Source organism: Prionailurus bengalensis, chromosome A3 (genome assembly GCF_016509475.1).
Source record: "Prionailurus bengalensis isolate Pbe53 chromosome A3, Fcat_Pben_1.1_paternal_pri, whole genome shotgun sequence".
Lineage (NCBI taxonomy): Eukaryota > Metazoa > Chordata > Mammalia > Carnivora > Felidae > Prionailurus > Prionailurus bengalensis.
This window is the reverse complement of record NC_057354.1, coordinates 57,599,403-57,732,700: the sequence shown is the minus strand read 5'-3', so window position 1 is coordinate 57,732,700 and position 133,298 is coordinate 57,599,403. Positions and strand designations below refer to the sequence as shown.

Below are 133,298 nucleotides of genomic sequence, written 5' to 3'. Positions count from 1 at the left end.
GCAGAGTAGGGGACCGAGGTGTGCCAAGTCCTTGGCCTCAGGACGTGTTCGGCGTGTGCTGGCCACAGCTGCAGACCCGCAGTTACTGGAACCCCCCTAAAGCACTGCACAGGGCTTGCTTAATTGGGCCCGTTTGGAGGGAACTTCCCCAAATGCTGAGACACACAGTTTCATTGAAATCATTCTCAGGGTCTTTCAAAACTGGTCTAAAACATTTGTTGATTTAACGAACAGGAATGTTTATAGACAGGATGGTGCCAGACCAGATTTTCCATATTCACTGTTAGCCACTGGTATTCATTAGCCACAGGAAAAAATAAAAAAATAAAAAGTTACTTGCTTGATTTTTTTTTTTAATTATATATTTTAAATGCCGTTAATGTGGAGGCAGCAGGGCATGGTTGTCGAGCATGAGCCGTGCAGTCAAGATGCTGGGGTTCGGATCCTGTGTTAGCTACTTACTTCTGTGTGGCCCCTGGAATCTTTTCTAACCGGTCTGTGCCTCAGTGTCCTCATCTGTAAAACTGGAATGTAGAGTAGTTGTACCTACTTCATAGGGGAACCAAATGAATAAATAAAGTACCTACCACAGTTCTTGGCACAGACTTAATAGTTCATGTGTTGTTGTTACTATTATTAATTGTCACTATTAATTGTCATCGTTAATTGTTAGCTCATTTATTTAGCAGTGAACTAGAATACTAGCCAGAGAGCAGGAAAAGGAAAGAGATCTGGAAGGAAGGCAGTTTTGACTTGAGGACATTTGTACACGGAGAGAAGCATATGGGAGAAGCATATCAATAGGGAAAAAGGGATTTCTTCCTTGGAGGCGTGAAACTTGACATTGGGAGACATGTGTCTGTCTCCCTAAAGCAAGCACAGCCCTGTGGGCCTTCTTGGTGGCCTCAGCAATAATGGCTGTCCATGGAAATCACTGAGTGAGTGACAAATATCTGCCTTACACAGAAATGAAAGATTTGGGTAGATCTGGAAGCCTGGTTAGGCTATATGGATGCAGCCTGAATGTTCCAGACAGATTTAAACCAGACACTGTTTAAAACGGCTGTGGTAGATATTGCTGAAAATTTAAAAAAAAAAAAAAAATTTTATTAGATTTTCAGTGGTAGAAAGTGATTTGCTTTTTGGAGAGCTTAAAACTTTGTGTGCTAGTTGGATGGCTAAAAAAGTAAAATAATTTAATTATGTGTGAAAACATACAGTCAAGAGAAATGTTATTGCTATCATCAGAGTCTACTATGTAGACTGATTTTGCTTTTCTCTTCTATTATGTGTGCTGTAAAATATATTAAGTGTGTTATTATTAAGTTTTGCATTAAGTGCGTTAAATGAGTACATTAAACATATGCTTTAAAAGACATTAATAAACCTTTGGTCCAGTGCCCTTAATTTTGAAATGTCTCTGGATGCCTTTTTCACTTACGTGAACATTCCCCTTCCTCATTCTCAATATAGATGTCTACCTGTTTTAATAAGATATGGGTCATTTGAAATGAACTTCTACACCTATCTTCTTCTGCCTTTTTTTTTTTTTTTATGTCAACTCACTTTGTATGTACCTTCTTCGTTCTACCTTCCATCCAGGAGAAAAAGAGAATTCTCTTCTACAAAGCCACAAAGCCACTCAATACGCAGCACAAGAATTAGCTCTTCACACGCCAGTTAATTCGCGTGCATATTTTTAAGTCTAAGTGCAAACAGTTCCAGCTGGGACCAACAAATAGCTATTATTGGTAGAATAATGGCATTCTCTTCTGTGGATTCAGGTGTCCTTAGACGGTGGGGTCGATTTCAGAGAATCAGTGAATAGCCAGCCATCCAAGATGGATAAAATACCCCGTGTATGTCTACTATGTGCTGCAACATTTATTAACATAGAGTTATATTCTTTTAAAGCAGAAAGCTTATTACCCACATAGTCCAAAGCCAGGAACGGGGTAAGTCCGGGGATTGACCCAGGTCACACGACTAGCTAGTGTGACAGGCAGGGGCAGACAGGTGTATCATCTCTTCTCTTTGGAATTGCCTGTTGGGCAGTGAGTCTTGAGATGAGTTTTTGGAAGTGCTGGCACTTTCCCGGGAAGGCAACTTATTCTAGGGGAGTCTAGGACATGGCCTGCAGAGAGGAAGCGTGGCTGCTTAGGACTACCTCCAAGGAGGACAAAAGAATATGAAGGCTCTTCAGTCTTTCTTCTAGGACACTAGGGTAAGGATGGAGGGGACAAATGGCACTCCAGCCCTCACAGGATGAAAGTGTACACTTGACTGGAGCATGTCTGCTGTGGCATCTGCCAAGGTACAGGGAGTTGGGCCTCTGGCGGGTACTAGAAGCTCATGCTATGCTGATGCTGATGGTTGGCCAGGACTGTCGGCCAGGCACACAAGGGGTGAACTTCCCTCCAGCTGTCAACATACTTGCCTAAAGCAGGACACTGGCGAACCCAGTGCTCAAGGCAGATCTGAGGGAGGACACCCAACCTCTGAGGAGGCCAACTTCCTGAGCAGAAGCGACTCTAAGAGATGGGCTCAGGAGCACTGGAGGGCTCTTCAAAGGGTGACCAAGCCACAAATCTAATAGGAAACGGTATATGTGTGCCATGGGTGGGACACTAGGTCCATCCCATGTGCTACGCTGATAATGATCACAGTCCAGGCTGGGGGCTCTGAAACTAACGTCTCCATTTCTGTGTGAGGTTTGTGATGTCAAGCTGTTGTCTCTTTACAGCCTATGTTGTGGTGGCTCATACATAACCAGGCAATGTAATTTATGTTATACCCATTCATATATCAAGATCTATAATGTGATGCGTGTGCTTAATAATTAATGGCGAACATGTTAAGAATAGACTTCCAGATTGTGTTTGGGGAGTCCTAGGGCTCCTCATGGTGCCTTAGGGACCATCCTGGGCAGCAGGTTGGAGTGAGGGGGAAACAGGTGAGCTTCCCCCAGCTCTCTTCCCACTGCCATGCCTTCAAGATAGTTCAATCAGTGCAACATTGCTTTTACCCATTTTTATGTTGAGGTTGCACATAACGATTTTATTTAACAAAATAAAGTATCTCTGAATGGGTCATGCTTTAGATGTAACGGACATAATCTTCTTTAGCTAGTTTAAACAGAGATGGCTGGGGTAGCCTGGGTGGCTCTGTCGGTTAAGCCTCCCACTTCGATTCAGGTCATGATCTCACAGTTCATGCGTTCAAGCCCTGCCTCAGGCTATGTGTGGACAGCTCAGAGCCTGGAGCCTGCTATGGATTCTGTGTCTCCCTCTCTCTGCCCCTCCCTTCCTTGAGCTCTGTCTTTCCCACTCTCTCAAAGATAAATAAACATTCAAAATTTTTTTAAAAAAATCTTAAACAGAGACAATTCTAGAATTGCTTAGAGAGGAAAAGAAACCGACCTTAGGCTCATCTTCCAAGAACATCTTCCAAAGTCACAAGGCACCGGGCTACCAAAGGAGCTGCTGATCCTGCCATAGACAGGAAGAAATCTGCCAAATCTGGAAGCTCCTGCTTACAGCTGCCAGTTCCTGACCTAGCCTATAGTCTAAGTTGAGGGAAAGCCCCATACTGTGGAATTGCCAAGGGCTGGAAAAGCCACTTGCTTTTGGGCACCTGAGTCCTCTGGAACCGACATCATTATTAATTTGCTTTACCCCACAATAAACATAATAGCCTCAGAACAATTCATAATACTAACACAGCCATATACATTTTGTTTAGTAAAGACAGTTCGAGATTTTTTGGGGGGTACTATTTTATACCTTCAGAATATCCCATCAGAATATAATAAAGTCAGGCTCTTATGATATAGAACCATTTGGAATTATTCCTCTTGACACCGTTTTGCCAACCCAATAAACAGTTCGATTCCTTTGATTTTGATTTTTAGGGTTTGCTTCTCAAAATTTTGTTTTGTTTTATAATAATGCAAAAATAGCTACAGCCTTCTAGAGCCAATCTACAAAACAAGGTATATGCAGAAAATTCCAGTTTCTATTCCCTTCCCTATTTGTCTGCTCCTTCCCCTATAGGCGAAGCTTTCTAAAAATGTCAACGTAGCCTTCCATTTTTAATGTAAATAAAAATGCATACATATTTAAATCCCCTCCCTTCGTACAGACAAATGGTAGGATATTAGAAGCAATTTTTCCACCCTATTTTCCCATTTCAGAATATATTCCAGAATCACTGCCTAATTGCCTATGGTGCTATTTCTCATTCTTATAGCTACATGATACACCATTGTGTGGCTGTACTACAGTTTATTTGGCCAGTATCAAATGTTTCCAGTTTTTTGCAATTTTAGATACCGTTGTAAACAGTAGTCTTATGCATACATCTTTTCACATTTTCCCTAGAATATATGGGGGATATATTCCTAGATGTAGGATCTCTGTGTCAGAGGGCAATGCATGTGTACTTTGGCCTAATATGGCCAACTTCCTTTTCACAGGGATTCTCATTTGGTATTCCCATTAGCAATGTAAGGGGTAATTATCCCTTAGCTTCTGCCAATTTTTCTGCAAAGGCATTGATCTTTTTCATCTCTGTTGTTGGAACTTCTTTACATAGAAGGCCTTAAGGCACTGCAATGTACGTTGCAAATAATTTGTTTTTCCAATTTATCACTTGTCTTTCTATTTTGCTATTGGCATTTACCCATTTCCTGATTATAGAGAGAATTTACCCATTCTTCCAATATTTGTATAGATTCACTTTTTAAAGTTTAAATCTTTGGGAAGAGCCAACATGACGGAGAAGTAGGGGGGCCCAAAGTTCCCTCATCCCTCAAACACGACAGTGTTGAGGCCAGAAGACTTGGAATTCCAGGAATCTGGGCTACCGAGTGACAGAAAAATCTCCAGGGGACCACGGGGACAAGTTGGCGGGCCATAGGTACATGATTGCGAATTGGTGGCGTAGGAACGGAGGGGAGGGATCTCCTTCTGTGGAGAGACAAAAAGGAAGAGAAAGAGAGGCTGTGGAAGTGTAGGACTGTATTTGGACCAGAGAAAACCACGGACTGGGGAATGGAAAAAAAAAACAGAAAAAGAACCAATTTCTAACATGATCCAGGGGTGCGGGACTTTCTCTGGACTGGGGCTTGCTTCCCTGTTGCAGTGCCTGGGAAGGAGGGGAGCCAGTCCTGGGCTCATTCATGAGCTCACAGGCGCAGTAAGAGAGAGTGATCCCTTCTTTGAGAGCTGTGCGAAGAAGGCATATAGCTGCTCCAAGGACAAAAGACCCTGCAGACACCACCCAGCCAGAGGCCCTTTGTCCGTGGGGCAGAGTGGCACTACCTGGGGCCCAGAGCACGTGGAGCAGGATCCTTTAAGACATCAGGGTTTGAATCCCAGCCGAGCATCCTGGGAGGCACGGGAGACTGTGGAGCAGAACAGAACCGGCCGGCTCGTGCCCATGGCACTGTGAGGACAGCCTGAACAGAGTGGTCTGGGACACCTGGTCTGGGGAGGGGAGGCTGGGGTGTTGCCGCTTTTCTCCCCATCACCAACGAGGTGGGGCTTCAGGCACCGGACAAGGGGCCCACAGTGGAGGCGGGACCTCCTACCTCTGGTGGCTGCTTATCTACCAGAGCTAGATTGACATTGACCAAACCAGACAGCCCCTCCTCCAGGCCACCAGTTCCAGGGTATCAGTCCAGCAGTTTTGCATTTTCTGATTTGATTCTTGGTCAATTCTTATTTTATACACACACATATTATATTATATTATATTATATTATATTATATTATATTTTATATTATATTATATTATAAACATGTAATGCAGTATTATAGAATATATATACGTATATATACTTATATATATTTTTTTCCTTCCTTTTCCTCCTCTTATTTCTTCCCTTTTCTAGTCTAGTTATTCTGGTTGTTGTTTTGTTTAAGCAGACATTTTTAATCTATTCTTTTTACACTGCTTCTGTATCTCCTTCTTTATTTTCCTCTCTCTCTCTCTCTCTCTCTGGATTAAGCCATATAGCTTCTCTGATTCTCTGCCTGGTCAATTTTTTTTTCTTTTCTTTTGCCCTGCCCCTGTCCTTTCTCTCTTTGTATGGGGTAAGGCTTCTCTACCACCCCACCTTCTTAAAAAACTGAGATACCATCTCACAGTGGTCAGAGCGGCCAAAATGAACAACTCAGGGAACAACAAATGATGGTGAGGATGTAGAGAAATGGAAACGCTGTTGCACTGTTGGTGGGAATGCAAACTAGCGCAGCGCATTGTTCTCCGTATTTAAGAGTCTCCTATGGTTTGCCTCCCTCCCTCTCTGTTTAAAACTATTTCGTCCCCTTCTCTTCCCTCATGGTCTCCTGTTAAGTTTCTCAAGTTCCACATATGAATAAAATCATACGGAGTTAATCATGCTAATTATAAAGTTCATTAGGAAGAAAGAAACACGCACCACTTTCTTACACCAGACACAAAGATAAACTCAAAATTGGTGAAAGACCTCAATGTAAGACAGGAAGCCATCAACGTGCTCGAGGAGAAAGCATGCAAAAACCTCTTTGACCTTGGTGGCAGCGGCTTCTTACTCAACACGTCTCGGGAGGCCAGGGAAACAAAAGCAAAAATGAACTATTGGGACCTCATCAAAATGAAAAGCTTATTGGGTACTTATCGGGATGAACACTGGGTGTTGCTCATAGACTCAACTTCTGGGCATGTAAAGCAGAATGTACACGAGGGGGACAGAGGAAGGCCCATACAGGATAGTTCATCAACTGCAAGCCTGTTCAAATTCTATTCAGGTGATCAAATTCAGTGTCGAGGTCTGCATTAGGGTTCTGAAACTTCAGAAGGACTGCTTCTACTTCCACATGACTCAAATCCAGTTCAATTCAAAAGTTATTGAAGGGGCGCCTGGGTGGCCTAGTCGGTTGAGCGTCCAACTTCGGCTCGGGTCATGATCTCGAGGTCTGTGCGTTCGAGCCCCGCGTAGGGCTCTGTGCTGACAGCTCAGAGCCTGGAGCCTGCTTCGGATTCTGTGTCTCCCTCTCTCTCTGCCCCTCCCCTGCTCATGTTCTGTCTCTCTCTCTCTCTCTCTCGCTCTCTCTGTCAAAAATAAATAAACATTAAAAAAAATTCAAAAGTTATTGAATACCTGTAATAAACATTGCCTTATGTTGAACTTTCTCCTTCCATGCTGGCCCCCAGCATTCCATCCTTTCCCCAGCCTCCAGGTCTCCTGCCTTTCTTCTCATCAGTGTGTTGCCCCCATAGGACACTGGGAGCCTGGAGTTCTACATGCCTTTCAGCTGCTTCCTACGACCTCTCCTGCAATAGGTCTGAAAAACAAACAAACAGTCACATTCTCTTGGAATCCCACACAGATTTATGATTAGTGGCAGGTACATTTGAGGGCTCATTCCTGGCTATAATTGCTAATGCCCTCTTCTACCCTAACCGCAGGTAAACACTTGTTTTGCCTTCATCCCAAAGTGAACTTAGTCTTTACTTGTGTTTTGTATTCTCCCCCAGTTATGTGTAGAGGTGGTTGTGGGGCTCTGTTGCGCTCAGATGAATCAGCCTTATCTTTCTTAGAATATGAGACTCTCAGGGCACCTGGGTGGCTCAGTCAGTCGGGCGTCCAACCCTTGATTTCAGCTCAGGTCATGATCTCACGATTCTTGAGATCAAGCCCCACATCAGGCTCAGCACTGCCAGCACAGAGCCTGCTTGGGATTCTCTCTCTCCTTCTCTCTCTCTGCCCCTCCCTGGCTCATTCTCTCCCTCACTCAAAATACATAAACTTAAGAAAAAAAAGAATATGAGACTCTTAAGGGAAGCCAATATCAAGGCTTAACCAACATGCTTTCTAGGCAGAGCTCTTTCGGACCGTGTGGTCTCAGGATCCTTACAAAAGTGATTTTAGTTGTTCTATCAAAGGAATAGTGGTGCTCTTAATTATATGTTATATTTTGAAGCTTTCTATATTAATGAACAGGTACCGAAAACCTTGGTGATTTTAAACTTTAAATTTATTTCCTCTCTGTCAATAAATTATTGCTTTATGTAAAGAGCGTCAGAGAGATACTATTTTTTTCCTTTTCCAGGGTTAATAAGTTAGTCATAAGAAAGGCCTAAGTTTATGTCTTAAGGGTTACACTTTCAGAGGTTAGTGTTACAAGACGAAAAAAAAAAAAAACCAACAAAGTTGAGAAATTGAGTGCTATATTCTTTACAGGAAATCCCTGTAAAGGAAACAGGCTTACTCATTCTTTGAACTAAACCTGACCACAAACCTTATCTAGTCGAGGAGGTGGGTCAGAGAAGAGTTTCAGATGTTTCATCTTCAGTACATTTCCTTCTACTGATACAGGTAGTTAATTTGATTTTTCTCTGTGTGATCATGGATTTGGCAAAGACGGTGGTCATTTGCAAACTAATAAAAGTTTTCTTTTGTCCTCCAGGTATAACTCATTATTTCCAAGCATGTGTGAGTCAAACGGCTATTGCATGCTCTCCATGTTCTCTGGCTAGGAAGAAATAATAGTAGAATCCTTTGAAAATGGATATTATTTACACGTTCTTCGGATGCAAAAGCCAGCAGTTACTGAAATAAGGACTTGAAGTTCCTTCCTCTTTTTTTCTGTCTTCAGCACAGAAAATAAGGTAAGAATTGGTACATTTTTTCCCACTAGATTTCCTAACCAGAAAACATAAGTTGAGAAAAGAACTTAAATAATTTTCAAAGTGAATTTCTCACACAATTCCTTTTCATGAGATTTTTAAATAACAGATTGCCATCTAAGAAAATTGAGATCTTCCTATCTATGGAGTCTTCACTTTATAAAAACATTATGGTTATGAAATATACCTATGTACCATGATTTGAGCATTTTGTGGGACAGGTTCAGAGTAAAAGGACTCAAGATGTTTGTCAAATTCTAATCCTTATCTTGGCTTGATCATAAGATCATAAGGTCGAGTGAGAGCAGGCACTACACGCTGGATTTTCTGTAATTCCCAGCCAATCAGGTATAAAGCTAACATGGACCATGTGATAATCATAATAACATTAATTGAATTCAGCAGTTACTATTGTCCTAGACCATATCTCTCTGTGTACCTGTGTTCTCAGTGTAGAGTCACTGCTGATCCTGTGAGCAATTATAAAGTACTTTGTTTATCTTTGGCAGTAAGATTTTCCTTCCTAAAGCTCTGTTGACACTTACCTTCTCTAGCATTTTCCTCTCTTTCGCCTTATCTCATCAAAAACTTAGGCCAGCAAAAATTTTAGTTCATTGTCAACCAAAGATAATTGAAGGTGTAGCTTTGACCAATGGAGGCGGAGGAATCTTCAACTTCTAACAAAAGAATTGTGGCTCTCAAAAAGCAGGTATGAGATGTTTTGGAGAAGAGACACGTCAGATACTTGAAGATGCCCTGTTGGCCTCCTGTCTTCTTCTGTGACAGGATAGCATGTAGTGATGGGATAGTCAGAGGCTTTGAGACCTCTGAATCTGGAAATATTAATCTGGAATAATATTCTTCTAATACTTACCAGATGTGTGATTATCATTAATATTGGGGACTTCTATTTCAAACAATGTGAGCTTTGGTGGTCCATCAGTAAAACGTGAAGGACAATCATCTTCCCATCTGTGACCAGAAAATAAATGAGAGCAGTGCAGTATATTCAGTGACACCTGTCCATGGTTTTAACTCCTATCAACAGAGACTCTACAGACTGTTTTAGATTAACTTGTCCTTGCCCAATAAAGCATATACTATGCCTCTTGTGTGATTCCATATGATTCCATGTGAAAGTGTTTTGGTGATGGTGGAATGAGAGTCATCACATAGATGTTAAATAGTCTTCAAAAGCAGACATTGACAAGCCACACAGTGTGTTAACCCACATAAATGGGGTTTCCAGAATAGGCTTGTCTTTGTGTTGTTCAGTTGCCACCAGTGCTGACAACAGCTGTTATAACTCAGCCCGGACCCACCTCCCCAAGCTCTATTATTTCTTGAGCAGGGCTTCCCGAGGATGCTCCCTGGACCATAGTGATGGTCCTGACACTCGTTTACAAGGTAGATTCCAATGTTCTCCTGGTGAATCTGATTTAATATGATTTGGAGAGTCCAGAAATCTGCATTTGTAATCAGTATTCCATGTGACTCTTGAAATCAAGAAAATTTGAAAAACGATGTGCCAGAGAGAGCTGTAGCATGGAAAGAGCTCCAGGCAACCTGAAGTCCTAGACCAGCAGGTGAGTGCATCATGGAGAGAGCTTCTGTTGGCTCTGGTTGGGATGGAAATTTCTGAGGTCTGGAGACTGCTAGGTGTGGTAATTAATTTGCTATAGGCTTTGGATATTCAAACATGGAATCACAGAAATGTTAAAGCTGAAATGATATTGGCAATCATGTTCTCATGGTTCTCTAGCCAAGGAGCTTAAAAACAATACACATTTCCTATCTTAGACCCCAGAAGTTCTGATTCTCTAGCTCTAAGGTGAAGGAACTACTGACACAGTCCAAATAATTCATTTTGCAGATAAGAAAACTGAAGTACAGAGAGAGGCTAAGTATCTTAACTGGAGTCACACAGCAAGTTAATGGTCAAACGTAGATTGATGTGCATTTGTTCTGACTCCTCTCGAAGTATTCTGTATTTATCTGGATGACAGAACTGATTGTGATTTATACACAAAGCTTTGTCCAAGGATTTGAAGATAAGATTTCTGAAACAGGATCCCTGTTCTTAAGGAGCTCCCAGTCTAGTGGGAGAACACAGTATATGAAATAACAATTACAGTGTGGTGTGGATAACTTACCAACAAGGAGTTACTAAGGTCCTGTTGTTGGCCAGCCACTATTCCTGGAGAGAGCATGAAGGCTGGAAAAGACAGACTCAGTTCCCACTGGCATGGAGTTTTGATTCTAGTTGAGGGAGAACTTTTTTTTTTTAAGTTTATTTATTTTGAGAGAGAGAAAGGGAGAGAGCATGCATGAGCAGGGAAGAGGCAGAGAGAGAGAGAGAGAGATCCCAAGAAGGCTCTGTGCTGTCAGCCCAGAGCCCAACACGGGGCTCAAATACTGAACTGTGAGATCATGACCCAAGCCAAACTCAAGAGTTGGACACTTAACCGATTGAGCCACCCAGGTGCCCCGGGGAAGAAAATTTTAAAACAACATATTTTGAGACGGTAACGTGAACTAAGACAAATATAAAATGAGTAATAAAAGATGGTTGCTGGCCAGTACAGTGGTGAGGAGGGAGGGATGAGCTTATTATGCCAATGGCCAGAGAAGTTCTCTCTGGAGAAGAAATGCAAGATAAGACATGAGAGAGCCAAATCAAGTCCCACAGGGTTTTATAAATGGTGGCTGGGATGAATTTGGTGTCTCACATACAGTGGAGCTGGTGAAGTCTATAGCATGAAAAGGGCATGCTCAGGTTTGCTTTTTAGGAAGATGTCTCTAGAAGTTGGAGATAGAGAGATTATTCTATGAGGCAAAGGGAATAAAGGCGAAGGGGAGGCCACATCTTAAAAGGCAGTTGCTGATCTTGCCTTTTTCCTCGACCACAGTCTTTAGAAAAAGAGCCACCAATGGGGATAAACAAAGCAGTGACTCTAGTCCCTGTGCCTGGCTCCCTTCAAGGTGCTCCACCGTCTCATGAAGCCTCTTGCCCCCTGAGCACACTCTCTTCTCGGCAAGTCAGTGGCCAGGTGGAAACATCCTGTGCTCTGGTCCCCACCTGGGCAAACTGGTCTGAATGGACCTTACTGCTATGCATGGCCACGTGCCTCCTACCCAGTCCTGATTTCTCCATGGTTTGGGGATTCTATCGCTTCCTAATTCCTCACTCTGACCTGCTAGCCTGCAAACTCATTCCCCTAAATGGCGTATACGCTCTGCCCTTGTCCACAAGCGCTCAAACACCACCTCTGGCTTCTCTGCGCATTGTGTGCAGCCTGTGGACTTCACGGCTTGTCCCCACCCCTCACATTCCTCCCACTACTTCTTTTTCTTGTCCTGCTCTCTGTCAACTCAGCCCCGGCCCCTGCCCAAGCTGATCTGATCTATTGGAGCCAAGGCCAGAGGACATTTCTCAGTCCATTTTGTGCCTACTCGGTAGCTTCTGACACTAACATCCCATCTTCCTTGCAGACTCTCTCTGTGCTTAGGATGAAGATGGTCTCTGTGTTCTGTTTCTTCTCTTCCTTTTTCGGCTTATTTCGTTTCATCCTTAGCCCTGACCCACCCTTGCCAGGCCGGTGTTCTTTAGGGAAATCTGTCTGCCCTTTCCTGGCAGCTTACAGATGCTCCTGGCTTGAATGCTTCCCCATGCTGCTGACCCCCAGAAGCATTTTTTAAGTTTAATTGTTTATTTTGAGGGGGGAAGGGGAAGAAAGAGAGAATCCCAAGCAGTTTCCACACAGTCAGGGAAGAGCCTGATGCAGGGCTTGAACTCACGAACCCTGAGATCTTGACCTGAGCCAAGGTGGGACGCTTAACCAACTTAGCCACCCAGGCACCCCACAGAAGCATTTCTGAGTCCTACCCAGCTGTCTTCGCAATGCTCCAACTGGATCCTCAAAGACAGCTCAAGCTCACTATTTCTGTTAGGGAAACAGTAATTATTGACAAAAAATTATAGATATTAAAATCACTTTCTCCTCCTGCATCTGAAGATGTTGGAGATATGCCATGTGTTCGTGTGTGTGTGTGTGTGTGTTGGAAACCGGTTGAAATGAAGAATTTTATAAGATGAGGAAAGTCAAGCATTTATTTATGAGACAACATGGGAATACCTGGAAAGAAAGGTCCTGGGCAAGTTGGGGAGTGGAGGCAGTGGTTGCAGGAAGGACAGCAAGGCAGGGAGGGGTGAGGAGAGGAACTTGGTTGGCTGGTTAGATGTTGAAAGAGAAAGAGATTGATTTTGTCAGCTTCCTAAAGAATATGGATATTGAGGGGAGACTTTTAAAGGGGCCAAGTGACATTTCATGTAACCTTTCTTTCCTTTCTCTTCCTTCCTTCCTTCCTTCCTTCCTTCCTCTCTCTCCCTCTTTCTTTCTTTCTTTCTTTCTTTCTTTCTTTCTTTCTTTCTTTTCTTCCTTCCTTTTTACTTTTTCTTTTCTGTCATCACTGTATTTATTTCTGTAATGCATTCTTCTGTATTGCTTATTTGCATGTTTATGTTGACAAAGACACTCTTCTCTTTCTTTTTTAACTGTATATTTATTTTACAGAGAGAGAGAGAGAAAGAGAGAGAGAGAAAGAGAAAAAAAAACATGAGCAGGGTGAGGGGCAGAGAGAGACACAGGGAGACAGAATCTGAAGCAGGCTCTGCATTGTCAGCACAGAGCCCGACTTGGGACTCAAACTCGCTCATGAACCGTGAGATCATGACCTGAGCTGAAGTTAGATGCTAAACTTATTAAGTCACATGGGCATCTTGACAAAGGGTCTCTTCTTGACCAAACTTTAGTCAAGCTCCTCTGAGACCTCTTCTCCACTAGGCCTCCACCCTGGCCCCAGTCATATGTTTGGTCTACCCAGACCAGCCTTAGCAAAGCGTCTTGCTAAATCATCCTTCTACACTTGATATCTGATCAAAGTCCTCTTCTCCCATCCTTGATATCTAAGCCCTTGATTCACCTTGAGCAAGAACTCCGTTAGATCCATTTAGTAAGAATCTCTCTGCCCTTGATGTCTCTTTAGTAACTTTCCATCCCCTGACCCCCTCACCTTGCTCTTTGACTATTAATTCACCTTCGTCCTTGCTGTATTCTGAGTTGAGCTTGATTTCTCTCCCCTATTGCAATAGTTTTGAATAAAAGTATTTCTTACTGTTTCAGTAAGTGTCAGTAAAATTTTTTTATTTAACATTGTTCTCACAAAAACATGTTTTTGACGTGAAATAAAAGTGTCAATGAAATTTAAAAAATAAAACAAAGAATTCAAAATGAAACAACAACAACAACATTGTTTTTCACATTGTGACAGATCCTTGAGGACAGGGACTTTACTGTTTATTTTGTCCACCCCCTCTCCCAACTTTAACGAGCCTAAGACTTTAGGCTCTTTGGGAGCCTAAAGTATGGGAGTGTCTTAGGGGGAATTCTTAGACAAAACTCAGGGATAAGTTTTCTTATACCTACCACCCCAAGAGTAACCCACAGAGTAATACAGAGTAATTTTTACATTAGTGATAATAGTTCAGGACTCTAAAAGGACAGATGAAAACAGTCATATAAAAAAATTTACTTTTATTTTCTGCTCAAAACAACGTTAAACAATAATCAAATATTACACACACTATTCTGGTCTGAATGTGTTCTTCCCCAAATTCATATGTTGGCATTTTAACCTCTAAAGATGATATCATTAATAATGAGTATTAGGAGGTAGGGCCTTTGGAAGGTGCTTAGGTCATAAGGGTGGAGCCTTCATAAATAGGATTAGTGTTTTATTTTTTTTATTTAAAAAAAATTTTTAACGTTTATTTATTTTTAAGACAGAGAGAGACAGAGCATGAACGGGGGAGGGTCAGAGAGAGAGGGAGACACAGAATCCGAAGCAGCTCCAGGCTCTGAGCTGTCAGCCCAGAGCCCGATGCGGGGCTCGAACTCACGGACCGCGAGATTGTGACCTGAGTTGAAGTCGGACGCTTAACCGACTGAGCCACCCAGGTGCCCCAGGATTAGTGTTTTATAAAAGAGACTCCAGAGAGATCACTAGCACCTTTTATCACCCGAGGACACCGTGAGAAGGCACTACGAACTAGGTAGAGGGCCTTCAGGATAATACGACCATGCTGGTGACCTGATCTTGGACTTCCCAGCCCCCAGAATTGTGAGCAATAGATTTCCATTGTTTATAAGCCACCCACTATGTGGTAATTTATTATAGCAGCCCATTGGACTAAGACCCACACCCAATATCCTTATCTCTCATCTCTTATAATTCATTTGAAAGTTGCAATGGCCACCCTATCAACAAGGGAGTTAAAAGTGCCATGAACGCAGGGCAGGGCTCTCATTCTGTCTCGACATGATCTGCTCCTTTACTTTTTCTATTTCAGAGGATTATTTTGTTCCCCACCCTACCTTTACTTTAACTCTTTTTTTATGTTTAGTACTGTTTTTTTTTACTTTTAAATTAATTGTTTAAATAGAATTTATTGTCAAGTTAGATAACATACAGTGTATACAAGTGTGCTCTTGGCTTCAGGAGTAGACTCCCATGATTCATCACTTACATACAACACCCAGTGCTCATCCCAACAAGTGCTGTCCTCAATGTCCATCACCCATTCCTCCCACCCCTTCAACCTCCCACCTTCACTTGTTAAAATTTATTTTTAACACTTATTTATGTTTGAGAAGAGAGAGACAAAAAAAGAGTGGGGGAGGGGCAGAGAGAGAGAGAGAGAGACACACAGAATCTGAAACCGGCTCAAGGTTCCGAGCTGTCATCACAGAGCCTGATGCAGAGCTCGAACTCACAAGCCGTGAGATCATGACCTGAGCCGAAGTCGGACTCTTGCCTGAGCCACCCAGATGCCCCAACCCCCACTTTCACTTTAAAGAGCCTAAGACAGTATGGGAATGTTTTAGGACAAATTTTTAGGCAAAGTTCAGGAGAAAGTTTCCTTATTCTAACAACCCCAAGGAGTAATACACAGAGTAAGACAATAATATTGATACCCAGTGACCATCTTTCCTTTCTTATTTGGGGAGAAGAGAGTCTATTCTCTAACAGCTATTACAACTACTAATAAAAGCAAATAAAACAGACATGTGGACATTCTCAAATTTTATACATATGAGCTATAGTACAGGCTTCCTAACTGTGGAGAACTTGACATTTTCAATCAATTTGGGTCCCCTTTTCTGGAAAAGTTTCACTTAACTTTTTCCAAGATACTCATGGAAACATGCATGCTAGGTGATAACATGAAGGAGAAGAAGAAGAAGAAGAAGAAGAAGAAGAAGAAGAAAGAGGAGGATAAGAGGAGGAGGAGGAAGAAGAGGAAGAAGAGGGAGGGGAAAGGGAAAGGGAAGGGGGAGGGGGAGGGACAGAAGGAGAATTCCATGAAGAAATGGCACCAAAAGAACACATGGTATGGTGCAGAGGTCCAAGTGGTTGCCATGAGTTTGAGACGCTGCTCTTCCTCCTTTAGATGTACAAGAAATGACACGGTCAACAAGCCTGCCACACACTATTGTGGGCACGGGAAGGCTTGCTTGGGTGTGACCTGCCCTTTCAAAGCTTCCTGTGTGACTTGCATTTTGATAACTGGTTCTGATTTCTCCTTTTCTCACCTCTTGACTTACAGAAATGAAGAGGGTTCTCAGGGAAGAGCTCTGAAACACAACGTACCACAGCCTGGCAAGGGAACAAATTCATTCAAGTGATGACAGGACCCAGGGAGAATGACGCTTTATTTGGGCTGGATATTTCTCTGGCTTGTCACAGGAGAGAGAACTAAAGGACTGAATATTTCAGGTAGGGATTTCACTTTTCATGTTAACACTGTGTGTCTTGTGGTCAAAGTATAAAGTGACAGATATTCTGATATATCAGCAACTTGACCTGTTAATACAGAGCATTTCCTTCTTATTGTTAAGACGGGTGCAGAGGGAGAGAAATGACTGGGGTGAACAGCTTTCAGCTTATACCACACATCAGTGAGGAACCCAGTTACAATAGCTGGGTGTTCGGTGGGAGCAGCTGAAGATGAACGAGGGGTGGTTCAGCCTTCTCTAATAGGAAACTGCTATGGCTAGTGGCCCCTCAAGTTCATGAAGAGGGAGTTAGAACATGAACTTCTAAATGGAAACAGTGAAGAGGACAGACACACAAAAGAGCTTAATCCCTTGTTAAATCCAGCACTGTTTATAAATGTAAGTTAGAGTTTGATCTTTTCTTCCTTCAGTTTTGTTGAGATATAAGTGATATATAGCACTGCGTAAATTTAAGATATATAGCAAAATAACTTGACTTACATATATTGTGAAATGATTACCACAACAAGTTTAGTTAATACCCATGATCTCATATAGCTACCAAAAAAAGAAAAATAAATTTCCTTGTTTTTCAGTTGTAATGAGGACTCCCAAAATCCATTTTCTCCCCCTTCTTCTTCTTCTTCTTCGAGAGCATGTGAGTGAGGGAGAGGGGGAAGAGACAGAGAGAGAGAAGAGAAAGAGAGAGAGAGAGAGAGAGAGATACACACAGAGAGAGAATACCAAGCAGGCTCCACACGCAGCACAGAGCCCAACATGGGGCTTGATCCCACGATCCTGGGATCATGACCTGAACTGAATTCAAGAGTCAGACACTGAACCGACTGAGCCACCCAGGCGCCCCCCAGAATCCATTTTCTTAACAACTCTCAGATAAATCATACAGAAGTGTTTACTGTGGTCACTGTATTCCCACCACTCATGTATCTTATAACTGGAAGCTTGTACCTTCTGACCACCTCATCTAATTCTCCCACTCCTCATCCCAGCCTCAGGTAACCACAAATCTGATCTCTTTTTTTATGAGCTTGGTTTTTGTTTTGTTTCTGTTGTTAGTCTCCACGTATAAGTGACATCATATGGTATTTGTCTCTCTGTCTGACTTCTTTCACTTAGCATAATGCCCTCAAGGTCCATCCATGTTGCTACAAATGGCAGGATTTCCTTCTTTTTTATGGCTGAATAATATCCTATTGTATATGTGTGTGGGCACAACTTCTGTATCCATTCGTTTGATGAACATTTAGGTTGTTTCCATATCTTGATGATCATGAATTATGCTGCTATGAACATAGGGGTGCAGAACATCTCAACAGAGCATTTCTATCCTTCAGATACATTTCCAATAAATGAAATTTCTGGGTCATATCATTGTTCTATTTTTTACTTTTTGAGGAACCTCCGTACTGTTTTCCACAGTGGGTGTACCAATTTATAATCCCAACAGTGCACAAGGGTCCCATTTTCTCCGTCTCCTCACCAGCATTTATCTCTTGTCTTTTCGTTGATAAGCCATCCTCCCAGGTGTGAGATGATATTTCACTGTGATAGTGATTGTTATGTCAAGACCATTCCCCTGATGATCAGCGATGTTGAACAGCCTTTCATGTACCTGTTGGCTAATTGTATATGTTCTTTGGAAAATGCTTATTCAGATTCATTGCCCATTTTTAAGTGGCTTATTTGGGTGTTTATTGTTTGTTTGTTTCTTTGTTTTTGTTGGTTTTGCTTTTGAGTTGTATGCATTCTTTATGCATTTTAGATGTTAATCAGATATATCTTATTAAACATAGTGTTTGCAAATATTTTTTCCACTTCATAGGTTGTCTTTTCATTTTTTTTGATCATTTCTTTTGCTGTGCAGAAGCTTTTTAGTTTGATGTAGTTCTATTTGTTTATTTTTTATTCTGTTACTTGTGCTTTAGATGTCATATCCAAAAAGATCATTGCCAAGGGAGAGTTTCATCTTCTAATGAATCTCTTTGTTGTTTTGTTCCTTGTGGTTTTCAGATTGCATCACCAAAAAACTTCTTTGGGAATATTCTTCAGGGAGTGAGAAGTTTGTCTTATTTTGTGACTTAACAGAGTCACAGAAATCCCATTTTCACCACAGAAGTCAACTCTCACCAACCCAAGCCCCTGAAAACTTGCCCTGCAGTGGTAGTAAGGATCTAGCTGATGTCCAGTGGTACTTTCAACCTCAAAATGGAAATCCATTAGGGGAAATAACTAACAACTATCATCACATCATCCAGGACAAGAGCATCCTACACTTTTCGACCATAGGAATGCATAATGCTGGGTCGTATATCTGTAGACCCAGGATTCGGTATGTCCCGCATGCATTCTTATGAGAAAACGTTCCCAAATCTTATATTACCTGGATATAACCTCTACGTTCACAAGACCTTGTTAACTCTCCTAGGAGCCCTCAGGGTGAGGCCTGTTGTGTCAAGACCATCTTAGAAGTTAAGCCTAAGACCAATGTATCATGTGTACCAAATAACTTCGTATCACACGAGCAACAACTTCTTATTGGCAGCACTGCCTATATTAATTGCCCCAGCTTCAACTGCCAAAGTGATGCCCAAAGTTCAGAGGTGACCTGGTATAAGGTAAGAGCGACTCCTCCAAAACCGATGTGAGTATATGGTTTTCATGGTAACATCTCCATAGGTACTTTATGGAAACGTGGGTTTGAGAACCTGAGGTCTAGAGCTTTGTGAATACTGACCTTGTGCTTACAGAGAAGGCCTGGGTCCCTAAAGTGGTCTTTCTCCTAGGTAGCCAGAGTCTGATATTATCATCGTAAGAACTGTCTTTTTGATCAGTGCCAGAAAAATTTCTAGAATACCAGTGTATTACACATGAGGTGAGACATAACCTTAGGGCCATCTGCCAATACAGAAGGCCAAGTGGGTTCATTTGTACTGTCTTTGGAAAGCAGTGGGCATTCCTCGGGGAAAGGGAGACCCCAACAAGTGAATCCTGGAGGGTTTCTGAATGAAATCGCAGACTGGAACACTTTCTAAAGAGAGCATATCTGAGAGGGCAGTTACAGCAAACACAGGAGGCCGGGGTAACAAGTGTCTTGCGCAGGTGAGATGGGGGTGGGGGTGGGGAGTGCAATGTGAGGATGAAGAGGGAGGAGGGGGAAGGAAGAGGCAAGTTTCCTAATCATTTCAGGTTATGAACCACATGTGAGTAAGCTTCATAACAAAAACACTTCACATTATCATTACATCTTACAGTTTTTCCAAGTGCTAACAGATATATAAATGCTGCATAGGTGTCTCCTTCTTGTTGGAAGTCCAATACTTTGCCTTCAAACATCCTGCAAAGCTTTAAATTAGACTTCAAAATACATCTGTTAGTATAAAAATGTTGTTTTAAATTGCCAGTGATCAGTCAAGAAAGTGGTTCATGTTTACCTGTTGGCTCTATGCGTTCCAAGGCTCAGCAATCAGGGTCATGGCAGCACAGGTACCATGGTGTGGAAGACATTTCATCACTTGATTCTCCGGCGACTTGGTGACGATGGGTAGACAGGTGTTATCGTGTCCACTGGGGAAATAAGTACACAAGGAGGAAAAGTGGTGTGCTCTAGGTCTCACATTTGTATTTTGAAGGGACAATGAAAATATGCTGGCCTCAGTAAAATCATAATTTTAAGAAACACCTTAATTTCATCATCTCTAAAATGAGGGTAGCCAGGAGAGACCACGGTTCTGCTTATTCTTTTCAGTTCTCTTCAGAATAAAACTTCCCATGGTTCAAAAGTATTTGTGATCCAGGAAGACAAATCTGACTATGGCAAGGTGGGCTTGTTCCTAGGCCAGTAAAGAAGGCTTACCCCTAGTTATTTCAGATGAAATTGCATTTGAATTTTCAATGATTAGTATCCCTGAAGTGAAAGCTATTTTCACTTTCAGGTAAACATAAGCCACACAGTAGTTGCTAGCTTTCTGCATATATTGTACTTGTAAACTAAACCCGAAAGGCATATGGCATTCCCAGAAAGAAGCTTTATTTCCCTTCTCCCAGATCTTGACAGCAAATTTCAGGGTGTGTTCGGTGGTGAATAGGCATCCGCCAAAAAGTGGGCCAGCAATGGCGCTCCTTAAAATTGTACTTTCTGATGCAAATTTGGGTAGGTTATCATTCAAGTCATGTTTCCTAATTGCACGCGTGCGCGCACCTTACATATGCACATACGCACACACGTACCTACACTGGCACGTGCACACACACGCAGTAACCTAAAAAGTCACAGACCTCACAGAAGGAGTGTATCACTAGAACTGGTGACATTAGGCAGCAAATAATATGCAATGCTCCTTTTCTTCATGCTAAGCCCCAGGTGCTCATGTGGTGGGCAGGTCATACTTAAGCCACCTCAGAATAGATGACAGATGCTAAACACTGGCTGAGCAGAGGAGAACATGGCGTTATTGAATTCAGACGAAACTCCTGATCAGGGATGCACCTGCCAGATGCATATCCAACAGGGTGGAGGCTCTAGGAGCTTTCAAAATATGTTTAATAGACACATCAAAAAATTTAAGCTTGGAGATTCCTCACTGAAATATTAAGTGACCAAGAAGTCAGGATTAAAGTGAATTATCTGGTATTTACTCAAAGAACATTTCCTCTGAATTTTGCTAATTTCTAAAAATACGATAAAAAATGGCCTCAACAGACTTTATCTGAAATAAATAAATGATAATGACATTGAACGAGAAGGCATTTTTTGCTCTCCAGCTAAGGAAATCTGTGACGTAGGAGAAATTATCTAACAGGGCGTTGGGAGAGGTCTTTCTGCACTGGCACCGAGATACAGGTGTCAGTGACACCACTGGGGGCCTCTTGTCAGTTAGACTTGTGCCCTGGGTACCCTTTCCATTGGTGGTTTAAGACAATCTCCCTCATGTGCCACATTCACTCGCCACAATGATGACGTGGCTGCTGCGTCGTCTCTGGCCGGGCATTTAATGGAATGTGCGCACGCAGACCGGCCACTTCTCCTTCCCATTTCCTTTTGGCCTAGTTTTCTTGTAGTCACTAGTGCTGCCTGGCATTCTGAGAACTGGTGAGTATTTGAGACTGGCTGAACCCAAGATCGATGTGATTCCCAATAGGAAAGAAGTAAACATCATCTCGATTTGATTTTTGGAAAGTATCTTCAAGGTCCCTACAGTGGCCCCTTTTGTTGTTCTCGCTATGGTATTTCAGAATGCTCAAAATCCTGCACAACTTCCTAACATCTGTTCAGTGCTATAACCCCCATGTGGCCTAACCCATAGTGAAAACAGAGGCTACTTTCTTCCTTATTTTGAATAGTGTATCAATGTGGTCTGAATGGCATTAGCCTTGGGACAGCTCCATTATGTGGTTGATTCATTCTTAGTTGGCAGGTAAGCAGTTTTTTGTGTTTTTTTGTTGTTATTGCTGTTGTTGTTTTCTCACAAGCACTGCGATCAGGCCAATGCAATTTTGTGCTGGGTGGAATTTGTAACTCATCTTCATGATTTCACATTTGTTGCTGTTAAATTCAAATTTGTTGGTTTTAGCAGCATATCAAGAGGGTGGAATTCTGAGTTTGAAATCCACCATACTAGCCATCACTCCTAGATTTGCATGACTTGTAGATGAGAGGCAGGCCTGACAGGTCTTAGCAAAAATACTGAAAAGACTGGCACTGAACAGCCCGTCGACTCAGCTATTGATTCTAGCACGATCCTTTTAGTTATACGTGGTCCCTTAATCCACAACTTGGGAGGTATTACTACTCAACTAACTGAAAAAAGGCACCTAAATGTTGACTCATTCAGCCCATGTGTATACATTTTATTTAACAAAGACACCGTCAAAGTATTTTCCAAATGAGTCAGTCACTACAGTGGAGACAGAACATCTACTATAGTCCTGTATTCCTCTGAGTCTCTGGTCTATTCATTCTATCGTGGAAGGAAATGATCAGACAGCATGCCATGGCCTGAATGTTGACAGTGAGTGCGAGCTGGCTGTTAACCAACGTTTCCTTTTTAAGGGTTCATAGGCATCTGTTCAAATAACCCATTCAAGATTTCCAATTAAGAGGTAAGCACTAGTACAAAATTTATGTCTGAGTAGAATGTTATCAGTTGATGACTGGGGCAAGAGACCGGGAAGCTGCAAGAACAGGCACATGGGCAATGGAAAACAGAAACACGAGGGGCACATTCTGTGAATGGTGAGTGGCTCAGCATGGTGGGAGCGGAGAGTTCCCGAGAGGTGTAGTTAGGGTTAGAGCTGGAAACAGAGGCTGTAGGTTGGTTATGTGGTATGGTTATTGGGGGGTTCCTGTTGGTGTGATTGAACTTTGTAAGGGTGAATCCTGATCTAGGGAACTAGCAGTGGGAACAGAAAGAAGGTGGTGGGTGCCAGTGATATCTTCAGAATTAAATACAAGATTAAATATTTAGGGAAACGTGAAAGAGATGACTCATATGTTGGGTCTTTCTGGCTCAAATATACTCACAGCATTTAGAAAGTTGACCAAATAGAAGTAAATTCAATGAGGGGTGAGAAGAGGTCACAGACACAGATCTGGACATAATGAATCCTTAAAACAGATGTGAAAATGTCAAGTCCACCAGGGAGGATAGGGCTGAAGATGTACATGCCGAGAGTCCTCCCAGACTAGGTAGTGAAAGCCCCAGCAGGAGCTCGACTGTGTCACCCAACTCCAGGCAGCACCATATGCATAGTACTCCCTGGAGTGGCTGCACTGCCCAGTAGTATTAGAGCTTGGTGATATTAAAGGGTAATATTACAAGAACAGTCCTACTAGAATACATTTCCTTTGTTTTTCTGGCTTCACACATGCCTTTAAAAGTTCTATTTTCATGTGTTCCTCTTTTCTGCATGCCTCAGTTCTGTCTCGGACTTACTGACCCAATTCATACAGGTTCACGCTGGAGATGCTCCTCCTTCCATATTTTGTTCAAGACTGTTCACGGCTGAGCAAAACAGGCCTATTAGTACCCCTCTTTTCTGTTGGAATCATTTGTGATTGTCTTACCAGAATGGGTCTCCCATCATTCTTGACACAAATTGCCTCTCCCTTATCTGTTTTCTTTGATGTTTCCTTTTAGTTCCATCTTATTAAGTTTTTTTTTAAGTTTATTTATTTATTTTGAGAGAGAGAGAAGCGTACATGTGAGGGAGGGACAGAGAGAGAGAGAGAGAGAGAGAGAGAGAGAGAGAGAGAGAATCCCAAGCAGCCTCCGCACTGACATCACGGAGCCCAGTGCAGGGCTCGAACTCACAAACCATGAGATCATGACCTGAGCCGAAATCAAGAGTCGGACGCTTAACTGACTGAGCCACCCAGGCGCCCCATTTGTTAAGCCTTAATAATACATATGAAGCCATACTTTTCTTTTTATGGAAAAAAAAATCAGGTTGACTTTGGTTTTTTTTTGTTTTTTTTTTTGTTTTTTTTGTTTTAATTTTTTTTGTTTTCAACGTTTATTTATTTTTGGGACAGAGAGAGACAGAGCATGAACGGGGGAGGGGCAGAGAGAGAGGGAGACACAGAATCGGAAACAGGCTCCAGGCTCTGAGCCATCAGCCCAGAGCCCGACGCAGGGCTCGAACTCATGGACCGCGAGATCGTGACCTGGCTGAAGTCGGACGCTCAACCGACTGCGCCACCCAGGAGCCCCAGGTTGACTTTGTTTTGACCCATCCTCCCTGCAGCTTAGCTGAGGTCTTGGTCACGACTGCATCTTCTCCCCATTACTTTCTCATGGGACTCATGAAACATCTCCACTCCAATTTCTGCTCTTTGTATGTATGTTGTCTAGGGTTTTAGCTCTGAATTTTACCCCATGCTCTGAAAAGGGGTTCTTGACCCCTGAGATCAGCTGATAGATATTTAACCTTATCTGCCCTATTTCTTCGCTTCCTTTTACTTCCTGCAGCCTGCAACTGCCCCTCTCTGATCAGTTCTGACCCCCCACCTTGGTCTCCCTGCCAGTCTACTGGAAGTTCCTTCTTGGGCCACAGGAACCACACCAGAGACTTGGAGTGGGGAAACCCTGCTCCTACCAGTCAGCAGGGAAACGGAAGGGAAACTCCTCAATGAGAACATGAAACTCAGAGTCAGAGAAATTCAGATTGACCCTCAGCCCTCTCACTCACTAGCTCTGTGATACAGAACAACACACAAACGCCAGAGCCTCAGTTTCCTCCCAAAGCCTGTGCAACCCAAGTCAGAGAGTCCTTGGAATGAGTCATATGAGATAATACACGAGAAAGCATTTTATAATCTGTATAGATACTAGGTGATTTCGCTGTGTATGTCTTTGCTTTGGACTGTGTGGTAAGACACACACTCCAGGTGCTATTTGCTGGAGATTGGAAGGCCATGGGCTACATGGAGGTTAGGGGCTACAGAATTATTGGCAAAGGGATACTCAGCCATTCAACAAAGATTTTTTGAGCCCCTACTAGGTCCTAGCCCCTACTGATAACTTACATGATTCTCACGCTTCAAAACGTTTCAATTTTATATACTTTATTCACGCATCATTTACAAAGAGCTTACGATTCCTGGCCTGCTTGCCATATAGTAGAGACACAAAGACCAAATCCGTCTACATGCATCAGCCTCTTCACCTTGGCCCTCTTTCCTACATATATTCTCCGTTTCAAATATTTCTGAGAAGGCACTTAGCTTAATGGAGTGATTCCTACATACTCCTTAAGGTCTGATTGGCCTGGAGGGAGTAGCCCTGCTTCCTGTGAGTTGAGGCAAGGTCGCCCAAGTGCATCACACTCCGGCTTATTGCTTGGGACCTGCCTTCTTAGACTGAATGCTCTCTGCAAGGAGGGATCTGTGTTTATTCCTGCCAGTGTGTGCAGGAGCAGTTATGTGTCTTGGCACAAAGGCTGGTCTTCACAACTTCGGAGAAGGAGGTAACTATACACATCGTTATGATCCAAGGGCTATGCGCAATCATGGAGGTCTGGGAGCACGAAGGGACTGGTTCTGCTCAGGGAGTGTGTGATCACCCTCTTCTCTCTGTGAGAATCATCCTTTTGAGTTGGAGTTAAAGACTGAGCTGCAGCCTACCCAGGGGGAGAGAGTGCTGGGAGACACTTACAAACGGGTGGCTGATGAAGGAATATGGTTATTTCGGGAATGGCAAGTGAGTGGAGGGGCAGTAGCAGGAAAGGAGACCAGGAAGGAATGGCAACTGCAGCCGGGGGAGAACTTCAGACCTTAGAAGAGCATCCCTGAAGGATATGCTGAGTAAGGGAGAGAAATGTTCATAATTGCATTTTAGTTCTCATGTGACTTTGAGTCCGTCATGAGTTCATTGTGTCTCACTCACTAGTCATTCCTTGTCATATACACCTGTTTATGTACACCTGTTTAGTTATTTACTTAATATTTTAAATTTACACTTCACCTTTAAAAAAATAAATTTCACCTTTTTTTAGAGTGAAATTTACTTATTTTTTTTGAGAGAGAGAGGGCGCAAGTGAGAGAGGGGCAGAGAAAGAGAGAGGTGGGGCTCATCCAAAGCAGGGCTCGTGCTCACCAAATGTGGGGCTCGAACCCATGAACCATGAGATCATGACCTGAGTCAAAGTCAGATTCTTAACCAACTGAGCCACCCAGGTGCCCCAAGAGTGAAATTTATTTAAACAGGAAGTTTTATATTAGCCCCTCCCCGCCACAAAACTATGTCAATTTCTATAACCATAAATATACATGTTTTCAAAAAATTCATGGAGGTGTCAGTTATTTAGAGTACTATGAGTTTTCTAGAATATTCTTCAGGGTCCTGAGTCATGTTTTGGGAAATACTAGGCCACGTAACTCTTGGAAGATTAGTCAGATTTGGTGCCTTGATCTTAAAAGATAATGTAATTGTATGTGAAAATGCCTTTCATTAACAAATAAGACTCTTACCAATACAGTTTTTGAACAGAAGCCCTTCATACTTGGGTGATGCCCTTATTTGTGAAGTTTTTCTGTAAGTTTGACTAATATACAATATATATACTAATATACTAATAACAATTCTCTGGTTAGAGAAAGTTATTCACTTTTTTGTCCCTTGGATTAGAATGGAAAACTACTCTCTGAAGAAAGGAGCAACTCAATCCTAGTGGATGAAGTTTATGACCACGACCAGGGCATATATGTATGTGATTACACTGATTCAGATAACACAAGTTCATGGACAGTCAGAGCTGTTGTCCAAGTGACAACCATCGGTAAGTGAGATTTTTCATTTCAAGATTTGGGATTTGAACCCCTATTACCCAATTAAAGCTATCTTCCTTCGGTTTAGTAATGGTTTCCTTTTTGGGAAAGAAAAAAGATAATCATATACTGGTAGTCACGTGAAGCCTTAAATGTGGGAAAACATTAATTTCCCCATAAATCTAGATTCTGTCCCCCAAGGAAGGCCTCATTCTGGATCATATTCATGTTGTCACAAGTTGGGTTTTCCATGCAGTGATGAATCCTGCTAAGTTTTTGTAATAATTTAAAAAAAATGATTTTAAGTATTTCACACACAGAAGTGGCACCATGAACCTATCAGGTTTAACACATATTACTGTTTCTCTGCACACTTAGAATCTTGCTTTTTCTTTAAAGAAATGAGACATTGCAGAGACAGATTGAGGCCTGTGCTCTTACCCCTTCCTGCTCCTTCTCTTCTCAGCCGTAGTCCAATCATGTACCCTATATGCTTTCCATTTATGTCTTTATGCTTTTCGACAAAAGTATATATCCATTAATAAAATAGAATACTGGGGGTGCCTGGGTGGCTCAGTGGGTTAAGCATCCAACTCTTGGTTTTGGCTCAGGTCTTGATCTCCTGGTTTCGTGGGTTCAAGCCCTGCATCGGGCTCTGTGCTGACAGCATGGAGCCTGCTTGGGATTCTCTCTCTCTCTCTCTCTCTCTCTCTCTCTCTCTCTCTTCCCCTCTCTCTTTGTCCCTCCTCTACTCATGCTGTCTGTGTCTCTCTCAAATAAATAAATAAACTTAAAAAAATAAAATAGAATATCGTCTTATATTACAAAATGTGTTTTGTGTTAAAAACACACAGTACTGTTCTATCATTTTGCCAGTTTATACCCCCCTTAGTGAAGAACAGATTCTCATTATTACCAAATAATATTTGATGTTTACAGACTTTTTGACTGGTGTCAAGTGGGACCTCTTTCTCTCTCCCCCTTTTTAAATCCCAATTTACATCTCTCTGAGTACTAATGAAGTTTAATACCTTGTTATATGTTTGGTGGTCTGTTGGGTTTGTTCTTTCGTGCTCTATTTTGGCCCAGTCTTTTCACTGAGCCGTTCTTCCCAGATTTATAAGTATCCACATGAATAAATTATACAACGTCATTAATTTAAACATGGTTCTTGTCAAAACACAACAGGGTCAGTCATCCATGCTTTGTATTAAAGAGCTACAGAATGGTTGACCTAGCTCTTAGTAAACATATCAATTATTTTTACCTCTTCTTTTGGTGTAGGATACAAATTACATTAAACACCTTGAGGCCAAGGTAACCACTTCTGCCTACTTTCCTGGACTTCAGCAATGAACATTTACATTAGACTTTTCCTTGGAGGAGAAGTTAGAACACAAGCACCCCACTTGCGCCACTAGCCCCCTCCAAGGGATGTGTGATTCCTCTTCCCTCGGACATGCCACTCAGCCCATCAAGTTTTCAGGGGCTGAGTCTGCTTTTCTCCCTCGCCCGAGGGATTCCCCGCAACATTGATTGCATCTCTTTCGACCAAGCCTTCTCTGTCATCATTCCTGTCTTCCTCACTCATTCACTTTTTCACATATTCATTTTCACACAAATATTTGTGGGACATCTAATAGGTATCAGGCATTGGGCTTGGTGCTCAGGCTGTAAGAACGAATACCTGGACACATTGTCTGTGATCACCCGGAACTTCCCACTTTGTGGGCATACAGGCTGTCACTAGACAGTATGATGAGTGGGGAGAAAGGGAAGCAGTGGGGCATACGAGAGGCCCACTAAGCCCAAACCTGGACATACCACGCTCGAGCAAGAACAGAAGGGTGAGGACCAACCAGCCCAAGGAAGGTGGGAAAATGCCGTTGCGGGCAGAGAGCTGCAGTGGGGATGGACAGAGGTGGACAGACTCAGAGACTACGGAGAGGGTACAGCTGAAAGGACTTGGAAATTGGGAGTGAGGAAGAGGTAAAAGGAGGGATCCAGGATGAGAGAGAGTTGGGTTTTAGGTTGGGCAACTAGGTGGATTTTCTGTTGGACACTGATGGAGGATGGCCTTGCACGGCATACATAAGAACTTACACAGCAGGTCTGATGCACATTCTTGGAAGATATCTCTGATTGCTCACTGCACAGACTTAGCAAAGGAGGTGAGGAGCCGCTTTGTTTGTGCATCCACAGAACTTGATGATGGACTTAATGCGTGAAGAGGGAAACCAAGGATGTTTTTGTTTTCTGGCCTGGATAAGATGGTAAATGGTGACACTATTTCATGAAACAGGAAAGGCTGCAAGAGAAGAGGGTCTAAGGAAGAAATTACACATTACGTCCGAAAGGACTTTCGGTGATCCAAATCACAATGACAAGGAGGAATTTGGACAAACCAGTCCGGAGATGATAGGGCCAGAGGTGTAAATTCGAGGGTGGTCAACATGATAGCTAAGGCAAAAAGACTGGGGGTGCCTGGGTGGCTCGGTCGGTTAAGCATCCGAGTTCAGCTCAGGTCATGATCTCACAGTCCGTGAGTTCGAGCCCCACGTGGGGTTCTGTGCTGACAGCTCAGAGCCTGGAGCCTGCTTCAGATTCTGTGTCTCCCTCTCTCTCTGCCCCTCCCCTGCTCATGCTCTGTCTCTCTCTGTCTCAAAAATAAATAAAAACATTAAAAAAATAAATAACTAAAGCAAAAACACTGAATGAGCTCATCTGGGGAGTGAAGAAGAAGAGAGAAGAAGGCCTGGAACCGAGGACTGTAGCATTACAACACTTGGAGAGGTTGGGAGAAGGGAAGGGATCCCCAAAGGGGGTGGAGCAAGGGTGTGAGAACAGAGGGAAACTGTCCCAGGGCATGGTGGCTAAAGTATCTCCGGGCAGAGGGAGTAACGCTCTGCCTCAGGGGTGAGGTCTGAGAACTCACCGCTGGGTTTGGGAAGGGCAACGGAGGTCATTATTTACATAAGTTAGTGAGTACCAGTGGGAGAGTGGGGATAGGAGCTGTAAAGGAAGTGAAACTGATGATGGAGGAGAGAGATCATTCAAAGGTTCAAGATCTTTAGTAGGGAACAGTTCTAGAGAATGAACGGTACCACCCAGCGAGAGTAGATAGAACAAAAGACCACTAGCAGAGAACAAGGGAGAGAACTGATGTTCACGAGAAGCCCAGAAGAGCCCCCAAACACACAGGGAAGTGAACAGAGAGGCAGAAGGTAAACAGGAAAGTAGGGAAGCAGGGAACGAAAAACGAGAGGATTCTAAGAGGCCATGCCCAACAGTGTCCGAAGCTGCTGAGAAATAAAGCAGAAGAAAAACTCAGTTGTGTCCAGTGGATTTAGGGGCAAGGACGTCACTGGGGACTTTAGCCGAAGCAGTTTCCGTGGAGTGATGGGGGCAGGAATTGAACTCCATGGGAAGCGAGAGAATGGAGGAGATGAGCACATATCGCTCCTTTAAGAATTTGGCTTGGAAGGAAGGAGCATGAATGTGGCAAGGACATAAGGTGTAGGGAATGTTCTCTCTTTTAAAATGAAGAGACTGAGCATGGATAAATGCCAATGGGCAGAAACCCAGAGAAAGAGAGAGAGAGAGAGTGTGTGTGTGAGAGAGAGAGAAATATACAGGGAAGATAATGGAGTCATTGAAGGAAGGAGGTCCCCAAGAAGTAAGAGGACAATGTCCAGAGCAGAGGTGATGAATTTTCCTTGATCAGGAGATGGGCCATATTCAGGAGGAAGTCTGACCACAGAGCCCTATTTGACAGTTTGTGGCCGGAAACTCAGGCAAAAATGAGTAATGGAGGGTCGGACTCACTTTTATCTTGAAATAAACCATGAACTTAAGGATGGAGGAGTGGCCTCCGGTCTGGCTGATGTGGGCATTTTCTCAAGTGCATTCTTCTTCCGGACTACTCAGCCAGATGGTACCAAAAAGCAATGTTGTAGAAGACAGGAATGGGCGCTCAGGTCTGTAGCAGTTGAGCAGGGCTGGTGTGGAAGAAAACGCACCCGGGTGGACAAGGATTTATCAGGGACGAATGTTTCACTAGCACCTGCAACCTGATGTCATGCTCATCTTTGGAGGCTTGCTTTTCACGTGGAAACCTGAGTTCCTACTAACTTTGTAGACAATGCACCAAAATCGAACAGGGAGCGCCAAAGCATTTAGATCAAAGTGCTACTTTGCACGCACATCTTCAGCAAGCAGGCCTTCTGATTTCCCAATGCAAATAATAATCACTATTTTCATCTTTTAGTGAAAGACACTATTTTCAAGCCAGATATTCTGGACCCCATCAAGGACACACTGGAAGTAGAACTTGGTAAGGTGGGTTGTATTATCACCATTGAATGACATTGTGCTTCTGGGAGCAGGTCTAAGTGTCGTATTAAGGAAAAAAGTATTGGGATTTTAAGTCAAACAGAATTCCGTGTGAATCTTGACTCAGCCACTGGCTAGTTTGTTGACCTTAGAGAGTTATTTAATCTTTCTAAGCCTCAGGTTTTAAATCTGTAAATAGACAAAGAAAAACTGACCTCATCTGGTTTCAGTGAGAAATGTAGGATAATGTATGTTAAGTGGCTAGTGAACTGGTCATGTTCAATAGATTTTAGATTTCTCCTTACTCATCCCAGAAACAGGTGGTTATGTATATTATCCATTGATTAAATCTGTAAATGTAACCGATTTACCACCTGGAAGAGCATTAACCTTTAAAAACTTGGTGTTCGGTGTGGGCTTTAAGATACCTATGGAGGAACACTACATCTCCTGCCCAAGTAATTTGTACTCCCAAGTGATGTCTTTTTTGTGTAGAGGGGCAAAGTGACCTTTCTCTGGTCCCCTTTTATTTTATCCACTTCAGTAACATCTACATTTTCCCCACACAGCCAAATAAGAACTTCTCTATTTAAAACCAAGTGCTGGTTGTTCCAAGAAAATAAGTGGTTCTTTTAAATGCTAACACATCTATACTTATAGAAATAAATGTCAACATAGATACTATGGTAAAAGACCACTAGGTGGCGGTATCAGGGTATAGCATTAGCAATACCCACAGCATTGCAAGAATGCAAGGAAGGAGGAAAGAAAAAAACATTAATAATTCAAAAATAGCCAAGTTACCTACAGCTTCAATGAATTTGAAAACCCTAAAGGGCAGGGTGGGACATTATTAAGGTGCGAAGATGATTTTTTAATGGAGTCCTTAACCATTTCATGGTGAAAATATTGAATTTGAGGCAGAGTGTATCTGGAGACCCCTTGTAGAAAAAGTGGGTAGGAAGAGGGTAGTGTCATCACATGCATGCCCACCCATAGTGCATTGTTCAAGAAACTGCTGAATATCTAAATAATTCCTTCTTTAAACTACATGACAGTAACCTCACGATTTTAAGTTAATATGCAAATGTCGGTTAGTAGTAAAATGTTCTTTATTGACACATTATGTACTCAATAGCAGCATTAGAAGACCAGGCTGGTCACTGAGGGGACTCCTCATTTTCCTGGTGTCTGCCCTCAAACCACATCAGAATTCTTAGCGCTGTGACCAAAGAGTCACAAGTCTGAGATGTTAAGTGTTGCTCAATGGAGAGAAACATACCTGGTCTTATTTGCTTGTGAATGAGAGACCGGTAGATGTTTGGTTATTTCTGGCACGCCTATTTATCCTGCAAACGTGATTGCAGCAGTGAACAGTGTTCGGATGGCATCTTCCTCCTGAACAGGACAAAGTGTCCTCACGGACTTCCTTCCTATTTTGTGTGTCTCTCTCATTTTCAGGAAAGCCTTTAACTCTTAACTGCACGGCACGATTTGGCTACCAACGAGATTTTAAACCTGTAATAAAATGGTACATTAAAGATTCTGACCAGGAGTGGGAAGTTCCAACACCTGAGCAGAAAAGGTAAGAAGGAAATTAGCAGACCATATTCTTCGCAACCTACACTGAACACTTTTTAAAACACCTTTGGAAACCTCTAAAATGGACTCACCGAGATGAACAAGCGCGCAGTTGATGGTGGCCACTGGCGCCAACTAGTGGTGAATAGAAAAGGACAGAAATGCAAAGTGCAGGATCCTTTTCAACCCTGAGATCAGAAGCAGTTTCTTAATAGGGCCATAAAATGAAATATTTAAGCTGTTTGAAAGCCCAGGGTTTTTAAAAAATGTTTATTTATTTATCTTGAGGGGGGAGGGAGGTAGGGACAGAGAGAGAGGGAGAGAGAATTCCAAGTGTGCTCCACACTGTCAGCACGGGACCCAAGCCGTGTTGGATCTCACGAACCATCCCACCAACGGAGAGTTATGACCTGAGTGGAAATCAAAAGTTGGACGCTCAACCAAACGGAGCCACCAAGGTGCCCCTAAAGCTGAGTTTATAGCAATAGTTTGACGTTTAAACATCAAGCTGACAAGAAGACAGACATACCGAGCCAGGATGGCAGAAGAGAAGTAGCACGTCCAACCAATGGGAAAGAATGCTGCCCTCTGCCCACACCCCATTTTTCCCAGTGACATTCATTTAGAGTAGTGGTGAGTTCAGGAATCCAAATATGCAGAGTCATTTTAACAGTCTGGAATGTATGGAGAGGAAAATGCACAATAATAAGGATTCTGACCAAAAATATGTGAAGTGAGGAATAGTTGAAGAAATCCAACCTGGAAAAGGAAATGCAGAGGTGAGATATCTTGAAGTACTTGGAAACCACAGTGTTTTATGGAAATGAGGCTTAGTTTGTTGTCCAGATTAGTGGACGGAATTTACGGGGAAGACAGTTGGGCTCAATAGGAAGGAAAACTCTGTTATTCAGAGCTATCCAGTGCCTCACAAAACTGGACTCCGGCCACTGGCGGGATTACAGGTTTCAATCCGATTGGTCAGGCCTGTCACTAAAAAACAGAGTCCCTCATCTTTCCAAGATCCGTTCCACAGTAATAGACTATGTGTTAAGCACGTCCTTCTGGATTTTAAAAAGATTTCAATGAACAAATGTAATATCATTTTGAAAAGTTTATGTCATTACGAAAAAATAAAGGATGAATTTGAGAACAGCAATAAAAGTTAGCAGGAGCTTCTAAGACAAGGGAAGTCACACAACTTCTTTGGGTTTGGATTTCTGTTTTCCACCCCCCTGGCAATGTGACACTTGACCCCTGTAAGCTTCCACTGCACCATCTGTAATCTGTGGACACTTACGTCCACTTTACTAGGTCCCTGTATGGAGTAGATACAGTAGAGGTGATACGGTCATCACGGTTCCTGATTGGTAGGAAATATTCAGTGAATAAGTGTTGGTATTGTAGGGCTCCAAGCAACACAGCCTAAAATATCATCCACCCAGGCAAGATGCCTTAGTTAGTAAAGAGAGACTGTAGATTGGTAACCTTAGAGAACACAAATTGTGCATAAATACTGAGACTTACAACTTGCTGGATGGGGCAGAATGGCCCAGACCCAGGGCATAGGCTGCCACTTCCAAGCAGAGTGACCATGCACGGTCACCTACCTTCTATGCCTGGTCTGTATTGCTGGCCAAGTTAGGACGATCATACTCTTACCTTGTGGGGGTTCCTATGAGGAATGAAGGAGACTTGATAGTCTACATTTAGTGTTAAAAAGGGTGAGCACAAAGGCACCTGGGTGGCTCAGTTGGTTAAGCGTCTAACTCTTGATTTCAGCTCAGGTCATGATCTCACAGTTCGTGGGATCAAACCTTACATCCGGCTCCATGCTGAGCATGGAGCCTATTGGGATTCTCTCTCTCTCCCTTTCTCTCTGCCCCTCCCCTACTCCCTCCCTCTCTTTCAAAATAAATAAACATTAAAAAAAAGAGTGACATGGGGAGCCTGGGTGGCTCAGTTGGTTAAGTTTCCCACTTCAGTTAGGGTCACGATCTCATAGCTCATGGGTTCAAGCCCTGCGTCAGGCTCTGTGCTGATAGCTTGGAGCATTGAGCCTGCTTTAGATTCTGTGTCTCCCTCTCTTTCTACCCCTCCCCCACTTGTTCTCTCTCTCTCTCTCTCTCTCTCTCAAATAAATAAATAAACATTAAAAAAATGAGTGAGCAGAGAAACACGGTCAGCCCTTGGTGGAAGTGCATCATGTTCAACATTATTCTTAAATTTTTATTATAGTCTGTTTTCAAGGAGAATGCTTCCAGTAACGGAGGTCAGATGAGGCCCACAGTAAATTAAATGCTGGTGATGCATAAAACGATGCCCAGAAGATTCAATAATCAAAAAGGAACTCCCTCTGACCATCTTATGGTCTTCTGGCATCTCCTTCTATGCTTTGATCCGATAGCTCTCCCGAAATCCAAACTGTTGGCCACAAATAAGAATTCCAAATACTGCAAAAGTGGTCAATTTATGCTGGTGAATGAGTGGGGTATTTCCCCTTCTTTCCTAGAGTTAAATACACCAAAAAGGATGACGTTATAGAGCGTGTTGTCCACTTGAAAGAAGTCACTCAGAGGGATCTTCACCGGAAGTTTGTTTGCTTTGCCCAGAACTCCATCGGGAACACGACCCAGTCCATCCAGCTGAGAGAAAAGAAAGGAGGTAAGCCTGGAAGGTGGCCGCAGAAGGCACACAACTGCTTTTATCTGAGAGGAGAGGAATTTTCCTAAAGAAATATCCTGCTGATGATGTTGATGATGATAGCAATTAACATTTGTGAGAAGCCAGACATTATGCACTTTGCTCATATTAAACCATTTAATACTTTGACCGAGGACACATCACTAGTAATCACAATCACATCACAGTGATCCAGAACTGGTCCTCTTGACTAATACTCTTTGTACGGAGCCTGTGTTGGAAAATCCTGCCATCCATCCATCCATCCATTCATTCATTCATTCACTCATCCATTATTCTACAAACACCTAAAGGGCATGTCTTGTGTAACAGGTATTGTGCTAGGACCTAGCTCCCTTTCAGGGTTTTCTTTTCCAGTCTTCTGTATCCAGAGACCATGATGGTAGGGTACTGGAGAGTGGAGGAGAGAAGAGTCATCTTGCTCACTGCTCAGAGTGATATGTGTGTATCACAGACCACAGTCTTTGACAGACGGAGTGGAAATTCCTGATAAAGAATAGCTTTGAAATTTCCTTAAGAAGATACTCCGTGATGGAGTTGATATCATTCATTCATTCAATTAAGAACCGATTACAGAACAAGCAAGTTTTGACAGCTAGTGAGGCTTAAATAAGACAAAACTTGTGCTCGGTGTTGTGGATGCTCTGTAGCGGGGCTTCCGTCAGGAGAGGCGTGTGAAAGTTTTCGCGCATTAGGTACCGTGAAGAGTGTGAAACCGAGCCACGCGTGCCTCCTGGCCTCAGGAAGTTTAGACTTTTGTAGGGAAGATAGGGCATGAAGATAATTTATAATATGCGATGAGAAGGATGTGAATGGGTTTTGTGGAGGTTTATGGGGGAAAAATAACTAAAAGTGACCATGATTATTAGTTTCCCCATCCGTTTCCTGTTCAGGAACGTGCCATTCCCGTGGGTTCTCTCCAGTTCATTGTAAGACAGTTCCCTCAAGATATGATTTTAAGTGTTTCCAGAGTCAAGAGGAATGCTCCCAAGAGCAGTGATTTTGAGAAAATAATAGAGCCTGAGAAGGCGCTGGGCGGGCCCACAGCGTCAGCCCAAATGTGGTCTTGCAGAGACATTTGTTCATGGCTACCGTGTTTCCCCCAGTGGTGTTCATCTACATCCTACTTGGTACCGTCATGAGCCTGGCAGGCGTGCTGACCACAGGTGCTCTGCTCTACATGTACTGGATTGAAATAGTGCTGCTGTACCGAACCTACCAGAACAAGGATGAGACACTTGGGGGTAAGGTGACCCCGACCTGCCTCTGACATTTCTTCTCAGACTTAGAGGGAGAAGCTCAAGAAATGGATGTTCCCTGATGGATAAAGTCATGCCCCTCAGCCTTTTAAACCTTCTTCTAGGTGTGGTGGCTCAACCTGGGAGAACTGGGAACAGGTGGAGAAAAAATTTCTTTTCATTCCAGTTTCCAGGAATCTTGCTGATCAACGATGCTATTGCAGAGCATGTTGGGCTCGAAAACAATCTCTCTGCTCACCAACCTGACGCAATATGACAGATGAGCTAACATCTCCATGACTTAGTTTCCTCTTCTGGAAAAAGGGATTATGATCACAACCACAATGAAATTTATGAGGACCCATTGGGTTAAGAAATATTTATCATTTAGAACAGCATCTAGCACGTGGTAAACAGTCCATGCCAGTCAGGTGTATTAGCGACTTTGTCACTTGAATCCTGCAATCAGACAGAGAGACGTAAAATCGCGTGCCCAAAACCGAACTGCAAGATGGTGTTAGAACTCAGGATTTGGACCCAGGTGATTTGGCTCAGAGCCCCCATTAGCTATTACCTCAGCCTCATCTGTAAAATGAGGGGCTTGAAGATGGTGGCAATGTCCCCAAACATGTGACACTCTGTAAAAGGCAAGCACTATTACAATGAATGGAGCTGTCTGCCCATTTCCCCAGGAGACAGGATGATAGTGCTTCTTTAGAATAGAAGAGCTGCTGGTGTGTTTTTCCAGCCCTGGAGGTCTCTAAGATTAGGTGTACTGTTTTACTGGATGGTTCTCTTGCTTGCAAAGGGCAGCATCCATTCTGCTGGAATCCGGGGATAATTACTTACCTGCCTGGAATAATTAATTCCCACGCCGCTGCTCCTCCCACGCCGGGAATGCAGTGAAAAGCTGTCAGATTCACAGGAGAAGGAGAAGTCAAGAGATGCATCAATCATACCTTCCTTTCAACTAATTATTGAGAATTCACGCTAGAAATCCCTCAGCCAAGAGTGTTTTTTGAGATTTATTTTTTAAATTAGCTTCTTAGCGGTTTTGAATTGAACAAATTATTTAGCCAATGCCTCAATCATCCCCCTAAATGATTTATATTTCCTTTACTAAAATGTTATTTACCTTAAGATTCTAGAGCTTGTACAAAAGAGCCAATCAACTGTGACACTTTTAAATCTGCCCTTTCTCTTTTTACTTTGCACAAGACACTACCCTGATGAGGACGCAGACGCCGGTTTTCAAGCACGGTGATGCAGTGCCCTCTGTAGCTAATCTAATGTTTTACAGCAAAACGGCTGTGTCCTTTGAAGTTAATGCCGAATATCCAAAATTTTAGAGAGATGCAGAATGTCAGAGTTGCAGAGGACCTAAGAGAGCTCTAACACTCCCATTTGTTAATTTTCTTACTAAAGAAATGTAAATGTCTCCAGATGATAGAAAAATCCAAGCCTGTTGGAGTTTCACAGGGACGTGGAAGGAATCCGAGGTGACTGTGGTGTCTCACACATTTAAACTACACAGCACTTCCTGCCGGCCATGCCCCATGAGCCTCCTCCTTCCCCCCTGGGCAATGAGGCGCTTCCCAGATGAGCCTCCTGGGTGTCTTTCTTGTCTCCTGGACCTCCTCCACTCCCTCTTCTTCTTCTTTTGCTGGCATTTCCATCCAGGAAGGCCTCTTCTTCCGTCCACATTAAGCAAGCGTTCTGCCCATCACATCAGCCACCGGCGCTATTGTTTGCTATTTTGTAACACTGCTGTTTTGCCAGCCATTGTGCAAAGCACTAGAATATGACACCGAATGGATATGTCCAGACTCTGAAGCCCATGAGCGAACTTTTGAGATTTTCTGCCTCTCTTGGTTAGTTCGGTAGCACATCCCAGTAATCAACGTGCATATGTACTAATCGACTCAACAGAGGCACACGAGACTTTACAAATATCCTAAAACAAGTTTCATAAATACAGTTTCTAATCTGGAAGGCCGGGGGGAGGGGATATTTATCTTGTGCCCGGCTGTGAGCCAGACGCCACGCGCTTTATATACGTTATATCATGCAACCCTGAAGACAGTCCGCCAGGGAGTTACTATGATCTCATTTTACACGGCGGGGATTCTAATAGAGGTACATGTGCCGTCAGCTCTCTCGTTCACGTGCAAGGTGCTGGGTCTTGGCCGTGCTCCGCTTGCTGGATATTATCATGCTTTGATGGAACAGACTCTTCTTTGATGTGTAACTCATGAGACAGCAGCACTGCAGTGCAAAAAAAAAAAAAAAAAAAAAAAACCCAAAAAACCCAGAGGAACCCCTGACTAATGTGATTTAATCACAGAAGCCGCAACTGTTTGATCTGACCTAAGTGAAAATGCAGGACCGCGTCATAAATCAGAATTCGAATTTGGTTGGGCAATCGATACGGCTCAGCAGTGTGATTCTGAATTGGACGCAGCTGCTGCTTTTTATTGTTAAATCAATTCAGTAAGGAGCCCGGCACTTAATTCTTGCCCATTTGCCATATGACTCAAGCACGTGTAGATATGCCACGATAGTGAGAAAAACGTAAATGGCTGACTTTTTTTTCCCTAACATTTCTCTTCCTCAGATAAAAAGATATTTGATGCTTTCGTATCCTATGCGAAATGGAGCTCTTTTGAGAGTGAGGCCACTTCATCTCTGCATGAGGAATACTTGGCCCTGAATCTATTCCCTGAAGTTTTGGAAAACAAATATGGATACAACTTGTGTTTGCTTGAAAGAGATGTGGCCCCAGGAGGAGGTAGGTCCTATAAGCCAAGAGAAGATATAGAACAAAAAGAACAGTTGAATGCAAGTGCTCTATGGGCTTCCCTGCTATTCCTTCTGTTGGGATATACACCCTCTGGAATGTTTCATGAGCTTAGAATGTGTTGGGCAACAGCACAGAAAAACATGCATTGCAGAGATGTGCTGCATCATCCAAGAATAAGCCATCTTCAGAAAAAAAAAAAATATTGGGCCCTAGGGATGCCTTCCAGAACAAGATATTGCTCCTGGGTCCTCTGTAGGAAGTCACCTCTGTCATCCTGAACAGGTGGTCTCCCTGCTTTGTAGGACTCTGCTGGCCACAAAAATGAACAAATCAGGACACTATAGATGCTGGAGAGGATGTGGAGAAACGGGAACCCTCTTGCACTGTTGGTGGGAATGCAAACTGGTACAGCCACTCTGGAAAACAGTGTGGAGGTTCCTCAAAAAATTAAAAATAGACCTACCCTATGACCCAGCAATAGCACTGCTAGGAATTTACCCAAGGGATACAGGAGTACTGATGCATAGGGGCACTTGTACCCCAATGTTTATAGCAGCACTCTCAACAATAGCCAAATTATGGAAACAGCCTAAATGTCCATCAACTGATGAATGGATAAAGAAATTGTGGTTTATATACACAATGGAGTGCTATGAGGCAATGAGAAAGAATGAAATATGGCCTTTTGTAGCAACGTGGATGGAGCTGAAGAGTGTTATGCTAAGTGAAATAAGCCATACAGAGAAAGACAGATACCATATGGTTTCACTCTTATGTGGATCCTGAGAAACTTAACAGAAACCCATGGGGGAGGGGAAGGAAAAAAAAAAAGAGGTTAGAGTGGGAGAGAGCCAAAGCATAAGCATTTTGGTATAAGCCAAAGCATTATCTATTAAAAACTGAGAACAAACTGAGGGTTGATGGGGGGTGGGAGGAAGGGGAGGGTGTGTGATGGGTATGGAGGAGGGCACCTTTTGGGATGAGCACTGGGTGTTGTATGGAAACCAATTTGACAATAAACTTCATATATAAAAAAAATAAAAAAAATTAAAAATAGTGTATATAATTTGAAAATAAATAAATAAATAAATAAATAAATCTATTTAAAAAAAAAAGGACTCTGCTGGCCACAAATGTCAGCATTGGGTGAGGCGGGGCACAGTTCTTGCCACTCACCAGATGTACAGACATCATTCCTTCCCCCCATTTCCTCTGCCTCGGACACCCCACCAGGGAGCCTGGGACATCCCATGCCCCTCTGTTATCCCAGCCTGACTGATGCCAACAAGCTCTTCTCCTAGTGGGAGTGACAGTTTGAAGAGACAGAACACAAAGAGAGGAATGTAGAGTAGAGAGTCCCCGGATACTTGAGTGTATCTTCAACTGTTCATAGAGTTGATACAGGGAAAGCGACATAGCAAACCAAGCTATGGTTTCCTCCTTCCTTTCCTCCTTCCCTAAAAACCTTTGCAGGGAACCCTCTGGGTAGGTCTGGGAGATTTGGGGTTATCGAGACTCCGGGTTCAGCAATACAATAGCAAATGATTCAATTCCTTATTTCCAGCATATGCAGAAGACATCGTAAACATCATTAAGAAAAGTAGAAGAGGAATATTTATCTTGAGCCCCAACTATGTCAACGGACCCAGTGTCTTTGAACTACAAGCAGCAGTGAATCTTGCCTTGGATGACCAAACACTGAAACTAATTTTAATTAAGTTCTGTTCCTTCCAAGAGCCAGAGTCTCTACCTCATCTGGTGAAAAAAGCTCTCCGGGTTTTGCCCACCGTCACTTGGAGAGGCTTAAAATCGGTCCCTCCCAATTCCAGGTTCTGGACTCAGATGCGCTACCACATGCCAGTGAAAAACTCCAAAGGATTCAGGTGGAACCATCTCAGAATTATGCCTGATTTTTTTTCACTGGAAATGACTCCGTAAAACAGAAGCCACTGGGAGGAGCTCCCAGCCTACGGAATGGTAAAGCAGACCCTGAACCACCTGCCCTCAGTCCCTGGCGAGTAGAGACGTTGATGGACAGAGCACAGAGCATGAATCGGGCTGACATAAGATGGAGAGTGTTTTGCCGACCCCGAGCAAGCCTGATGGGCAAAGCAATGACCCCGAAACTGTGGTTAGAGCTTCTGATTTCCTCTGGACAGAGGAAGAGTAAATTCTGCAGACGCATGCACACGTTCAGCACACAACGCTCTTAAGATTTGCCAAGGGGTCTGAGCAGAAGTGGCAGAGATAGCCGCTTCTGCGTTGGGCTACCTATTGGCTGTCATGTCTACTATGGATTGTACATATAAATTATATATATTTGCAATCAAATAAATATTATTTTATTAGGAGCGATTGACTTGAACTTTACCTAAAGCTTCCCTGTAAAAACAAAGCAAAACAAAACAATTTTTATTCAATGTCCACCTGTGAACTCTGGAGCACAGAAAGCAAGTAGGAAAGGCAGACACCGGGGCTGGAGCGGCGGGGGGGGGGGGGGGGGGCAAGGGGCAGACAGGGCCCCAGTCAATCTCTACTCTGTCCCTGCCAGAAGCAGCCCCTGTAAGCAGGTGAAATAGAGGAAGGAGACCCTTCTGGTGGGCAGTGCAGCCTGTGCCAGACACAAGGCTTGGAGAGCAGAGTAGGGCTGACCTCAGCATCTCCTCATCCCCTTGGCCTTGGTGCAGGGCAGGAGGTCCCCAACCTTACCCTGGGCAGCTGAAAGTAGGAACGAACTAGGCCAAAATGCTCAGGCCAGTGAGGAGGCAAGGAATGGCCCAGCACTTACTTACAAAGTAGAAAGACAGTGACAAGAGCTAGCAGCCAAGGTAAGAGTTTGGTAAGTAAATGTAGAAACTGGTTAAAAGACAGCAAGAATGGAGCTTGAACAGAGCTTTAGCCTGAGCTCTTTGCCCATCAAGGCTGGCACTCCTTGTATGTGCTTCCTGACCGAATGATCTCAGTGGAGTCCTAGGTAACAAGGCAGGATGCTGGAGCACCAGGAGAGAAAAGGTGGATTTCACTCTCCTAGTCTGTTTTCCTTATGAGGGTTCCAGTTCCAGCTAGAGTTAAAACAGTGTTCTAGTCACGTAGGGTTATAAAACCTTCATGCTCTGTCCTCCTCGCCTGACTGGGATGATTCATTTGAGCCTAAAGACTAGCAACTTCTGGACTCATTCAGATGTAATGTGTCACCGTCACTGGGACGAACGCGATCCAAGTTCAGAGTGGCTAAAAGTCATTGTCATCTGGCTACCGCTTGGAGCCTGTATGAAATGGTCTTGAGCTCTTTTTCCGCAAAGGCTCCCACATCATAAAAACCACTGCGGCCTTGGCACCGAGAAACATCCTTGTTGGGAATTTCAGTGATAAAGTTAAAGATGAGTTAAAAGGTATAAATTATTCCTGGAGGAAGTTTCTTGTGGGAAGGCTCATTGTAGGGTCTCAGTGGGCAAGAATCCACACTGTCATTGTGCCATTGTGCTATGGTGATGGTCAGAATCCCTGGTTTTCCTGCCAGCCGCTCTCTGAGATCTAAGACTCAGAAACCTCTTTGGGCCAGTTTACCCGGGTTTATTTTATTCTAAAATAAATTTTTCTATCACCGATCTATCCAGTAGTCCAGAATTTTGTTCTAAGCTTAACAGAAACTCAAACTGAGCCTCAGGTTTGTATATATACTCAAAATAAAAGAAAAAAAAAAAGCACTTCTCTAGGCCTAACATTTACAGAATGCACTCTTTCCAGGTTAGTAGATCCACTGAAGATGACAAATTAGCATTTAGGACAAAGGTTTATTTACATTTCTTACATGCAAATCAATCAAAACAAAGTGGGCAACAGAAGCACATTTTCTCTACATAGGAGACTAATGGTAATCAAACAACTGAACTCAGTGAAATACAATGAGAAAAGAGTATAACTCTCTCTCTACATTTTCTTTTTTTTTTTTTAATTTTTTTTTAACGTTTATTTATTTTTGAGACAGAGAGAGACAGGGGGAGGGTCAGAGAGAGGGAGACACAGAATCTGAAACAGGCTCCAGGCTCCGAGCTTTCAGCACAGAGCCCGACGCGAAGCTCGAACTCACGGACCGCGAGATCGTGACCTGAGCCGAAGTCGGCCGCTTAACCGACTGAGCCACCCAGGCGCCCCTACATTTTCTAGATAAGGTGACTTGTTTCTGGTTTACACCTGGTGTCTAACTATAATGAAAACGTGTCCTCGTTTGAATGATGGTCACCCTACCTCTAACACACACTGGAGAGTACTCCTTAGTAACCCTGGATGATTCCTCAGGCAGATCTCACAGCTGTCCTGGTCTCTTCTGGGTTTCAATATCTACATTTTCTATTTATATTATTTCCAGATCACAGTTCCAGGTAAGATGGAGTAGGAAGGACACCACCCCCTCTCTCCCACTCATCACAGCTATAAAACCTGAATAAAATGCTTGCGAAATCAGTTTGAGGATTTCCGAAGCTAAATCAAAGCAGAATGATAAGACAAGAGTTCAAAGTTCCATGACTTTATTTTCCTCCAATATCCCTTGGCTTGGACTCAGTGCACTGTGAATCCCACAAATGGACATTAGTAATGACAGAAGGTTCCAGAAGGAGCCCTCTTGTCCCACCTTGAAGACTGAGAAAGGAGTTTCCTAACACTCACGTACTTTTTCCTTTTTATATTCTCAGTGGCACCAACAAAAACAGAGGGAAGGGGGCCCTTGAGAGCCTATGTCTCTGTGGAAGGAGAACGGTCCACTTTGATACTAAGAGAGTGTGGTAAATCTTTTTTGATTTTGATTTTTTGGTCTCTCTGTCCTCTTACCATTTAGGTGTGGAGACAGAAGCAGTCGGGGAAGTGCATTGCAGGGTAGGGTATACACACACCAACACTCTGGCCAGAGAACTGCATAAAAAGGCTAAGAGGCCTCTAGAACCAGAAAGTGCCATGGAGATTGCAGACAGAAAGGTGGTCAGGAAAGCAAACCCATGAAGTTCCTTGCAAATTCCTGGGCTCATCCCTAAGCTGCATATGCGTGAATCTGACCAAAAATAGAATACCATAAACTCTGAGAATTAAACTATAGGATAGACTACTTCCTGAGCTCCAGACTGACCACTGAAAGGTGTATATATGGAATAAGTCTAAATAGAACTGAAAGACAGTGAAATAGAACAGACATTGAAACCACAAGGCTGGTTAGAATTTGGGGCTTGAATCCAACTGGGTCAATTGCTTGCTAAACAAAAATAGCATTCTACATAGGATTTCAGCAAGATCCAAAGTCGCATAACAGAATATTTAAAATGTTCAGGATATAATCCATTGAAAGCAAAAAATTACATCTTCTGATTGGGTTTTCGATGTAAGTTAAGGTAATATGTAAGTTAACTATAACATAAAGGAGAGAGGGTAGGGGAGCTTATATGGTGGTAAGGTTATCTATGTATCTCTTGAAGTGGTAAAATATTGATTCTAAATTGAAAATGAAAACATAAGTATGTTATATTTTAATGCCTTGGGAAACAACTAAAGCAAACAAAGAAAAAATTTTAATTAGAATAATGAAATTTTGGGGGCACCTAAGTGGCTTGGTCAGTTAAGTGTCTGACTTTGGCTCAGGTCATGATCTCACAGTTCACGAGTTCGAGCCCCACATCAGGCTCTGTGCTGGCCGCTCAGAGCCTGGAGCCTGCTTCTGATTCTAAGTCTTCCCCTCTCTTTGCTCCTCCCCTGCTCGTGCTCTCTCTCTCTCTCTCTCAAAAATAAACATTAAAAAAAATTTTAAAGTGGCAAGTACTTACATTAGAAAAGGAAAGTATGTCAAATTAATAAGCTAAATTTCCACTTTAGCAAGAGAGAAGGTAAATAATGAAGATAAGGATATAAATTGATTATATTCATCATATTGAATACCACAAAACAATAAGAAAATTAACAACACTAAAAGCTGGATCTTTGAAAAGATCAATAAAATTGATAAATCCCTAGCAATGCTGATCAAGAAAAAAAGAGAGAAGACACAGATTACCAATATCAGGAATGAAATGAATGGTAACACGACAGACCCTGCCCGCCCTAAGGGGATAAGAAGGGAACACTATGGGTAACCATATGGGCAATGGACATGTGTTTGGCAACCTAAATGAAATGAACAAATTCTCAAAAAAAAAAACCCTAAAAGCTATCAAAACACAGCTAGATAAACTGAATTTCACATAGCTATTACATAAATTAAATTCTCAGTTTAAAATTTCCAAAAGCAAAATCTCCAGAACCAAGTGTTTTCACTGCCTAATTCTGCCAAACACTTAAAAAGGAGGGGGAAAAAAACCCCACCAATTTTACACAATTTCTTCCAGAAAATAGAGAATGAGGGAGCACTTCCAAAATCATGTTATGTGGCCTGAATTTTCTTAATACCAAATCAAACAAAGTATTAAAAAACTACCAACCAAAGTCCTTTACGAACACTGACACAAAAGTATTCAAGAAAATATTAGCAAAGTGAATCCAGCAATATATAACTATAACAATATACCATAGCCAAATAGAGTTTATCCTACGTGTACAAAACTGGTCTAATATGGAAAAATCTTTCAATATAACCCTCCATATTAACAGCCTGGAGAAGAAACTTCACATAATCATATCAACCAATTCCAAAAAAGCATCTGACAAAATTTACCACCCTTTCATCATGAAAACTCTCAACAAACTTTCTCACTATGATAAAGGACTCTACAAACACACACACACACACACAAAAAAAAACTATAGCTAAGATCATTATTGATGGTGACACACTGTTTGCTTTCTTCATAACATTGGGGAAAAAAGCAAGGATGTTTGCTCTCACAACCTATTCAAACTTGTACTGAAAGTCCTCACCAGTGCAATAATGCAAGAAAAAGAAATAAGATGCATGCAATTTGGAAAGGAAGAGATAAAACTGTCCTCATTCCTGACACAGGAATTTTTATGTAGAAAGAAAGCTACAAAAAAAAAAAAATCTGGGACTAATGGGTGAGTTTAGCAAGATCTCAGGATACAAGATGAAAATGAAGAAACCAAATATATTTATTTATTATTATTATTATTTTTATTTTTTAATGTTTATTTATTTTTGAGAAAGAGAGAGAGAGAGAGAGAGAGGGGCAGAGAGAAGAGAGAAACACAGAATCTGAAGCAGGCTCTAGGCTCTGAGCTGTTAGCACAAAGCTGGACTCAGGGCTCGAACCCATGAATCGTGAGATCATGACCTAAGCCAGAGTCGTACATTCAACCAACTGAGTCACTCAGGTGCCCCAAATCAAATGTATTTCTATCTTTAGAAATAAACCACTCAAAACCTAAAATTAAAAAGCATTTAAATTACTAAATTTAATGTAGTAAATTCATTTACTACAGTTACCTCCAAAAAGAATTACTTAAGAGATAAATCCACAGAATGTGTGGATGTTCTGTACACTGAAAAATACAAAATTCTTATGAAAGAAATCAAAGAACAGTTGAATAAATGGAGAGGCATAGCATGTGCATTTACATAAAAACTCAACATATTCTCAAATCAGCAATTCTCCCCAAACTGATTTAGAAATTTAATACAATTTCAATCAATATCCAAGCAAGATTTTTTTTTATAGATACAGGCAAACTGATTAGAAAATTATATGGAAAGGTAAATCATCTGGAATAACCAAAGCAATTTGAAAAAGAAAGTTGAAGGAGTTACATTACTCAATTTTATAAATCAATATACAATTACAGCAATTAAGACAGTGTGATATTGGCAAAGTGATAAAATGGAACAGAGTCAAAATTGTAAAAATATACCCACACAAATATGGCTTGTTGAATTTTGATAAAGTTTCCGAGGTAATTCAGTGATGAAAGACAGAGTTTTAAACAAATGGTGTTGGATAATTGGGCATAGATATGTGATAAGATGAACTTCATACCTTATGCAGACATTAACTCAAAAATAGACCATGTATCTAAATGTAAAACCTAAATCTATAAAACATTTAGAAGAAAACATGACCTGAGATTAGGCAAAGAGTTCTTAGATATGTCACCAACAGATGATCTATAAGAAAAAGACTGATAAATTGGACTTTGACAAAATTAAAAACTTTTGAGAAAAATGCTATTAAACAAATGAGAGCACAAGCTTTAAACTGGTAGAAAATATTTGAAAAATCACACATCCAACAAAAGACTTGGATCCAGAGTATATAAAGATCTCTCTAAATTCAATAATAAAAAGCAAACCACTTAATTAAAGAGAAGCAAAAAACTTAGACAATTCATTGAAAAGGATATACAAATGGCAAAAAAACACATGAAAAAACCCCATCATCTATTAGAAAAACACAAATTAAAATGACAAACTAAAATGGCCAAAAAATAAAAATTAAAAAAAGGAAAAAAAAGGAGGAAAGGAAAGGAAAGAAGAGAAGAGAAGAGAAGAGAAAAGAAAAGAAAAGAAAAGAAAAGAAAAGAAAAGAAAAGAAAAAGAAATCTGACAATCCCAAATTCAGGTGATGATTTGGAACAACTGGAACTCTCATGCACTCCTGGTGAGAATGAAAAATGGTGAAGACACCCTGAGAAAAGCTTAACAATTCCTTATAAAGTGAAAATCCACTTAATTATATATCCCAGAAATCCCATTCCTAGATAACCTACCCCAGAGAAATAAAAACTTATGTTCACACACACACAAAAGCTGTACATGGATATTTATAGCAGTTCTATTCATCATCATTCATATCTGGAAAAAACTCAATGACCTTCAACTAGTGTATCCGTTTGGGTCCAATCAGAAGACAGAAACCACACAGTAGTCTTAAAAGGGAAGTTTTAATATAAAGAATTACTTGGCTATAAGAGAGTAAAAAACGTGAATAGAACTCCAGACTGTATCAGGGCCAAAAGAGACTAGGAAGACAGACTTGGGGGGGGGGGGGGCCCTTCTCCCATCTGGGGTTCAGATGTTGTTAGAGAAAGTGTGGTACTGCCCACTGAATGGCAAAGTTCTCTTGGTTGCCTGTGTCAGAGCTGGTCCACGGTTGCTGGAAGACAGCAAGCAGACCTCTGGGACATGGCAAACCGTGGCTGGCGGACAGACCTGAGACACGGACATGGCTGGGGGGATGAGGTCTGGAACACACAGTGTCGGGACCTTTGGAGAACAAAGGAGAGCTGCAGCTGGTGTGGGGGTGCACAGGGGCATGTGGAGTGCCACCTTGGGCATGAAGAATTGGAGGGTGGTGTCCATGTCAGGAGGCCGTGGGCAGGTGGCCACCTGACTTAGACCAAGAGAGACTGCTTCCTCTGGGTGCACGGCTTGGGTAGGGCCCCACAGATGTCTCACACACCCACGCTGCTGACTGATGGTCCATACAGCTCAAGCAAGAAAAATGCGGCCTTCAGCGCCTGGACTCAGGAAGACCCTCATGCAATGCCCCTCCAGCGCCCTCTACTGACGGAGCTCAACATTGCACTCACCGTAAAGGATAAATTCTCCACAACTGTCTAGTCCATCACGCAGAGCAGATACTGAATGGTGAATCCGGGACTGACAGCTAACAAAGTGATAACTGGCACAGGCCAAGTCAATAATAGCTGTACATGAGAAAGATTAAATACTTCTCAGCAGTAAAAAGGAGTTCACTACCGAGATGCAATAACTTGGACGAATCTTAAAGCGTCGCAAAAAAGCTAATCCCAAATGATTACATTTTTTTGTCATTGATCTGACATGTTCAAAAAGGCAAGAATGTGGCAGAGGAGAGATCTGGGGTTTCCAGGGGTTGGAGGTGAAGAAGGGTGTGACAAAGGGACACATGAAAGGCGAGAACCTGCTTGTCTTGGGGATTATGTCAACCTACACGTGTGTTAACACTCAGATGGCTGTACTTTATTATATCTTATTTTTCTTCCATTGTATTCTATTATTTTAATTGTATTCTATTTCATTTTAAAACAAAAAGTTTAAAAGTCTAGTCCAACCTAATATCAAAACTTTAGTTTTGAATCCAGCTCAAACTTCTCCCTTTCCCCTGGTTGAGACCCAACCTGTGAGTCTGTAGACCGGCAATGCAACAGAGGAATGAAATCTACTTTTCCCTCCTGCCTGTTCTGTCTTTTTCCTCATTGGGTTATGATGGGGGAGGAAGTAGAGGAGGAGGAAAAAATCTGAACTCAGATGGTGTTCTTTGAAATGCTCTCTGAACAGTAGAATGCTGCTCCCTCTACCCGATGCCAAACTGCAGGCTCCTTCTGGGTGAGGCATTCTGGTGAATTGTTTGGACAACCTCCCCTCCCCCGCAGCCCCACCAGGACCCCCACTGCTTGTGGTGCACCTGCAGCAGGTGATGCCTTCTCGGGATCCCCTTCATCCCCTGCCCCATACACTGGCCCCTGATGGCCCCTGATGGCCCCTAATGGCCAATTCTTTCAGCGTGATTCACCTGGCTTGGGAGGAATCAGATGCCCACTTTCCCCACCACCGTGGTTCTTCCAGCTGATGTCTTACTGCCAGTGATATTCTGCTGAGGGGTCAGGCGCCCGCCTGATCTTTGAATCCCAAAGGAAAAATGCCACATTCTCCCAAGATTGTTTTGAACTCTTCTACATCCAAACCCCAAGGATGCTGTGAGAATGATAATTCTTCAGCTCTGCATACCTTCAGCTAGGAGTGGTAGGGGTGAATTGTCAGATGTCAGTCTTCCAGCTGGCAGATAAGCCCCACCTCTGGTTTTCTCTTAGAGGCTCTCTCCCTGGTGATAGCGATGAGGGAAACAAAGGCAAGAGAAATGTAGCTTAAATGAAATCTCCTTACAGTTTGCAACCTGATGATAGACACCTGTCATGCAGAGTGTGGCCTTGCTCAAGGAACTCATGGCCGCCTTACTTCCTTAACGTTTTTGTTTTATTACAGATGAAAAGCAACCTTGTCTTAACAGTAGCTAGCCCCTCAAGGTCCTGAAAGCCTTGCTTCCAAATTCCTTAGAGACTTACACTCTCCCTAACTCCCACTAATTTAGAAGTATATAATCAGTCACTCCTCACAACCCCAGTGCAGCTCTTTCTGCCCACGGGTCCTGTCCCCATGCTCTAATAAAATCACCTTCTGCACCAAAGAATTCTCAAGATTTTTTTCTTAGCTGCTTGCTCAAGAACCCCATCAGGAGGGCTGAGGCTCCCCTTCTGTTGGTGGCTGAGGGTTATGATCTGGCAATTCCGCTGCCCTCAGAAAGTCCTGCAGGGGACTTGCTAACACCTTTGTCTAACACCTCTGTGTGGACCAGGAAGGCACCTGTCACTCACAGTCCTTAAATTTGTGATGTCTGCCAAAATTCAAAGTCCAGGGCAAAAGCCCCATCTAACATTTCCTTGTACCCACCCCTGGGCGAGTTTCTGTGACCTCTTTAAAACCAACTACAGGGACACCTGGGTGGCTCAGTTGGTTGAGCATCCAACCCCTGATACCGGCTGAAGTCGTGATCTTGTGGTCGTGGAAATGAGTTCTGTGTTGGGCTCTGTGCTGACAGAGTGGAGCCTGCTTGGGCTTCTCTCTCTCTGCCCCTCCCTCACTGACCCTCTCTCAAAATAAATAAATAAATAAATAAATAAATATTTAAAAACATAAAACTATACAAAAGCAAGTTTCTGACCACAGCACATTTAAATACCACATACTGGCTATTCTTACCTTTCGAATCTGGCTCATTTCATGTCTGGAAGTTTTTCACAACCTCTCCGACTATATGTGGATTGTTGAACAGGTTGAATTTACTAAGATATCTGCAGGAAATGTCTTTATTCTTCTCTGACTGGTGCCTGACCATATTCCCTAGAGTCCCTTTCACTTCCCCTGCTCAGATTCCAAAGGAATATATTTACAAATCACCATTCAGTTGTGGGTGGATGATCACTTACATAATTGCACCTTGAGTCTAATTAGAGCTACTGCAGGGGTGTAGCAAACGTTGCTATGTGTTCACCGAGATCATTTCGTTTTTTTGAACATACAGGATGGTCACTTTGTCCAGCCTCCTTTGCAGTTGGATGACGACACATGACAATTTTTTTTTCTAGAAGGTGAATGGAAATGATATGCGGTCTCTAGACTGAGGCAGGTAAGTGCAGGTATCATGTTTCCATACTCTCTCCCCCTGCCATTGTGACTTTGGAGTCCACAGCCTGAGATGGCATTTCCTTGTGATAAAGAAGGGTTTCCTGGGGCGCCTGGGGGGTTCAGTCACTTAAGCGTCAGACTCTTGATTTCGACTCAGGCCATGATCTTACGGTTGTGAGATTGAACCCTGAATCAGATTCCGCGTTGTCAATGTGGAGACTGCTTGGGATTCTCTCTCTATCTCTCTCTCTCTCTCTCTCTGCCTCTCCCCCCACTCTCTCTCTCAAAATAAATAAATAAACTTAAAAAAAAGAAGGGCTTCCCAACCCACTTTGAACTGCAGTGTAAGTGGGACATAGACTTGCTATGTTGAGCCCCTGAAATTCCAGGATTATTTACTACCACAGCAGAGCCTAAACTGTCCTGACTAATATAAGGCAAAGACTTTTCTGTTTGCCTTCTTACTAGCTCAGAGAACTTGCCCTAGGCTTTGCCGTTTGAAACTGTAGTGATCTTCAGAGTTAAAGAAAATAATATGGAAACAGTTCTATTTTGGTGGGGAGGATCATCATGTCCCTCCATGTTCTTTCACTTCATTTCTTCTCTATGACCTCTTCCTTTTGCCTTCTTGTTCTGGACAATGTGCCTGTGATGGAGTAGGTCAGTCAGTAATTATTGAATCAAACTGAGCCCTGGGGTTCTACTTTATGCACTGCTAATGAAGAAATCCATGGCCGTTAGCCCCAGAGATATTTACAGCTTATTCTGACAGGAGCTCTTTTTAATTTTCCCATGCCTGTCTTTTTTCCTCCTCTTAAAATTAACTAAATGGCTCTTCTCTTTTGTTGGGGAAGCAGAACGTAGAGATTCCTGAGAGGGATCCAAATACACCAGAATCACATCAATTAGCATATTTCTCGGTAAAATGGGATCCACTATGATTGTGTGGATATGGGTGCTCCATTGCAAGTGGGTTTAATTGGTGGGAAAAGGTCACATCTCCAGTCTTTTTCTTTTGCAACACACACACACACACACACACACACGGTGTGTACTTGCACATGAACACTGAACTCAGTGGAAAGAAGTTGGCTGCCCCAGAAGGAGCAGGTGCAGCCTAAAATGCGCCTGATTTCCCCAGAATTTTAGCTTTCTATTGATCACGAGAAGCCAGTCACTTTCTCCATCCAATGAGATTCCTGGCAGAGTAGAAAGTAGTACTCGACACCATTCTTGGGACCCCACTAGTCTTGGTCCTCAGACCTTACATGAAGTTGTCCTAACGATCCGCGACTTCGGTTTAAGGGATTTAGAAACCTTATGCGTCTTGAGCTCTCACACCAAATTCAACATTGGTTAGGCCACATCCATGAGTGGGGAGAAGGTAGAGATAATGCCTGGGCCCTTGAATTTACCACTGCCCTGTGTTTTTTTGTGTCCCAGATGCCTTTTCTCTCACAGAGAACATCCTGACTCTGATTAAAATCTCTCTTACCTGGGTGGTTCTGTAATGACTTTGTACTGAGAATCCTGTGTACAAATTTATTTGCCCACAATAAGACATGATCCCAAAGACTTGATCATAAAAATTGACACCATAAAACTTCTAGAAAAAAACATAGATGATAAGCTCCTTGACATCAGTCTCAGTGATGATATTTTGGATTTAACACCATAAGAAAAGGTAACAGAAGCAAAAATAAATAGGTGGGACTATACTAAAATAAAAATCTTCTGTACAGCAAAGGAAACCATCAACAAAATGAAAAAACAACCCACTGAATGTGAGAAAATATTTTCAAGGCATCTATCTGCCAAGGGTTAATATCCAAAATAGAGAGAGAACTCATACAACTCAATAGCAAAAAAACAGAAAAAAACAAAAACAAAAACAAAAAATAAACAAACAAAAAAAACCCCAAAAGCAATTCAATGAAAAAAATGGGCAGAAGATCCAAACAGACATTTTTCCAAAGAAGACATACTTATGACCAACAGGAACGTGAAGATACATTGTATATCACTAATCACCAGGAAAATGCAAATCAAAACTACAATGAGATATTACCTCACACCTATTAAAATGTGTATTGTCCGAAAGACAAGAACCAACAAGTGTTGGCAAGAAGGTGGAGAACAGGGAACTTCTGTACCCTGGTGATGGGACTATAAATTGGTTACAGCTACTACAGAAAACAGTATGGAGATTCCTTTAAAAACTTAAAAAGAAAACTACCATATGCTCCAGCAATCCCACTCTGGGTATTTATCTGAAAGAAATGAAAATGCTAACTCAAAAAGGTATATGCCCCCTAATTTATTGCAACATTGTTGTTTAAAATTTTTTTAATGTTTATTTATTTTTGACAGAGAGAGAGAGAGACAGAGGGTGTGGGAGGGACAGAGAGAGAGGGAGACACAGAATCTGAAGCAGGCTGCAGGCTCTGAGCTGTTGCTTAGGAAGCAACCTAAGTGTCCATCAATACATGGATGGAGAGATATAGTGTGTTCACACTTACACACACACACACACACACACACACACACACATACATGCACACACACACACACACATACATGCACACACACACACACACACATGCAGGAATGATTATTCAGTCATAAGAAAGAAGTAAATCTCGCCATTTGTAACAATATAGATGCATGTTGAGGACATTGTGCCAAATGAAATAACTTAGAGAAAGAAATACGGTATAATCTCACTTATATATAAAATCAAAAATAAAAACATGAACTCATAGATACAGAGAATAGATTGTGGTTGTCACAGTTAAAGGGCAGGGACTGGACAAATGAGTGAAGATGGTCAAAAGGTATAAACTTCCAGTTATAAAATAAATAAGTTCTAGGGATGTGATGTACATCCCAGTGACTGTAGTTAATAATACTGTATTATATATGTGAAAGTTGCTAAAAAAGGAAATCTTAAAAATTATCATCACAAGAAAATAATTGTAATTATATGTATGGATGGATACTAACTAGACATCGTGGTGATCATTTGCAATATACACAAATCTCGATCATTACATTGTACACCTGAAATAATATAATGTTTAATTAATTATACATTCATTATATCTCAATAAAACAAAATAAATTTTAAAATTTTTTTTTCAATGTTTATTTATTTTTTGGGACAGAGAGAGATAGAGCATGAACGGGGGAGGGGCAGAGAGAGAGGGAGACACAGAATCGGAAACAGGCTCCAGGCTCTGAGCCATCAGCCCAGAGCCCGACCCTGGGCTCGAACTCACGGACCACGAGATCGTGACCTAGCTGAAGTCGGACGCTTAACCTACTGTGCCACCCAGGCGCCCCAAAACAAAATAAATTTTTAAAAAAGATGTAACACCATTCAAATTGCTTCAATTATCAAAAAGCTGTAAGAGCCTTTCTCTTATACCTGAGCTAGGTGTTTCATAAATATCCCAGAAACACGGTCCTGTCTTACAGCTTTCAAGAGGGAATTGTGTTTGGGAATCTCCCAGAGTTGATTAAACCTTTAGGCAGCCCCCTCTGTTTCTCTGAGCAGTCGTAGGTCAACTTTGGTGAGCAGGGACAGAGCTCAGCTCTCTTGTCCTGAAAGCAGGGTCAAAGCTCTTGACTTCACTCCAGTGTGGGATGCAGGCTTTCAATTTAGGGGTATGATACGCCAGAACTCCAGCCAAGGCCATCCAGCTTAATTGCTAGCTAGGGGCTTGGAAAGAAAATCATGTTTCTGGACAGCACTGACCAGTTGTCTATCACTGCTTTCTTCTTCTTCTTCTCTTAAAAAAAAAAATACAAAGTTTAGCCATAAGAAGGTAATAAGAGATCAGGAGCAAGCAACATATCCTTCAGTCCCAAAAGTGCTGCACAAATACTTTCTGGTAAAGTCAATTACTGCCAGACACTGGGAAGGAAGAAAAGATGTGCTGATCATTTCGTTTAAAACTGCTCTTGGAGAGAAGGGATTTTCTAACTCATCGTGTGCAGGCACAGAATATGGTGTCAGTCTTACCCTTGTTTCTTTTGGATCTTCTCCTAAAACAAAGGTTGCCTTGGGGAAAGTGAGGGTGAAAAGGGAAGAAGACCAAACTCCCAAAACTCTGCTTCCAGCTGTGTGCAGCTGGAGCCCTGGGTGAAGGGCAATCCTTCTTCTGGGTGCACCACCCTTAATTAGTCCCATGAGGGTGGACCGGATATGGTCACTTAAATTATAAGGGATCCACTGGGGAGAGGACATCAGGTCATTCCTTCCCTACCACTGGGCCATATGAGTAGATGGGTTTCCAAGAGCAGATGACAAGGATCACAGGGATTCTTGGGACCTGGCACCGAAGGTCAGAGCAGGCCCGGTTTCTACCGCCAATCCAATTATCTGGGTAATCAGACCAAAGGCATCGGATAATTCAGTAGCTTGCTGCTGACCTAAAATTCCAGAATAATTCCTTCAATTCTCTGTCTGGCAGGTTAAAGCTGGTCCTTTTCTCTTTCCCTTTAAAATTTCTCTTTCCATATATGGAAAGATGGATAGGTGCCTAGCACCCTACAGTGCCCTGAGCCTTCTCAATTGATCTTTCTCAAGGAATTAAATTAACTGGTAATTTTCACGTAGATCTCATTACAATGTAGACTCCTAAAGAAGAATTTGTTTCAGCTAAACAATGCAGATCTAACTGAAGTCTCCTTCTTATCAATTGCCTGGACCCTTCCTAAATGACCGCATCCTCTTGGTTCTAGTTGGAGAAACCTGCACAATGCAAAATGTGTTTCTTGACACATCGCATATTCTTTCCCCTAAACAGCGTCTTTTCCTTCCCCTTATCCTCAGGACATATGACAACAAATTCATCATGCTTGTTGAATGAAGAAACGCCCTCCTCCTCCTTTCCTCTTCTTGCCCTTTTCTTAAGCAAAGCTTACTTACTGTTTCTTATGTGCCAAGCACTGTGCTAAGCACTTTATAAATATCAACCCACATAATACTCAAACGCTTTTTAAGTTTATTTATTTATTTTGGAGACAGAGAGAGAGAGAGAGGGAGAGATAGCACCCAAGCAGCTGAAGGGCAGAAAGAAAGAGAGAATTCCAAGCAGGCTTTGTGCTCACGGCATGAATTGTGAGATCATGACCTGAGCCAAAACCAAGAGTCTGACGCTTAACCGACTGAGCCCCCCAGGCACTCCAATACTCAAACACTTTTATGTTTAGGGGCACCTGGGGGACCCAGTTGGTTAAGCATCAGATTCTTGATTTTGGCTCAGGTCATGATCTCACAGTTCATGAGTTCTGACAGTACAGAGCCTGCTTCAGATTCTCTCTCTCTCCCTTTCTCTGCCCTTCCCCTGTTCTCTCTCTCTCTCCCCAAAATAAATAAACTTAAAAAGAAAAAAACACACTGTTATGTCTAGTATTCTCCTTACATTACAGATGAGGAAATCAAGGCACAAAAATGGTGAAGCAACTTTCCCAGGTCACTTTTCCAAGCCAGTAAAGAGGAGAGCTGGGATTTGAAACCATCTACTCTAGAACCCGTGTTCTTAACCACCCCACGGTACTGCTTCGCTAAGGAGTTTTTCTCAGCGTGCAGCTTTTCCAGCAAGGCCTCTTAGTGTTGTCTTCCTTAGTTGCGACTTTTAGAAGGAAATGGGTTTGCTCTGAAACTTTGACGGAAGAGTTTAGTTTTTCCTTATCGAGAAAATCAGAGTGTGGAATAACTGAGATTAGTGGGGAAAACTTTTCATTTAACATCTGCCATTTAACATAAAACATTTCATTTAACATCTGTCAACCAAGCGCAGCCCCTTTGTGCCAGCCAAGGCACTGGGCACCGCAAACTCTCAAAGATAAACACGGAGGTGGTTGCTCTGATGAGCTCATCATCTGGTGGGAGGAGACAGGTTCACGAAGTCGCAAGAGAAACCTCTTCCAGAGTAGAAGAAAGTGAGATGCTCCTGGCTTGAATCCCGAAGGACCAGAACGCATCGTTCAGATTAAGGGCAGTGATGGGATGTAGAACTGAGGTATCCCAGTCAAAGGGCATTTTCAATTATGCAGGTGTGAAGGGCGAGTGTAGGGCTTTGTCTCCAAGGAACTGCAAGAAATTCGGAGAAGAGGAGCTGGAGATGTTCTCATGGGTTAGAACCTGCAAACCACTTACATTATGCTAAGGAATAGATGGACCACAGAGGCTTTTTTTTTCTTTTTACCAGAGCCAGTTTATGTCCCACGACCTCTACCCCCTTCCTCCCACCCCCCCAACCCCCAGGATTTCCTGGGCTCCATCTGTATGAGTCTCGACCACTTGCTCTGGCTGCAGTAACCTCATTTGCTCCCCTGGTCCCACATCAGATTGGTCTTGTTGGGCGGATGCCCTTTGAGCCCGTGCATGAGCAGTTGTTGTCGGAATGGTAGCTTCTCACCCAGCAGATGGATCATAGTCTCAGGAAGCTAGGATGCCCGAAACTTTTCTATGTGCTTTGAGGTCAGCTTTCACAACCAGGGATGAGCAGCTACGATGACCTGTAGCTCACCCTCCAGACCTTGCCCTTTCCTATCCCAAGCCAATATGAAGCCCTGCAGTACAAAGTGTATTGTCTGGCTTTCTCACGGGTGCTCTGTAAATACATCCTAACGTATAAGGAATTGATACCCAACGGGGCAAGTGTGGACCGATAAGAGATAGGGGATAAAAAGAACACTCCAGATAAATCCTTTCTTATTTCCTCCAGTCCCATAGACTTTTCCAAAGCATGGTGATTCCACAAGGGTCCTGGCAGATATCTCATGTGACTAAACAACTGATCATGTTTTCTTATGATGCTATAGCTGCTGAGTAATAACAAATGAGCTCCCTTCCCTGTCTCATTTCCTAGATTTTTAAACAGGTTTTTGGAGATGTAATTCAGATTTTGTACAATTCACCCATTTAAGGTGTACAATTTCAGGTGCCTGGGTGGCTCAGTCAGTTAAGTGTCCAACTCTTGATTTTAGCTGAGGTCATGATCCCACAGTTTGTGGGCCTGAGCCCCACATCCAGCTAAGTGCTGGCTGTGCATCCAAAAGACTTGTCTATCTTGGACACATCATATAAACAGAGCCTTGTGATACGTGGTCTTTTGTGACTGGCTTCTCTCACTTAGCATAGTTTTTCTGATGTCATTCATTTTGTAGCACATGTAAGAACTTCATGCCCTTGTATAGATATTCTCCATTTCATTTATCCATTCAAACAATTGATAGACACATGGGGTGTTTCCACCTATTGGCTTTTGTGAGTGATGCTGCTAAAAATATTCATGGACAAGGTTTTGAGTGGATATATGTTTTCATTTGCTGAGTTGTGTGGTAACCCTGTGTTTAACATTTTGAAAAACAGCCAAACAGCCCCATTTTTTATTTCCATTAGCATTTTACCTTCCCACCACATCCTTGCTAGCTTTGGCAGCATTGGTTATCACGTGTTAAATTATTATTATTATTATTTATTATTATTATTATTATTATTATTATTATTATTATTTAGACATTCTAGCATTCTAGTGAGTATGAAATGATATCTCATTGTGGTTTTGATTTGTATCTTCCTTTTGAATAATGGTATTGGGACTCTTTTCATGTGCTTATTGTCCATTTACATATCTTTTTTGGAGAAATGTCTTTTCAGATCCCTTTGCCCATTTTGTAATTGGGTTAGTTATCTTTTTATTATTGAGTTGTAAGAGCTCTTTTTATATTCAGGATACAAGTCCCTTATCAGATATGTGATTTACAAGTATTTTTTTTCCATTCTGTGAATGGTCTTTTACACTTCCTTGATAGAATAGTTTGGAGCACAACGTTTTTATTTTGATGAAGTTTAATCTGTTGGGTTTTTTTTTTCTTTTGTTGGTGTGGTTTTGGGGTGTGTATGTAATAACATTTTTGCCTAACTCAAGGTCACCCAAACTTACTCCTGTTTTTTTGGTAACTTTTGGTGTTTAGCTCTTACATTAATGCATACTCTATTTTGAATTAACTTTTTTTTTACATGCTTATTTATTTTTGAAGGAAAGAGAGAGTGTGAGCAGGGGAGGGGCAGAGAGAGAGGGAGACATAGAATCTGAAGTGGGCTCCATGCTCTGAGCTTTCAGCATAGAGCCCAACGCGGGGCTAGAACTCATAAGCTGTGAGATCATGACCTGAGCTGATATTGGACACTCAACCGACTGAGCCACCCAGGTGCCTCCATTTTGAATTAACTTTTATGTATGGTATAAAGATGGGTACATTTTCATTCTTCTGCATGTGGATATTCAGATTTCCTAGCACCATGTGTTGAAATGGTTATTGTTCACCTATTGAATTAATTGAGTTGGAACACTTGTCAGAAATCAATTGATGATAAATGAAAAGGTTTATTTCTGATTTCTCAATTCTGTTGTATTTATCTATATGCCCATTCAGATGCCAGGATTACATTAGTTTGATTACTATAGCTTTTTAGTAAGTTTTGAAATTGGGAAGTGTAAGTTTTCCAGTTTTGTTTCTCCTGTTTCAAGATTTTTTTTTGAGTAGGGTGCCTGGGTGGCTCAATCAGTTAGGTGTCTGACTCTTGATTTCTGCTCAGATCATCTCAGAGGCTTGAAATCAAGGCCACATAAGATTCTCTCTGTCTCTCTTTGCCCCTCCCCAACTTGCTCACACACCCACATGGTCTCTCTCTAAAACAAATAAATAAATTAATAAATAAATTAATTGATGTGTTTGTTTGGTTTGTTCATTTTTGGACAGGGGCATTTCTGGGCACATTCCATATAAATCTCAGGACCAGTTTGTCAATTTCTGAAAAGAAAAAAGGCACAGGATTTTGATAGAGATTGTGTTGAACCTATAGATAATTTTGGGGAAGTATTTCCATCTTAACAGTATTAAGTCTTTTGATCCACGAACAGAGATATCTTTCCATTTATTTAAGTCTTCTTTAACTACTTTCAACATTGCGTTTTTCAGAATGCAAGTTTTACACCACTTGGTTCAATTTATTCCTGAGAAATTTAGCTTTTGATGCTATTAATTTCATTTTGGTTGATTCGTTGTTACAGTAAAATACAATTTGTCAGTATATGTTGGTGTCATATCCTGCAAATTTGCTGAAATTATTAGATCTAAAAGTATTTTATTCAATTATTTAGAATTTTCTACATAAAAGAACATGTCATGCATAAATACAGACGGTTCTACTTTCCCCTTCCAATCTATGTATCTTTTATTCTATTTTTCTTGTCCATTTTCTTGTCCATTACTAGAACCTCCAGTAAAATGTTGAATGGAAATGGCGATAGTGAACATCCTCGTCTTGCTCCCGATCTTATGGGAATGCATTTAACTTTCATTTCATGCATTTATTGGGCTGATGGTGGCGGTAGGTCTTTTATAGATGGGCTACAGCATGTTGAGGAAGTTCCTGTCCATTCCTACTCTGTTGCGTGTTCTTAAAATGACGGGGTATTACATTGTGTTAAATGTTTCTTCTCAGTCTACTGAAAAGGTCATGTGGTTTTGTCCTTTATTCTTTTGATATGATGTTATATTAAATGACATTTGGATAGTTAACTGGCCTTCAATTCCTGGAACAAATCCCACTTGGTTTAGATATGTTTATAATTGTTATGTCTTCTTGGTAAACTGGCCCTTTTATTTTTATAAAATATCCCTCTTCCTCTCTAGTAAAATTTTGTGTCTTAACATCTGTTTTGTTTTGTTATTTGTATAGCCACTCCAGCTTTCTTACCGTACTGCCATATGGTATATTTTTTCCATCCCTTTACTTTCAATCTGCTTGTACCTTCGAATCTAAGGGTGGATCTTCTGGGGACAGCATAGAGTCTTACATTTTTGTTGTTAAAAACTGGGCATTTTAACATCTTACAGTGATACTTGATACTGATTCTGCCCCCTCCCCTAACTCCAGGTGTTACTGTGGTTTGGTTTTCTGTTTATTTGTTTAGCGACTTCGCTGGACTATTTCAATAAAGTCTATTTCCCTATGCAGACTTTAACATCGCCCTTCAGTCTATACGGTCTTGGGCGTACTCATAATTCCCCTGACCTCTTCCTCTCTCACCCAGGATGACAGTGGCTTGAAGAGGGTCCTCTTTGACTCTTTTGCTGATCTCCCTGTTCAGCTTTCACCTGGTCTGTTGTCTCTATTAACATTGCACCTAGCTGCTAGCCCCCTGTAATTGCAAGTGAGTTCAACATTGTGTTCAACATGGCTTAACTAGCTCCACAGTGGGATCCAATTAAAGTCAGGTCCCTTTGCAGGATCATCTTTGAAGCCAGTCTTTGACACTTCTTTGACCTCATGATGACCTTTGACCCTATGATGAGCCTTCTGATCTGTTTCCCTCCAGAGTTCTTCTCTTATCTTTTAAGTCGTCTACTTTTCATATGTTGATATCATGGAGCTCCCAGCTCTTCTTACTCATTCTATCTACATCTCCATTGTTGTTGACCATGCCCTTAGGCTTGAACTTCCCTACGTTCTGTTCCAAGTAGTCAGTTCCCTTAGCGATTCTCAGGGAGTTCTTTGTTACTATGGCCTGCCTCCCCCCTTAATAGAAACTCAGCTCCAATACTCTGGGAAGGGACACGGAGACAGCACTCGGCTTCTCTTCGAGTGACACTCCTGCTTTATAAAGGAGGTGCTGGACAGGGACAGTAGCTCTTAGTCTTCTTGGCTTGTCTTCCCTGGTGTGGAAACTCAGCCCTCTGAGTAAGCAAGGGCGAGAGTGACTGGGGGCCAGTACTCGCGGCCTGCCTCACTTGTGGTAGAATTTCAAGCCTGTAAGTGAGTGGACCTGTACAGAAAAAGGGATCTCTCAGGCACGCTTGCCTGCAACACAGCTTGTGCAACACAAGACGTGGGGCGTTGGGGTGGAGGTTGGAGACTGATGACAAATACTGACAGCCTGACTTTCTGAGTAGAAATTGTATCCCTAGACTGGGAGCTGAGGTTAGAGGGAGTCCCATCCTCTTGGCTGTGCCCACGCAGAGTTTTCTTGACACTCAGCTGGGAAACGGGGGCCGGAACCAGGTCATGCCACAGACTCTCCCAGGTTTTACCAATATTTAGAAGGTTGTCTTTAATTTCTGTATGCCCACAGGCCATTTCCACAGACTGAATGGTTGTTCTTTTTTTTTTCTCATGTCTATTTCTTTATTTTGAGAGAGAGAGAGAGAGTGCGTGCACACACACGAGCAGGAGAGGGGCAGAGAGAGAGAGGGAGAGAGAGAATCCCAAGCAGGCTCCACGCTGTCAGTGCAGAGTTGGATGTGGGGCTTGATCTCCCAACCTGTGAGATCTGACCTGAGCTGAAATCAAGGGTTGGATGCATAGTCTATTGCTGCATAGCCTATTGCCGCCCAGGCACCCCCGAATGGCTGTTATTTTTATTTTCACTGGTTGTTCCCAGTTATGGTCGTCTCCCTGCCACTAGGGAAAGGGTCTGGAGAGTCCCCCACACTGCCATTCTGGAAACGTTTCTCTCTTGTGTCCCTCTTCCTTGCACTTTTGCTGCCTTTGGTTTGCACCACTCACGCAAGCTTTGTCTCACACTGTTTTCTAGAGGACCGGGATGAAGAGGGCGTTTTAGAAAGAATATCCAGGGCGCTGTGTGAAAGTGCTGTTGAACAGGTGGAAGTGGTGCCAAGGATTGACAAGGCAGACAGTAAACCTTGACCTGGAAGGCAAAGTGGTCAGCTGCTCTAGAACTCAAGATTTCCCCTCACTGTCCCCTACATTGGCCTTAGTTCTCTGACAGTACTTGCACTCTCCACTACTATGTAAGGCTAAACATGTGCTAATACATTCACAAAGACTTGAAAGGAAAAGCAGGAAAAAAAAAACCTCATACGGACAGCATCTTCATGTATTATTTTTATTTTTTAAATTGTTTATTTATTTATTGTGAGACAGAGAGAGAGCAAGTAGGGGAGGGGCAGGCAGAGAGAAAGAGAGAGTGAGAGAGAGAGTCGAACTCAAAAACTGTAAGATCATGACCTGAGCCCAAACCAAGAGTTGGACACTTAACCGGCTGAGCCACCCAGGTGCCCTGTGCATCTTCATCTTATAGATGAGAAAAAAAAAAAAACCTGAGGCTCAAATAAGTACAGTGACTTTCCTAGAGTGAAGCAGGTAATTAATGGCTAGGAACAGAGGTGTTCCGAGTCTTAGTTTCGGTCTTGGCAGGGAGCACCATGGGAAACCCTCTCCCATTTCTTTTTTAGAAAACAAAAGTAAAAGTGTGAATAAGAAGATAAGGTGTCTATTCCAAGGAAGTTTTTCGTTACAAGGCTATGCATATCATCTTTTCTGAAAAAAAATATTGACCCGATATGATGACCTGCATGTGGTCAACATGATGGTCTCAGTTTAGTGACTAAATCTGATCTCTTTTAGAGCCAAACTGCAAAGGAAAGAGAAAAAAAAATACGCATGTGTGTTCTTAAGATGTTGCATCTAGATGCCAGCCTTCCTCAACATGTCCTATCTCCGTTTTCCAGTGATCTTTGCTGAGTATGGGGCGGGGGATGGGAGTCATCGACACTCACTAACATGAACCAAAAATATATATAACTCATCCTGCAGTCTGATACGGAAGACACGTTGAGACTGTTTATGAACAATAATTCTCATTTTCTATTGAATGCTATTCCTCATTGCAACAGAGTTCTTACTTCCATATAGAATAAGAAATGTGATTAAAAATAATAAAAACCAACATTTATTAAGTGCCCGTAATATGCCAGATACTTTGCTTGTTCTCTCTTATTTAATGGTTCTAGGAAATCAATGAGTTAGATATTTTTGTCTTGCTCATTTTCAGATAAGGATGCTTTGAGAGGTAACTAATTAGGTTAATGTCAAACAGTCTGTTGTATCTCTTTTTTTTGAACCAGGGGGCCATTAAAAAAAATGAAAAATTTGGATGTGCCATGGAGTTTTTTAAAACTAGGTTTTAGATGTATTTCATGAAACTTGTTCTTCTGTTCATTTTTTTTTCTGCATACAATTCATGGAAAGCTGGAACTTCTGTCTTTCTTTGGATTACTGCTCATGCGTTCAGTAATGTGTATGCTGCCTTCTCCTCTTCCTCATTGCTAATTTATAGAGACCATATGACTCCAGGACAATCCAGGCTGACGTCTATGGTCTGTCATAATTATTAATAGCTCTTCTTTATTCTCAGAAATGCCCTGGTGTGGATGACAATTTCACCACCACCTTTATTAAACATTCATCATTAAACACTCCGAGGTGTCATATTGAGGCTGCCCACTAGGTGTCAGTAGTGTAACCCCCGGAAAACACTCAAGGAAAGCATTTCATTACAAAAGTCATATCAGAGCAAATAATTAAGTGTAGTGCAGGAGCTACTTGCAGCCTGTCCATTCAAAACAAGTGAGAGAGCTCGGGGAGGAGAGCGGGATCAGGTGCAGGACAGACAGGTAGCTCCTTACTGGGATCTGGTGGAGAGGGAAGGACTCCTTTCTTAGCCAAAGGACTCCAGTGATATCTGGAATGGACACCCTGGTGTCTTTTTTTAATTTTCACTCACAAGATGAAGCCAGTGTGCAGTGACGTGAAGAAACAGCTTTGAATGAAGACATGTTTTTCCCCTTCCTAAGCTGCTCTTCAGATCATGATCGGACGAAGGTCACATAGGCGACCTGGGCTTTAAGGAGTCTACCGAATGACTGACACACTTGAGCCAGAAGCTGAGTTATCTGAACACGAATCCTTTAAGGGACTCAGAACTCAATGACATGCTCGGACTCTTCTTGGAATGACTCACGGACTGTACGTATATTACCCTTGACCCAGGTGGATGCCCCTGCTCTCCAGAAACCCTCCTCACTGCAGATGTGTGGCACACCATGACGTACAGGGTCAGGGAAGCCCACAGCATGGGTTTTCAAGTGTTTGTGCCTTTCAGTCCCTGGAGCTGGTTGCTATTGCTGGTGGCCTTCAAGTGTCCTGAAGCATCTTCTGATTTGAACGAATCCACAAATTCCACGGCCCAGCGTGAACCTAATGTTCGGTTTGCTGCTGCAGGCTCAGAGCCAGATGAGAAGATATCTGTTTTTGCACTGGATTATGACTATGTGCAAATTCCTTATGAGGTCACCCTCTGGATACTTCTAGCATCCCTTGCAAAAATAGGTAAGTCCCCGCACACCTGGCTGTGAGAGTTGTTCTCCCCATGAGATAATGTATGTGAAAATGTCTTGCCCCTGGTGAACTACGTGGATTTTAACTGTTAACTGCTATTGCATCAAAAAAATCTGTTCCTTCGAGTCAAGGGGAAGCCATAACTGCTTTGCGTAAAGCCATTTCATCCTTCGGGACTGTGCTTTGAAATTTGAGCATACTTCTGGGTTCCGGGTTGTTGTGATTTCTTCTTGTTTCAGGATGACAACCATGTGACTATTTGGCACATGAAAATCTCAAGTTCTGTGCATTAAAAAATAGAGCAAGGCCTGTAGGTCTCGGAATGATGCTCCTTAGAAATTTTAGGAGCACATAATGATTCTTCTGTGAAATACTCTTCCTTCATTCTTGGCCATGTAACTGTGGGCTTCATAAATGACTCCCATTGTTTATTCTTTAAAAGCGTGACATGTGCTCCTTGCAGATTGACAGAAAGCAAGGAGCAAGACAGCCACACTCCGTGGTGGGATATGGGGGCATAGAAGATGACATGTCAGCAAGATAGAAGTTTATGCCTGAGCCAAATGGAGGCGGTGGGGCACCTCTGGTTTCCTTTGTGAAATAAAGGAATTCGAATTCATGGATTAATTTCTAATCAGGGTTATCTGTGTCAAAAACCAAAGTGATCTTTTACACTCTGTGACCATTTAATCCTTAACCCCACCCCCTGGTCTGGCATAATACCAGCTTATGCCAAAGTGGAAAACCGATGCAGTTATCTCACTTATTAAGCATAGCATCTCCTTTGCCTCAGTTATGAACTTTGTTATTTGGGTAGATACATTGTCCTACTGGGATAGAATCCATGAAACATTTTGATGCTTATTTACTCTTTTCTTCTAGCATGGGTATGAAATATGGGTTGAACCACCGGATCTGGCAGTTAACTCCTTGGGATCAGGACTGTGGGTTCCATCTATTCATCTAACTTCCTCCCTGGGGATGACGGGGGTACTGGTGTATTCACTCGATGCTCCTTCACAACTGCTTATCATTATGAGCTAGTAAAGTCTGAAGAGTGAATGGAAATTGCTAGTGTGAAGAACTCTTGTGTGATTTGTCAAATCATTAACTTACACAAAGGGTCTCATGTTATTTCTAAAAAGTGCTCAAGTAAAACCGGCTTTCTAACAGGGTAACATTCTCAGTTCAGAGCTAGGGTTCTACTACCTTTCATGCAACCACATGGGCGCTGAGATCATTCAAAGTGACCTTGGGGCGCCTGGGTGGCTCAGTCGGTTAAGCGACCGACTTCGGCTCAGGTCATGATCTCGCAGTCCGTGGGTTCGAGCCCCGTGTCGGGCTCTGTGCTGACAGCACAGAGCCTGGAGCCTGTTTCAGATTCTGTGTCTCCCTCTCTCTGACCCTCCCCTGTTCATGCTCTGTCTCTCCATGTCTCAAAAATAAATGAAACGTTAAAAAAAAACATTAAAAAAAAACCAAAGTGACCTTATGTGGATCTTGAGTTTTCCTTTGTGAACAATGCTGTAGATTCTGCCCCACCCCCTCCCCCCAACTCCTTTCCTCTTCACAGTAATGGGTGAAGTCGGTCTGGGAATCAAGGAATGACAGCTGACACTGACCAGCTAGTCACCTTGACTTTCTAGGTCTCTGTGTGCCCAGCTGTGAGATTATTTCTAAGACCTCTTTGGATGCAAATAAGGATTTTCTAGTGGCAAAGAGGTTTACATTCTCTAAACAGGGCAATGCAGAAAGGATATATTTGACCTTGGTTTTATGTTGTCATAAAACATAGACTGTTTTTTAGAGTATCTCATGTGTCCACACTCACTATGACTAGAAGTTCAGAGGATGGTAGGACAGTATTGTTCACTGGCTTAAATGATCTTGATTTTCATGTTGATGGAATGCAACATACTTTAGGAAAAAAAATAACTTCAGTAGGTTATCAGTTGGATCATGCTGATTCAAGTTCAATGTCAAACTTGTTAGTCTTTAAGGATTCAGACTATTTCTATACTGTACAAGAAAAGAAGGTCACATTTATTGATTTTTATTTCTTACATGTCAAGTACTGGACTTGTAGTTTTATATATGGTGGCTCATGTGTCTGGGGCAAAAAAATATGACATAGAACTATAACATGCAAGAAATCTATATAGATTTTCTTAGATTCTATATTACAAAACTAGAATCAAAATATAATTGATAATTATTATATTTATCATTTATTCTTTCATTCAGTCATTCTATCAAGACACATTTATTAAATGCCCATACCATATGTGGAAATGACCATGGTCCCTGGCCTCAAGGGACTAGTTGAATGGGGAAAACAGATGAATTTAGCACTGCCTGATAGGCACTCTGACAGAAGAATATCACAGCTCTCCCCCAGTCTTTTTTAAAACATCCAACTATGTGTGTTATAGAAGAACAAAATTAGAGAACAAAGATAATACAGAATCACCTCAGACTTTTTGTTTGTCTTTTATTTTAGATCCACCTCTTGGAACACTATAGAAGGGTGTTCCTTGAGTCATTGGGCAGAATGGAATTGTAGCGCCATCTTTGACTTTCAGGCAGGACTTTGTTATTTGTGGCCATTTAAATTTAGGGCCCTGGAACTGTAAACTCTCTCAAAGTGACTGACTCTATTGTCCATCATGAAAGGGAGGAGAGTTGTACAGTGTGCAATGCACATGATGGTTCTCTTTACAATGCCTTACTTTACAGTGCATGGCACCTCTTCCTGCTACCACTGCGTAGGTGTAGCTTAAGGCAGTTGCCTGTGGGATCCATTTCAGGAAACTCAATTCCTGGAAGCAAGACCAAACTGGGAAGACACGGGGACTGAGAAAAGCACACTATAGACTCTTCCACCTCTTTTACATATTAAAAAGTTCAGTGTAGTTAAAATAAGCACTAACTGAAGAAGATGAAGAAGAAGAGGAAGGAGAAGAAGGGAGACGAAGAGGGGTAAGAGGAGAAGGAAGAGAAGGAGGACAAGAAGAAGGAGGAAGGAGGGGGAGGGGGGAGGAAGAAGAGAAGAAGGAGGAAGAGGAGAAAGAGAAGGAGAAGAAGAATAGAGGGAGGAGGAGGGTGGGAAGGAGGAAGAGAAAGTTATCATTAGGAAATGGAGAGAGCAGGACTCTCAAACTCTTGAAGGAGGCCTTAAAGCCTACTTCAAGCCACTGGCTTGAAGCCAGTGGATAGGCTTGTGGTTTTGGATTGTCCCTTGATACTAATTACATTCTATCATAATAACCTGCCTGCTGATAATAAATGAAATTCAAAGCTGTGATCAAGGAAACCCACATGCTCTTTGGATGGCTGGACTTAAAATTCCTAAGGAGACATTCAATGGCTCTCTGTGGCCTATGGGAGAAATATTCACTCTTTAGCCTTGAACTCAAGACCCCCTATTATATGGCTCAAAATCATCTTCCAACTCTTCTTCCAATATTCATCCAATTCATAATTTCCTCCAGCCAGGTGACCTCCTCGATAAATGTTAGGCCATTCCCACCTCTGTTTCTTTTCCACTGGAATTCTCCCCACCTAAAATCTCTCCCATTCTTTTGTCCAGCTATGTAACTCCTTGTCATACCCCAACAGCCTGTTCAACTTCTGCTTCCCATATAAAAGCTTCTTTGGTGAACATTTAACCTGATCAATCATTCATTTACACACTTGTAGATTCTTTCAGCAAATAGACCAGCTGCTGTGGGCAAGACACCTTGCTAAGCACGTTGGGGAGATATAGAAATGTATGTCATTCTGTCTGAGTTGGAAGAGTCTGGAGGTGAGCAGGGGAGATAAGTCATGCACAAAAAATGATAGAGAACATTGTTGTTAGATACCGATAAAATAATACAGTAATTCAGAGGAAGACATATGATTTCCTTGGGAAGTGGTTGGGAAAGGTTTGAAGACTGAGATGGACCTAAACAGGTTGAAGAAAAGACAACCCAGGCAGCATTAATGGTAAACGAAAACTAGAAAGGTGTACCGCAGGGAAAAGATGTGTAGTTGGCCGTGATGTAGGATGGATATATAAGGATAGCGTTGGGTGGGAGGGATATTGACTTGGAGAGAACCCCAGAGTGACCTGCTGTGCCCTGATCTCTTCTTATATTTGTGGAAATAGTCAATGTACACTTCGCTGTATACTTACGCATTGCCTTGCTTTTGTCTTCTTATTTATTAATGTCTTATTTCTGAAATTCCACCAACAGCTGGAATTGTAATAAACATGTTTGGTTCTCCACTTTATACACAGTGCTTCCCAATGGGTTGGTCTTGGCCCAAGGATGCTTCCCAAATGCCCTCAGTTTAAAAATCTGTGAGTTGCTTTATGTGCCTTCAGAGACTTAGGTGGGGACTGAGATGATCAGATACATGTGGTTTGGAAAAGTCATCTGGCAGCAGGAAATAGAGTGGACTGGGGAATTGAGGGTGAGATAGGAGAAGAAGCTAATGCAGTAGTCAGGATGGGAAATGAGGAGCCTTTTAAAAAAAGCGGTGGTTGTACAAATGGGGAGGAAGAGCTGGTCTTTAGGGGCATGACTGAGAGACATAGCTGATGAAATAGGGAGCTGGTTGTAGGAGGGGCAAAGTTGACAGGGCTTCAGGGATTGTGACTCGATTTCCTTCTTAAGTGGCTGACCGGCTGGCAGTGTCATAGGTTAAATAAGGAAAATAAAATAAAGGACTGAATTTTTGTTTATTGGTTTGGGGAAGGGAGGCTCAGAAGAAGCTGATATTTAGGTGACTGTGATTGACTGTCTGAGCCCTGAAGGTGGGTTTTGCAGGAATGCAAAGGAACTCCACTCTCTTCTTTCCTCTTCCCCCACTGCCCTCCCGGATCCTGTAAGGTGGGGAAGCAGGGAGGGGCAGGAGAGGGGACGACTGGCTGAGGACCACTCTGGGACCTGCTCTGGGCCTGGCATGTTAAGTACTGGATCTTGTTTAAAGCCCCCACAACACTTCTAGTCCCTGCTATGCATGGGGACCTGAGGCTCAGGGATGCACAGCAGCCTACCCAAGGTCCCCTCTGCTTGGTTTTAGATGGCCTCTTGTATACCAGTCTCCTGGTAGCTTAGTGGCCAGAGCCATCTTATTTGCAAACATCTAAATGTGGTTCTCTGCTTTTCCCTAGGCTTCCATCTTTACCACAGACTGCCAGGCCTTATGCCAGAAAGCTGCCTCCTCATCATCGTTGGGGCTCTGGTGGGCGCCATCATCTTTGGCACTGACCATAAATCTCCTCCTGTCATGGATTCAAGCATCTACTTCCTGTATCTCCTTCCACCCATTGTCCTGGAGGGTGGTTACTTCATGCCCACCCGGCCCTTCTTTGAGAACATTGGCTCCATTTTGTGGTGGGCAGGCCTGGGGGCCCTGATCAATGCTTTTGGCATTGGCCTCTCCCTCTACCTCATCTGCCAGATCAAAGCCTTTGGCCTCAGTGATGTCAACCTGCTTCAGAACCTGCTGTTTGGTAGCCTGATCTCGGCTGTGGACCCTGTGGCCGTGCTGGCTGTGTTCGAGGAGGCGCGTGTGAACGAGCCGCTCTACATGATGATCTTCGGGGAGGCCCTTCTCAATGACGGCATTAGTGTGGTGAGATGTCAAAGCATGTCCCCGGGGAGATGAGGAGTCAGGTGAAGCTGGAGACAGCAGTCCATCCTCTGGGCAAATGGAGAAGGCTGAGCATGACTGCGTCAGGGCAGGACAGGAATAGGCTTTGGTCAATAGAGTATAGCCAAGTTCTGGTGACTTCTCTTAGGATCTGCTACAAATAAATAATTGCTCACTAATGCTGCTTGTCATTCAGTAACCAAGTAGCTTCTTTAAACAGAGGAAAAGGAGAGGACAGATCATTTTTTAGTTAAAATCAGGTTCTCAGAAGAAACTGTTGTCAAAGGCTCTTCTGGTCTTTTCACTAGGATAATCGGTACTTTACCATTTTTCTTTTCTCTCATTCACTGGACCTCACCCTCATTCCCTTCATATGCTTTTTGTTTGTTTTGTGTTTAACATGTTGCATGCAATAATGAATTTAAATAAAAGATGAGGTAGGAAGGGAGTTGAAAAGGATTTGCAAAATTGTGTTAGCAGCCTTGATTGCATGACTCCTACAGAATATGTGAATGAGGCATTTTTGCGTAAGGACTGCTTCTGGGGAGAAGCTGAGAAAAACTTCACAGGCTGTCAACACAGGGCATTGAGGCCCAGAAGACATCTTTGGTGCTGGAATATTCAGGCAAGTCAGCCCATTGCTTAGTTTCATTACATTACCTCAAACCTTTACCAGGTGTTAGACTGTGGAACTTTTTTTTAAATCGTTTATTTATTTTTGAGAGACACAGCATGAGCAGGGGAGGGACAGAGAGAAGGGGAGACAGAATCTGAAGGAGGCTCCAGGCACCGAGCTGTCAGCACAGAACCCGACGCGGGGCTCGAACTCACAAACTGTGAGATCATGACCTGAGCCGAAGTTGGATGCTTAACCGACTGAGTCACCCAGGTTCCCCTGGACTGTGAAACTTTTATATATAGTTTGATTTGCTTTTCTTATCTTTTTTAAAAACTTATTTTTTTAATTTTTTTTTTAACATTTATTTATTTTTGAGACAGAGAGAGTCAGAGCATGAACCAGGGAGGGTCAGAGAGAGAGGGAGACACAGAATCTGAAACAGGCTCCAGGCTCTGAGCTGTCAGCACAGAGCCCAACGCGGGGCTTGAACTCACAAACCCCGAGATCATGACCTGAGCAGAAGTCGGACGTCCAACTGACTGAGCCACCCAGGTGCCCCAAAACTTATTTTAGAGAGACTGTATGAGTGGGGGAGAGGAGCAGAGGGAGAGAATCTTAAGCAGGCTTTGCACTAATGGGGGGCTTGATGCCAGACCCTGAGATCATGTCCTGAGCAGATATCAAGAGTCGGAAGCTCAACTGACTGAGCCACTGAGGCTCCCCTACTTTTCTTATCTTTAAATTTACATCACACCACATAAGTGATACAGGAATGCATTTTTATCGTAGAAGTTCCAAACAGTACAAAATTACACAGCATTAAAACACAAAAGCTTCCACTTTCCCCTCTCTTCACTCTCTAAGCAAGCCCTTTGATCAGTTTGGCATTTTCCTTCCCTGTCTTTTCTTTTTTTTAATGTTTACTTATTTATCTTGAGAGAGAAAGCACATGGGATGCAAGGTGGGGGGAGGGGCAGGAAGAGAAGGAGAGAGAGAATCCCAAGCAGTCTCCATGCTGTCAGAGCAGAACCCTATGCCGTGTCTCAGGAATGGTGAGACCGTGACCTGAGCCAAAATCAAGAGACAGATGCTTAACCAACTAAGTCACCCAGGCACCCTCCCTGTCTTTATTATATGCATATGTGAGTGCATGCGTGCATGTGTGTGTGTCTAGATATATATTATTTTGCATAAACTGGGTGAGGTTATATTATATGCATTGCTTAAATATAACAATTCATTCTATATCGTTTGTTATGGAGTATTTCTCAGATTATATTAATGGTAAGTTATTTAACTGTTTCCTGATGATAGAAATTCAGGTTGTGACCCAGTTTTCACTTTTGAAAACTACAACATTGCGATGAATATTATTGTTTCTGCGTGAGTATTTTTATAGGGTACATTCTTGGAAATGAAATTCCTGGGTTAAAAAGTGGGTACCTTAAAAAATTTAAAAGATGCTGCTCATCCAGTTGGTGAGGGAAGGATTCTTCCCCCAGGGATAAGGAGTGACACCCAACAATAAACAGATGACAACAGTTAGATACATACATTCATAGCCCAGGGGAGGAGGACATTGCACACCATGCAAGGCCATGTGGGTGCTGCACTTGGGAACAGAGAGAACAATCAGGGATATGGGAGTAAGGCTTTGTGGTAACAAGAAGAGAGGTACCTCCTGGTTCCCCCAGGATGATGTGATTGGCTTGTTTCAAATCATTCCACAGGTTGTCAGGAGACTGACGCCTGATACTCAGGAATGAGCAAGTATAGGGCCTGATCCCATTGATAGGAAGGGCTATTTGGCCAGTGAGCGGTCAGGCTGAGGAGCAGAACTTGGAGTTATGCCACTCAGGATCCTCCCCGTTTCACCAAATGTCAAGGTAGTACACAATATTGGACCTTAATTTTAGTTGTTATACCATAGCTGCTAGAATTTTCCAGAAACTCTATATGGTCTTACATTTCCATAGTACATTAAATGCACGTTTTCTCTTATCGATGTCTACAAGAGTTATTTCTTCTTGTTTTCCAATTGAATGAGCACAAAAGGGTTAATCTTGTTTGTTTTAATTTGTTTGATGATATGAAGCATCTTTGCAACGATCTTGGATCATTAGTGTTTCTCATTCTGTAAATTGGAAGTTCATATCCTCTTAGGGTGGCCAGACTTTAAAAACTTGAAGGACACTCAGTTAAACTGAAATTTCTTATAAACAATGAATTTTGGGGGGCGCCCGGGTGGCTCAGTTGGTTAAGCATCCGACTTCGGCTCAGGTCATGATCTCATGGTCCGTGAGTTCGAGCCCCGCGTCGGGCTCTGTGCTGACAGCTCAGAGCCTGGAGCCTGTTTCAGATTCTGTGTCTCCCTCTCTCTCTGACCCTCCCCCGTTCATGCTCTGTCTCTCCCTGTCTGAAAAATAAATAAACGTTAAAAAAAATTTTTAAAAAACCAATGAATTTTTTATATGTCCCAGTTATTGTATGCAAGTATATTATCTTGTCCATTTTTCTTTGCTGTTTTTTAATTTTCAAGTGATTTGTAGAAACTCATTGAATTATCTAAATTTTAAACTTTTGAGTATTACATACAAATCAACTATTTTCCCTTATTGTGTCACTTAAATGTTTTAAGGGGCACCTGGGTGGCTCAGTGGGTTAAACATTTGACTTTAGCTCAGATCATGATCTCATGGTTTGTGGGTTCAAGCCCCACATCGGGCTATCTGCTGTCAGCATGGGGCCAGCTTCAGAACCTCTGTCCCCTCTGTCTCTGCCCATCCTCCACTCATTCTCTCTCTCTCTCAAAATAAATAAACTTAAAATTTTTTTTTCTTAGATTATGGTATCTTTTATCCTATAAAAGTTATAAATTTTTATGAGCTTAAACCTAATGTACTCTTTTATTGACTGTGGGTTTCATATCTTGCTTTCAGAGATTATGCCCAACCAGAGATCATGCAAACATTGTTGTTTTTTTTTTAATTTTTTCCCTTTTACCATTAGTTATTTAATTCATCAGGCACACAATATTTTATGGTGAGGACTTTATGCAAAAAATAGATAGTGCAGGGAGCAAAAGGCTCTTAAAATGTAACCCAAGATATCTAGGATGGGTTCACCAAGTGAAGGAGAAAAAAACCATACACGAAGTCAGACATCAATTAACTTATTCATAATGAGAATCTCTAACTGTTCAGCAAGATGCTAGACTCATCAGGGCTACACATTCTTTCCTTCTGGACAAGTTCCACAGGAAGCCAAGTTGTCTGAAACTGGGAGGAGAGACTGGGACTGCCCATGGAACTGCCACGGGAATGACCTCCTGCCATGTGCTTCAGAATCACTTAGGTGGGACTGATGAATATTCAGATGTCCAAACCCCATCTCAGACTCTCTGGGAATGGAGCTTGGGAATCTGTACTTTAACAGACACCTCAGGTGATTACCAACGTTTGAGAACTAATGGTTTCTCACCTTTACGTTGAGAGCAGCTGATGTATCTTGACCTAAAACAATAATACGTTTAGAACAAGGGTGGTTCTCTTCTCAGACTGGGCTGGATGAAGCTCTGAGATCACCTTTCGCCACCATTTGGTCTTTAGATATTTTCATACCTCTGGTTTTGTTATAATGGAGTTAGTGGCCCTATTCCACTCCTAGGTGGCCCCTCTGAACCATGATGTGTTAATTTCACACTTCATCTCCTAAAGATCATCTGATTTCATTTAAATCTAAGTTATTTGGTATTACTTGCTTACTGTAACCCCCATCACTGGCTGAGCCACTGAGAGGGCTTATCTATAATAACATCAAAGCTACCTCTTGACTGTCCATTCCGGGGTAATTCTTCAAACTTTCCTCCACAAATGACTTTCTAAATCCCACCTCTTGTAATTTTCACAGGACACCCTATTTCTAACATTGGACTCTGTTGCTTCTTTGGTGTTGCCTCTGAACTTGAGAATCTGACTTCACCCTGAAATTTCTCTAGAATTTATATCTAAAGCCAATCACAGCTCGGTTTCTGGTTGGGGTTTCTTGGCCAGCGACAGTTGTTTGATTTTCCCAAAGTTAAATTGTTTCCACTTGGACATTTTTTTTTAAATGATCATTTCAAAATAAAATTATAATTTTCAACCGACCAGAGTATCTGCTGAGGGCACTGTTGTGACCTCCAATGGGCAAAGCTGCTGTTGTGTTGGCTCCAGGGGGGTTGCCCACACGTCACTCCTGGGTCACTCTGTGGTCACCCAAAGCACAGTGAGTATTAAGTGTGTGCTCGGGCACTTCTGTGCCCCTACGTGAAACCAGAGAAGCTCCAGGGCCAGATTTAGAAAGCAGTTTGAAAGCAACTGGTATTTAATGCAGTCCAGTTGTATTTTGAGCTAAGGGCCTTGAACTCACCCTTTCATTGAGGAAGGGGCCTTCCTGAGGGCAGCAGTCACAAGCATGCTCTTTCAGCAGAAAGTCTGAGTCATCTGGAAAACGATCTGTGATTTGTGGGTTACATATGACAACTCTCCAGATCTTTATTCACTAAAGAATTGCTTTCTTACTAAAGAGAAGCTGTTCCAGAACTGTCAAAATACCAATGAATCTGATTCTCCAGGTCTCTTGCCCCATGTGTTTCTCCCTCTTGTTGAATATTTCACCAGAGCACACCCTTCGTGATAGGCAAAGGGAGCAGAGCCAAAACCCAAATAGCTCTAAAATGATAACTAGTATCCCCAGTTGAATCTCAGGGCCAAAGCTATAGCAGGAAGAGAGGTGCAGCTATTATATCCAGGCCCTGCATGGGGTCACTTTGACACTTACTATTTTATTAAAGTGTTGCTTTTTACTATGAGGCATGAATTAACAAACACATTTCACGGATGAAGAAAACAAAGCAAAGGAAGTTAAAATAAATTGAACAAGGGCATGCTGCCAGGCCAAGGACAGTCTGGACATGGACACACAGGACTGTCTCATTCCAACCTTTTTCCTTTTATTCTTGCCTCTTGAGTTTTCTTGTTTCCTTCCTTCCTTCCTTCCTTCCTTCCTTCCTTCCTTCCTTTTTTCTTTCTTTCTTTCTTTCTTTCGATTTTGTTTTTAAGTAATCTCTATACCCAACATGGGGCTCAAACTCATGACACCAAGGTCAAGAGCTGCCTGCTCTACTGACTGGACTGAACCAGCCAGGCGCCCCATCCTTCTGAGTTTTCAACTTAGGGAGCCAGAAGGGATAGGAGAGAATCCATGTGTTACCGATGAGTACTCTGGGCTCAGGTCCAGTTGGCAGTGAAGCCAGTATTCTTCCTCCTAAACAGAATTGCCTTATTTGGCCGAATCCAAGGTGTGGCTCCAGGAAAGATTCTGATTATCTCTGGGCCTCATTTCTGTAAAATTGGGATGATAATATTACTTAGCTCATAGGGTCACTGGAAAATTCATATTAAGCTTTTTGTATAGTGAGTGCCCCGTGAGTCCTGGCTGTTATTGTTATATCATATCAGCTCATGGACACGGCATGGTAGTTGGCTCCCTGTTCATAGGTACCTGGTTTTAAACATGGCACTGCTTCATTTATTGTAGGCAGATGGTTCTTACTGCAAGCCGATTGTTCCTCCCTGGTTCTCCTGGGTCGATTTGCTGACTAAGCAACAAGGCGATATTGCCAAGGTTTCTTTTGTGTGCCATCTTTCCCCATCGGCCCCCTCCTCCAACTCATCTGAGAGGTCCAAAAGGCTAGTACAAGCCAGGCCTGAGACCTGAACCCAGGCAGATGGCCCCAGAGCATGTCTGCTCCTGACTGCTACTCCATGCTGTCCCTCACCTCTCCCTCTCTCCCTCCAGCTTTCTTTCCCTCTGCCTTTCCTTTCCCTAGTGGTATCTTCATTTGGCATCTTGCTGTGCTTAAAGTCTGTCCTCTAGGACCACAGTGAATGAGAGAGTGGTAAAGGGGGGCAAATGAAAATGTCTGAGCCCAGACCTTGGGCCATTCACATTGATGGTGCTTTACATACTTTTCCTTATTAAAGCTTCGTAACAGCCTAGTGTGGAGGGGGGTTGTTGTCCCCATTGATGAGATTTTGGAGAGGTGGGGTTGTTCGGAGGTGACAGCCTAGAAATAAATCTTGAAGACATCTTTGGTACAAAAAGGTGATTTTATTAAAGTACGGGGACAGTACCTGTGGGCAGAAAGAGCTGAACTGGGGTTGTAAAGAATGACTGGTTATATATTACAAGGGTGGGGGAGGTAAAGTCAAACGGGAAGTTTCCAAAGAGGTTTTCATATGCTAAAGAAGACTCACAGGACACTGGAGGTCTAGCTATTGTCGAGCTAAGGTTGTTTTTCCTTCTAGCAAAGCATTAACATTAAGACAGTAAGGAGTTCTTGGACTTTAGGCTATTGATAAGAATGCATTTTTCTTGGAATATTACCAAGGTATTTACAAACTGATGGAGACTCTCAGCTTAGCCATTTGTTTTTTGTCTTTTCCTTCCTTCTTGGGCAACCGGGAGTGCCTGAGGAATGTCACACATATCCCACCTGAGGAGGCGGGGGTGGGGGGTGGGGTGGGGAGGGATAGCTTGTACTTTGCTCTCAGCTTACCTTATGCTCCGTCGTCACTCATGGTGTGAAAGGACTGTATGTAGTGTTTAAAAGCAGGGGCGCCTGGGTGGTTCAGTCGGTTGAGCGTCCGACTTCAGCTCAGGTCACGATCTTACGGTCCGTGAGTTCGAGCCCCGCATCGGGCTCTGGGCTGATGGCTTGGAGCCTGCTTCCGATTCTGTGTCTCCCTCTCTCTCTGCCCCTCCCCCGTTCATGCTCTGTCTCTCTCTGTCTCAAAAATAAATAAACATTAAACAAAAAATTTAAGTAAAAGCAGAGATAGCCACACCCCAGACCCAGACATCTGGGTTCACATCTCCTACTGACTCTTCTTGCTCCTTTGAGACTTGTAGGTGAATTATCAGATCTCCACATGCTTAATGTTCTTCATTGTCATTTTTATTACAAAGATACAGATTGTCAGGAAGTCATTTATTGAATACAACCTTTTTTTTTTTTAGTTACTTGTTTTGAGGACAACCTTCAGAATGGTGTAGGGTTTTTTTTAATGTTTATTTATTTTTGAGGGAGACAGCATGAACAGGGGAGGAGCAGAGAGGTAGGGAGACACAGAATCAGAAACAGGCTCCAGGCTCCGAGCTGGCAGCACAGAGCCCGACGTGGGGCTCGAACCCGCAGACTGCGAGATCATGACCTGAGCCGAAGTCAGGTGCTTAACCCACTGAGCCACCCAGGTGCCCCTGAATACAACTTATTTTATGTGGCTCAGCATCCAAAAGGTAGAGTGAAAAGTTCCCCTCCCACTGTTTTTGCAAGCCAGCCATCCCCAGCAACAGTTTTTCACGGAGAGCTTTTACCTTTCATGCAGTTAGCCCCTCTATTTATTACGAATGCTTGTTGCTAGCCCATTTGATATATTGATAATATTTGATATTATATAAATTTGATATAAATCCCAAATTTCCAGACACTGTATGCTGGAATTCCTTGCCCTCCTCTGATCTCATCTCATCTTGTCACACCATTGCCAGCCTAACTTTGCCAAACAGTTGCCGGGTGACCCCCATGATTTCTTTCCTAGCAGCGTCTGCCGTCGTCATAGGACCAGCATGTAGCACTGAGCCTCGCAGGCGTGCTGAGTCATGCGCAGGAATGAATGCTGCACAAAGAGTGAATAAATGAATGGAGGATGGGGACTAGGAGAGACTGTGTAAAGGCTGTGCTTGCCCTGGGACCTGCAGCTCTGGCCATCTCCGGAGACCACAGCTCTCCCTCCCTGACTCCCTAGTGACACTCAGTTTGAATTCCGATTTGTCAAGGAAGCTGTGAGCAAACAGGGGTGTTCTCCTGACACGCTGCCACCACCTAACAGTAGAATTTCTCCTTCACCCTAAATGCTAGAGGTTGGATGAAACCAGTGGGAAAGAGGAGTCCCAGTGTCCTTCCTTCTCACACCTTCAGGGAGCACCTGTCCATGCTGGGGCTGCCTAGGCACAGGGCACGAGAAGATGAACGGTGGGCCTGTAACCCTTAGGGCAGTCACTTGATGGAGGAGGGACAGCCATTAGCCTTGCTGGTTGTGAGGACGAGATGACAGGTTTAAACCAAACTAGGACAATAGGGAGCAGCTTGACAGAGGAAGCTGAATTGGATCTGATAGAAAACATTTGTGTGGGGTTGGATTTTCCTTCATGATTCTCTCTGGTTTATGACTTTCCTCCCTTAAAGGGGTCTTAGCTCCAATAACATCATTCAAGAGGCAGTAAAGTGTGGCCAAGAGCACGGACAGCAAGGCCATATGCCTTAGTTCAGTTGCTGGCTGCACAGCTTGCATTGGTGTGACTTTAGGTGAGTTATCCTCTGGGCTTCAGTTTCCTTTCTGTAAAATGGAGATCAGGTTGTGTGCGGGAATTAAAGTGAGTTAACACACCTAACCATGAAAATGGTGTCTGTCACGGAATAAGTAAAGGATGTTTGGTGTGTGTGATATTGTGACTTATGATAAATATGTATTTGGTCTCCATCCCCACTCAGGGCACGGAGTTCATAAAACCCTTAGAATTTCCATTGATGGCACTTGCAACAGGGTATGCCTTTTTATGTTAAAGAGGTAAATTTGGGAACCCCCTACTCACCTAATGTTGGGGGTTGGTCTCCTGGGGAGCCAACCATGTGATTAGAGGGTTAAAACTTTTAGTCCTTACCCCTAGACCTCCAGGGAGCAGAGAAGGGCTGGAAATTGAGTTCAACCACCAATGGCCAATCATTTAATCATGCATGCCTATGTGACGAACCCTCCATGAAAAACCAAAAGGACTGGGGCACTTGGGTGGCCCAGCTGGTTGAGCATCAGACTCTTGGTTTTGACCCAGGTCATGATCTCACAGTTGTAAGATCAAGCCCCATGTTGGGTTCTGCACTGAGCACGGAGCCTGCTTGAGATTCTGTCTCTGCCCCTCCCCCACATGTGTGCACCTTCATGGGTTTGGTCTCTCTCTCTCTCTCAAAATAAATTTTTAATTTTTATGGAAGCTCCATATCCTGTCTCCATATCTTACCTACGCATCTCTTACATCTGGCTATTCCTGAGTTATATCCCTCTGTAACAAGATGGTAATCTAGTCGGTAAAATGTTCCTCTGCATTTTGGGAACCACTCTAGCAAATTAATAGAATCTGAGGAGGGGGTGTCAGGACCTCCGATCTGTAGCCTATTTGTGGGAGGCAGAGGTGACAACCAGGACGTGTAGTTGGCATCTGAAGCGAGGGTGGGGAGGACATTCTTGTGAACTGAGTCCTTAATCTATGGGATCTTACGCTATCTCCAGGGGAGTTCATTGCTTGGTATTGTGGGATAAATCACACACATCAGAGTCGGGTGTTATTAATAGAAGTCCACGTACATGAGCGCTTCTGAGCCACAGAGCTCTCTTCACATCCTAAGGGATGCCACATCATGCAGTCCATCGGGCTGGACTTGGTAGGCTCAGCTTTTCCCAGAGAAGTGCTGTGCACAAACTTAAACAGACTCTTGGGGGCAGGGGGAGCAGCGATAGGCAACTTTTTCTTGTCCTCTTTTGAGCTCTTTATTTCCTTTCATTTCATTCAGCTTCCTAGGATAGGAGGTGAGAGGCTTCAGATACAAGTAGACAGTTTCCTCCGGCCAAGAATGTAGGGAGCTCTGTGTGTAAGGGGGAGGTGAACCTTACAAGCTGTACAATTTTTGAGCAAGTGACTCAATCCATTTGTGTCTCCATTTTCTCAGGTATAAAATGGGATGATTAATCTGACCTCAGACAGTGGTTTTGAGGAGGATGTGAAAAAATACACATAGATGCCTGGCACATAGTAGGTGATGAGTAAAGTTCCTATTGACCTTCCTGTATTCAAGAGGAGGTTCCACACAGGAAAGGCAACCTGTTTGGCATCTGTTGGCATAGAAATGGGGATAAGCCCCAAGTCTCAGACAAACTAGGCTGGTTGGCTTTAGTTGCCTGGGGAGTGAACTTCACTCCCCACAGTCGTTCAGCAAGTGCACCTGAGCTATAAGGTGCACCTGAGTTCCCCCCAGAACTGCTTCTAATGCACCATAGGGGGACAGCAAGTGTCTGGTGCTCCCCCAGCCCAGGACTCACCCAGGGGGGCTTTTTCAGAGTATGCGTGTGTGCGCATGTGAATATGTGATGCAACCACACAAATAGCTTGGGATAATGCTTGACCAGGCTGGGGAGATGGAAAGAACTGGAAAAAAAGAAGGGCAGAGGACACTCCAATGCAAACAGGATGTTGGAGAGGTCAGAGATTCACCAACCTGAAAGAGGCAAATCAGACTTCTACGTTTCCCCCAAGGGATGATACCTTTGCCTCCTACGTGTCCAGGGTCCAAGCTGTAGACTCCTGTTAACAAGCAGCCTGAAACATCTGTCCCCCAAGGGCACCTGGGTGGTTCAGTTGGTTAAGTGTCTGACTCTTGGTTTCGGATCAGGTCATGATCTCATGGTTTCGTGAGTTCAAGCCGCCCTCCATCAGGCTCAGTGCTGGCAGTACAGAGCCTGCCTGGGATTCTCTCTCTCCCTCTCTCTCTTCTCCTCCCTCATTCATGCTGTCACTGTCTCTCTCAAAAATAAATAAACTTAAAAACAAAAAACCTGTTCCCTGGACCCATGTGTTAACTCAGTAGCTTAGGCAGGACAGGGTCAGAGAAGGAAACTTCAACCATTATTTCATTGGAATTCCTCAAATTCGATTCATAAACACCTGTTTAGTTCATTTTCTTTGGGTTGAAGAAACAACGACTGAAGTTTGGATTGTATAAATTTATTTTCAACCTGCCTATGCTGTGAGCCATTTGTGGGTAGTTAGAACTCCCTGCAGTTCACAAGGGTAAGAAAAAAAAGAACAAAGCCTCACCGGTTATCAAGTTGTCTTTCCTTTGTCAGGAGGTAGGGCTGAGAAGCTATGGAAATGGATTTGGAAAAGAAACACTTAGGGGAAAAGCAAACTCTAAGTCTTTAGAGAACAGAGTGATCGCAGAAAAGCATGTGAAAGCAGTTCTTTCAAAACCTTAACAACCACGCACCAAACGCACCAACTGTGCTAAGTGCGGGGATGCGGAAACAAACAAGTCTTGTCCCTGCCTTTGAGGAGCCCCAAGCCGGCAACATTTGCCTTATTTCTTTTTGTCTGTAAATTATTCTTCTTACCCTACAAGAACGGATCTGCCTATTCCTCTGTGTTTTCTTATTGCCCTTTCAAGCCACAGAGATTTCTTAGGCGATTACATAATACATTAATAGAAATCACTGACTTGGGAGAAAATCCTAGAATTACAAAGAGCCAAGAGAGTTTCCTAGCTCGGTGGTTTTCAAGAGATCCCACCCTCCTCAACCGCATGCATGCATGCATTCTCAAGGGCGAGTTGGGTGTGTTGGGCTGTGGTATGGAAAAAAATATGCTCAGTATCATGTGAAAATCCCCATGAGTTGGCAAATAGTTTCCCTATAGCTTCCTCAATGATTATGTAAAGTGAACAGTAGCCAGCAGAACCTGTTGTACAGGCCCTCTCTGTAACGTTATATCCAGGCGATGGGTCGGAGAGACGAGGCCAGTGATTCTGGTTCTGGGCGAAGGTTATTCAGATTTCACCCCTTAACACCCAGGATCAGCTTTGGTCATTAGTGAGTATGAGACTGAGCCTGAGAGTAAACAGAGAGATCAAAAAAATCCAGCTCCTTTAAGTTAAAGGTAAAAGTTCAGTCCTATTTGATTGACCCAGAGTTCACCTGAATCTGAATCATTCATTTATTCATCACTCATTCATTCATTCATAAAAAAATATTATTGAGCAACCATTTTTCAGTTTCTGAAAGTTCAGTGTCTCTAAGCTAGTCTTCAGCTTATTCAATCTACTGGGCCAGGCTGATGTTTGCATTTATAGTTAAAAAAAAAAAAGTCTTGAGGCTAAATCTCCTTTAAATTGCTTTTCCTGCAATGTTGGTGAAAGATAGTCCTGTGGGCATTTGCTCTCAGTTGATGGGAGGGTGAGGGAGACAAGATGACATTGACTCAGGGGTACTAGGCTGGGGATTTCCTTCGATGGGATTATGGATGAGGAACAGGTGTCGCTGGTGCCTGGGTGATTACTATTAAGTTAGTTTTGACCTTCTGAGTTTGAGATACCTGGAAACCATTGAAAAGCATTTTTTAATTTAATAATAATTTAATTTAATCAGTAAAATCCTGCCACTTGTACTTCTCTCTATTAAGTTTTCTGACGTATATTCAGGTCAACTTCCTGGTCTCTGTTCTCTGAGGTTCTAAGTAACAAACATTCAGGGATATCAACCCTAGGAGGGTTGGTAAATCTCATGTTAAATCTCCTGTCCATGGTTGCAGATCTTCTATTTCTTTTCTTTAGGAGTGACGTTAAAGCTTCCTTTCTGTCTTTTCTGTCATTATGCAGTGCCTGCTAGGTAATTGCTGGTTTTCTTAGTTGATTTCCTTTGCCAGTCAGAGCAAGTGGTTGTCAAGGAAATGCTCTATGATAGAGTTTAATGTGCCCATGGCCCTTCAAACAAAATAGAAAATTAGCTGGATTCATTATTCAAACAAAATAGAAAGTTAGCTGGATTCATTATTTAATTTCCTCTAAGGTTGATGGATACGTTTCCTTATGATATTCTCCATACCTTTCCAGTATCTGACATATAGTAAGGATCATTTTTACTGTACGGTGTTGTGCTCTGAACTTTCTGTGGTTTTCACATGTGTGTAGAATGAGTAATTGGTTAGGCTTTTGTTTTTACGAAACTGAGTTTACAGCAAGCTCAGGTAATGAGGATGAATTAAAAAGATACACGAGGCAATCAGGGAGACATGGATCCCATATTAATCCATTAGGGCTGCCATAACAAATAGCACAAACTGGGAGACTTAAACAAAAGAAATGCATTTTCTCACAGTCCTGGAGAAGTCTGAGGTCCAGGTGCAGCAAGGTTGGTTTGTGGTAAGACCTCTCCTCCTGACTAGCAACTGGCCGCCATCTTGCTGTATCTTCGGTGGTCTCTCCTCTGTGCACCCTCTTGGTGTCCCTTCCTTTTCTTATAAGGACAGCAGTCCTAATGGATTAGAACCCCACTCTTAAGACCTCATTTTAACTTAATTTCCCTCTTTACAGACCCTATCTCTTCTTATCTAGTCACATTCTCCAGTACTGGAAGTTAAGACTTCAACACATAAATTTGGTTACTTTACAACCAGGTCTCATAAAAGCCATAACTAGAACCAAGCTCATTTTAAGGATTTCAGAAGCACCAAAGTTGAGGGAAAAATCAGAAATAAAACCAATGAATCACTGAATTAGTAATTAGTAAAAGTTTATTGTGCATACACCCAAAAATACAGTTCGCAAACCAGGAGCACCCAAATCAAAACATGGAATGAAGATCATAAGTATGTTGTTAGAAAGCAGCTTATATAGCATAAAGGCAGATACTTTTCTTTATAGTGATTGGTTACAGTATTAGAATTTTCTTAAATTGAAAGGAAATTGGTTAGTGGTTACTTCATATCAATTTTAGGGAATTATTTAAATTTTGCTAATGATTTTCAGAGGCATAGGCAAAAAGGGACCCAGGTCAGTTTAGCCAGGAAAGTCTTACAAAATAAGCTAAATTAAGTGTTGCTAGTATGACTAGACTGGTTTTGTCTGCTTAGGAAATTTTCAAGTCTGGTTTCCATTTGTGTTTGATTTTAACAGAAGCAAGAGTTCATAGATCTTTTCTGATAGTCAGGAAGGGCCAGGTTATGCTGTGGTAATAAACATCCTTCTAAACCTTTGTTGACCTCAAACAACAGACGTATTTCTTGTTTACACTACTTGCCAGAAGAAGGCTCTGTGCATCATGGTTGCTCAAGACCTTGGGCTTAAAGAGCAGGCACCATATTGAGCATTGCTGGGCACTGCACCAGAGGGAAAAAAGATTTATGGAATCTCATCTCGGCAAGCAAGTGCCCCATCTCATAAATAATATAAATCACTTCTTCCCCAAACTTATTCAAACTCAAAACTTGGCCAGGCATAGACACGTGGTGGAGCTGGAAGTGCAATCCTATCAGGTGCCTAAAAGAAAAAGAAATATGGGGTGCTAATAACTATCACATTGTCATTCCAGAGCCCCACCACCAATGCAGCTTCGGTCAGTTGCTCAGAATCTGCTGCTTTTTATAGATCATTCCAGTTTCACTCCAAACTCTAATCCTTAGTGTTCATTATTCAGTTTCTGGCCCTCATAACCCATACTTCTTTGTGGCCCTTTATCATCTCTTAATTAGTTTCATGGTATCTATTCATCAACACCTAGTCAAGTCTCCCTGTACATCTCAGAAAATGCAGTTGCTGTAGCTCATAACTAGGAGAGGGTTTCACTGGCAGTCCCCATCTATAAATGGGCTTCTCTGGGGTCTGTCTACTCCTGTTCTTGAATGGGAAGTCTCATGCTGAAAGTCACATGAAGCTACCTCTTCTTCAGATGCAATGTCATAGAAGTTACCCTAACAAGGAGCCATAAGCATGGTGGGGAGTATGGTTCTCATGTCCAGGAGGGTTCATAGTCACAAAATATGCAATAACTGATCATTAAGGCCTCAACTATCAGCATCAGAGGAATCCAGAGATTTATTGTGGAAACAAATAGCTTTCTCACTTTCGTTCTCAAGGATGGTTAAAAGTTGGTACATTTAATGGACCTACATGGTTATAAGATTTTTGTATTTTATGTGAAGTGGTATAATGTTAATGCAAAGCATCATGTAAAAGAGTGAGAAATTTATATTGTAGAGCAGTAAACATAATGCAAAGAAGTATGGACAAGAATAAAATTAAAATAGAATTCTAGAAAATATTCAAATAAAATGAATGCAGGAAAGGGGAAAAACAGAGGAAGGAAAGAGAGAATAAGTAATAAAGTGGTTGATTTAAATCTAATCATAACAATGGTGGATGCAAATTGACTGAATCTTTTAGAATCTCTAAAAGAAAGAATTTTATTGAAGCCCAAGTTAGGACAGCTGCCCAGGAAACACTCTCTTCACAGGGAAGAAAGTACTCTGGAGAACGAACCATTTTTACAGAGTTATGTACTTTTTTACATCTTGTAAAAGCTCAAAAGATTACAGATTAACATATAAGTGAGAATCACACTTTTTATCATAAAGGAATGCAGGGAGTAAGAACATTGACAGATATCTCAAGACAAGATGGTTTTCCTTTAGGCTGCTCATTCACAAAGCCAGTGTATAGTGCATGTATGGCCAGCCATAAATCAGGCTTTTGGTTTGAACAAAGCTTATGTACAGTCATGCTTACACCAATTAGAAAGAAATCTAAAATGGTTTCCCTTGTATATCAGGCTTTTAGAGAGTTTTTCCTCTCGTCACAATAATTACATTAAATATTAATGGACCAATGCTCCAGCGAAAAACTGAGATTACCAGAATTGATTATAAAACAAGATTCAAATGTATTCTATTTATAAGAAACACAACATAATTATAAAGATGCAAATAAGTTGAAAGTAGATGAATGAAAAAGATGCACCAGGCAAATAGTAAGCATAAGAATGCTGGTGTGGCCATGTTAATATCAGCTAAAATAGATATCACAAGGAGTGATCACTTTCTAACTCACATTGCAAGGTCGATTCCACCCTAATACAAAAATGAGGCAAAGATAATGCAAAGAAACTACACACCCATATTCATCATGAATATAGTCCAAAAATACTTAAGGAAAAAATTAGCAAATCAAATTCAGCAATATATAAAAAGAATAGTAAATCCAGACGACCAAATGTACCAGACCAGAAAATGCAAGTTTAACATTGGAAAAAAATCTATGAATGTAATCCACACTGTAAACAGGATTAATGATTGTATCATTAGATGAAGAAAACCACTGGACAAAAATTCAGCACCCATTTATGATAAGAAACTCCTAGCAAGATAGAAAGAGTAAGTAACTTCTTCGATCTGACAAAGCATATTTATGAAAAACCAGAGTTAACCTCATACTTAAGGGTATTCACTCTCAACACTTCTATTTATTAAGCAAGAAATAAAAAAGCATTAATACAAGATCACTAAGGAAGCAGTATTTGTGGAATACTGTTATTTCTTTATTTGTGGCAGACATGCTGACTTATGTAGGAAATCCTCAAGATGAAAGCAACTACTAGAATTAATAGGTAAGTTTAGCAAGGTCACAGGACATAGGGCTAATGTACAGAAATCAACAGCACTTTAATATAGTAGTGGCAAATGACTTTAAATACTAGCAGTAAAAGGATATTTCAAAATTCCACTTATAAGTACTGTCAAAATGAAAATTCATAGAAGCAGATTCAACAAAGATGTGCAAGACAAGAACTTTTCACTGAATATTATAGAACATTGCTGGCACGATTTAGAAGACCTAAATAATATCATATTTGTTAATGGAATATTCAATATTATTAGAGAGTACAGCTTTCTCTTAACTGACCTGTAAATTCAATAAAATCCAATCAAAATCCCAAAAATTTTTTTTGTAGAAATTGACAAGCTGATCTTAAAATCTGACTGCAAGTTCAAATGATATTAAATGCACAAAGCAATTTTTAAAAAGAAGAACAAAGACAAAAGATTTATTTGAAGTTTACTATAATGCCACAATAATAATAAAGCAATAAAATCACAATATTGATCAAACAATAGATATGACATCATGGGGGAAAATAGAGAGTCCTGAAATAGACTTGCACATATATGATCAATTAATTTTTGGCAAACGAACCAATGAAAAAGAAAGACATTGTGCCGATACTATGGGCATCCAGGTAGAAAAATATGAGAATTACCCTGTACCTCAAACCAAATTCAAAAATTAGCACAAACTGTATTGTAGTCTAAATGTACAATTTGAAATTATAAATGTCATGGAAGAAAAAAAATCTTCATGATCTTGGAGTAGACAAAGGCAGAAAAAAACACAAGTAACAGAAGTAAAAAGATAATAAATTGGATTTTGTAAAAAAAAATTTTTGATACTCAAAATACACAGTTCGGTAAACAAAAACGTAAGCCACAGAATAGGAGTCAGTGTTCACTATGCATATATCTCAGAAAAGACTTATATCCAAGATAAATAATTTTCTAACTTAATAGTAAGAATATAAATAACTCAAAAATGGTAAAAGATTTGAAAAGATATATCATAAAGCATAAAATATAAGTGGTCAATAAGTACATAATTTGTTCAACATCTTTCATACTCAAGAAAATGCAAATTACAATCACAATGAAATGATACTACACACCCATTAGAGTCTCTAGAATTATAAAGATTGACAATATCAAGTGTTGACAAGGATATGGAACAACTGGAAATCTCATACATTTCTGGTGGGAATGGAAAATGATCCAATGACTTTGAAAAACAATTTGGCAGTAGCTCTAGACTGGATGTTCATGCCCCTCCCCCAAATTCATATGTTGAAATCTAATTCCCAATTTGATAGTATTAGAAAGTGGGACCTTTGGAAAGTGACAAGGTCATGAGTGTGGAGTCCTCATGAATGGGGTTAATGCCCTTTATAAAAGAGACACCAGAGAGCTAACTTGTCCTTTCTGCCATGTGAGGGCACAGGGAAGAAAAGCTGTGTAAGAACCAGGAAATGAGCTCTTGCAAGACACCAGGGCGTTGATCTTCGACTCACCAATTTCTCCAGAACTGTGAGAAAAAAACTTCTGTTGTTTATAAGCCACCCGGATTATGATATTCTATTACAGCAGACTGTATGGACTAAGCAGTTTCTTAAAATTGTAACTTGTATGTACCACACTCCCTAGTCATTTGACTCTTAGGTATATATCAAAGAGAAATGGAAACATAAGTCTACACAAAAGACTTGTAGGTAAATGTTCATAGCAGTTTTATATATATTCCATTAGTAGGAACTGGGTGGTGGGAGAAGCAGGGAACAAATGTCCTTCAACAGGTGAATGGGAGAGCAAAATGTACTTTAACCATCTAATGGAATACTTCTCAGTACTAAAAAGGAATGAACCCCTGAAACCTCTAACAACCTCCCCAAAACATTTTGCTGAGCTAAAGAAGCCACATAAGAGACCATACTTTGTTATTCAATTTATATCAAATGCAAATTAATCTATAGTGGCAATAGTGTAGCAGTGGTTTCCTGGGGTCAGGGATAGAGGGAAGGAAGGACTTCAAAAGAGTAATAAAGAACCTCTCTGGGTTCGTGGAATTGTTTCCATTTCTTGACCGCGGTGGTGATTTTATAGGTATATGCAATGGTCAGAATATATTCATTTTAGATGAAATTTACCATACATAAATTACTCCTCATTAAATCTGACAAAGAAAAAAAAAACATCAGCACATTTGAAAATAGTTCTCCATCTCTGCTAAGACTTGGTTGGTGGGCTCGTGCTTTTAGCCATTATTTTGTGTGTTGAAAGGGTTTTGCAAACTTACGCAGTGGTATTTGTTAAAGGGTCGTCATAATTATGACCTTGGGAGGTTTGGTGAACTCCTTAAAGGCAACATAGAAGGACCATTTCCTGAGCCACCTTCTCTGTTTCGTTTTACAACATCGTTTCTGACACCAAATGTATGGGTGCATTTCCCTCTTCCAGGCAATTCTCCAACTCTCCAGACACCAACCTGGTTTTCTACAATTTAATTCAATTCTGACACTAATTCTGAATTAACACAGACCCTACAGGTTAAGGGCTCAGTCCCGTACAACGGTCCCCTAATTGATGTCTGTCCCCATTACAGACATCAATTGCAAGTCTGGGCCACCCATACTTCTGACTGACTGGCTGTAAAATTGGGGTTCCCACAACCCTCTTCTCAGGTTTAGTAATTTGCTAGAATAGCTCACAGAACTCAGAAAAGCAGTTTGTTTGGTTACCAGTTCATTATAACGGATGTAACTGAGGGAGAGCCAAATGGAAGAGAGACAGAGAGCAAAGCATGGGGGGAGGGGTGCAGGGCTTCCATGTCCTCTCCAGGCATGCCACCCTCCCAGGACCCACCTGGACGCTTTCTTACCCTGGTTGTTTAGGGTTTTCCAGAGGTTCCGTTACATAGGCGTGGTTGATTAAATCACTGGCCTTTGGTTATTGAACTCAGTCACTAACCCCTCTCCTCTCCCTGTAAGTCATGGGGTGGGGATGGAAGGTACAGGCTTCTAAACACTTGCTTGGTTCTTCTGGCAACCAGTCCACCTCCAGAACCTATCTGGGACCCAGGCAAGAGTTACTTCATTAGCATAAACTCAGCTGTCGTTGAAAATGGTCCACTATGAATAACAAAGGATGTTCAGCTCACTCAGAAAATGACAAGATTTTTAGGGGCGCCTGGGTGGCACAGTCGGTTAAGCGTCCGACTTCAGCCAGGTCACGATCTCGCGGTCCGTGAGTTCGAGCCCCGCGTCAGGCTCTGGGCTGATGGCTCAGAGCCTGGAGCCTGTTTCTGATTCTGTGTCTCCCTCTCTCTCTGCCCCTCCCCCGTTCATGCTCTGTCTCTCTCTGTCCCAAAAATAAACGTTGAAAAAAAAAATTAAAAAAAAAAAAAGAAAATGACAAGATTTTTTAGGAATTCTGTACCAAGTACTGGGGACAAAAACATATATATATATATATGTATATATATATATATATATATATATATATACATATATATATATACACATGTATATATATATGTATATATATATATTTTTTCCTGTTATATCACAATATTGCACCTCCACCCTGAGTGAAGAGGGTAAATCTAATCTTGTTTCCATGAATGCCATGGGCACTTTTGAGATTTAGCATTGGCCGAGATTTCCTCTCCAACATGTGAAAAATACACACACGACTGTGATTGAAATGAGTCCAAAGACAATCTTTTACAACTGTAATGACATCCAGAGCCGTGTAATTTGAAAGATAAGAATTGTTTTTCATGTAGTCATATGGATTGTGTCTGTAAATGTAGTCTTCTTAAATTATATGTACTACTTTAGCTTCTGAAACTACCATGGCATCTTTCTGGCAGGGCATACTGGTGTCCAGAGACAGGGCTGGCCCAACTGACTTTCCCAGACCCTTGCAACAGACTGGGTAGCTACTTATAACCTGGAGAGCTATGCAGAGGAGTTTTGTTTGTGGCAACAACATGCAAATCTTTGAGTCTTAATCATATCCCCCATGTTTCCTCTGGATTTGAGAGTCAAATCAACTCCCAAGTCCCACTAACACGCATTCAAACCTGCCTTTTTGGGGCCTTGTGGAATGTCTGGTTCCTCATCTTGGCTCCACTTCTTGGGATGTGAGCACATTTCCAAAGTGCAACATGCAGGGCTTCTAGGACCTGCACGTGGGTTGCTCCAAGGTCAAACAGAAGGTAAAGCTGGACTAAATAAACTCACTGAGTTGGGATACAACCACTAAGCTTCTTTTGCATGCATTTTGAGAATTTAAGTTACAATTTTCTTTCACTCAGCCAGGATTTTTCTTAGAACCTGGCTTCCCTTCGCTTAAATAAAAGAGACCAATATTATAACTGTTTGGTAAAAACATGGTGGTTACACAAACAGATCGCTAGATATTGTGCAGGTCAGCCACGTACCGGACATTCAAAGGGCATTAGACGCACAAAAGATTTATAGGGGAAACTCCCGTAAGAGAAGATGGGGACGGAGCTCGGAGAGACAGGGAGCCTCAGACCACCGTGCAGAATGACCCCAGGAAACTGGGTGGGAATGTCTGACTGTATTTCTGAGAGAGTTTATCAAGCCCAGCGGGAGTCTTCAGGGCTAAGAACACCCATCAGAGGAATCCTGCACCTTCCAAGATTAGGTCTGCCACAGTGCCCTGCCACGCCAGGTCCTTGGCTAAGGGCAGCAGGGGAAATCAAGGTACAGTGGCTGGTTGCTCAGTTTCATTCCCTGAAGTCAGACACCTGAGGGGTCCTGACTGCCCAAAATAGAGAAGTAGATGGTAGATGCCAGGCAGATAGATAGACGATGGATGGATAGATGGATGGATGGATGGATGGACAGATGGTTGGATGGATAGACAGATGATAGATAGATAGATAGACAGGCAGACAGACAAGCAGGATTAGAAAGGATATATACATGTGTGTTTATATAATGTTACACATTTACATATGTATTTATAAATATATTTACATATACACTATAATATATATATGTAATATTTAGAGTGGCTTTCTCTGGGAAGGACTGGGTTTGTGGGGATTTTCCTCTGAACTTTTATATTTTCTAAAATTTCTGCACATCAGCATGCATATTCTTTTTTTTTAAGTTTATTTATTTATTTTGAGACAGAGAGAGAGAAAGCGCACATGCACAAGTGGGGGAGGGGCAGAGAGAAAGAGAGACAGAACCCCAAGTAGGCTCTGCACCATCAGTGCAGAGCGCGATGTGAGGCTTGAACTAACAAATCTCGAGATCATGACCTGAGCTGAGATCAAGAGTCAGATGCTTAACTGACTGCACTACCCAGGTGCCCCAGCAGCATGTGTATTCTTAAGCAAATCTGGTTTGAAATTTGAGCAAGACTCTCCCTCTCTCTTTTTAAGGCAATTCCTTTCCTAATTGCAGAGATGTACAGGGCTCATGGTGGGTATGTGTGTCCTCGCTTGAGCCAATTTGCACCAAGCTTTTTGCTTCTTCTCTTTCACCTTCCCCATCTTCTTCTCTTCTAGCAGATGATACACTAGAAGCATCTCTTTGGGAGAGGAAGCAAGCCTATTTATAATCTTCTGCCCACACTCCAATATCTAAGCAAGCTTGTCGGTTACTGGCTACTAATTGCATTAAAAGGCAGGAACTAATCCAGACCCTGAAAACGTGTGCCCTAAGCTCTCTAAAGAAATAGAGTGGATCAAGAGAAGACAGGCCACAGATTAGGACCTCATGAAATTCAAAATGAAGTTGCGCCCTGAGAGATTTACAATGAAAATCTGCTAGTCCATAACACAAGTTAATTTCATTGGAAGGTCATTTTGCTTATAGAAGCTGTACTGGATTGAATAGTGCCCCCCCAAAATTCATGTTCCACCCAGAATCCCAAGATGGGATCTTATCTGGAAATAGTTCTTTGCAGATACAATTAGTAAAGATGAGCTACACTGGGCTAAGGGAGGCCCTAAGTCCAGTGACTAGTCTCCTTGTAAGAAGACAATGTGAAGGCATGGAGGAGAAGGAAAGGCCATAGGTAGACAATGGCAGAGACTGGAATGGTGTTTCCACAAGTCAAGGAACACCGAGCTTGCCAACAACCCACCAGAAACCAAGAAGAAGCAAAGACATATCCTCTCCTAGAGCCTTGACAAGGAGTGTGGCCCTGTCAACACCTTGACGGCAGACTTCTGGCCTCTGGGGCACTTAATCTTATTCAACAGAGTAAGTTTCTGTTGACGGAAGCCATCCAAGCTTGTGGTATTTTGGTGCAGCCACTCCAGGAAACTCTTACTTGGGGGGATGTGTCAAAGCTGTACTGGGAAGGGAAGGTGCCTGTGAACCTGTGAGCAGAGGGGACACTGCACACCCTCCTCGTGTCCCTTGTCCCCATTCAACGAAGTCCATTAGTGCTATATCTAGCACCCTATGTGAGGATTAGTGATGACAGAGCTACTTTGAGGACTGTCCTCTCTGCCAACTCACATTCCAAAGCCAAAAGCCATTCTGTACTGGATAATATTGTTTTCTTCTTGAAATTCTCTTTATTAAAGGTATTATTGTTCCCAGGGCTAGAGGATGTCGAGGCTGAAATTTCTATTTAAAGGTAAGTGCTCACAGCTGTGAGGGCCATGCAGGAACAGGAAACCACACAACCCATTGTCATTTCCGTAACATCAGGGCAGTATAAAAGAGTCAAAAAAAAAAAAAAAAAAAAGGGTCCAAAAGGATCTTTAAGGGAAGATTAAATGGAACAAAATTGGAGGCTGTAAAATGGCAGAGTGCATGAGAATTCCTTATACACAAAAGTACCATCATATTTTAAGACCCATTATTAGGAAAACCCCAAAACAACAAATGACTTTCAGCTTTCAACTCACAAATTTCCAGAAAAAACAGAGAACTACTTGTGGGTTTTTTCCATTTATTATCTTTTGAATTGATTTTTTTTCTGTTTAACTCTCCTTCTTCATAACTCAGTATACAAAGACTAAATGTGTAAAGTCACCACTCCTGCAATATCTTGTAGCAAAACCCTCTTATCTTAAAGAAGGTAATATACAGTCTGTGGTTCAGAAAGGAAATTCAAGTCCAGAGATTCTATAGGGAAAAAGTAGGGCCAGACAAGAGCATTTTCCCAGTGAACAGCTATATTTGGCACCCAAGGATCCAAACCAGGTTAAGGAAGAATGGAATGGATTTCCAAGAGAAGTAGGCAGGAAGCAAGATCTGAGGTATCATTGTAGGAAGGAATCTCTCCACACTTGGCCCAATGAGGTGCACCCTGTGTGTGGTTTTTTTTTGCCAGTGGAGGGGACCTGGAAGGGGGGATGGGCAGCATCCAGAGAACAGTATTTAAGTACTGGTTACAGCATAAGCAAGTTGTGTGGTGTTCTGTGGAATGCCCATAGTTATCGCAGTAATCAGCTAAATATGTAAAACTTGAAAGAATGGAATAAACTCTTCTTAGATAAAGAACACCAATTCATCATTCAAAGATGTAGTACAATGGTACATTTTATAGACTGCCAGGAAAGGACATGATATGGGCATAAGGACCCACCCTACCCCAGGTGTCACTGGCTCCTGCCCCAACTCCTACCTCTTATCTCAAGAAATAGACTTAAGTATAAAAGTAGGAGAAATTACTTGTTAACAACTGGACTCCAGAGAAGAATAGTGTCTACACCATTTTGAAAGAGAGAGCATGTATGCAAACAGGGGAGGGGCAGAGAGAGAGGGAGAGAGAGAGAATCCCAAGCAGGCTCTGTGCTGCCATTGCAGAGCCCGACTCAGGGCCGAAACCCACGAACCGTGAAATCATGACCTGAGCCAAAAACTGAGTCGGATGCTTAACCAACTGAGCCACCCAGGTGCCCCACAGGCCACACATTTTTTTTTTCAACGTTTATTTATTTTTGGGACAGAGAGAGACAGAGCATGAATGGGGGAGGGGCAGAGAGAGAGGGAGACACAGAATCAGAAACAGGCTCCAGGCTCTGAGCCATCAGCCCAGAGCCTGACGCAGGGCTCGAACTCACGGACCGCGAGATCGTGACCTGGCTGAAGTTGGACGCTTAACCGATTGCGCCACCCAGGCGCCCCCAGGCCACACATTTTTAAACAATTCTGCTGCAAAAGTTTTCAGATATATCAACCGAAATTTAAAACCTGTTTGTCGGGGTGCCTGGGTGGCTTGGTTGGTTAAGCGTCTGACTTCAGCTCAGGTCATGATCTCACGGTCGGTGAGTTCGAGCCCCGTGTCGGGCTCTGTACTGACAGCTCAGAGCCTGGAGCCTGTTTCAGCTTCTGTGTCTCCCTCTCTCTCTGCCCCTCCCCTGTTCATGCTCTGTCTCTCTCTGTCTCAAAAATAAATAAATGTTAAAAAAAAAAATTGAAAAAAAAACCTGTTTGTCGATCCCATTTTTTTTCTTTCTCCTTCCAACTTTATTGAGATATAATTGACATATACCGTCAAGTAAATCTGGATAAGATGTTTTATCTCCACACAGAAATGGACAACAAAATGTATTAACAGTTTACATGGTGACCCTAGGGTGCCCATGGACAGAGATACTCGCTATAGTCCAGCCGCTCGTTCTGTTTCTGCTACTGGAGAATGACCTCACTCAAACAAATGTGAGGCACTCCTTAGAAAAAAAAATGCAAATAAGATGAAATGGGGCTTTGCTTTAAATATACCTTGATGGCTTATGATTGTGAACCTAACAAGAAGCCAGCTTAGGCTTCTTCATTGCCCATCTCTGTCAGATAACAACAATCTTTTATCATAAAGGTGATGTCACTGGGGTGGGGGGCAAAGCAGACCTGGAAGGGCCGGGACTGGGAAAAGGGCTGGGGAAGGAATGGCAGATTGAAGACCATGGGCAGGGGGTCAGCGTGTACACAAAGCAGCCAGGAGTTCTGGTAAGCCCTGTGGGTGAAGCCAAAGCCAGAATGCAAAAGCTGTCGGGGAATCTTGAAGGACACTGAGTGTTTCAGTAAGGACAGACCAAGACCAATTGGGGGGATGAACAGGTCAGAGTGAAGCGGAAGGCACAGGCTTAGGCAAGTCTCGCAATTTGCAGAGTGGGGGATCATTCCAGAGGTCAGGCTAGAACAGAGTGTGAGCTGGGGAAATGAATGGGATATAGACTGAGGGACTGCCCACTCCTGTGATTCTGCACACAGAATATAATCACTGACCCTGTTTCCTGGAGTTATAGCTTCTGCTCCTGCTCTGATATACATATACATATATATATATATATATATATATATATGTATATATATACGTGTATATATATATATATATATATATACACGTATATATATATATTTTTTTTTCTAGTATAGGTAGGTGCTATGGTTTATCAGGACTCTTCAGGGCCTGATAGTCTCAAAGGCCTTCGTTTTCTGCAGAGATCTTACTTTACCTGTTCTGTGTGTTTCATTAACTGTGTGGCAGCCACCTCTTTTCAGAAGCTCAGTCTAACTTCTGGGCTGTCAAGTACATGAATTAGTGATCCCTAGATCACTGTGATTTCAAATAAGTGTTGACGTGAGTAGAGACCTAGCAGGCAAATTGGAAGCGTGTATCACATGGGGGCTCAAGTCCTTTGGAGGATTCAGTGAGACACCATATACGGAAAGTGTAGCAGGTGAGGGGCGACTGAGAAATAGAAACCACACAGTAGGTTAGACAGAGATTTTAATATCTCACTGAATCCTCCAAATTGTTAACTCCAATAAAGGAATAGCTGTAAGATATAAGGGGACGCTCCCTGGCATGCTAGGACTGAGAGATGGCTCCCCTAAAGAAGGACAGACTCGGAAGGGGTTCAGTTCTCACCGGGGAAGGTGTGGATGGGCCACTGGGCAGCAGAGAAGCTGGCTGGTTTTGCCAGAGGAGGTGGTATGGAGCTGCTGGGCAAACAACAAGTCACCATCAGGAGGGCAGGCAGGGAGCAGGCATCAGCAGTGGGTGGTGCACGGCATGCAGTGCGAGCTGGGCTCAGGCCAGGGCACAGGGAGGTCAGAGGAGCAGTCTGTGTGGACAGGGAAACGGGAGAGGGTTTACAGACAGAGGGCTGCTCACACGGACCCGTGACCACAGCCATGCCGCAGGAGGGCCACGCCAGATTGTCTTCAGCCAGCGGCGTAAGATGACAGAGGAGCCGCTTCCATGCCCTTTGGCCCCGACAGGACCCACAGGAAGTCCTCCCAGTCACATGATGGACTCTTGCCCCTCCCACCGGAAGTTGCTGGAAGCTCCTACCTCCCGCAGGGTCCCTTCAGCGCCCTCTACTGAGAAACCTGTGACATGGTGCTCTCTTGAAAGGAGAAAGAAATTTTGCTGAAGGAATTCCATTGTTTGTAACAGAGCCCGTATAGAAAGGTGCCCTCGGAGCGGGGAGGGAATAAACTGGTAACTGACACAGAGTGTTGAGCCAAGAGACTGGCACAGAGTGGGTGTTCAGTGATTGAAAGCTGTGTTAGACAATTATCCAGTGTCACCGAATACATTTAAATTATTTGGAATACATTTAAAAGTTAACTTTTAGCCCTGTTAATATTCATGGCTGTGTAACTCATTGCTATGTGTTATTTAAGTAGACACGAAGTTAAGAATCTGTGTCAAGTATTTCTCATTTCTAATTTGTTTCTTTTCTTTAATTTTCTTTTTGCCTAGGTCTTATACAATATATTAATTGCCTTCACAAAGATGCATAAATTTGAAGACATCGAGCCTGTCGACATTTTGGCTGGATGTGCCCGATTCGTTATTGTGGGGGTTGGGGGAGTCTTTTTTGGCGTCATTTTTGGGTTCATTTCTGCGTTTATCACACGTTTCACTCAGAATATCTCTGCAATCGAACCACTCATCGTCTTCATGTTCAGCTACCTGTCTTACTTAGCCGCCGAGACACTCTACCTCTCTGGCATCCTGGCGTGAGTATAAACCAAGGACCAACTCTCACAGCAATAAAAGAGAATTTAGGACCACATTGTGTGCACTTGCATCTGAAAAGGCAGGGCTTTGGGCACCAATCCTTAAAGGTATTGCTGGATTCAGGCTTTTTTAGCTTTTGTACAATTGGATTCAGGTCCTTTGCCAAACAAATGTGTTCTCTGAGCATTTGTACTTGCTCTTTTCCTGAATTACCTTAGCATAGCAGAGCATGGCAATTATAAGGTCAATTTCAAAGGCTCAGAAGAGCTGATCCAGGGAAGAACTAGAAGTTCAAGGTTAAAGTCTTATTTCAATAGTTCTTTATTTTTTTTCCTTGAAAAATTCATTATTTTAAAGGGTAGAGGGAAGCATGCCACGAAGGACTGTCATTCCTGAGCTCTGCCTTCTGCTATTTCCCTTAAATCACACCACAGCTCCAGGACTTATCAGTGTGGAATGAAACTAGGTAGATGGGATAAGACCAGAAGTCCAGATTTCTTTTTCCTAATGAAAATATTTGTAAATGTTTATCCTTCCGTAGATCTCGGAATGAGGCTTCTTAACTTGGCTCGCCACATCTGGTCATGTTGTTTTCTCTATGGCATTATCCTCATACCCAGCTACTCAGGCAGAAATATTTAATTTTAGTGTATAGAAATATCTATTTCAATTAAATATAATAGTGTAAAATCTAGATTCACTATTGTCCCACCTACTACTTAGACAAGGCAAAGTTGTATCTCCTCTCCCGCCCCCAACTGCCGCCCACCCCGGACTTCTTAGTGGCTCTAGAACAAAAACATTTTAAATGAAAAATTTCTCATTAAATTCTTGTAAGAAACGTTGCTCAGGTGGAGGAAACGAGAGCCTCGCTGGATCATTTCTTATACCAGAAACAGTTCTGCTTCGGGTTGGTGCATGGTTGATGCCGTGTTCTCGTGAGGAAGTCGTGCCACGCCCACCTTCCCCAACACCCCTCACTTGCGCAAGCCCCTTGGGGAGGGAGAAGAGTAAGAAAGAAAACCCCATGGGGAAAATGCACCCAGAAAGGGGAATGGAGAAGATGCTTTCTCTGGGTAAAAACGGGAAGAGTGTATCTGTGGCATTACCAGTAGGGAGTTATTCGTGGAGGGGCAAAATCTTGTGGCTGCTCCTAAGACTCTGCTCCTTCTGCAGGATCACGGCCTGCGCGGTAACAATGAAGAAGTATGTAGAGGAAAACGTGTCTCAGACGTCCTACACGACCATCAAGTATTTCATGAAGATGCTGAGCAGCGTCAGCGAGACCCTGATCTTCATCTTCATGGGCGTATCCACCGTTGGAAAGAACCACGAGTGGAACTGGGCCTTCATCTGTTTCACCCTGGTCTTCTGCCAGATCTGGAGAGCCATTAGTAAGAGGCAATAGGGCCCCCAAGGGGCTCCTGCCTGCTGCTTTTTGTTTATTTCTCTTCTTCCTTTATGCAGTGTAATGAATGGCCTAAGGAGTGAGGTGAAGCGAACTGGTTTTACTGGTTAAGGGAGTATAGGCACCTTGTAGGGACCTGGAATGGTGTCTGTTTGCTCCCTCAATCAGTTTAGAGCAATTAGTGGCTGATAAGGTTGTGCACTGCAGCAAGGCTGGAGCAAGGAGTTTGTTTTTCTTGCTTATTTGAGGAGAGAACTTTCACATCTACACGTTTAAATATAACTCAATGAATTTCTCCCTTGCTCTTCACTGCTTTGTCAATTTTCCCCTCTTGCACCTTCAATCAGATATAGATTATAAACTGTGAGCATTTACACTTTTATTACAGGAAAAGTGAGATCTCACTAAGTGTATTTTATGGAAGGCAGGTACTGTTAGGAAACCTTCCCCTAAATAATACAGGTGGTTTTGGTTGAAGGTTGTGTTTGATGTAGAAAAACGCAAGGATCAGAAAGTAAATCTTTATTTTTAAAAGTGCTTACTTGGGGCGCCTGGGTGGCGCAGTCGGTTAAGCGTCCGACTTCAGCCAGGTCACGATCTCGCGGTCCGTGAGTTCGAGCCCCGCGTCACGCTCTGGGCTGATGGCTCGGAGCCTGGAGCCTGTTTCCGATTCTGTGTCTCCCTCTCTCTCTCTCTGCCCCTCCCCTGTTCATGCTTTGTCTCTCTCTGTCCCAAAAATAAATAAAAAACGTTGAAAAAAAAAATTTTAAAGTGCTTACTTTAACTAATGAAGGCAACTCTATCATGTAACTGGCATCACCCCTATGAAATATGCCTAATTTAAAAAAATGAGATATCTTTTTTTAAGTTTATTTATTTATTTTGAGAGAGAAAGAAAGCATGAGTGGGGAGAGGCAGAGAAAAAGGGGGAGGGAGAGAATCCCAAGCAGTCTCTGTGCTGTCAGTGTGGAGCCTGATGTGGGGCTCGAACTCACCACCCATGAGATAATGACCTGAGCCAAAGTGAGATGCTTAACCAACTGAGCCACCCAGGTGCCCCCCAAAATGAGATATCTTGACCAAAGGCTACTTATTTACCTTGAACATTCATGTTTTGGGGCTAGCAAGAACATTAAGTATGGGACCACATTATATGTGCTGCCTTTTGATTAGAAGCAGTTTGATTTTAAAATGATTTTGACCAGGATTTGAAGCATTTTCTTAATTGACTTTGACTAACATTTTCAAACCAATTATAATGAAAGATAAATTATGGGAAATGACTGAGAACTTACCTTGAACATATCAATTTTAAATTAATCCCAAGTGGGTTTTAGAATCTAGGAAAGAATAACAAGAATGCAGAAATATTAAAATAGTCATAAAACTTACTCTGAATATATATGCCTGTTAGGGTGCCAGGGGAGAAAGAATTAAGAAAACTATGTTATGTAATTAGGTAAACTTATAATTTCAAATCAAATCATGGCACTGTTACTAACTAGCTATTTGACCTTGGATGGACATTTAACTGCTCCAAATCTTCCTCCTCAGCCACAAAATAGTAGGCATGAACAAATTTCTTGAGTTCCCTTCAGTTCTAATACTCTAATACTCTCTAATGTCAAGAGAAGTAACACCACCAAGCTTCAGCCCAGCCTACAGGAATATAAACCATCTGAGAGAGTGTTCATATTATGGATACCTCAATATTGTTGGCCGTTGGTGACAATCCAACCCAATTCCTTCATGTTCTAGCTGGTGGAAGAGTCATCGAGAGAATGGCTGACTTGGCCATGACATAGTGAGGGACAAAGCCAGCTGTCAGAACCTAGTTCCCCCTCCCAGCATCCCAGCCTGACTCCTTGTGGCTAATAGTAGTTCACACTCAGGAAGGCTTATAACATTGTAAGTCCCTGTTTTCTATGGTTTACAGATAGTAAATTTATCTAAATCTTCCATCTATCTTCTGAGAGGAATACTACCATTACCTCCATTGAGCAGATAAAGGCACTCAGCACATCAAAAGATAAGAACCTTAGCCAAGGTCACATGACTAGTAAGTCTGTGGAGGAGCTCGGACAAACAAAACACAGTGAAAGATGTTAAATTCTACTGTCTCTCACACTGTCCAAGTGCTGGGTATCACAGGTTGCTTGCTGTGGGGCACCTGGGTGGCTCAGTCACTTAAGCGTCTGACTCTTGATTTCGGCTCTGGTCATAATCTCAGGGTTCGTGAGATTGAGCCCCCGTTGGGCTCCATGCTGACAGCAAGGAGGCTGCTTGGGATTCTCTCTCTCCCCTTCGCCCCTGCCCCCCTCCCCAGCCCTTCCCCTGCTCATTCTCTCTCTCAAATAATAAATGAATTTTTTAAAAAATTCAAAAAGTTTTGCTTGCTGTGAGGCATGTGTGATTAGAAGTCATGGGAGGATGCCAAGAGCTTTGTTCCACAGTAAAACCTCCTCTTTAGCCAGAGCTTTAGTGAAGGGACCTTTCCCACCAGGAAGCGCTGTGTTGGTGGGAAGCTAGGACATGTGGCCACAAGGGGATGGAAAGTCAGTGTGGTAGAAAACACCTCTGTGTTTTAAACAAGCTCTGCCATCCTCCACCTTCCACTTAATGACAGTGAGAACCCCCCTTTGAGCCCTTGCCAACTTTCTTGTTTGCACTGAACCTCAGGAAGAACCAAACCAACCACAAAAGTTTTGCTTACCCGGAAGAGACCACAATCACTAAGAGAGTCCTCTTATGTTTAAAATTATACACCTCCTTTGGTTACTCATTGAGAACACAAGATGATAAAAATGTTTCTTTCCCCAAAGCAATACCCTTGCTTTACCTAGTTTTGAAAGGCAGAGCAAAATCTATGAGTATAGATTAGAAAATATATGATATTTCTTATATGAGAAAGTATCAAGATTTTATTTCGTTAAACACACACACACACACACACACACACACAAGGTAGGAAAGTAACAATCTGAAGCACTATTGTTCACAACTACTCAAAAAGTGAAAACTTTTGTAAGATATTCTATTTGGGATGGACAGTCATGGGTATGATGGAATTAGGTTGCCTTGTTTTGTGGGCGCACGTGCAAGACTTGGGTTCCCTAGTACTGAATATCTACGTATTCATAACCTTCTGCTCTAATATATATTTCTCCCTTTCTAGGCGTATTTGCTCTCTTCTATGTCAGTAACCAGTTTCGGACTTTCCCCTTCTCCATCAAGGACCAGTGCATAATTTTCTACAGTGGTGTCCGAGGAGCTGGAAGTTTTTCACTTGCATTTTTGCTGCCTCTGTCTCTTTTTCCTAGGAAGAAAATGTTTGTCACTGCTACTCTTGTAGTTATATATTTTACTGTATTTATTCAGGTTGGTAGACTTCTTTCATATTTGAAATAAGTAGATTCTTTCAGGATTATGCATTAAATTAGTATAGTAATAGTATAGTGTCCCAAAAAAGGGACACTCTGATTTTTCAACGTGTGCTCAATTACTCCAGCTAAATTCTTAAATATTTCTAGATCATGTTTGTTCATCTTTTAACCTCTAAAATATGTTTCTTTTTAATCAATAAAACATATTGATCAAAGTATTCCTGGGTAACAGGCAAATGATAGTTATTCTACTGTATTTTGCTGGAAATAAGATTCCAATTAGTACTAGATAGTACAAGTTTTTGTTTTAGGTGGAGATATCTCTGAGTAAACTAGCGAGAGGTTATTTTAAGGGATGGCACTAAATTCCTGTTTTAAAGCAATGCCCATTTTCATTGCTTTTTTTTATTGCTTCACTGAAAAAATTAAATCAGAACTAATTAAATAAGAATTAAAGTAAACAGTAGAGCATTTATCTAGTAGCAGGTAGTACAAAACAAAGATGAACATTAGAAGCTCTAATAGTTTTGCTAATAGATTTGCTCTCTTTAATGAGAATCTTCACTACAATAATATTGTTTATTTTGCCATTTGTGATCTAGGGAATTACAATTGGCCCACTGGTCAGGTACCTGGATGTTAAAAAGACCAATAAAAAAGAATCCATCAACGAAGAGCTTCATATTCGTGTAAGTTTTCTATCATAATTAGCAAGTTAATAGGATGTTTTCCTTTGCCACTGGTAGGAGTAATCTAGAGCTTTGGTGCAGTTTTGTGTGTCCATGTCGCTGAACATAGCCTCTTTCCTTGCTTGTGCTAGTTTCTGATTGCTGCTGTAGGAAATTACCATAAATTTAGTGGCTTAAAAAAAACCCACAAAGTTATTATCTTATAGTTCTGGAGATCACAAGTTCAAAATGGTCTCAGTAGGCTAAAATCAAGATGTTGCAGGGCTGCATGTCTTTCTGGAGGTCTTAGGCAAGAATCTGTTTTCTTGCATCTTCCAGCTTCTAGAAGCTTCTAGAATTCCTTGGTTTGTGGACTCCTTCCATCTTCAAAGCTAGCAATGGCCGGTCAGGTCTTTTTTCATGCTGCATCACTCTGATACTGACTTTTCTGCCTCCCATACCCACATTAAAGACCTTTATGATTATATTAGGCCCATGTGGATAATTTAGGATATTCTTTCTGTCTTAAGGTTAGCAACCCTTAATCCACCTACTATCTTAATTTTTCTTTGCATATAAACTAACATATTCACAGGTTCTGGGGATTAGAACATGGACATCTTTGGGAACCATTATTCTGCCTATCACATCTGCTGCCCCTCAAAGATTCACATCTATTCCACATGCAAAATACATGAACTCTATCCTGACATCCCCAAAGTCTCAACCCATTATAGTGTCAACTCAAAGGCCACAATCTCATCTAAATTTTATCAGGTTCAAAAGCCCCAAATCCAGCATCCCAGTCATCTAAATGAGGGAAGAGGAGTGATCCTCTGGGTATAATCCATCCGGAAGCACAGCTCCTCTTTAATGCCAAACCTGTGGAACTCGAGAAACAAGTTGTCTGCTCCCAAAATACACTGGTTGAGCACTCACAGAGTAATGGTTATAGATATTCCTTTTCAAAAAAAGGGGGAAATAAAAGGGAAAAAGGATTCATATCCAAATTTCTAAGTCCACTTGGTTTCAAGGGCTAGGAATAACCTCTGTTCCACCAGATTAGAAGTCCAATCTGGGTTCCACTCTTTGGGTTCTCAGCTTCCACCCTATAGCCTGTAGCCTATGTTTTCAGCTCATTCCTTTGATCAGCTTGTTTCTTGCATGAGAATGTTGAGGTCCAACCATCCCCTTTCATTTTGTCTTTTCTCTGTCCCTTTTCGTCCAAGTTAGCGGTGTTACTGTCCGGTTTCAACAGGGAAGCAGAACAAGTAGGAGATAGATATAGATATAGATATAGATATAGATATAGATATACATATACATATACATATACATATACATATACATATACACATACATGTAGATGTAGATAGATTATATAGATATAGATATCAATATACATACACATATACATAGATATAGATATAGATATAGATATAGATGTTAAGAGCTTTGTTGTAAGGAATTGGCTCACTAGGCAAGTCCAGAATCTGTAGGACAAGCCTTCAAGGAGGGTAGACCAGAACCTTCAGGCATGAGCCACAACTGCTATGCAGTTGTGAATGTTCTTTATCGGAGAAACTTCAGCTCTACTCTTCAGGCCCTATAACTGAGCAAATTAGACCCACCCTTCCTCACTTTTAGATAACTGATTATGGACTTTAATCATATCTACTAAATACTGTTACACCAACATCTAGATTACTGTTAATAATACTTGGGGACAAGCCTTGCCAAAGTGACACCTCAAAAAACTATCATGGTGACTAATATTATGAATTGTCCTATGTACTTCTGAAATAATTGTTCCAATGGAATATGGGATCCTCTGCTCTTTCGGAATTTTTAATTACGAAAGGGTAAAGGCTTCTACTACTTCTGCAGGAACAGCCTAGTGGCAGTTTTCAGTGAAAACATTCAACCCTGACAAAGATGAAAATGAAGTTGGGCACGGCTTCTACCTGTTGGTTTAAGTTCAACACAATGTTGGAGGGATGCCATTTTGTATGGCTCCAGGGAATAAAAATGAGAGCGAATACATGGAAGACAGAAGGAAAGAGACTTCAGCTCAGTTAATGAAGAGCATTCTGGAAATAGCTATGGCGTACCCAAAGGTGAAATGGATGTGTACAAACGATGACTGGGAACGCTTGGCATAGCTGCTGAACAGGAGATTCAGGCTTTTAGGGGATTATTGACCCAGATAATCTTTAGGTTTCTTTTATCCCTGAAAGTTCATGGTTCTAACGCTGGAGAAACTGATGAAGCCTTTCAAAATCAGCCCTGAATTTTATGGCCAAAGTCATCCAAATCTAAACCCAAAATTTTCAAGACCATTTGAAAATACTCGACAGAAGGGATAGGGAGTGAGTGTTTAAAAATAAGAAATGATTTAACTTGATTGAAGATTTTTGTTTCTGTCTTTATCCCCTCTGTTCATTATTTTTAGAAATTAAATAGTATACCTAAGACAATAGAACATAGATATTCCCTCTTTTCTTATTTTTTCTCAAATAAAGTTACAATCATTGGTTGAGAATACATCAATTAAGTATTTCAGAATTAATTTAGTATTTTAATGTACTTTGCAAAACAAATTTTAGAAGTCAGCATAAATTTCATTGATTGCAAATTTAAATTATAAAGACTAATTCATAAGTTTTGAAGAGATTATCGTTTTTTTATGAAATTCCTATAAGCAATTTGGGTAAAGCAAATTTAGTGCAATTGGCTTGCATGGTGAAATATAAATACTGAGACAAAATAATCAGGTAAAAATGAGGCAGATAGATAAATTTTGTTGTTATATATTATTATTATTATTTTTATTATTATAAGATATCTGTAGAATTATATCTTCAGAAACTATAAATTGGATACTGACAATGTTTGCGGTGAAATTAAAAGGAACAATTAGTTATGACATCCATGTGATTTCAGTAATGAGACATTTTCTAAATCATTCTAGAAAAATATTATTCAAAGCAAATGGCAGGTATCCTGTTTTCATTGAAAGTTAGGCACATTATTAAGGAGCTTATCGACAGGATCTGTGAATCCTGAAACTCAGTTGAATTACCATGGAAGGCACTATAAGTTTCAGTTACATGAATGGGGTGATAGAAAAGAGGCTACACTCCAGGAAATTAAAGCCTCCTTTGTTTTCCAAAGTGTATTAGCTTTCCTTGTGTGTCTTTTAGGGTTAACGTTTCACTAGCAATCATTTTCCTGTATTTGGCTTGGCAGCTGATGGATCACCTGAAAGCTGGAATTGAAGATGTGTGTGGGCACTGGAGCCACTACCAAGTGAGAGACAAGTAAGGAGGCCGACAGTTTCGCTGACTTAGGAAGGATTATTTGTGGCCTGGGGAACCTCAAAACGTTACACTGAAAACTGAGCAGTTGACTAGAAAGAATCCAGAGGAACGGGACCAAGAATATGAAGGGCCTGGGAGCCATGGCACGGAAGGGGCAGGTGGGAGCACTGGGAATGCCCAGCCTGTAAAAAGGAGAGCGCTCAGGGGGAAGGGGCTGCTGACTTAGCCGAGGCTGTGTCAGAACTAGACTAGAGAACAACTTTCAGATTGAAAGGAGACAAGTCGAATCTAAGTTTAAAACAAGAAGTTCCCCAGTGAGAAGAGAAGCTCAACCATGACTTCATAAGGCTATTAAGGGAGTTTGGTGAATCGTCAGGATCCTGGGAAGGAGAGTCCTCCCCTGGGGAGGGAGGTTGTGGAGGAAGACCTTCAAGGGTCCTTTCCACATATGATTCCGTAAGAATGTTAAATGTCCCTCTCCTCTGCCACCATCTCACATTTCAGAACACATTCTCTCCCTGGATTTAGTCTACAGCGTATTTCTTCTGTGGCCCCGAGGAGAATTTCACTCAGGATAAGGAAGATAAGAGTTTGTAAGTTAAACATAGCTATTTAGCAAACGCAGGAGTTAGCAGTAGTTGAATTAACCGAATGGTAGATGTCTTCTTTCTAGGGATGCCAACATATTAATGTTGGTGATTCCAAGAGAAACTAGACCTTGAAAGTTCTGGCTGTCAAGGAGTAGTGGCACCTACGTTAGAAACTGGGAGCTTATGGGTGGGCTTTTTACATTTTATTTTATTATTTATTTATTTATTTATTTATTTATTTAGTGTGTGTGTGTGTGTGTGTGTGTGTGTGTATGTGTGTGTGTGTGTGTGTATGTATGTGTGTGTGTGTGTGGTTAATCTACTTTTTAATTTTAATTCCAGTTAGTTAGCATACAGTGTTATTATTAGTTTCAGGTGCACAATATAGTGATTTCAACACTTCCATACAATAATACCCTGTGCTCATCACAACAAGTATACTCTTTAATGACCATCACCAATTTCGCCCATCCCCCCCTCCCACCTCTCTGGTAACCATCTGTTAGTTCTCTATAGTTAAGAGTCTCTTGGTTTGTCTCTCTTTCTCTTTTTTTTTTCCTTTGCTCATTTGTTTTGTTTCTTAAATTCCACATATGAGTGAAATCATAGGATATTTGTCTTTCTCTTTTTTATTTCGCTTAGCGTTATACTCTCTAGCTCCATCGATGTTGTTTCAAATGGAAAGATTTCTTTCTTTTTTATGGCTGACGAATATTCCATTATATATACACGTATATATGCCACACCTTCTTTATCCATTCATCATTCGATAGACACTGGGGCTGCTTCTATAGTTTGACTATTGCAAATAATGCTGCTATAAACCAGGGTGCATGTATCCCTTTGAATTAGTGTTTTTGTGTTTTGGGGGTAAGGTAGTACAATTCTGCAATCAGAGCATAGTTCTATTTTTAACTTTTAAAGGAACCTCCATGCTGTTTTCCACAGTGGCTGCACCAGTTTGCATTCTGAGTGGGCTTTCTTTATGAGATAAAAACTATAGTTTTAGCAGTCCTCCTAGTGTTAAAATAGAACTTAAGTCATGGGAATGTTCACCAATCTAGAACCTAGGTCATGGATTTTTTAAGTTTAAATCCTATAGTTCTTCCAGTGAAAAATCATTTAATATTATTCTATTTAGCCAAATCGGTACCAAATTTTCTAGACCCCAAGACATATATTGAGAGCAGTAAGATGCACCCAATGCACTCAAGATTCTCACAATTTGGTAGACAGGATCCTGGGGGAACAAAGAGAGAAAGAGCTCCAACAGATACTGATGATCTGTATAAGAAACACTATAACGGAGGTAAATGCACGGAACTGCTATAATACAGAAACAAGAGTGCATTTTGAAAATAAATGAGGTGTTCTACAGGCAAAGAAGAATGGAAAACATGCCAAGCAATAGCAGTAACAGCAGAGTATTTCCAAATGTAAAGGCAACAAAGAGCATAGCATGGTTTGGACACAGTCCGAAAAAGGAACATAGTAAGACAAGAGCTTGGAAAGGCAGAGATACGCTTCTGTGGCACAATGCTAAGGAGTCCTAGAGAGCCATTAATCCTATAAAATTCTATTTGACCTTTAATAGTCAGATCAAAAGGCTTTTAAATATGAGAATAACATGACCATACTTGGCTTTGGGGAGGCAAACAACAACAGAGATATGGAAGCTGGGTTTGAAACAGATACTGTGGGGAGGGAGACCTGTAAGGGATGTTCACATGGATGTAAGAGTTTCATCTTGCAAGCATAAAATAAGCCTCAGGTACTGTGCTATCTGTTTCATATATGGTATCTTACCTGACATCCTGAATCTCCTGCGTTAGCGCTATTTTTCTCCTTGAAGATAAAGAAACCAACTCCAAGAGATCAACTAACCTATTCTACAGTGGAACCTTGATTGAATTCAGGTCTGGCTTTAGGACCTCTTCCGATTTCAATGAACCATAGAGCTTTCAGAATCATAAGGATGAGGAATTAGCAGAAAGAGCACTGAAATATTTCTGAGGTGGAAATGGTGACTGGCTATGGACATAACCAGGAGGGCTAAGAAAGAGGCAATAATAATGACTTTCAGATTTCCAGATAGCAAGTCTAGGGGACTAACAATGCCATGGTTAAATGTATAGACTATAGAAGAATGTTTAATTAAATAATAGCTAGGTGAGGTAACGACATGTATGTGAAGAGGGGAAGCTGAGGACAGGACTCTGAGAAGTTTCCATTCCTCCGGAGCAGGTAAGGAAGGGGAAGAGATTTGGAAGAAGTCTTTAGGGAGGCTGGAAGGGAAGCATGTATGAATCAGGAAGTGGAAGGCACAGAGGAAATGACCCCGTGGCACATCAGGAGAAGCCATGGGGCAAGTAAGGCAAGGGCAACAGCACCAACTAGCATTGAACTGTAAAGGTCAAGGTGAGCTCAGTGTGAAGAGTGTCAGAGAAGTCCTGATGGGTGGCGAGCAATGTCGGTAGATTGAGCAATAAATAGGAACAACAGCCTCTTGTGAAGAAAGAGAGAAAACAAGAAGGCTGAGGGTTTGACCCATTTGGAGCAAGAGCAGGCACGAGCTAAACACAGATCATAAGGTATCACAGCCTGCTAACCCCGGAGGAGACTTGAGTGATAAAGCATCCATCCGCCTCACAGGCCAGGAAACCAATCACCAGATAATAAGCCAGCAGCTCAGGGAGTTATGTTCCCCTCCAGAAAATAAAGCAGGCAGACAAATTACTCTTTGAATGTAAAATGATTGGAAGTGTTGACAATGTCTACCCCAAACAAATGGCCAACTCTGAAGGCACCATATGCATACGTGCAGCTCAGTCTAATGGGCCAGCCAGAGGTTTGCTACAATAGTCGGCGGCCATCAGCGCCTAGCCTATTCAGATTCTCCATCATTCAGACTGTCAGGATAGATGTGGGGTCTCCCCCCAGCCCCTCCTTAATTGTCAGGATTCAAAATGATCTGCAGCATAATGGGCAAAACTACTGTAACTACCAGGCCATTTAAATTTATTGGGTTCTGGTTGAATAGGCCAGTATTACTGTAAGAGCAGCTGCCACTGTTAGGAGGCTATTAGAATGAAACATTTGTTCAAAAGCCTCAACCCCTCATTTCTTCTTTTACAATTGGAGCTGGGCTGGGCTGGGCCTCCCCCGCTCCCCACTTATGCATACTTTTCTGCCCTGATTGCAGCTTGTCCCCTCCTTTTGTTTAGTTGATTTTCAATGTATTCAGGCCAGTAGGCTATTCTTCCTTTACTTAAAAAAAAAAAATATATATATATATATATACATATATATATATATATATTCTATGATTTTTTTAATGTGTCCAAAGACTGAATTCTCAGCCCTGTCCTCGAGTTCAGAATACAGTTAGTCTGTTTTAAGAAAAATATATACTTCCATAACACATACAGAGATCAAAGATTGTCAAACCGTTGGTCTTTGTTTTTAGGTTTAAGAAGTTTGATCACAGATATTTACGGAAAATCCTAATCCGAAAGAACCAGCCCAAGTCAAGCATTGTCTCTTTGTACAAGAAGCTGGAAATGAAGCAAGCTATTGAGATGGTAGAAACTGGGATCCTCAGTACCGCAGCCTTTTCCGTACCGTGCCAGTAAGTTCTCTATGCCCTTTGATCTGGACTTTACATGTCAGAATTCCAAGGGCACACATTCATTGTTCAACTGAGAGATAATACTAGGATCAGAGAGGCAGATATTGAAAGAAAGGAATTGTGAAAAAGGGATGACCTGAGTCTTGGCAGCTTGTAGTCTGGCCCACGCTCAACCTACGTCACCCAGTTTTTGAAAAGTACTTTCTAGCAAAAGTTGTGCGACAGTTGTATGACACCTTTCTTTGGGAAGGAGGGGCAAGTGAACTTACAGAATTATGGCATGGTTTACAAGACTCTTTCTTTCTCTTTTTGATTAATTGCTACCCTTTAGCCGCTGTTGTTTTGATTCTGCTAATCCTATAGTAAAAATTATATGCATTTCTCCCATAAGTCATTTCTCTTCCATCCTCGTATGAGGAGAGACCTGGTCAGCACCTTGTGACGCTAACTGGGATTCGGGGATGAGTGGTGGAAACCAGAGGTGTGGTGGTTGGTGGGCTACTTAAATTTACCACCCTCCCCCACCCCGTCAAGGATGTCCAGGTTTCTTCCAAGAAGCAGTTTATGAATTGAGCAAACTACTCACAACATATTTAAGATAAGGAACACCTGCATTCTGTCATCTTCTGTAGGTAAAGTCACTTGATCGTGAGCTTCAACTGTATCTTCATGTTTGAAAAGCAGGTGAAGAACAGGTAGCAATAAAATTTTCACTCATGCCTGAGTGTTATCTCACATCCCTTACTTGCTAATGAATCAGAAACACCCTCACCTTTCTTCCATGGCCTGGAAAAAATCTAAAGTAGCATCCTAGAGGGCATCTTGGTATGAACATAAAGCTTTCTGCCTTATTTCTCAGTGAGACTTTTTGTGGTTGGTTGGTTGGTTTCGGTGCTGCCCACTGCATGGCTTGCTTTAAGGAAACTTCTGATATTAAAACGGCAGTGAGCTAACAAATATTTATCGGCAATGCCATGCGGAGCCATATTAGAGCCTAAGGCAGAGGAAAAAATCAGGAATATTGATTCTGTCTTTATTTAAAGTGCTGGTATTTAATTCATTGTGGCTTTTTTCTTCTTTGCATTGACCTTTGTTTTCTAAATTATTTCTAAATAGTTTCTAAATATTTCTAAATTATTTCTAAATAATTTCTAAATTATTGCATTTGAATCCTACTTAACTTGATTTAACTTAATTTTTGGCATCACCTTAGGCCCAAACCTGTTCCTTGGGCACTTATTATGGGCCAGGGACTGTAAAACAAACATGTCATGGAGCTCATACCCTAGCAGGGTCATGGCATTAATAAAAAAAGGTCTGGGCCACCTGGGTAGCTCAGTTGGTTAAGCATCCGATTCTTGATTTGGGCCCAGGTCATGATTTCACAGGTCATGACATCTCTTGGCAGCCTTGCGTAGGGTCCTCTGTCCATCTTGCTCTCTGCCCCTCCCCCGAGTGTGCTTGCTCTCTCTCTCAAAATAAATAAATAAACTTTTTTTCTTTTAAAGGCCTTACAAACACATAATCATAAAATCTAGGAAGCTATGAGAGTATAAGAGGTGACCCTCTGGTGTCCAGGCATTTGGCTTGCTCTAATGGGAGTTAATGCATTGCAGGAGGCCTGGATAAGTTCAGGTGCTTTAGACCATTAGGAACTTCCTCAGTTGGTTTGCTTACTAGTTATGTGAGCTCTCGGTCTAAGAATGTAGGGGCACTTATCTCAAATGCAATCTATCATGTGTTAAACCATATTTTGAATCTCTGTATTACACTGCACTGGTTGCAAGCAATTGCCCCTGTTTCTAACCTCAAGACAGTTTTCAAGCCAGTTTTATTGGGAGGGATCCTGTCTGTCGAGTCACTTATTTTTTAGACACTGATTCAAGATTAGTAAGAGAGACTTATAAGTTAGAGACTTTTTTTTTCCTCCTGTAGCCCAAACCAGTTAGTAAACTAGGATAGGAGAGGAGATTCTTTTAACTGATATTTAATGCAAGTTAAACTGTATTTAAATCGCATTTATTTGATCTCATCAGAAATCTGGACGACATCAAGCAGAAGGAATTCCTCTCCTGAGATCAAAGCAGCCAATTTCTTCAAAACAAACCTTCGTACAATAATAGGAAAAAGAAGTGTGTACCCAGCTCACTTTTTATTATTCTGTATGAGACGATAACAACAAAATGCAGATACATTTGTGTCTTTAGAAGTTGAAGCAATTGTTCTGCAAGAGGTTTAGCTTTGCAAAGTCTTCAGGAGAACACCGCCACCAGAAGCTGTCAATAGCATGGTGCAGATGGTGTTAACTCTACGAAATACCCTTACTTTTACGTGCATTATGTTATTTGACCCTCAAAACAACCCCACGGGATTGATAGAGTATGTACTGGGATTATTGGCTTCAATACAAGGCACCTCGTTTTACCAAGGAGTGGTAAGCTTTTAGAAATATCAGACGATAAAGGCTCAACCTCTTGAAAGTGTCAAAGCTTTCAAAAATATGTGGTCAATATTAAAGAGATATTAAAGTAAATACATTTATAGGCATAGCAAACTACAACTGTACAACTTCAAAACATCATACTTAAAAACTCCCAAATAATTCTAACATGTCGTTTGCAAAAAAGCACAAATTAATTTATTGTAGTTTAAGGATTTTTGAATCGATCACACGCTGACAGGTGTAGGTTTGCATTTCTGCGTTCTTATACCAAAGATTCTGGGATGACGATAATGGTGCCATTTTCACCTCCATAATGGAACATGGTGTTGTGCAGAGCTGGGCCCTCCTCTGTGCCACTCTTCACTCATTCTAAATGTTGGTCATCTTCGTGACCTTTCTACAAAGACACAAGGAACCCACACTAGAGAAGAGCAGTTAGGTGCCATTAGTTGATCAGTGGGCACATTCTCCAGTCACCTTAGCATATGTTTCTCATGGATTTCACGTGTAAAGCTATCACAAGAGAATGGGTTCTTACAAATGAATCAGGGGATAATATTTGATCTTTTACGAATTCATATTATGGCATGAATAAGAACATCTACAAGTTCATATCTATATTGCTGTGTTTAGAACTGAAGCCTCTTTTTACATTATTATAGCATCTGATTTAGAAAAGTTAAGAGAAGGGTGCCTGGGTGGCTCAGTTGGTTGAGCGTCCGACTCTGATTTTGGCCCACGTCGTGATCTCATGGTCATGGGATTTAGCCCCGTGTCAGGCTCCAAGCTGAGCGTAGAGCCTGCCTGGGATTCTCGCTCTCCCTCTCTCTCTCTCTCTGCCCCTCTCCTGCATGCGCACATACACTCTTTCTCAAAATAAATAAATAAACTTAAAAGTTAAGAGAATTATGAAGCTTTTATTGAAATACACTTAGGTTCAGATTTTCCCAGTTTGATTCAATAGCTATGAAATTACCACGGGGCTTTCATTTAAGGTGATGGAAATTTCCTTTATGGATAATGAATAAATGTTCCAGTGACAAGTCTTTCAACTTACAATTTAACTTATTTGATCTAGAGATTATTAACATTCTGTTTTTCTAAGGATTGTACCTTTCCGGATAATAAGATCATTTCAGGGATGATTTTGCTAATGAGTGGCATGTAGAAAACTCCAGGTATCCCCTTGCCTAAATTAATAATTCCTCTGTATAATTTCATATCTGTAGCTTCCCAGTGTGGGTCAATGAAAGATAGTGGTTTTGGGATACCTGTATTACACATCCAGCCAACAGCCTGAATGGACCTTAATTAAGTCTGGTCTTTCCCAAAGTGGGCAATTACAAACTGGGGAGAGTGCCAAGTTAGATCTCCTGCTATCTCAAATTTAATTTGACCATCTTATGACTTTTTCCTAGTTGGTTGTGAATCTCATTATGAACATAGGAATGTAACTTTTTGATTAGCTGTTGTTTCTGCTTGGCAAGAGATTGCTTCCATTATAACAAAAGAATGTGCTCAGATTGTGGGAATGTGTAGGTGTACCTCAATCAGAATAGATTTTATTTCAAGGACTTTTAAACAGTTAGGTTGAAATGCCCTGATAAGACTGTTTAGATCACCAAGGGTGGTAACCGAATATCAATAGTGTTGACATTTGCAGCTCTGAGATACAGAAACTCTGATTTCAAGGATTTTGTAGAAAGGGCATTAGTCAGTCTACAAATAGTATTGCTAAATAAATTCTGGCATACTGTGATATCTGGTATCCAAGTCCTTAAAGACATTTTACCAATTGTACTTTTAAAATGTTCTTACAAAATGTACTTACAAAGTGTACCAAAATACTTACTTGCAAAATGTCCTTGCTATTTATGGCTCTATTGCTACTAACGTTTGGGAAAAAATACTTTAAAAGTGGCTTGTATTATAACCAATAACTACTTATCTTCATGATCAATTATCCTAAGACCTCTGCATGGTGATAGTGGCATCTCAGCGCCCTTATGCACTGAGAAGAGTTGCGGTAAGGAACGAAAAAGAAATCAATAGTCTGTAAGGTTTTATACCAAGATATTAATGGAAGGGATAGTATTAAAAGACAGATTTAATTTTCCTCAGTTTTCTCTTTTTTGTTCTTACTTTCTATAGTGAACATACATTATTTATTCGCTGAAACATTTTTTAGAAATTCCTGCCAGCGGATTGAAATGATTGAAATCAAATATATTTGTCACATGAGAATTCCGCACATAGCGATGTCATGCCTTTGACATCCTCAGAAGACAATTGTGCATTGACTGATAACCTGGACATGACTTGATTCTTAAATCCTTTCGGGGGTGCGGCAGGGGGAGGGCTCATGGTGAAGGAAGCCCTGGGGAGCTGTTCATGCGGAGGCCGGGAGCGGTCAACTGCTTCTAGAGTCTCACAGAGTGCCCAGTGTCTCAGAGCTCGCCTGGCTTTCAGAATATAAATGGCCTAAATATGATTCTAGTTTCTTACAACTGTTCTTTAACCAAATATAAAATCTCTGAAGGGCCAGTTCCAAAATTTTAACACTCCCTTAGATCAGAGCTATCCAAAACGTGGTGGGCAGATGATGTCCGTGAGCTGTTTGTCACCTGTTTGAAATGAGAGAAGTACAGCCTTGACTGAGTAATCTTATTGCCGTGGACTCTAACCGTAAAACATTCGATTTTAATTTTATAGTATCTTTTTAAAAATTTATATTCTAACAATTGACCGTTGTATTTAACCAACATATCTCTTTGTAATGAATATGGAGGAAAAAATAACAGATTTGTAACCACCTTAAACCCCTTTTAAATAAAGGGATTAGAATAATTCCCACATAAAAGCTATAGGGAGGAAACCTTATCTTCAAAATGTAAGTCATGACACACGTACCGACATTTCACATGAATTGACTAAAACAATAGAAAAAAATGATGTAAAAATAGGGGTTCTGGAACTTAGAATGCCCACACGTATGTTGATACTTCTGTGGCACTCTTGCCAAGATGCAAGAATAATGCTTGGCTTCCCTCCAATGATGTTTGCAGGGCCCAGAGGATACACAGAATCAAAAGGCTTTCCCCCGAAGACGTGCAATCCATGAGGGACATCCTGACACGCAATATGTACCAAGTTCGACAAAGGGTGTGTATAAACTATCTGCCTTGTTCCTGGGCCTGTCCTTGGAACTGGTCATTCAAGAATCAGTTCTTATTCACATTATCTCCTCTGCAGCAGCCTTCTTGCTAAACGACTTCTTTCTGCTTAATTGCAAGAACAGAAAGTTAATTGTTACTTTTCTGCTAAAAAAAAAAATTGGCACGTGTGGTGTAGAAAAGAATGCAAATCCAATTGCTGGCCCTAGGGGTCAGGCTGCCCTAGCCCTGCAGCCTGGTACTTTCCAGAAGCAACAGGCCTCCCTCTGCCTCCGGAGATGAACAAGCGGTGGCTCTCACTCACCGCCCCACAGAGAAAGATGGCAGCGGGATGCCAATGGCAGTCAAGTTGTCCTGATCTGATTGACTGTAATAGAGCTTAAAAAATTGAGGTGGTTGTTGCAACTACAATGCTGACCGCCTACATCAAAGGAGATGTACTTGGCATATTATTTTTCAATTCTGGATAAAGGTATGGAGTCTATACTACCACTTGGGAACTGGTGCCAAGTGTATAGTCAGAACATTCCCGGGGGCGGTGGGTGAGTCCTTCTGAAATTTTGATTTAGTCAAATGACATTTAAGCCTGTGAACTCTACTTAGGAGTTGTTGTTGTTGTTTGTTTGTTTTTAATTTTTTTTTAAGTTTGACTATCCCAATTCTTACGATATGATTATAAGTAAATTCATTGTGAGGCCCTTGGTTATAGATCATAGTCTTGATGGGACCAAAAAAGCCATCAGGTGAAAGCCCCTCGTTTTCAAGTAGAAGATGCTGAGGTTAGGAGAGTTGTTTATCTGACCTGTTGAAGGTCACACACACAAAATCCAAGTTAAGAAGCTAGGTCTTCCAGCAGTCTACCCAGTGCTCTTTCCATGACTCCTGACTTATGTGATCCAGTTAAAGGGAATGTTTTCTGGCTTCCCGTTTTGGAAAGGTCAGTGATTAAGGGGAATGTGTCAGCAAAGACTCTGCACCTGCTGAAGGAATATAGGTCAGCATCAATCATAGCAAGCTTAGAGTAAATGCAAGAGCTTTCAAATCATTCCAAGCGAAACTGTTTCAGTAAGACTATCACATTCTGATAAATAGTTAGATAAATTGTTAAGAACTTCCTGGTTTGAAGAAGGTCGGCTAGCTTAGTGAGGGCCAGAGCTCGATGAAGGCTGACAAAAGCATAGCCTTTTCTCCTTGTTTATGAAGGTTGGATTTAAGGAAAGGCCCAGAAATGGAGATGGAGATCCTGGGACTCCAACCCAGCTTAAAATGAGGCCAAATACCCATTCTGTCTTTATTCCCTTTTATGCAGGTTCCCAGATAGCCACCTTTCTTCTTTTATAACGGTGCTTATTCAGTCTGTCTTCAGGCTTCTCCCTTCTAAGCCACGTAGCATCCTCCTTTCTTGTTGCCCCCAAATAAGCAGATAGGTCATGAAGGTTACATGGGGAGAACGTAAATAATAAATGGAAGGGAGTCAAGCTCTTGAGATGGCTTTTGCCTCCACTTTTGTTCCTTTGAGAGAGTGAAATTCACCAGTCCTTCCCCTTCCTGTCTCCTTTCTTCACCATCTTTTATGTAGGCCATGTGACTCCTCTTTTCCCTGTGGTCCTCTTGCCCTCTTGAAGGAAAAACTGCTCTAGAGATGCAATGCAGGACAGCTGTCTGTCTCCTTTGTTTCTAGTGGGCAATCTACGGTTTTGAAGATTGTCACAAAAGGCGACGGCTGTAGTCTCTAGCCTGGGTGATAGGTCAGTGGGCCTCATGTGGTGTGGGGCTGGTGGCTGGAACATTTCTCACAGTCCACACCTCAAAAGAGGCCATCTTGGGAGTCAGGAGTCATTTCAGAGCAAGGCTAGAATGAGTGCACAGTTTGACTCTAGGGGGATCCTGATATATAGTTGATCTGAAGCTGAGCTGGTCCTGCCGGGTCTATTGCACCTGGGAGGGCTCCGGCCACTCCTGTTTGAAGCCACTCCCCTCAGCAGATTGTCACTGCTGAGCAAGCTGAAGAACTAGCTTCTAGAGGTTTCCAGTGAGACAGCCCTCTGGGACACAGAAGCTCTCTGGAACACAGTGGGGATGGGAATTGAGAAAAGTTCTCTTTAAACCTACAAGGGAAGAGACTGACCTCAGCTCAGACTCTAAGGATAACTTAGAGATTGATGGGCAGTCCCCTGATGTGGCCTAAATGATCAGGTCACACGCAGAATTCCCACACACTTTCAAAGGAGGAAAACCATTTATGCAACTTGAGTTCCCTTCCGCAAATATTTAATGCACTTCTAGCACTTTGTCCCATAGAGCTCAAGTTTTAGGGGGAAATACGGTCTTTAAACAATCACCAACTCCTTCATTAAAAGGCTGAAATGGAAGGAACAGAGGGAAGAAGCTTGCATATACATTATATGCATAGGACCAACTACGCTCCCTGCAGATAGGCAAGAATAAGCACATGGGTGATGTGATATGAGACAAAATAGAACAAAAAGTGTCCAAATGTTCCTTAAAGTACAGCCCTCAAGTCAAGGTGTGGGAAATTCCTAACAGCAACGTATACATATACATATATATGTACAGATACATGTATATGAGTGTGTGTATACAAACATCCATGCACCCCGAATTCACTTTTGCATAAAGTTAACATTGATGAAAAATTGTAAGTCTGTCTTGGTGTTCTAGATGTCTAACTTTAAAATATGTTGTGATAGTGTCGTATGTCATTCTTTAATATCTCCGTGTATAAATAGCACTTAGGTTGAGGTCCATCATTAGTGATAGTGGATAAGAGTCCGTATTTCAAACTGTCTTCAAAACTTAATTTTTTAAGCCAAGTGTTTATCAGGTTGGTTAATTTGTCAAGAGTGGCTGGTGAAGATCTCCTATCAGCAGATGGTGAAGGGTGTCTGGGTGGCTCAGGCTCGCTTCAGCCGAAGTGTCCTACTTCGGCTCAGGTCATGATCTCATGATTGTTGGGTTCCAGCCCCACGTTGGCTCTGTGATGACAGCTCGGAGCCTGGAGCCTGCTTTGGATTCTGTGTCTCCCTCTCTCTCTGCCCCTTCCCCGCTTGTGTTCTCTCTCTCTCTCTCTCAAAAATAAATAAAAAGCATTAAAATATTAAAAAAAAAAAAAAAAGGAGACAGTGAAAGCTGGCTTTGCTGATTCCTCATTGTTCCCTTGGCCTCCAACCTATGCCTTCTTTGCAAATCTACTTTTAGACAAGTGTCTATTTTGTGAGGATTAGTTAGTAGATAATGACAGCCACAAATCTACTTCACTGGCTGTATATACACTAAAACACAAACAATAAACTAAAAGCCAGTGAACCAATGAGGACACTGTTGTCAACCCCTCCTTGTTACAAACACCCCCTTCTGTTGTAACAGGAAAGCGGACCATCTCATGTACTGACCATGCAGGGATCTGTTATAAACCTGCATGAAAAGCACTAATAAGGCTTAATTTCTTTTGTATTTTTTATAAAAATGAGTGGAAACATAAGTATTAGGGTTTTTTTGTTGGTTTGTTTTATTTGTTTCCTTGTTTTTTCTCACACTGGGGATCATCTTGTTGTAACTCTTGGAATGGATGCACCTAACCTAAGGGACCTTTGGCCTAGAGGACAGAATCTCCTTCCTTGGCAAATTGTCCCCAGCCCCTTCCTGTACCTGTCTCACTTCTCACCATACTTTGAATAAAATACTAAATTCTCTTGAGGTAGAAAATAAATTCCCAGCTTGTCTCCAGCAAGTCCTCCTACCTCCCGTCACATATTTTTTATAGCTATGTATTGTTTCATGTGTTCCCTCTTCTTGGAGGAAACATCCACTCGTCTTTCAAGACATAGCTCAGTGCAATGCACCTTTCCCCCCCAAGACTGGATGAGTATCCTTTGCCTATACTCTTTAAGTCCCTGCAGACTCCAAAATCTTACTTCCTGAGCACAAAACAGTATATGCTTGTCGGACTCCCCAAGTAGACCATGAGCCTTTTGAAGACCATAATTCAAATGTATCCATTTTTTTTAAAACCCTGCACCTACCATGGCACCTGGCACGTAGAGCATCTGCTGTTTTGCTGTTGAATTGAAAATGCTTATTACAGCATCCATTAACTGGGAGTGGTAATGCCTGTAGCCCTGACTCTGTTATCCAGTGGGACCCACTGACCCAAGGGAAACAGTATATTCACTGCTGCACTTTGAAAAGAAAGGAGAGACGAAACTCCAGCAAAGCACTTTGTAAACATCTGAGGACCAAGGTTGGTCTGTGGTTCAAGACAGGTTTTTAGTGGCCTGATAACAGTAAAGAAGATGAGGTGTCTGGGTGGCTGGGTCGGTTAAGCATCTGATTTTGGCTCAGGTCATGATCTCAAGGTTGGTGAGTTCGAGCCCTGCATCTGGTGAGCACAGGCCCACTTTGGGTGAGCTCATGCTCTGCTTTGGGGGAGCTCATGCCCTGCTTGGGGTGAGCTCGAGCCCCTCTTCAGTTGAACATGGGCCCCGCTTAGGTTAAAAACAGGATCCCTGTTACGGGTGAGCCCTGCTTCTCTTCTCTCTCTCTCTCTCCCCCTCATAGGATTCTCTCTCTCTCTCTCTCTCTCTCTCTCTCTCTGCCTCTCACTCACTCACTTGAGAGAGCTCTGTCTCTCTCTTTCTCGAAAAAAAAAAAAGCAATAAGGAAGAAATTTTTTATAAAGATAATTGATTCCATTTAAAGGACTGCTCTTTATCGGAGCTTATGGATTATGTCCTTCCTACAGTTTGGTTAAAAGACCTCTTCCTTTCTGAACTGGTAATGGTGATAGTCATTGGCTGACATCTTGAATGCATCTTCCATCGGCAAAATTTAAGAATAGCAACCTTAATGAGATTTCCAATGGAGTTTTGACATTTTTCTGATCCCTTCGATCCAAACACGCAGACACCACTGTCCGAGCATAAAGAACACAACCTGCGAAAGAGGGTGGGTATGGAGCAGCCAAAGTCCATGAGCCCGTCGGGGCGGGACTCTTGCAAGGACACCAGAGGGGCAGTGCAGGTGGACAATGCTCCGCGAGCTGGGAAAGCACAGGCTCCAACCACAGTTCCGTCCTGATGGGGGTGGCCTTGGTCACAGACCTTTCTTCTCGGGGCCACAGCTCGCTCCTCTGTAATTGAGGCGGATGCTCAGGTGGCATCTTCGGTGTCTTCTTTTTTGGGTCATCTCATTCTGCAATATTTCCATGGCCTCCTAAAGCTGAAGGTTGTGCGCAGATGTCCTTGTGTATTTGACATGCCCTTCTCTCTGCAGACCTTGTCCTACAACAAATACAACCTCAAACCCCAAACGAGCGAGAAGCAAGCTAAAGAGATTCTGATCCGCCGCCAGAATACCTTAAGGGAGAGCATGAGGAAAGGCCACAGCCTGCCATGGGGAAAGCCGGTAAGTGGGGTCTGTAGAATCGCTCTGGGAGCTGGGCCAGCCCCTCACAGGGCCTCCTCCTCGGGTGACTGCCAGCGGCAGTGAGACAAAACCACCACCTTGTGGCCAGAGGAATACAAAACTAAGAGGCTGTCGGACACTAGACAACCTGCCTCTGGGGCCAGAGCCTTGGGGTCGGTTGGTCAGGTTGAGCCTCCAGGATGGGTCAGTGACTGGAACACGCTCACTGGACTGTGCGTCTAGACCAGATGCCATGGCAGCCAGGTACTGAGCAGTCCAGGGAAACCTCCCTGGACTGGGGCACCGGGCTCTAGGAAGCTTACCTCTCTCCCAGGAAGATGTAGGGAAGAATATGTTCTTGCCAAGACGCGTGGGCCTCATCTTTCATATCACCCACTGTGCATCTGAACTATTCTCTTTGAGGCTATATCCCACCAATCTCACTGGAACGTCTGGACGAAGGGTAGGTCTGGAGCAGATTCTAATTTCTACCCTAACCTCAGTGGCTCAAATGTAATAATAATGATGCCGATAGTAATAATAGTAAACAACCACCTGAGGAGATGGGTTAAGTGAACTTGTTCAAACATTTTAGTTTTGCGATTTGTTATTTTCAAAATAAAATCAAACTAAATAGTCGACCTGTGATCTTGTAGTAAAGCCTACCTCAGGTATAGATCTGACTGGGTCACATTAAAAGGTACCTGGGAAATTATTAACAATATCATGGCATAGCATTCATATCGTGTTTTCAAAGAATAAAAGTGCTCTCTTGTGTTTTACTTTGTCCTCAAACTATTCCTGTGAACAGTGTAGCACAGGCATTTTATCCCCTTTTTCTAGACAGTGAAACTCACACAAAAAGGCTAATTGGCTTATCTCCCTTAATTATAATTATCCCCGTTATCAGTGAATAGAACGCAGACCATCTCCTGACCATGGACTTTTTTTTTTCCTGTAAAAATATATATGTCAACAATCCATAATTCTGGATTCCTTATTAAAAAACAAATGCTTAGGGGCCTGGGTGGCTCAGTCGCTTAAGCGTCTTTTTGGCTCCGGTCGTGATCTCGTGGTCTGTGGGTTCGAGCTCCACATCGGGCTCTGCATTGATGGGGCAGAGCCTGCTTGGGATTCTGTCTCTCCCTCTCTCTCTCTTGCCCTAAAAAAATAAACATGTGAACTAAAAAATAAAAAAAATTAAAAAAACCAAATGCTTTTCTCAAAACAAAAAGTCACCTTGAGGGGTTCATAATGGTCTCTTTGATCATGAGAGGGGAAGGAAACACATATTGAAGGCTATCGCATTCTACGTTGTTTAAACCAGAATAGTAGGAGTACAGGAGAACCTGTGATCCAAGTGAGGTGCCCGGTGTGAGTCTGCACCCATTACTTTGTTTTCCACGTGACACTCGGGACCACAGGCCTAATTCTGCTTTTTCTTTCCACTTGCTGCCCACAGGCTGGTACCAAAAACATTCGTTACCTCTCCTTTCCCTATGGCCACCCTCAGCCGGCAGGAAGAGGCACGAGGGTTGCTGATGTCACAGGTAATCTGCCAGCCTGGCTCTTCTTCCTCTTTTCCTGTAAAGGGTCAGAGGGCAGATATTTGGGGGCTTGTGGGCCAAAAGGCAAACCCGAGAATATCATGTAGGTACTTACATGACAAGAAAAAGAGAAAACAACGTTTTCGTTAAATCTAATTTAGAACTTGATGTATGAACATTGAAATTTGAATTTCACGTAATTTTTCCCTGACATAATATATTCTTTTAATTTTTTTTCAGCCATTTAAAAATGTAGCAACTATTCTTAGCTCACAGGCTATAGGAAAAGAGGCACAGACTGGGTATAGCTTAGGGATCATAATTTGCTGATGTAAAATGGGCACTTTTTTGCAATATTTGGGGTTCACCCAAGGTTTAAAAGTTAGCAAGATTCTCCAAAGTTGGTTAGATTTTACTAAAATGATTTCATAAATAAATAAATAAATAAAATGATTTACCAAATTTACTGATTAAATGTTTCCAATTTAATATCTAATTCTTAAGTAGAATTCTTAGATTTATTGAAACTGCCTTTTGTTCTAGTAAAAGCCATTATTATTTTTCAAATGTATATATAAAATAATTTTTCTATTAGCAAAAGGTGATATGTAATATATACTATGCCATATTATCTATTTTAATTTTTTTCAAATTTTTAAGACAAAAACACATTGGAAATTCAAATAAACTAAACTCAGGATTTTGGAATTAAATCTTTGAAGAGTGACTATAATTATTCTTTAAAATGGAACTTTATTTACTTCTGATTTAAAAATGTAAAAATAAAATAAAATAAAAACTAATAAAATAAAATAAAAACTAAATCAGTAGATATAAAATAAAATAAAATAAAAACTAATATTAGATATAAAATAAAAACTAATCAGAAGATAAAAAGCATAAAATAAGAAAGTTTAAAAGCACGTGAAACCCCAATACCAAGATATAATTACCATAGAACATTTTGGTAAACATTCTTCTATAATTCTCTCTGCACTATCCTAATTCCTATCCCACCTGTATCTGATATAAGAAAGAAAAAAAAAACCAGCATCATCAAAATCATAGTATCATCATTGTTTTGGAATTTTTATAAATTGTCTAGTTTATTCAACCATCTACTGTGGACATATTTCCATGTCAATATATATAATGTTAATAATCACTTTTATGGTTGAATAATAGCTAATTATATAAAATAATCCTAGCTTATTTTGCTAACTGCTTATTGACAAATATTAAGGTATTATGACTTTTTATAGAATGTAAGCAATGATATTTATTTAAGAAGCACCTTGGCTCACTTGTGAATCACTTTGTGATTTTTGCACAAATAATTATTCCCTTAGTGCGTTTTCTTGGAACCAAGATTTGGGGGTCAAAAATGAAATACATTTAAATTTACTCTCACAACAGTCTCTGAGAAAGGTTGCTTTCAATCATTTTAACCATCACTGGGCTATTGTTAAACTTTTGAGTAATCTATGATGGAATAAGATAACATTTTTATATCATATTAATTTTAATCTGAGTCTGATTTTTAGTGAGGTTGAACATCTTTCACATTCTTGGAAGCAACTATTACTTCTTGGGAAGTTTCTGTTTCTGCCTTTGGCCACTTTTTTTTTTTTTTTTTTTTTTTGGTTTATTCCGTTGTTTGTTTTCTTACAATGAACTGGAAGAACACTGTATAACAAGGATATCATCCATTGTCTCATATTTGTTGCTAATGGTTTCTCTTCCAGTTTCACATTTATCTTTTAGTTTTCAGATATACTTGCCATCAGATATACATTCTGATTAGTCAAGTCTGCTCAGTCTTCCACAGAAAAATTAGAATATGATTTACCCAATGTTTTTCCCTAGAACTTTAATAGTTTAATTATCCCCCTTTATATCTCAAACCCTCTGAGACTTCTCTTTGCATAGATTTAGACACACACACACTTCAGATTGTTTTTCAATGGCCATGCACCTCTCCCAAACCCATCTTTTCCTCCAAGAGGAGATGCTACCTTTGCTGTGCTACAGTCGTTTATCTTGAGAGAGTTTTGGACTCTCAGTTGTGTTTCATTGATCTAGCCATCTATTCCTAGATCACACTCTTGGAACTAGTGTCATTTTATGTCATAAAAGAGCTAATCCACAAACCAAAGCAAATGAACAAACAAAAGAGCACCGTTGTAGGGTTTATAATAATTAATTTCTAAAAACCTTCCTGCTACAAGTAATCTGTTGCTATTTACATTGTTTGAATGAATATAAAATGTGAAATTCTCATGGTCATTTCTTATGATGTCGTTTCAATATCACATGCTCCCGTAGCAGGAGATTACCACATAGCAAACTCACAAGAGCACACATGTGCAAATCTTAAATAAAGCATTATAAATAAAATATGGAAGGACATTAAAGAAATACTACACCTTACAAAGTGGGATTTATTCCAGAAGTGGAGGTTGTCTAACATTTGGAAATGTGTTTACGTTACTCATCAAATGACTAGGGCAAAGGATTGTATTCTTCAGATATATGCCTTAAAAGGCATCTCACTCTTATTTTCTGTAAACATAATAAAACCCTAGGAAAATATATATAGGACTTATATGAAGAAAACATAAAAGTCCACTTCTCCATTTCCTCTCTGTAAAGGGGTGAATATTGGTACCTCCCACATACAACAGTTCTGTTTCAAGCTGAAGCCAGGCAATGCATCCAAAACTCTTAGAACAGTGCCTGGAACCAAGTAAATATGCAAGAAATATTAGCCATTGACAATTAATACTATTGAAGAACATCAAAGAAGGCTTGACATGGGTAGATAGAGGTGTTCTTGGAAAGAAAAGACAACACTTCAGAAATGTTGGTTCTACATGAATTAAACTAGGCATGGAATGAAGTCTTAGTCCTCAATGCACTTTTTTTCTTTCAAATGTGCATAACTGGTTCAAAATTTTATTAGGTTATCAAAAAATAGTTGTTAACAGGGGTGCCTGGGTGGCTCAGTCGGTTAAGCATCCGACTTCGGCTCAGGTCATGATCTCACGGTTCATGGGTTCGAGCCCCGCGTCGGGATCTGTGCTGACATCTTGGAGCCTGGAGCCTGCTTCAGATTCTGTGTCTCCCTCTCTCACATGCTGTCTCTCTCTCAAAAATAAATAATAAAGATTAAAAAAAAAATTTTTTTTAAATAGTTGTTCACCTAGAGATATGAGAAGGGTAAGTAATGAAGTCAAACTTATTTTTTTATGTCATTAAGTTTTTAATTTTAATTCCAGTATAACTAACATACACTATTATTAGTTTCAAGTGCATGATATAGTGATTCAATAAGTCTATACATGACTCAGTGCTCTTTAAGATATGTGTACTCTTAATCCTTTTCACCTTTTTCACCCATTCTTCCACCCACCTCCCTTCTGGTACCCATCAGTTTGTTCTCTATAACTAAGAGTCTGCTTCTTGGTTTCTCTCTCTTTTTTTCCTTTGTTAATTTGTTTTTTTCTCAGTTTCCACATACGAATGAATCATAAAGGATTTGAATAGTCCATTGCGTGTATATACACCACATCTTCTTTATCCATTCATCAATCGATGGTCACTTGGGCTGCTTCCGTAGTTTGGCTATTGTAAATAATGTTGCAGTAAACATAGGGGTGCGTACATCCTTTAAAAGTGGCACTTATTTGATCACTTATCCCTAATAAGTTTTCAAGAATTATAATAATCAAGGTTAGACTGAGATAGTTCTCAATGTGTCTCCGGGCACAATTACTTGAATCCACATTCTCCCCAAATTTGAAGTCTTTCTGCACCTGGACAAGCCAAGGAATGGCCAGAGGGCCTCTAGGGGAGAACACGGAGGGAGTGTTGGCATCCAGCAGGCAGTCCCTGACTAACCAGGTTGTGACTTGGGGAGCATTTGCCTTCCTCACTGTCCCCTGCTCTCTAGTGTTGGAGCATTCCTTACTCTAAATGTCTGGGGGCTCCAAATACTCTTGCAATGCTCTTTTTCAAGGAGCCGAGGCTCACTTGGTGTTATAAGCAGAGATGGCCTTCCTAGACACCCCTCCTCTGCTCTGAGACGGCTTACAATCCATGTGGATTGGGAAAAAATGAAGACGGTGGTATTGACTGCATAACTCTGTGAATATACTTAATGCCACAGAACTGGATGCTTCAAAATGGTTACAATGGGGGGAAAAGATTAAAATGGTAAATTGTAAAGTACCATTATTAATTAAACAGAATTAAAACAAAACCATGAGGAGAGGCAAGAGAGGGGGCTATACCCCAGATCTGGGTCTCTAAAGAGCACACATTATATGAGGTAGTCCATTGTCAACCCCTGGGTATCAGGCTCTGCCTTGCCCTATGCAGAAGCACTGTTCTTCTTCTCCTTCACCTTGCCCCCGGGTGCCCAAGTCCAAATGTTAAAATGCAAGATAAAATAACAGATATTCAGATTTTGCTGCAAGGTCTCCATTGATCTCTCCCTGGAACTGCCAGCCTGAGTGCTGACCTGCGGGAGGTTGTGCAGTTGGGACAGAGCCCAGCCCCCACTCTTCCTCCTTCCTCTTCCACTTTCAGCTGCCCTCTTCCTCCCCTTTTGGACAGATCTACTGACTTGAGATGAGTGGAATCTTGCAAGTCACCTGCTCAAGACCCTTCTGAGTGCTTGGAACCCACTTTTCAATAAGCAGAGGTGGTTAGGAAACATCGGCTATGATCTTTGGGCTGAGGGGAGCATACACTCAGAAGGAGGGGTTGGAAACCAGGACAGGGCAGAGGAAAGTGAGCCAAAGGACTGCTCTTGAGGGCAGAAGCATCCAGGCCATTGTTTTCTTAAGTAATATTCCAAGCAGCAAAGAATCAAGAGGAACTCGTGTTCCAGGCCAGATGGTAGAGCACAAATTAAAGGGAAGTAATAAAAAAAATGGACAAATACACTTAACTATTTTTTTTTTAATTCAAAGCAGTTGATTCCTGTCCCCTATCCCCCTCAACTTCCAGGCTACCTTCTCAGGATAATTCGATCACATTTAGAAAAGCATCATTGAACAGGTTTTTTAAAATTTTTCTGATGACTAAATACCTTTTGTCATGTGTAAACCTCTGAGCGTATTACTGTGGGGTTCTTCTTTTGTGTTGTGTTTTGTTTTTTAGGAGGGAATGGAGAGTGGGACAAAGAGCCCTGCTTTCAGATTTAAAGTTCTTAAAATACTTAGAGTCTCGAGAGAATATTTAAAGGAAAGACAAGTTTATAAGGTTACAACTTGAGGAAATGAGAATCAACGAGATTTGTGAAAAATACTCCCTTGAAGATGGGTGCACAGGGAAATAGGGAAAAGGCAATGTCCTAGGCATCGAGGAGGCCCTTCGGAAGGTCATCTGAGAGGGGATGTCATGTAGATACCCAATGGTTTCCCTCCGCTCTTGGTGTACCCTTCCGACCCACATAGGGCATGTATCAGGGAGCCAGGCACAGCCTGGCAGAGAGCAGATGCACAGTGGGACAGACTCTGTGCACACTGTAGTCCCATCTTCTTCACTGTGTGATACTGAAAGTCATTTAACATCTCGAAACCTCAGCCGCTTTACCTCTGAAATAAGGATGCTAATTTCACTCATCTCCAACGAATACGATAAGGACTAAATGGCACAACAGATATAAAGTGGTTAGCACAATGACAGGTGCATGGTGAGTTCTCAATACATGGACATTTCTACCACTGTCGTTGCTGTCACGTGCCAGTGGAAATCTGTGCACCCTTTTACCTCCCTTGAAAGGAGGACATGTAATCACTCTTGTTTTGCCACACATGACTCTCTGCTGCGGCTCTCTCCTCTCCCTGTTCCATGACTGGCTACTTCAAGGTCAAAGGGATGAAACTCAGATCTCATGCTTTCTGGTAAGCACTGATTAAAAAACAAACCAACCGTTTAGAAGCTCATGGGTGACTCAGTTGGTTAGGTGGCTGTCTCTTGGTTTGGGCTCAGATCATGATCTCATGGTTCATGAGTTTGAGCCTCCGTGCTGACAGTGCAGAGCCTGGTTGGGATTCTCTCTCTCCCTGCCCCTGCCCCTGCTCAATCTCTCACTCTCTCTCTCTCTCTCTCTAGAAATAAATAAATAAACTTAAAAAAATTTTCATATCATTGTTAACCATGGAACCTTCGGTTTAGTGTTGGTCTTTGACAGTGCAATGCATCTTTGCGCCTACTGGCCACTTGATCTGCTTTTGTAAAACAAAACAAAACAAAACAAAAAAAAACCTCTCTTACCTGCAGGAGTCTAGCCCAATACACAGGTTTCCAGGCATTTCTATTTATTTATAACACGGCCCATAACAGGGCTTCTAGTGGCTGCCCTCCTTGGGGCAGAGAAAATCAGCCAGGTGAATGTAAGAGTTAGAACATCAAGAAGGACTCCTCTTCACTCTGAGTTCTTGCCATGCAGATATGAAGTCTTCTCTCTGATCTTAAGTTGTGTTCTTTCCTCCTCTTGTCATATTTTCCTAGACAATGACAGCAGCGATTCAGAACTCCCATCCATCATGTTCAAAGCACACTCTCGAGCAGGGATACTTCAGGAAAGACGGCTGACGCAAGAGATAATCCCAATGAAGAGCTTACCTAGAGGAGGGAAACCATCCCACTTCGGTTATCAGAGAAACACCAGCCAAGAAGAGCATGATGGCAGGGGCAGAAGGGAGGCGCTACGGCCCAAACCGCTGTTCCACGCGGTAGATGAGGAGTTTGAATCTGGAGAGGAGAGTGGAGAGGAGACCTCAGCAATCAGATCCAGATGGTCAGGGGAGCACAGACCCACTAGGCAACATCACAGGTCCCACAGTCCTTTGCTCCAAAGAAAATAGTTTCAATATCCACACAGTAGTCTCCATGTATTTCAAGAGTCCATTTTCCTATTGTTGTGGAAGAAGGAGTTTCAGAGTTACGAAGAGAGCTACTGAGTTTATTTTTTGGAGCCTGTGAGCCATACATCTGTAAGAGGCACGGATATTTTTTTGGAGAAAAACGTGGAACAAACTTGCAGGCTCTGCTGTATTCTTAGCTGGTGTACTTTGTAGATGAAGTACCCAAGGGTGATAAATGTTAATCATCACAGGAATTATTACTAAAATTCCTAAAAGTCTGTGATCCATGAACTGTATTGTGATACAAGCATGATTGGTCAGTAATTCACCTTAACTGTATGCCTGTGCAGCTTATAATCAAAGTTATAACTGGGAAATGCCTGGGAAATCATCTGGCCCAACCCTCCGTGTTTACAAATAAGGACCTAAGGACACCCTTCCCAAGGTCATGTGGTGAGTTGCTGCTTTCACAAGCTGGTTGTCCTCCCTCCCAAGAGAATGTATTCAGTTTTGATTTTGATATGCACTATGCGATAATTATTTTTCTGGGGAAAGGTAAAATTTGCCATAACAATGCTATATTTAATCAGTAGCAATAATAGATGTGATATGTAGTAGTGGATTAATTTGTGAACAATGGGCTTGTAATCTATTTTATAACTGGAATATTTATTTTAAAAACAAAATAGCCATAAACAGGATGTAATAGCAACGACACGAACAACAGGTATTTATTAAATGTGCATTTGTAGGCTGCGGTACTGTGCCCTAGAGTTTGAAACTCTTTCCCAGTTTAATTTCCATCAGGAAATTAAATCATTCCCCCAGACTTGACCTTGAACCTCTCACACTCCAGCTCACTGACTTTGCTAGATGACTTTATCTTTCTTCCCTTCTTGCCCTCTCTTCCTCTTTTCTCTCTGGTGGCCACCTATAGATGAACACATATTTATTAAGTGCTATTTATTATGCCAAATGGCTGATCTATAACAATTAACCATAATATCCTTTATCATTACTTTTTTTGACTTCTCTAGCCATCCCCAACTGATTCAATCCCATGCATCTTTAAAGGTTGTTTTCCAATGCACCTGGCTGCCTAGACCGGCTTTGATCCCCTTAATCAGAAGCAATGAAGTGATCCCCTTCCTCCTGGCTGTGCCCACACCGCACTGGGTGTGTCACAGAACTTATCTGGTAATTACACTTATACACGTGTGTGTAACTACCCAGGTCTGCAGGACAGGGAGGATAGTCTGTCCATTTTAAACTTTATCCATTCATCAGTTGTGTTTCTTAGCTCTTGGCCTTACCCTTTTTCAAGTTTTGTTTTTTGTTTTTTTGCGGTTTTTTTTAGCTTTTATCCATTTTTTGTCTTAGTTGTTACAGTGCCTTGTTCATGGTAGATCATCTATAAATGTTGGGGCAACAGTGCCCTTTTTTTTTACAGCTGAAAAGGAGGTCGGAGAAGATATGGTC

The 133,298-nt window shown here is 41.8% G+C and overlaps 2 protein-coding genes across 2 annotated transcripts; both read left to right on the top strand.

Annotated features, from left to right (window-relative positions):
* Positions 1–16,247: 16,247 nt before the first annotated feature.
* Positions 16,248–41,795, top strand: LOC122496683 (interleukin 18 receptor accessory protein). Its single transcript, XM_043603057.1, has 10 exons — positions 16,248–16,509; positions 18,540–18,858; positions 18,955–19,144; positions 26,654–26,804; positions 31,061–31,126; positions 32,587–32,710; positions 35,216–35,367; positions 36,513–36,650; positions 39,259–39,432; positions 41,009–41,795. The coding sequence occupies exons 1-10, from the start codon at positions 16,437–16,439 to the stop codon at positions 41,380–41,382; spliced, it is 1,761 nt and encodes a 586-aa protein (XP_043458992.1). The 5' UTR covers positions 16,248–16,436; the 3' UTR covers positions 41,383–41,795.
* A 23,267-nt stretch (positions 41,796–65,062) lies between these two features.
* SLC9A4 (solute carrier family 9 member A4) lies at positions 65,063–132,097 on the top strand. The gene is made up of 12 exons (XM_043603056.1): positions 65,063–65,810; positions 70,981–71,444; positions 99,097–99,356; positions 100,534–100,751; positions 103,941–104,143; positions 104,751–104,837; positions 108,066–108,136; positions 112,193–112,354; positions 117,863–117,959; positions 123,263–123,394; positions 124,857–124,944; positions 131,464–132,097. Exons 1-12 carry the CDS (start codon positions 65,525–65,527, stop codon positions 131,817–131,819), a joined length of 2,424 nt encoding a protein of 807 aa, XP_043458991.1. The 5' UTR covers positions 65,063–65,524; the 3' UTR covers positions 131,820–132,097.
* The last annotated feature ends 1,201 nt before the right edge of the window (positions 132,098–133,298 follow it).

Excerpts from the sequence above, each read along its gene's own strand:
- LOC122496683 (XM_043603057.1), top strand. The coding sequence starts at position 16,437 with ATGACGCTTTATTTGGGCTGGATATTTCTCTGGCTTGTCACAGGAGAG. Across the intron at positions 19,145-26,653 it reads CAGAGGTGACCTGGTATAAG|AATGGAAAACTACTCTCTGA; the intron begins GTAAGAGCGACT and ends CCCTTGGATTAG. Across the intron at positions 39,433-41,008 it reads AGATGTGGCCCCAGGAGGAG|CATATGCAGAAGACATCGTA; the intron begins GTAGGTCCTATA and ends CCTTATTTCCAG.
- SLC9A4 (XM_043603056.1), top strand. The coding sequence starts at position 65,525 with ATGACGTACAGGGTCAGGGAAGCCCACAGCATGGGTTTTCAAGTGTTT. Across the intron at positions 71,445-99,096 it reads TCAATGACGGCATTAGTGTG|GTCTTATACAATATATTAAT; the intron begins GTGAGATGTCAA and ends CTTTTTGCCTAG. Across the intron at positions 104,144-104,750 it reads ATTTTACTGTATTTATTCAG|GGAATTACAATTGGCCCACT; the intron begins GTTGGTAGACTT and ends TTTGTGATCTAG.